Below are 113,745 nucleotides of genomic sequence, written 5' to 3' on the forward strand. Positions count from 1 at the left end.
AAGCTTGTAGCTAATTATAGAGCAGTTCCAGATTCAAACGGCTATAATCAACATTTCTGAGTCAGTGCATAAATTGTTCAATAGGAGACTCTTTCTGGGTGAAGCAGTCATTACTCAGCGGTTCCTCTCAGCTCAACAAAGCTTCTTCATAATTATCAGCTGATTCTTTTGTTGGCAGATTGTTTTTAGTTCACTCTTGTGACTTAAGAGTGTCATTTTCTTTGATACAGCAGGCAGCTGTTAAAAGCTAAAAAAAAACAATTTCGAAAAAATCCTGGTAAATGGTAAGCAACTAACAGGTTGTGCTGGAGAATATAAGGAGAGCAAAACAAGGTTAAAGAGCGTTAACAATGGCAAAAAACATACAACCCAGAATCCATTTTTTGGCTGCAGTGCACCTGCTGATACACAGGACATGTTAGTCACTTCCCCGTGTAAATAAGTCTATTATTTCAGTGTTTGCTAATTCTGACTTCTGCCCCCAAGTGGCCGAGAAGTCAGCTGCTTAAGAATGAAGGGAAAAAGTCAGTGGATGATGTATAAATGAACATGTTTCAGGTTGACAAGGTAAAAACACAAATGAGACAATTGGTTTGTGATTCAAATTAACTTTATTGACTTTGCGTCCAGATGTCAAAGGGCATGCAAATACAGGCTTCTGAATCCGAAACAGTTTTCCCCCCCACCCTCAGTTTGGTTCTATTTTCTTACAAAACTACGTGCACCTTAAGTAATCAATTCTGCAGCGTACAAACCACAAAAATACCAGTTTTACATTATCAAATACTGCACATAGAAAACATTTACAAAGCACAGGTAGAAAATTACAGCTCCCCCTTTTTGTCCTCTTTGCCATAAATCTCGTCCTCTCATTAAGACTGCTACACTTTGCCCTTTAAATACATACTCGAAGAATAGTGCTCGGTGGAAAGTTAAGGCTGGTTTTAGAGAAGACAACCGCTCATCTACCAAAACCAGCAAACCAAATTAAACTGGGCTGAATGTTTCCAATGTTCCTGTGCATCTTTGCATTTGATTCCAAGGTGCAGGTCTACTACATGTGCTATAGTGTAGAAAAAAAACCTCCTTCAGATGAATTGATTAACAGGATCCAGATCCAGGCATTAGTTCAGGGTTGTGTTAGTGAGGTTTGTGCTTTGCTGGGCTTGATATAATGAAGGTTGTCTTTATATAGGGGCGCTACAGTGGCCTTAATATAGTCTGACAGACAGCTAAAAGGACAGGATGGCTACTCAAGAGTCTTGTGCTGTGATTACAGACATTTATAAACGTGGATGAAGACAAACTGGCATATTCAGCAGCATAAATAAAAGAACTTCAATTTCGACCCTCGGCTCAGAAACACGTCTGTTTTGTTCTTGTTTACAGCTGCTACATCGGCAAATAGAAATATGGACGACATGCTTCATTAGAAGATGAGCGCTCATAAGGGTCTATCGTAAAATATCAGATGTTCATAATGCTCTGCATGTTCTGTTGCTGCTAAAATGCTAGTCCAGCTTTAGCATCTGATTTGACTTCAAATCATATTTCTCGTTAAAGTCAGCAGACCCAGCTTTAAATGAGTGAAACAGAGGCCAGGTCCACAAGTGGCAGCCCCATCGCTACAGTTCATGATTATTGCCAGAAAAAAACGTGTTTCAGAAAACGGAAGGCTACGTTCATGCTACTTTAAGATACAGCATTTTCTTTTTTGACAAATTTGCTTCCTGTTTGTACTGGGTCTAATTGCCTCTTCACCACTTTTCAATATACGTTTTTATCATCATAATAATTCAATTTTAAAGATTAAATACAAGAAAGTCATCAGAGATACCATGCTGCAAACATCCTCTAGTTCAATATAAAAAATAAACAAAAAAACATTTCCATCAGCTGGAGAAAAGTTAAGTCAGTGCAGGGGAGGGAGAGCAATCCTTTCTCTTATGAAACCCATTGTGGCGATTTATATATCAATAAAATGCATTTCGCCTGACAAGGGTTCATGCTTATATCGACCACGGAGCTGTTCTTTTAAACAGACACACAAAGAATAAGACATACAGTATACAGTACAGTTAGAGTAGGGGGCTGCCTGAGCTTAACACAGGCAAGGGTCCCTGGAAAGTCTTCAAAGAGACGGTATAGCAAACAAGATGACAAAGAAATGTACACTCAGTTCTGGTGTCAGGGTTAAGAAATACATTCATAAAACTATACATATACACATATATAGAACTTCAGTACAATATTTCAAGCAAAATACATTTGTCAAAACTTTCAGTTGTGTGCTACAATAGTGAAGCGACGTCTCCTACACAAAATAAGGCCATTGTAAACTGAACAAGCCCTCGGTTTTTTTCTTCTCTCCCCCTGCCAAAATCTCAAGGCAGGTTTTGAACACACCGCCTCACTCGCCTCCTCGTCTGAATAATACCTCTCTCTCGCGCTCTCTATCTTACAAAAATAAAATACATTTTCAACATAGAAAGCTCAAGAAACGACTCCGCTTGATTGAAGATACATTAGAAAAGTTTTACACACAATAAGTTGGGAGAATGCTCGGGGTGGATTTTACAGTGAAGCAAGCAAGCAAAACGGGGTTTTACATTCCCAAGCATTCACTCTCAAACCTTTACTGAGCCACATCCAACTGAACTTTATACTCTCTGAAACACTGTGTGCTACATGCTGTTTTCCAATAAACGGCTGTACAGCGTCTTGACACTCTACAGCACAAAACCCGCCCTGCCATTACTAAACCCGCTTTTCCCTTCTTGTTTTTATTGACTCTGACAAAATGTAGAGTCTGCGGAATCAAATGTGATGAGACAATGCATTAGAATCATGTGATACATCAATAAATTATTCTTAATCTATGGTAAATGCTATAACTGGAGGAAAGGAGTCAAAATGTTCTGAAATCCCTGATCCTGAAATTCTCTTCACGGGGATAATGCAATGCTTGAATTTGACTTTTTGCGTTTTCATAAATATCTACACATTTAAATCTCTCTCACTCACATTGTAGTGTCTTGACATGTCATGTGCACCCTGCAGCTAAGTGAGTGCACCTCACAAAATGACACAATCACCCACCTACATCGAAAGAAAGATGATATCTAATAACTCTCCTTTTGGTTGCAGGAATTAAAAAATTTGGCAAATGCTCTCTGCTCTCAATATAAACTTTTATAGAATAATTCCTCTATGTCTTTGCTTTCAACCCCCTGAAACCAGTAATGTTGCTCAAAATTCAATAAAAGGACACATAAAGGTTTCATATAAGCTCAATAATATTGTAAATAACATGTATTCGTATTATCAGTACTTTAAAGCGTTACCAAGAACATTCAGCAGGGAAAGTCTAGAAATATTTATACATCACTTTTCCTTTTTTTCTAGTTTGAGTTTTCTGCTCCTTCAGTATCTCTCTCCAAGTCTTTTAACCACGCTGTTCCTGTCTTCACAAAAGGTGCCCACTGAAGAGAATATGTGCAAATATCAAGAGTACAAGTCCTTACTTTTTTTACATCATGCCAGCCGTCCACAAAAATAGATACAAATGAATAGATACAGATTCATATACTTGACCGTACAGTTACAGCAAGGAATATCTCCGAGATATCAAAAAGAAATACCAACTAACACCATGATGGTTTGTTTACCTGATGGGAGGTCTAAACATCCTCCGACCAAAAAAAATTCAAGAATGCCAGGGATCCCTTTATCCAAAGTTCAAAGAGCACTGAAGTGTGAACTCTGTTTTCTCTGAGGTACCGCGACCAAAACACAAATGTTTCCCTTTGTGAAGAAAGACCAGAAGAGGAATAAGCTACAAAGTTCTTAGCAGACGACGGAACATATGGTGATGGTGATAAAACCAAATGTGAGCCTCGTAAAAACGCACAAGCTTCTAATAGCTTCTAGTCTGAGACACTCATGTCTAAAACTACTAAAAACAACGAGACAGTCTTTAGTGTCTTTATCCAGAAACAAGGTTTGGTGTTCGACGGATTATGAACAGAAAAAATAAATTGTTCATCTTGAAGAAAAACATTGAAGACAAGTAGCTTCGATTGCCCTTTCAGTAAAGATTCAGCCATTGCACATTCGACTTGAACACCTGATAGGTCAGTTTTATCTTTGTGTGTTTTAAAATGCCAATAAATGATTCGATGAATAAGAAATGGTTATTTTTGGTTGACTTATTTCTTATAAATAACTCATATGTAAAGGTCATTTTTAAAATGTTTTGGAACAGGTGAAATTATTCTTAAATACGTTCATTTTTAGGAAGAAATTAACGTGATGATGAAAAGGATTAAAAAGGAATTGAAATTTCCCCCCATGCTCATATTAAAGTTTATAATCGTTTGCAAAACTGACCCTTTTTCAGCTGTCCGAGTGGAACTCCACACTGAAATAAAAAAATAATAATACACTCAAGTTACATTTCCATGCTGGCATTCAATAAAAGGAACCAGAGGTGCACTGCAGTGCGACCGATACAAGTAAAAATCAATCAATCGACAGGTGGTCAACCACTGCTTGTATGGAATAATTACACATGATACATTATTTTACATTAAAGTGCAATCTTAAAAAACTGCCTGACAGGTAACATGAAGCATGACATATTGCACTTAAAATACAACACGGCAGGTTAACAATGTAACCTGCTAGCAAAGTAACAAATGGTGTTAATAGTCAGAACATCTGGAAACAAATACGTGTTTCCCCTTCTACAACGGGAGACTGACTGTAAGTCAGTGTGAGGAGAAAAAGAAGTAGGAGCACTAAGGTTGTAGTTCTGTTTGTCTGTGATCTGAACCGATGAGATGAATCAGTTAGGAAGAAAAAAAAAATCAAACTTGGAAAACAACTGGGACAGTCAAACAAGTCTAGATGCTGGTATACAAAGAGAGAGACAGAAAGTGAGAATGTTGCACCCCCTGGATGTGGGGGGGGAAAAAATATCCCCAGACTGACTAACTGGATACATTTTCCAGACTCCCTGTGTGTAATGAAACACTCCTTTATGATCTAATGATGAAAACAGGATCAGAGATGTGTTGACTGTCGGCCAACTGAATAATTTGCTTCCCTTTATTTTGCACAAGGCGATGATAGCGTCACTAAATCCGCATCCTTCTCCCTAACTGCAGTCAGTGCTCTTCTCTCTCTCAAATAAAGTGGCACTGCTCTCCTGTTTACTTCAGTCAAGGCAAGCTAAATCAAAAAGTAAGATTCAAGCACTTGAAAATGTCTCAACAAGGGTTGCAAGTAAACATGCAGAATGCAGCCGATACATACATAAACACAAATAAGTTTGGAACTATCTATTTATATATATTCATGTATATCTATATATATAAACTCTGCCCTGTGGAAATTAAAGAATAGCAGTGTTGCTACCTCACATAATAGCCATTATGTGAATATCCAAGCCTGTTGCCCAGGTATGTGTGTGTGTGTTCGTCCCGCCGCTCTCAGCTCATGTGTGTAGAATGTATCTTCTTTTTTTTTTGCATTACATCTAAGTCATTGACTCTGCTACATATCCATACTTTATAATGTATACTACTTCAACTACTACATATGCTTAGAATAACAACATGAACAATTGCTTTGGTTTTTAAAAATAAAGTAGTTTTTTTTCTTAGTTTGGCATAGAGAGTTAAGAAACTGGCATCAGAATGGCCCTGCGATGAGTCATGTGATGGCAATCTGGTGCCTTTTGAATGCAGAGTATGGCACCCTGTGGATCGCTGTATCGTGGCAGGAAATGTTGACATGAGAGGGTGAAAAATGCTACATGTTCTGGTAAGTTATGTCTACGTCAAGTTTGATTAACTCTAAACTGAAAACACTGATTTGTGAGTGAGAATGTGTGTGTGTGTGTGTAATGTCCAAGGAAAACATTTTAAAAATGTGTCATCTTGTACAGATGGGTATGTGTGTGTATGTCTACCTGTCCTGCACTTCAAATACAGTCGTTGTGTATATACAGTACGTGTGTCCATGTCTGCATGACTCTACCTGTGCCCCCTATTTTGCGGGTGTCTACTGGGTGTCTAGGTGCACGAGGGGCTGGTGGCGCTCTCCAGGGAGGACTGGGAGAGGCGTCTGGTGAGGGGTCCGATGCTGGGGTCTGCCAGGGAGGAGGTAGGGAACAGCTTGTACCAGCCGCTGATCGTGGCAGACAGGTCCAAGTCCTCCAGAAGGATCTGGGCCATTCCCATGAAGCACTTGTGGTCCATACGCCCGTAATCCCCCCACACTATAACCTTTAGGAGTGGAAAGAATCATTTTCACATGTGGTCATTTTATCTGTATTTATTCAGGATTCATTTGTATACTGTAGGAATAAATGTCTTAAAAGAGGAAGTAGGGAAGGATACCTGAAGGACTTTGCCCTGAGGACTCTCATCAAACAACAGAGCCTGCTGGTAGGTGGGGTCCAGGTTCTTCTTTACTACTTTGGTTTTCTTCTTGGCCAAGCACACACCGTTCTCCAGCACATACACCTTCACGTAGGTCGCTGCACGCAGAGCAACGAGATTACAACTCCGAGATAAATCCTACATGGGTCAACAGATTGACGAATAAGCTCTTCATATATACATTCAGCTATACCTGGTATGTTCTTAGAGCCCGGTTTGGGGGTCAATCCTCTCGCCTGGTTGACCTCCACCTCCAGCTGGCCTCCTCTGTCCACCATGCCCACATGGACATCCCCTTTAAAGGAAAAAAAAACACACTCTCTGTAAACCTCCAACATCAATCCTAATGATAAGAACTGACTTTAACCACGGTGGCTGTTCAGAACACCCTGTTGTGCTATTAGCTGTTGTTGCAATGGCAAATATCCTACTGCAGAGGGCGACAGAGAACCGTGACCCCGTCTTTACCATCAGGTTTCATAGAGCACAACACTCTGCTCTGCTGTGTTTCACAAGCAGTGACCTTTACATGAAAGATTTATACCACATGCAAGAATAACATCTTCCCTGCTGAGTGAATAGGCTTTTTTTTTCTCTCTCTGTATTTTTAGATTGTGCTGTGCGTCTCACAGTTTGTATGTTGGTATACGGGTGTAGAAGTGTTTGGTGATTTGATTCTCTGTCATTCTACAATCCAACAATATTTAGATACTTTTGTTTTACAGAAATAAAAGCAAGACTGTGCGACTTTGTACACATAAATATAGCAGAACTCAAGCATATCCTTTGTAAATGTCTCTCTGAGTTATGTCTGTCTACAATGAGTGAAAAGAGTGAGTCCTGCTGGCTGTGTGATTGTTTACATCAGCCATGTTTACATCAGGTTTACAGGGACAAGACAGCCAGACCCCTTGCGTATTAAAGCTGTTTTAGTCAAGGACTAGTGAGGGGATCATCAACAGGCGGCCGTTGATGATCCGGCCCCCCAAAGCTCCCCATCCAGGCCTTAGACTATAAATTATCTTTGGTGATTAAACAATAATACAAATAGAAAAAATACCCACGGCTAAAATACTCGCATAGGTGTCACCAACTTCTGCATGTTTTAAAGTCTAGCACCCACATTGTCTGTCAAGAAAAAAGCTGGCCCTTGTAAAGATGTAGTTGATGACCCCTGGACTAGAGGAGAGAAGAATAACATACTCACTGCTTATTTCAAAAGGTGTTTTTGCACCAAAAAGTTCTGAGGACTTTTTGAAGAGGAACTATCCACTGGGGAGTTCCCTGAGAACTACACATCATGGGATCTTTTTTTTTTTTATGTCTGCATTCGCACCGCCAACCTTCCTCTGAAGCTAAAGGTTCCTCTTAACAGAGTTCTAGTAACTCAAATAGTTCATAGTTCTAATGGTTCCTAGAACTATGAAGAAGTTCCTGCCGTCCAAAAATGCCTAAATTCACATAAGCATTTTTCTGATCACGCTCAGTTCCGTGTCAATTTCCATGCAATGTGAAGCTATTTAAGTGTGCTATCATTAGCCTGCTAACACAGCAATTCAGGCCACAGGCAATTGCAGTGCTGCTTGTACTTGACTCCTTCGTTTGAACACGAGGGGAGGGGGGGATGTAGATGTGTTGCTAGGGGGGGATTGGAGGCTTAAATATGGCAGAGGTGTCACCAAACAGCAGGTTGCTTTGGTTTCATGCTGGAGCTCAAGGGTGACATCTACTGGACGGGATTTAACTACCCATGAGTGCTTGGTTGCTTTTGTATTAAAATGTACTGTAACATGTGTGATATATTTAGCTATGATTTAACAAGCCTACAGTTTGAGCTTAAAAAGGTGAAAGTATTTCTTGAAATCTCAGAAAGAATCAACAATAGTGATGAATTGAAACAGTAAAAAAAAATGGCATTGTTGGTCATCTTCATTCTGTCTTACCCATGGAGGGTGTAGCTAGTGTTTGCCGGCCTACGATCTGAGCAGGGCCTAGTCCGTCCAGGAAGTCGCTGAACTGGCTTTCAGGCCCGAGGCGTGTGGTAGGGAAGACAAACCTGACAGAGTGGACATAGAATTAATATAATGATCGCTCAATTGATATAGATGAATAGCGCTGGTTTGATACTCACGTTCCATCAGAGCTGTTCGAGTTGGTGCTGCCGTCGGTCGAGTCCTTGCTGCCTTGCCGTGTCACCCGGTTCCTCATCTCCACGGCGATGCCCGTCTCCGTGCTCCTCCGGATGGTGCTGCGGAGCTTCTTCGTCCCACCGTCTGGAAAACAAAAAAAAACAAAAAGAGAGGTCACGGCTCCTTCTCTTAGTGCCCTTATTTCAGCAGGATAATCCAATAAGCAGAACAATCAGATGGAGTCAAAAAGCTGTCTGATAAGGAAGTCAGGTATTACACAGGATCTGTACCTGCGTGATAAGCCTTTTATTGGGATGTGCGCGGAAAATAGTCGGTGTGAAAATCTCTGAACCCTGACTTTATTGTTCTGCGAAAGTAGATGTTTCCTAGAGTGAGGATTAGAAGGTCGTATTCAGATCTCTAAAGACTTTCCAAGACTACATTTAGAAACGCCTAAAACAGACAGAGGATGGATGTTTCTGTCTTCTGGGTGTTTTTAAACCCTCAATGCCTTTTAGAAAACACCCTCACTAGAGTAGGACTCAGTTCAGATCCGCCTTGAGAAAACACACATTTCTCTGCTTTTCATTCTGAAGCATATACACTAAGGCAAGAAGGCAATCTCACCTAATTTCCACTGGGATGTCCCTGCACTACTGGAGTGATTCGCAGGTATTACTACGGCCCATTGTAAACACATGAAGCTCATTTTAAAAAGGTAGTTATGGGCAGGGGGCACTAAGCTTAGATAGGGGACTCCTGAGCCTGACTCGCAAATATGTAGCTTGAGAATTGTTGAGTGTGGCTAAGAAGAAAGAGGGTAAGGACGCAGAGCTGTTGTGTGTGTGTCTGTTTGTGTGTGGCTTTACTGCTCTGCTGACGCTAGGAGAACGAGAGCGAGCCTGAGCGCCACTAACGCCAGAAGAGGCTTTCAGGGCATCACCCCTGTTATGACACACTGAATCTCCGTGCGGCTTGACTCGCCAAGTTCCAAGTAGTGTGACGTGTGTGAGGTTGTGCAGGTTCTCGCGCGGTTCTGCCAGACAACCGTTTCCTTATCCACTTTGTTTACTCCTGTCCTTGTCTCCCTAACCTTCTAGCAACAAAACACCCGAGTTCTTAGGGTGAAAAGAGGTCACGTCTATACCATGATGAAGTCTATTTTTTTTTTTTTTTTTTTTTTTTAATTTTACATTAATTGTAGGAGTAACAGTTTAGTTATCAGGTTAACAAATGGAATTAATGAAACACTTGTTTACAGCCATTGTGATTACAGTGTTTCCCTTAGGGGATGGATTTGTAGTCCCGTGCGAAGGAGATGTCAAAAAGAGCTGCTAATAAGAAATAAACATCCCTGAGGCCAACAAGTGCAAATAATAAAGCGACATGGAAGGAAAGAAAGCGGCTCGCCACAATTAATCCACAGAGACACGTGCGCACATTCATACACACATGTCATGCTGACACTAGACAGCACTAGTGTCTGTACACTCACACCTTCGTGCGACAGTTACACTCTGCATTTGAGCAGTCTGGGCTTCAGGATGACACTTACAGTGTGCCGTGCAGAAACAAGGATGCAGAGCTGCTACTGAGAGTGTTTGTTTCAGCAAAGCTTTCTTTTTAAAGACCTCTACAGAGTCTAGGAGTAATGTGTGGGACTTTATCTTGGCAGGGGCTGGAATATTTTTCTAAACACTTAAAGGTTTTTCACACTTAAATGTAATAGAAATCAAGTATATCTTCTGAAAATAACTCTGTGAGTCATGACTGTCTACAATGGGTGTAACACCCGAGTCCCACTGTCTGTGATGTTTTCCAAGCTTTCCGAGCCGTAGCTTCAGTTTGTTTACATCGCCAGGCCGGCCAGCCGGCTCATCCCCTCACATAACAAAGTTGTTTAATTGAGGGACTAGAGAAGAGAAGAATAACATACTGGACTAACTGCTTAATTGAATGTCACTTAAGCGTTTCTAGATCACGGTCATTTCTGCTAAATTTACATGCAGTGTGAATATACGAGTATAATAAAGATCGCTAGCATTAGCATGCTAACACAACAATGCAGCGTGAGTTGTTTTGGTTTCCTGCTGGTGCTCAAAAGGCGACATCTGCAGGATCAAAAAAATAGCAAATTAAGCCTTTAAGGATTAAAAAGAAAAAAGAGGAGGGATTTAGAGTCTTGAAAATATCTTCACCATGTATGTCTCTTACTGTACATTTTCTTGATAATTTCAGGAAAATTCAGGCAGAACTTGTCTTTTACACCTGTACCTCTCAACAGGGTTATCTGTGTCCAAACGGCTGTCACAACTGAAAATAGTCCGGGGGGTGGGGAGTCTTCCATAATGTTGGTGACCGCATGTCAGGGTGGAGCAGATTAGGCAATTAGCATTCACACATACATATCTAAACAATGTCAGGAAATGTTCAGGTGTGCACAGCACGTGTGAAAAGGGGCTCCGGCTAATTAGTGGGATTTTATTTTGACAGTTGCTTTTAATCATGCATTAGGGATTTAGAGTCCTGACAATATCTATTTAGAGATGTCTCTAAGTTTGAATCAAGTCAATTCGTATGTAAATCACTGCAACAACAAGAGGAAGAAATGGATTATGCTTCCTCTGCTTTAGTGCTGCACCTGTGCAGCTCATTAAGAGTGCAGCTGTGGTTGCAGTGCAAACTTGAACATCTTCCCTCTACAGGAGCTCGGATTGTTGAGCGATGCAGTGAAGTCACCGAAGGAGACGTTTAACAAGCCATTCTTCATTGTTGCCAGTTAAGCGCAAACCCAGGTACAGCCGTCCCACCTCATTAGCCTGAGCAACTCCATGCTCATTAAGCATCCTTCCTGGTGATGATCGCATCGCCATGACAACAAAAGACACCCCACATGATCACCATTGCTATGGAAATAAACAAAGAGCAAACAAAGCCACCTGATGAGAATTTGAGTTGGGAGAGTTTTTGCAAGAGAAGAGGGGTGACGAGAGAAAAAGAGGAAAAGAGGGGAGGAGAAACGGGTGAGCTAGAAGATGAGAATGATGGGGTCCCATGGGTGCAGGAGATGAGGTGCTGCCTTCTGCTTCTTTCTATTTTTAATCCTGCAGTCAAGACTATTGCTAACAGACATTGTGTGTGTGTGTGTGTGTGTGTGTGCGTGTGTGTGTGCGTGCGTGCGTGTGTGTGTGTGTTTGCGTATATGTGTGTGTGTGTGTGTGTGTGTGTGTGTGTGTGTGTGTGTGCAGCATATCACATCCAGACAAACTCCATGTACTCCTGCTGCCATGACAACCCCGCCCTCAGATCTGGACCCAGACAATGCCACCTGAGACAACTGGCGCCATGGCGACAGGCTCATCCCCCATCACTTTTTTTTTTTTTAATTGCTCTATGGAGGCAACATTTCACAGAAACTCCTGCACTTTAGGCTGACACACAGTGACTGCCAAAGTAATCCCTAGTCACAGATTCTACATACAAATCCAGAATCTGTACACACGGGACTAGACTGTGTATGGATGTGGGGGGGGGTTTCAGCTTGTAGCATGTTTGGAATGCGAGTAGTATTGATCCAGCTCAGGATTTGATGCACGCAGAAAAAACAGTCTGTATGGGGAGCAAAAAAAAAGGCAGAACACAATCCGTCCAAGAGACATCTGAGCTCCAATCCACGGTCATCTCAGAAGGTTTACTAGTTTTTATATAAACAGATATCAGCATGCAAGTGTAATTTTTACCTCAGCAAAAAAGCTGCTTAATGTGTGCAACAAAGCAAATCAGCGTTTAGATTTCCCAGTTTTCTTGAATGCATTATGATAATCAATCTGACCTTCATTAAAATAAGAAGCATTTTTCATCCTGACAAAGCTTGCATTTTTACATTTTTAAAATCTGAATCAAGACATTGTTATTTTGGCAAACCTAAAGACCTGCTAGTTGCATGTAAACACAAAACAAAATCAATTTCTGTCTTGGATTCTGCGGGAATGAGCCAGCGTGAAGCCTCTGTGTGATTCACTAGTTGCAGTTAAACTGAGACTCACCAGCAGTGGATAAACAGGCATGACTCAGTGGACTGAACCATGAAATGAAGTTGTTAATTTTGCAGACATATCTGGAGAGGGCGAATGTTGCTTCACTTATGGACTGAACACACGGCCGCTTCTCAAGTTGCTAACTGGACTGTAAACAACGCAGCACAAAGAAGTCTTGAACTCTTCCTCACGTCTGCTTGAACCACACAGGTCTGCTGGTCATTAACAGACTGTTTCAAATTTTAAATTTCAACCTAACTAGATACGAGGCGTCAGTATTGAGGCGGTTAAATGAGTTTATAATGAATCAGTCAAACACCCAGTTCACACACACACAAGTGGCACATCTCCACTCTTCCCATCTTTGAACCATCAGTCCATTTAACTCCATATCCACACTTGTTACTCATTGTTCAGCCAGCCCCTCTCATCCAAAAAGCCGCTCACCCCCCCATCATCCTCCTGCAGCCCTCCATGGTGCGAAGCTCTTCCTTCCTATTTAATCCCCTCCTCCTCGTCTGCGCTTTCCCTCCATTCGTTTCCATGGCAATGCCGTCTGCATTGCACCAAGAGCCCCGGCCGGCGTGTTTTGCCTCTCTGTGTCTTTTATTCCCCCCGTATTGTCCTCTCTATGAGTCTGATCAGCCACTTCTTCTTCATCTATTTCAAACCATACCTCTTCTTTTGGTTTGTTACTGATCTTTATCTCTAGCGCTTTGTTTCTTTGCTGTCTTTGTCCTCGTCCTATCTTCCTCCTTTCCCAGGGCACACACACACACACTCACAACGCACAAGTTCCTATATTAAATTTGGTGTCACATTTTCAAATCACTTTCAGTTGTCTTTCTCCGGTTCCTCAGACCTCTGTCCATCTTTACCACACAACTCTTACCTCCAAATCCTGCCTCATCCTGTCTAAATTATTTAGCATGTTTCCCCCTCTGCTGAAGTAACTCCGTTATTCAGTGTTAACATCAAATACACACACATCCTGGAGGAAGTAATTAGAGGTAGTTTGACATGCAGTATATGCCGTTTGAGCGGCTAAAAAAAAACAACATTACATAAGCTGTTGTGCTTTACTGTGCAAGAGTGAAGGGTTCCTTGGTATTTGTGCTCTACAGGACTGTTAGAAGTGTCTCCTGTTGGCTTCACTAGGATGAGTAATGCCTCATCCCTGAAGACTGAAACACAGGAATCTGCAGCCCGGGGAGCAATCGCACGCTCAAAACTTTCTATGTGTGAGTTCATACCAAGGTATTCTTCAAAGCTCCTTCCGCAAGCCAGGGCTGATAATCAGGATAAGGCAAGTTTAAGTAACAGGGAAGAAGATTAGGCTAGAAGAAAGACAGAAGTGATAGGGATAAAGAGAATTAAAAGCTCCAGTGGGGATAATTAATACAAGAGAAGGAAATAAAGAAAGGTGGGATTACTAAAAACGCCAGCAATGCAGAAAAGAGCCACACAGAGTGACTGCATGATACACACATGATATAGATCCTCTGTGTGTGTCTGTGTGTGTGTGTGTGTGTGTGTGTGTGTGTGTGTGTGTGTGTGTGTGTGTGTGTGTGTGTGTGCTCAGCAGATCATTAAAGCTGCTCTGACATTTGGAGAGAGCCCTGATGAAGCCTTTCTCATTATATGCTGTAATATAGGATGCTGTTTTTAGACTCCCCGGCTGCCCCGACATGCCAATTGGATGCACCGGTGACGGCAACGATCCACCATGCATAGCAACAGTAACCAAGCACTAGTGTTGGAGATGAAGGATCTGTTCTGGTATCTTTACCTCGGTACCGTTGCTAAATTTGGAAGAAAAGGGACATTCAAGGTAAATGATTAAGAGGAGAGATTATCTGTGATTCATATTTATGAATCTCATAGTTTCATAACACTATGCTGGTTTGCTGGTTTGGTGGTTTACACAACAGATACATTCATATTTTGTTTGTTTACCGAACTATATAACATACAAAGCTTTATGTAACTTAGAACAGACTAACTTGATAAAAAAATTGAAAAATTAGGGGCACATCTTTCTACAATTGACAGTAAACTATTCTGAAAATTAAAAACGAAAATCAGATTTTATGATTTCACCCTCCAGGATATCCATAGATGTAACAAAACTGTGAGTACAATTAGTATACTGACTCTGCAACCATATTTTTCAACGCTTGGCTGTTCAGGCCCTACAACTCTGAGGAAAAGACTAATGTAAAGTACCAACAAAAAAAATTGTATTTGCCAAGCTTAATTTGTAGATACCCTGAAAGCCCTGAAAACTAAAACTATACCCAAGCCTCTTACTTTTGTTTTTTTGGATCCAGCATGGAACACTAATAATACATTTCTTTATTTCTGTGCTCTCCTTGCTGGTTTGATGTTGGTGGGAGAAAAAAAACAACAATTGCACCAGTCAGGTTAACGTCCCATTTCGGTAATTTCAGTGTGTGTGTGTGTGTGTGTGTGTGTGTGTGTGTGTGTGTGTGTGTGTGTGTGTGTGTGTGTGTGTGTGTGTGTGTGTGTGTGAGTGAATCACAATTATCAGCTCAGGTCAATCAGCGGTCAATATAAAGCGATAAGCCTTGCTCAGCACCACATTACATCGGAAATCATTTCTTCAAATCTACAACCTTTATGTGCGGCAGGACGTCTGTGGGCAAGCTAATATGCTACACGGGATCCGCTCTAACTAACAATTAGTTGCAAAGTAATCTAATTCAGATGTAATTTCCTCTTGATGTCTTTTCTCTGCTCTTCCTGATGAGCGAAGGATGCAAGATGGCCGAAACATGTGTGAAGAAGCAGATGAAATAAGGTTGTTGGAGACCTCCTTTTTTTTTTTTTTTTTTTTTTTTTTTTACACATTTCGCAATCATGAAGTCATTCACTGCATGTGAAGCGCACGGACAAAAAAGGAACAACACCATTGGAAGAAGAACATAAATGAGTTGAGGAAGATGAGATATATCTGTTCTGTTTTTCTTATTGTAGTAGAACAATTCGCCTTTCTGGGGGGAAAAAATTAGACATAAGTCAAGAAATTTTCCAGACAAATTGACCTACATTGAGCAGAGGGGAAAATATCTCACGTCCTTGGCAGCTTTGTGCTCTCTGATCAGATTTTAAGTCTCAAAATGTAACAATACCTCTCATTCAGTTTACCCCGCTGTGCAGCTGCAGCCTCTCTGTGCCATGAAACAGATTTAGAAATAAACCTGTAAATGTTCACACTGACTGAGGCCTAAGTGTGAGTTGATCGTATGTACCGAGTTCTGCTTCCTATGACTTACAGCACATTTTATTTAACAGCACTATACACTACACCAGTAGTTCTCAAACTTGTCTCGCCTCAGGACCCACCACCAAATCCTCCATGAGAAACTGCGACTCAGATTTCTGATCATTTTCAACCAATCCGATTGATTTAATGAAAAATTGTGCAGTTTGGACTTCAGATGCTTACATGTGGCAATGCGCTTCTCAAACTTTTTGACAAACTTTTCACACACACACATTTGCGACCTACAAAAATGACTCCGCGACCTACTTTTGGGTCCCGACCCACTAGTTGAAAACCACTGCACCAGACGTCTGAGAGTGTGTTTACAACACTCTATGACGAGAGACGTTGTAATGCCAGCCTGATTATAGGTCTTTAACACACAGGATTTCATATAAATCACACACATAATCACCGCACACACATTTTGAGCCTGGTGACACTTTACAGCCTGTTAAAGCCTTGCTGGGGTTCTACTAAGTGCTCTTTCTCACTTTCTTCCCAGGTTGCTCAGTTTGAGGTCTCTTACTCTAATAGAGCAGTTTTCCAGTTTAATTTTAAACCCCCAACATATACGAGAAACAACACCTCCGCTGGCTCTGCTGTATGAAAACACTGATGTGATTTATAACACATATCAAGAGAAATGGCAATTCAAATATTTTCATGAACAGAGCACAAGCTTTAAGATAAGGACTGTAATGTTGCTGTTTAGTTTGGCATACTTGAATTACAGTTTAAAGATGAAGATGTTAATGTGATGCTTCAGCTTGTATGATAGGCTATGACATTACAAGCCTGATCGGTTCAAATGTAGAAAACTGGACAACCAGCAAAACTTAAGCTTCATATTTAACATGTTATATCTGTTTGGCTTAATTGGTACAACAATTAAAGTGTAAAAAACAACAAGTTTTGTATTTTTGTCATCCGTCATCTGTAGCAGTTGTAGACCTGTAAAAGCTTTGACCAATGTCTGCCACGAGGTACCAATTTGATGAACCAATCATGCCTCCCTTTCTCCCTGCTCGTTCTCTACCCCATGCGTGCACGAGCCCAAACTCAAAACATGAGCTGAGGTCTGCTTCTGGACCAATGGCGCATGTAAGTGAGGGAGCACAGAGGGGAGGGGTTGGGTGCAGACGGAGCACTGAGGGAATGCTACATTCAAAATCATGCTAGTTTTTATTTTTAAATTACCAACCCTGCCTTTAAGGCCTTGTCACTTAAGAAATTGGAAAAGCAAAAGTAATCTGTTGTAACGATAGCTAGCTAGCTTGCCAGCTATATAGATAGAGAGAGATTTATCCTTAAACTCTGATGTAGACTTTTGTGACCTTTTGGCAGGGCAAGAGTTGTTGTTGTCCGCCTCATTCCAGGCTCAGGGCTAAGCTAAGTTATGTTAAACTTAACTAAGATAAGTTAAGCTAAGCTAAGTGCTCCTAGTAGTGGATTCATATAGCCTACTATTTACACACTTACATGATTTTTGGAAATCATCTGCAATAAAGCAAAGATGCAAATTTATATCATTTCACAATACAGATTTCCAGAGAACGTTGCATGAGACTGCAGGTAACGTGCCTTACAACTGAAACAAATGTCACTCCTGGTTGAGAGGCAGGTGTATTACATTCAGAAGCTAGCTATACACACACACACGTTTGTGCACACAATAGCAGATTTATACTGTAGGTACAAAGGAAAGAGATTCACAGCTGAGTGCTTCAGCAATCTGTCTCGCTAAGAATAGAGCATTAAGCAGAAAGGAGTCGGTGGGTGAGATTAAGAAAACATGATATAAGCCTTGCCTGAAAGTGAGAGTAACAAAAGAGTGCGATGAAGGGAGGAGAGATAAAGGAGAGGGAAAATGAAGATGTCAGTGAGATGGAGGAAACACAAAGAGGGAGAAGGGGGTATTTGGCAGGAGGAGAGATGAGAAACAGAAGAGAGGGAGAAGGGAGAGAAAGTGATCGCCGGGCAGCTTTAGCTGTTGTTTGGTAGCCTCTAAAAGCACCAGAGGGGAAGAGAAAGCTTTTAGAGACATGAGTAAGGTTTCGGTTTGTATTTGTCAGGAGAGTCAGTGACTCAATACACTTCAAAGGAAAAATGTGCTGGTGGAGTAGGAGGTGGTTTGAGGGAGACAACAGAGCAGCAGTCTCACCTGAAATAGCAGTTTAAAAGACAGAAGGATGATTTTTTTCTGTTAGTCATAGCAGATATAAATATCTAGGTCATCCTGTAAAATAGCTATTATTACATGAAAGGGTATTTGAAGTGATACAGCACTTCAGACGTATCGTCCATTGTTACTACTCAGACAAGTGACAGCTCTTGTCTTTATACCACGTCGCTCATTTTCTTTATAGGTCTTTTATACTTATTTTATTTGACTTTTTGTTCTTGCTGTGAAGAACTATTTCTCTATTTGGGGGGTGGGTGTGGGTTGGTTTGTTGGGGCGTTGAAGTTTCCCTCAAAGGATGAGAGCACCATAAGCTTTCCAAAATGTCTGCCAAAATTCCTCAAGTGTGTTTCCTAGCTGTGACTCAGACACTGAGCTAGAAGTAGGGCATGAATGAGTCACCCTGAAAAACTCCCATGCCAGGTTTAGTTTCTGGTCTGCTGCAATCCAGACTGCAAGCTTTATAAATGGAGGGTCACTGTCGTTATCTAGTGGACATAGTAGACTGTGGCCTTTCACCAAGTTATTGTTGTACTTTGCTGTGTTTGCGTTTAAAAAAAAAAAAAAAACACTCAGTCTCTTGGAATTTGGATTGTAATGACATAGCAGCATCTTGATCCAACGAATAAACGTCATACAGCTTCATCTGACTACAGTGGAAGTCTTTCAGCTGAGTGTTTTGCTTCTCTTAGGTGAGTGATCATGAAACACGGGTGCAGGGTTGAACATGTTATGTATAGCTATCACCTGTCTGCATCACATCAGCCTGTCCTATCCTTCCGATGTTGGAGAACACAATGTTTATATTTCAAATATTTACAGAATAAAGAATTTCGATGTTCATTGCAAACTGATCAAAGCAGAGCTTCAACCAAACACAGAGTTACATAATGTCAGCGCTGTTTTTGTTTTTACCTCAAGTAATAACCAGCGCTGCAGGCTTATGTAAGCTGAAGATAGAAAAGCCTTAAACATTACAGCCTTTGCCTGATAGTGTAAGTTCCTATAACATGTATGCAAGCAACTCTAAACAATACAATTATATCAGTCTATAACTAAAAATGTACAAAGCATTTGTTAGTATACCAAACAAGCATGAAACGTGCTAGTGCCAGCATACTGCAAAAAATGAACATTTTTTATGTTCTTAAGGGGACATTTTATGAAAAATCATTTTATTTTGAACATATATTTGGGTAACCTGAGTTTTAAACCTGAGAAATAAACCCATCCAGTCCTTTGTTTGTGGTCTGCATAGGTCTTACAACACAGAGAAAAATGCTCTGTTTCAAATTTGCTCAAGTTGTGACATCACAGTGGGATACTGATATCTCCCCATGGACTCCACCCCCAGTCTAGAGCAAAACTTTTGCACAGGTCTGTCATTTTTATTCTCGCTGCAAAGGAGTGATGTCTACTGGGAAAACTCCGGGTGGGCTCATTGCATTTAAAGAGACACACACACCAAAACGGAGCGTTCTGAGAGAGCTGGTTTATACAGGGTCACAAACCTCCTCTGGTGCTTGGGTAATGTTATATTTTGACCAAAGCACAGCACAGATGTTTCATTTAGACCACAGGGGACTGTTTGAAAAGGTGGAAAAGGGGTACATGTCCTCTCTAAAGTTAACATGGCACGTATCTTTTTAAATTAAATTATTCTTGTTTAAGCGCTTTTAAAGACCTCTAAAAGACTAAAATTGTCACCACTCTGATTTTCAATGACACAATCAGTGGATGCAAATCATATACAAAGCAGAAATGCTACTTTGAAGACAGACATTTTCCATAGCTCTGTTGATATAATGGACCTGTGCTGCTCTTGTAAAACTGAATTCGGATGTTTTTTTATCGCATGGCAAATAAAACAGAAACACCTGTGTTTATTTCACTGAGATTAAATTGTTTTTTGTAAGATTGTAGTCGACGAGGATAGCCTCTTCACATATCTTTACTCCCAGGATGGAGCTGGATTTTCAGCCAGGCCGCCTTAAATTGTTGTTTAGCAACAATACACACAAAATATGCGCTTGCTGTGGTCTAAGAACAAGGTTGGAATAATGTGCAAAACCAACAAGCAAGCTCTTGCATTGTCTGACATATTTCCTTCTGTCTCTGTTTCTTTTCTGTGTCTCTGGTGTTCTTCCAACAGCATCTATTGCAGCACCAAAATAAACACGCAGAGGAAAGAAAAGTATTTAAAGACACTGAGAAACTGAAGTTGACAAAAGATGAGGAGGGGTGTTGAGAGGGATGCGTGAAAGCTAAATGGTGTGTGAATGTGCACCAGTAAATACACACACACAGACACACACACGCACACACACACACACACACACACACACACACACACACACACACACACACACACACACACACACACACATACACACGCACGTACAGTGTACATAAACCTGAGGGCGGATCAGGTTGAAACCTTGCACTGGGAAACAAGCAAACAGCATAAACCATCATATACACATGTTCGCCTGGTTTCTTTTAATCTAACTCTCCCGGTGGACTGCATCTCATCAGGGGGCGCTTGTTTCTCTGTGAGCCGCGTCCCTCCGTACAGACTGACGTGTACTGGGAGCCGCTCTGTTGGCTCTGTTTTCACAGTCATGGATAAACCTGCTCAGGAGATACGAACATGTTCAGCGGAGGAGTGACTCATCCATAAACCTGGGGAACCATTGGTGTGTGTGTGTGTGTGTGTGTGTGTGTGTGTGTGTGTGTGCTCGCTCCTCACTGATGCTAATAATAGGCGATAATATATAGAACAGACAGAACCAAAATGCCATCCAGAAACACTCGCCTGTTACAAAACCAGTAATAATGAGTGAACGACAAAGTGGGTGGTGGAGCTATGAATAAGAAAACATTATGGAATAAAAACATCCACCACATCTGCCGCAAAGCATGAAAATAGTATCAAGGGAACTAAATATGGAAGCGAACCTTATCGAACTATAACTACAACAAAGATATAACATCCTGATCTATTCCCTCAATCCTTTAAGGTTTATTTTATGAACCCATATCTGTCTTTTTTAACTATAATCAACCAAACTGTATTAACCATATTCAAATAGATAACCTTGAGCACATAAGACCCACTGAGCAGATATGATTTATGATGGTAAAATACAGTGTAGCTGTTGAAGTGTTAAGAAAACATTTCATGAAAAATGGATTCTTAATAAATAAATCTGATGGCCCCCTTCAATTTACACATTGTTGTTTGGAAACACCAGAGGGCACAATTAAAAGACAACCATTAACACTAAAACTGTCTGAGGTCTCAGCTGCTGCGTGAACATGTTGACAAGGCAGCAAAGTTGTCGGTGGTGTAGTTTTATTTTTGTTTATTCTTGTGTTGTGACCTTCTTGTGGCGGAGTTGGTTTGGGGGTTTGTCAAAATAAATTATTCTTTGTTACTTTTCATAAAAAGCATAATTTTAAATGTTTCCCAGCTCATTGTGCCTTTTATGATTATAGGCGTTTTTAGAAAAGACTAAAGACATGGTTGTGGTCTGAAAGACATCACCCATTGGTTTCTGAAGAGACGTTATAGAGGCGCCATAATGGCGGTGGCCATATTAGAAATGCAGACTCTGTCTGATTGTCAATCAATCTAGAAATAGGCAAAGAGGTGGTGCTAAAGCGTACCTTAGGACTCCTGGCAAACAACAATGCAGCCATCTGTCAGTCAACTCATCTGCACCCCTAATTATGTTAATTTATGCTCAGCTTTTGGACTCAATGTAATCAGAACGGACGAGTTATATAAAAGCATATTGTTTCAGCTTGTATTGTTTTTGGGGAATAAAAAAATTAGCTAAAGAAATTAATACTGTTTTCTTGCACCAGACAAACAATGGGCATTTTAACATGCTAAACGGGATTCCTTGTTTTCTGGAGCCAGCCTCAAGTGGACAATAAAGGAACTGCATTTTTTTTTTTTTTACACTTCTGCACTGGTTTTCTGTTTCAACACCAGAGGTTGCCACTTGGATATTACAAAAAGGAAATTCTCCTATTAAAAGGAATATTCTACTTTTTAGAATTGTGCAAAAAGAGGGGTTTTCGTTACTCGCTGAGTGTGTCAGCGTTTCATTCTGGTTTTGAATAAACCCATGCAAGTCATTTGAATTCAAATGCAGACTTTCACAAACATAGGTGGAAGGTCCGAATGCGGTGCTACAAAAAGTATTTAACGTAACAAAACATCAAAACGGAAAAACAAACTCTTACTGATGAAGAGTCCGACAAATAGTCCATCAATCCACAAACTGGAAAAACAAGTCACAGGAACAATCACAAGGAGGAGTAACAGGGCAGGTAAGACGTATGAACTGACACAGAAGGTAAAGCACACAGAGAGTAAATAAACACACAAAGAAGAAACAGAGAGGCCAATCAAAATAGTCGGGAAACCAGACAAAAAAAAAAGAAACACTGGGGACAAGAACTACAAAATAAAACAGGAAACACTGAAGACACACAGAGAACTCAGTTATAATACACAGAAGAGTGAGAAACACAAGGAAAAGAAAAGACTAAATTAAACAGAACACACAAACAAGCAGCAGGAAAAACAAACTAAAGAGGACTATATCATGACAGGTTTGGCCAAGGCAGGTGTTTCTCTGACCTGTCTCAGAGCTGTGACGGATAAAAGAGCCAATAAGTGCTTCATATGGGGGAGCGCTAACTATACTAAAAGGCTAGAGGATGATAAAGGGGACTGTTGTATTGACTGCGGCATCATTGGACGATAATCAAGCCAAAGCTGCATTAAGAACCCCTACATACATTTATATCAACAAATCTGTTTTTCAGAACATGCAACCATTAATTGCATTAGTTTGAGATTTATTTTGGGGAGATACTTCTTTTAGAAACACTTCAGATTCGTCCACAACAACACCGCTTGCTTAAGAGCTCACCAGGACAGATTCTGCTAAATTTGTCCAGATCCAATTCACAAATGGAGGCACGGCGAGAACATGCCCTGAAGAAACTGTGACACAATAAACAACATAATAACCACATTAGCTCTTAATAGCGCTTTAATGGTGAGACACTGACTTATCTCTCCGTCGACTCCAGTCACTCTGTCTTTTCTATATCTGTGTCATCAGCAGCATGCCTTGTGTTTAAACACATTAGACATTCAACATAAATCTGATTAATAGATATGAAAATAAATCAAATGAACCGCTATTATTATCCAATTTCTGCAACTAGAGTCTCAAATATGACTCTCACACTTTATTCCTTCCTGGGGAGCAGTCCAACCTGTATTTTTTTTCTTCAGCTGTTAGATGAGCAACCAAGCAAGGCAGGGGGCCGACCCGCTCCTGTGGCCTATCGATGAATGTGTCTGGGAGCATGGAGCAGTGACAGCTGACCAGATTAAAACGTTAATGATCATCAGAAGGGTGAAGATAGGACCCTAATCGAACTTGACCGATGGAGCCTGAATGTTTGCCTGGCGCTCTGTTCATCCTTCTCTCCGGGACCCGTCTGTCTCATCAGAACTAACTCTTAATAATACGCAACAAATATTTGCCTCTATAGCTGCAGTAATTTGCAGAGGTGAAGAAGACAACATAGTCAATGGTTCTGTTGATTTCAAGGAAGCAAGATGTTGTGTAGAAATTGCAAATTCCTGGTTGAACAGTCGATATATTTACACACAGTCAGAAAAAAAAGTTGATTTATTGTGTTAGTCCGACAAAAACTGGACTTTTAAAATTCATGTGAACATGTCAGTCATGCTGAAATGTTACCAAATATTTCTCGAAGTTGAACTAACACACCTAGATAATGAAGTAGGAGATTGATTAACTCTTGTGTATAACAATACACTGGACAAGGCTTTCTGGGGGTGCTCCACAGTCTCCATGCTGGGCTTTAAACCAGAAGTCAAACTGCTTCGGTGCGTAGAAGTCAATTTTTTGTCTGCCTTATATCACAATAAGCTTAAGGGATAACGTTCATCGCAGTCATACTGTAAGTAACAAGTAAAGTTGTCCTTGTTTTTCTTCGTTCGACTTACAACCACCACTTTGCCTTTTGCTAACTTGCTAACTTGTTTGCAAGGTCAAATAGGAGCTGAAAGGAGGCAATATCCCCACAGTATGGGCGGTAGGTATGGTATACGCTGTGGATGGAAGAGGTGGAGGGAGTGGTTCATACGTTATATGTTTCAGGCTTAATGTGCTCTTACGGCAGCGGAGAACATCTAAATTTAGACACACACCCCACTTCTCCCCTTCCTCTTCTCCTTATCTTCAGCCCCTCCTCGTCCACCCTTTCCCCTCCATTGTGCTCTCCTCATCAGCACCAACACAGAGACATGAAAGCCCCCTGTGGTGAAAATATCGACAGCAAAAAGTGTCAGCTGTGCATGAATGCACCAAGCTTTGTTGTGTGTGTGTGTGTGTGTGTGTGTGTGTGTGTGTGTGTGTGTGTGTGTGTGTGTGCGTGTGTGTGTATTGACTAGCAGACTTCTCAAACTGATACATGCCAAAAACAGGTAACACCCCAATGTGATACAGGGTTTAGATGAGAGTGTGTTTGTCAAATGTTGACCATGTCGCCATGCCATACAGCCTCTATACATGGTGCCTGCCAACTAACCGCTAGGCCACTGGTGCCCCTGTATGTACATATTTTGATAGACCCATGACATAAAACAGCAAGCAGAGAGCGGTATAACTTCAAAAGGGAACAAGAGAGGGACTTTTCTTTGGATATTAATTGACGTCTACAGAAGAAGACAAAGGAGGACAAGCCTGCACTCTTACCCAATACTACATATTAAATAATCATACATTTCTACAAGAGCTAGCAATCTCCTTTGCACTTTATGCAGAAGGGGTCATCAACGTTATTTCATGATTCTGAGAAAAAGTGTGGTTTTTTTGTGTGTGGTTCGTTTGGTTCGTGCATGTGTGAATATTTTCTCTCTGAATTATTGGAACGCTCAAAGGAGCACTAAGCCCAATGCTAAGAATGACTGAAAATGTTCTCCGCCCTAACCCAGGAACCTGTGAATTTCTATCATGTTTGTTTTAGACTGTACGGTGAATAGCTTGTTTGTTCCAACGAAAGCAAATCAAACTAACACACTTAAAAAAGTTTGTGATATTTGGATGGGTGCACTTATCCTTGGGGAGCCAGCCTGCTGTGACACAAACTCAAGAACCCACATACCTTGTAAGAAGACTGAATGTTCTCTCAGACAAAGACGCGCAGACTGTACAAAAATAAAAGCGAGCATCCGAGCAGAAAGAAGCATGCAGACGCTGCTCTGAAAAGGTTACAGTTCAATGTGCTGTAAGGAGAAACAGAGTGTGCTAAGATTAAGAGGATGTAGAAAAATGAACGATAACTGCGTTGAAATAAGCTGCACCTCTGCCCCCCCCCCCCCCCCCCCCCCCCCCCCCCACCGCCCCAGGAACTGACTTGGTGTGTGACATGTTTTCCCTTTCTCCCTCCAGGAGTGACTGTGTTTGTGTTCCACCCTGCATCACAAAACACTTTAGTTGCCGTTGCACAGTTTCCCTAATTGTACCCCACAGGACAAACCTACAAACATAGCACTGTTATCATGACATACAGGCACCTTGTATACAAGCCGATCCTGCCGCACTTCCCACTTCTGAGTGGATGATGCTCACAATGCTGATACAGGCTTTTTAAAAGAGCTCATTACAATGATAATAGGACAAAAAGTAAAAGGCTTGTTGACTAAGATATTACAGGTATTATGGCAATGGAAGTGCACTACAAAATCAGCTTTGAAGGGGTTTATGCTAATTTAATTGGTGGTGAAAACACTCAAAAATCACTGTCTGCTAACATCCGTTTAGCTATTTACAGCCGCAGAATATTTAGCTTGAAATAGTTCAAACGCATGCATGACATCATAGTTGAGAGTCTCATTAAGCGTCCTCGTAATCGGATGAGAATAAATGTTTAAAATATTACAAAACCAGCTAATTTAGCTGTTTTGTTTAATAAACACTAAGTGCATGTGACAATCAGTGAAGTCCTGTTTGTTTGGCTGCGGGATTCAGAATCAGACCAGGAATTTAAAATGACTCTTTGAAGGAGATCTATTATACTCACTTTCACTGTAATGTTTGAATTATCTATTGAGTAGCATTGCGAGATGTGTAGCTCAAAAACCTCCTTATTTATCTTTTACTGGTGTCAGTAAAAAGCAAAACATTTTGGCCTCTGTCTGAAAGGGTTCATTTCCGCTGCTGTCTCTTTCAATTTCATTGTTAAAAGGTTAAAGTGGATTTGGAGTTTCCTGTTACTTAAACTAAAGCAGCTCAGCTAAGCTAGGAAAGTTCAGATTAATTCATTTTAAAAGAGCTTCCAAAAAAAAAAAAACACATTTCATTTGCATCATTAGTGAACCTTTACTGAAAGAGGCAACACCCAAGAGAATCTTTTCAGACTGGGAACTGACCTTGCTGGTTGAGCTGCTGTGTGCTCTTGCTCCACTGCGACAACCCAACAATGGCCACCATCTTGGCACCAAGACTTGAGCGCCGCTTCTTGTTGCCGCTCAGTGATGAGGAGTCCGGGCCCCCGCTGCCGGGACTCTTCTCCAGGTTGTACATGGCTCCTGAGATGCTGGAGGAGCGCACCACATTCCGGGCCGCCGCACTCAGCCCGCTAAGACCGCTTAACCCACCCGGGCTGGGCACCTCCACAGAGCTGCTGAGCATCATGGTCCTGCTGGACTGGAGGGGGCCGATCGGCTGGGGAGGGGGAGGAGGGCAAGAGAGTTGGAGCAGGGCTGAGGGAAGAAGATGAGAGAGGACATAAAGTAAGGACGGGAGGTAGAGAAGAGAGGGGGGGGGGGAGCTCAAATAAAAAGGACAGCGTGTCTCGTGAAATACAGAATTAAAACTCGTCTTACAGCCGACATAGCTCCCCGAGGCTGAAGGAGGCCGAGTTAAAATTTCAACCACAGTTTGGTTTTCAATTAAATCCTGAAAAGTTATTGCAGAGGCAGCAGAACTGACTCTCACGCATGAAAAGGTGGATGAGAAATGAAACACTCTGAAAAAGTATTTTTATTTGAAAATCTCAAATAGCTCTGCAACAGAGAAACAAAGAAGAGAAAGGTCAGCAGATGAGGACAGTGCAGATGGCAGCAGACTGTTCAAGTGAGTTAAGAAATAGCTCCAGTCACACATACAAACACACACAAACACACACACAAATGTCAGGGCTGGCCTGCTGTTGAGGGGTGACCCTGTCAGCTGGTATTTGTCTTGTGTGTTTTTTTATGGAATCTTAGTCTGTGTTTGACCTTAAACAGTGACAGATAATCAACTCACACAGCTCCAAGTTATGACAGGTTGGCTGAATCCTGCGAGGGTACAAGTGTGTGTTTGTGCACACATTCGCTCAAAAGTTTGAAAAGTTTGTAATATTTAACTGATGCCAACCACAGACATTTTTTAAGGCTGGAAAAGATGATGAAATAACCTAAATGGGCCGCACGGTCACCTCACAGCAAGAAGGTGCCTGGTTCAAATCCCCGTCTGACAGGGCCTTTCTGTGTGGAGTTAGTATATGTCATATGTGAACAGTCCAGGGTGGCCTCTTACCCAATCACAGCTGGGATCTGCTCCTGCCCCCAGCGGCCCTGTGTCCCGGTGATCCACCACAGTGAACTAGCATGCAAACTGCAGCAGCTAAATGGAAATTGAGCCATCTTTTATTTTATCATTTACTCCTGAGCTTTGCCCAATGCGACATGTCAAAACATACTCAGTAAAATGAACTTGTGTCACTCTTCATTTCTGTACTCTTCCTACTCCACTTCCCTCTCTCTCGCCCCGCTTCATTATACTGAAGCTAAACCAACGGCCCACGGGTGCATAAAATATATATCTGCACTGTGGCCAACATCCTGCTTTCACACGCCCTCTTTAATATTTCTCTTTCTTCTTTTTAACACTTCCATAAAACTTTTCCTGCCACCTGCTTTCTCACTGTGTTAATTATTACAGTCCCCGCTGTATGCTCTTTTTTTTTTTTCCTGTCTTCTCACCTTTTTTGGTTATGAAGAAAGTACAGCAATGCAGTGTTTCTCTGTCTTTGAACCCGCTTTAAAAAGAACAGTGCTAAATGAAGTCGATGCCACTAGTCAACCTCACATGCTTAGAGAACACAACAGACGATGTTATGATTGTAAACCAAACTAAAGCTGCACAAATAATCAGGGGAATCTGACCAAATTATTTTTATAATTCATCCCATCACAATTATTTGTAGTTTTACTCTTTAAAGATGATCTGTCCTAATGGTCCTGTAGTTTCAGTAGTTTCCAGTCATCTACAACCCTTATTCCTAATCATTAATTAATTAATTGGAGTGTTTTGTAAAATGTAAATAAAACTGTATGCAATGATTTGCAAAACATTCATACCCTACATTTTATCAAAATTGAACAAAGAGAACATGCCAAATCTTGAAATTAGGAAATGTCGTTGTTGTTGTTTTTTTAAATGTTATGCCCAATTTGAATTTGATGCATACAACACATTTTGGGTCATGTCTGCTACTCTGCTGTATACACTTTTCTTTTAACAACACTTTGTTCAGGTTTTTGGAACTGAGGAGACCAGATTGTACCATTTTTAAAGTGGACTGTCCCTCTCTCTTTGCATATTTCTATCTCTATCCTCTGTTCTATCAAAAAGAAGAGAAAGGCCAAAAACATAATCCAAACATTAAAAAAAAGTAAAGGGATCAAACAAAGTGTTTACAATTCATCGTGTTGAGATGAAATGATGTGGGGCGTGATTGCGCTAGAAAAAGGAAGAGGATTCAAACGCACTCAACAACTGAGGACTATGAACTCCTGTCAAAAAAAATCTATTAGATAGTTGCTGAGATATTTCACTCTGAACAAAACTGGAATAGCAACCGTGCAATAGAATCTCAAGCGCCATGCTTCTTGTATGACTTAAAGGGAACGACGACATACCACCAACACAAGGGAATGCTGCACATGTTCTCCATGCAACTGAAACACTCAGTCCCATTGGCTGTTATCGTAAATTATACATGCAGAGTACAGTGAACACTTTCCAGTGGCCTCAATATGTCTTTGGATATCAAATGTAAAGGCTCTCTGTGCTCATCATGGTTGCCCTGCTTTGTCACACCAGCACGTTTATGATCCTTCTAAGCCAAAAGAACGGCTGAACGGCACTTTTTTAGAGGGATGCATTCAGTAATACCAAAACAACTGAAGAGGGTGCTATTCATGTACAATGAATGGATGTTAGAAAAGGGCAGATTTCTGCATTGTGGGTTAAAACGCATTATAATAGCCAAGTAGGGAGGCGGAAGAAGACTGAATGCTTTATACAGAGCTACCGTGACATTTGTTATTAAGGCAAAGTGGTTAAAAAAAAAAGGGAGAGAGAGGGGTATAAAAATCTGAAATTCAGGTGACTCCACATGACCTTAATTTCATCCCATTTTCCTTTTCCCTCCTTTAACACTAATTTTTCATTCCGGCCCATACGCACTCCTCTCTGCAGCTCTCTGGGTCCTCTGTACTTTGAACACACAGCGAGCAGAGCAGCAGGAAAATGAGGATAAGGGAGGGATGAAGAAGTTCCGTTGAGAGAAGGGAGATAAACAGAATAATTCTGCTTCCAGAGAGCCACAAGGACTGACAAGAACAAGTGAGGGAAGACGGAGGACAGGGAGAGAGAACCGTGGGAGGATGGGACGCTTCATAATGAATGGACACAGAGAAGAACACAGCAGGAAGCATGGGGTCTGGTTCTGTGTGGACTAATGGAGTGAAGGGCAGACAAGGAGAGGGAAGATATGACACTGATGGGGACAAGCATAAGACATGCATCCATGCCTCTTAATGATGAGATCTTCAGGTCATATGTATGTATATATACAGTATATATATGGTCATATGTCAGGTGTGTGTGTGTGCGTGTGTGTGTGTGTGTGTGTGTGTGTGTGTGTGTGTGTGTGTGTGTGTGCGTGTGTGTGTGTGTGTGTGTGTGTGCGCGTGTGTGTGCGTGTGTGAGGCTTTGTTACCTTGTTGATTATATAACATAAAACTACTTCAGGTTATGTCAATGAATGTATTGATGTGTTATGTAAATGGCTGAAGTTACTTCTAGTTAAATTACATAACAAGTCAACCTTGACCCACCCCCCCCTCTGAGACTCCAAGCATACTATTTTTCTCTTCATACATCGTGATCAGACTTTTTTGAAGGATTTATCTCCACCATGAAAAAAAAGATCATTGATTTCAGATTGGCATTTACTTCATGTTTCCAGCAAAAAAAAAATTCAATCACTTCTAAAATTGTTTTGAAAAAGAGCTTTGGGCCTTTTAGGTACTGTATTTTTTTTTGACACCTCACTGGTTTCCTTGCTGCTAATTCAATCCCATCTTGAATTTATTCTTGAGTTTGGAGAAAACTATACGAAAAGTATCTTTTTCTGTGTCGTCCTTTAGGTGTGCTCTTATAAGATCATTTCTAAATATTGAATGACTTACTTGTTCGCTTATTTACTTATCTGCTGTTTGAACATCACGTCTAACAAATCAAACCACAAAAAGAACAAATCAAAACCTGTGTATTTAAAGTAGCCCTTCTTTTTCAGTATAAAGAAGATAAGCCGAAAAAATCCACCCTGGGTTTAAACTCTAAATAAATCTGGAGATACATTATAGTTTAATTACAGTTATACTAAAAGTCATCCCTGCAGGTCCTTTACTCACTAATGTCCACAGATGAAGATGTCACCATGTACCTCGTCCTCACACTGTGTACCTGGAGGTTCACCCGGAGCCAATCTATCTTCATCTCAGTGCCAGACAGCTCCTCTGCCATATGTCACTGTGCACTCTAACTCCTCATCTCAGAGCTCATTTATTTCTCCTCCTGTCAGCAAATTGTCCCACTCCACCCAGCCTGGTGGTTGCCATCAGCTCCTCCTCTGCACCTTGATGCCACCTATCTCCGTCCCACACAGACCACTGCCATGTATGACCTGGATTGTCTTTATTTGTAAGGGTATAACACCTTGTCCACACGTAAGGGAGGCAGAGGGTTAGCAGCCCAATTCATTTATTCATACACATTCAATGAAACAATAGTCCTTTTTTTGAACATACAAACAGTATCTTTTCAACAAACACAAAAAGTTGTGAATTACTGAGTTCTAGACGTGCTGGTAGGCTTTTCTCATCTTAGAAAAGGCCATGCCAGCTGTTTTTCTGTGTTAAGAGTAAAGCCTGACCGATTAATCGTCCAACCGATAATATCGGCCGATATAAGCTTATCCAGTGACTATCGGTATCGGCTAATTTTATCGCAGACATATGCCGTTAATATTACTCCATTTATTCAACAGTCAAATATAATTTCATTTGAGTTTCATTGTATTACACTAGCCTTTCTTTTTCACCAGCAGAGTGTGCTGCTGGTTCCACAAGTGTTTGATAACTGATGGATTTGAGGGATCACTTTCAATAAATGTGTATATCTATATCTATCTATTTCTACTTGAACATAGATCTAAGAAAGATATCGGCCGCTATATCGGTATCAGATTTTCTTCTCTTCCCAATATCAATATCAGTATCAGCCCCAAAAAAATTGGTCGTGCCCTAGTTAAGAGTTTGTGATAACTAACTTACTCTATAATATTTCCTATTTATGGCTATTTCTCCAACAATTTTACAGTGACTCACTAATGGATTAAGCTGTCACAGATTTAACTGTAAAACAAAATCCAAGTAAATAGAAGTAAATGTTGCATAAATGTCAATTTTTTTTCTTGATGTTTGGAGTCTTTTTTTTCTGGTTTAAAAAAGTTGCCATGCTTTAGCATAGGACCATAAAACTACAACTTCAGCTGTGAGTCAACCAAGCGGAGCTGCAGTCAGTGTGAGCGGGTGTAGCGAAGCAAGAAGTTCAAATGTGATCTCTCCCTTCAGTTTCTCCCATAAACACAAGTGCCACAACCTTGTAATTAGACATGGATGAGCGATCCATTAATGGTCTGTTTAAAGTCGCTCTACAACGTTGAAGCCACTCTCACACTGCTGGTCAGTTAATTAAGAGTTAGCTGCAAAGTAGATGGTAGAGATAGACTGCAGGCCTGACAGTCTGACAGGACACAAACAATGAATAGGCAGGGTGGTTAATGTTAATAAACACCGAGCTGAAACATACATTTATGTTCTTAACAATAGATTGGACCAATTGTCAATATGTCTTCATTATTTACTACGACATGTAACCATTTCTAAATGATGCTTTTGTGTGCTTCCTGTTGAATAAGTACGTTTTGATGGTTTTTTGCAAAGTTTTATTGAGACTTCTGGAAGCCAAGTTTTCCATGTGGGAGTGTTAAAAAGTGAAGTGACCTGGCTAATGTTCCCGAAAACAGAACGCCAAGACTTATCAGCCAATTGTCATGATCAATGTCAATTATCTGTCCTGACTGTTCAATTGTTGTGTGGGGTAACCTGCCAACTACCGGTGTTTCCCTTAATGAAGCTGTGCGTCAGCCTTAATTTAATAAAGGCCATGACTGAAATAAAACACAGCATTTCTATTTCAACTAAGGAGCTGATCTTTTCCTTACATGGCCAGGGGTGCATCCTGCAATCTGCTCATTTGAACTATAGGAAAACATATATAAATTAAAATGGGAAGAAAAAGCTGGAGTGGAAAAGCTGTGATGAAATAGACGAGGAACGGGTATTAAAAAAACTGAATTCATGAAAATGTCTTGTGTAAATCCTGAACATGTTCATAGCACATGTTGTATGTTGTGTACATGCACTTTGTAATGAGTGTAAGAGAGAAAATAGCTGGAATAAAAAAATATTTTCATGATAATGGGTAATCACCCCGGCAGTGCACAAGGCCAGACAGGAGCTGTAATGTACTTCCTGCTGAGGCTACCATGGATACTTCCCAGGTCATGATAGCGTATGGGTCACTGTGATTGTCCTGGTGTCGTGTTTGTGTGTGTGTGTGTGTGCGCGTGTGTGTGCGCGTGTGTGTGTGTGCGCATGTGTGTGTGTTTCTTTGTAGTTTAACCTATAAGCTTTAGACACTAACATAACAATAGACCTCGTAGACTTCCAGCACTATATCATAAGATTGAATTCTTTGCAATTCAGCTAACAATAAAACTGCATGAGAGATGTTTTCAATATCTCTCTATCATTCCTACTAAAGCTTCAAACATAGAAAAAGCCATAACAGATACATTTTTCTCTGGTCTCGTTTAAAATTAAAAATAGATTTTTGAAAAATCAGTCATGTATTAATAAGAATCATGTTTTACTTTATTACATTAGGAATAATTTCCATCTGCACTGACAGATCAATACAGTCAATCTGAGTGCTTGTTTATCTTTGTTTATTGTTTAGACTTGTATTATTTGATGGCTGTATAATTTCAGTTTTGAATGGCCGCAATTAATAACCTATTTAAATCTTGAAATTCAATTACGCATAATAATAGTGATAATAATGAAACAGTGGTTATTTCTAAGACTACAAAGGTTCCACCAGATTCTCTTATCTTGGCATCCCTAGAAAAAAAAGCAGAAGGCTGGTTTTGCAGCTACGCACAGAGACGGAGTGAGAGTGCCAGGTTGTTGGACGACTCGGAGCCAAATGGATCACACACAAAATCACGCACAGTGAAACCCAGTGTAGCGCAAACAAACATATGCTCTACTGAATGGACTTGCCAGAAGGGTGGCCGAAAGAAAGACACAAAATATGAAATGATGGGGGCAGTGACACTGGTGTCTTCGCTAAATGACTTGAAATGACTTCCAAATGAAACACAAAATTAGATTTGATAGTATCACTTTGACAGAGAGTGCTCTGTGTACCCAATGAAAAGAAGAAAATCAGGTACAGTCACAGGACCATTAGATATTAACAAATTACCCATTTCACACTTTGCAGAGGGATATTATGTCGGGTACGCACACACACACAAATCTGAATCAAATCCTAACATCCATGAAATGAACAGAAAAAGGAGTACATGAGAAGCTTTCGCTTTGCCTCCCCCAGTGGACCAATCAACATTTTTTTTTTCAGTCTTTAATGAGGTGAGTCATTGAGTCAGACCCTCTACATCACCTTGTGACAGCAGACATAAATTCGATCCGTCACACCATGTTTTCACACAAATTGCCTGGATCATGTTGAATCAGCAGTGGCATTGAAGCCACAGTTCACATTTTCTCCCTCAGCGCTGCAATTAAAGGGTCAAATGAGCTCGTCTGAGAAGGTTTAAAATGCAATAAGGCATCGCAAAGGGTCATTTAAAATATTAGCCACACAGATGTTAGCAGTGCTAGCAGTAGACAAGGACATCGATACGCCTCTTGTTATAAGACAAATACCAGTATGTGAAAAAAACATCAACTCAATCTGTGTTATAAATGTTATAAAATCAATCTGTGCATGCAAATGCATTTTTTCACTAAAGCAGATTACATTAAAGTGCTTCTTAAACGCCTTCATACATATGGCAGTATAAAACTATAGCCCATGCCTGATGAGTTTGCCTCGATTCAGCGAAGATGGGAGCACCAAAAACACAGCAACTTTGGCAACAAATCTTATTTTTTGAAAGGCTCAATATGTAAGAAATCTACTAAATTCAATCATAACATGACCTTATTATATCACCAGACATTAAGGAAACATGCTATGTTGAAGTGCTGTCTTCTCTGTCAACAATGCAGCAGCCAGTATTTTCTCCTTCTAAGTTTTGATTGCGGTCTTGAATGGTTTGTTTTTGTTTTGACCAGAGAAGTAGGCAAACAGTAGTAGTAGTGGAGAAGGCAAACCCATAAGGCTGTTCTGGACGCCCCTTGGTTTGCCAGACAAACGTCAAACCAACAGGTGTTTCAGCGATGAAAGCAGGCAAGCAAACTGGTTCAGATATAAGTGATTCTACTGCATTTTTCATATAAGCTTCAAGACCAGAAACATGGCAAAACTTGGATAAATATTGGAGATGCTTTTGAAAAATGAAGAGAGCAAAGAAAGGTTTCAAGAACGATGATGCACAGCCGGTTAAACACTGAAGCTTCAGTGTCCACAACATGGAAACATCGATTCTAGGGAGGAGTGGGGTAGAAAGCACTCGTTAATGTTTTGAATTTGGACTGCAGTAACCATTTTAAACGCTAGGTGTCAGAGTTACACATTGCTCCTTTAAAATACTAGTTTGAGTTGGAGGGCTACTTTTAAAAGTAAAAAAAAAATAATAATTGTTTAGCAAGATTTCAAAACACTTATGTCAGGTCTAGTTTATGTGCTAAACAACATGCTCATATTTCACGAATGTTGATTTGAAGGTGCTGAAAAAGTTATCAGGTTAAAATGTGATCAAATATGGTTTTTCAAAAGCGTCATTTGTCCGTCATTTTTAGCAATTTTTACAACATAGACCGGCAGAAAATGACATGTGGGCCAACAGCAACATGAGAACTACAAAGGAAAATCTGAATGTGGAACATGCAGCAGTCAGAGAACAAGCTTACACTTCAGCAGGATTCATTTAAACACGTCATGAAGAGGAAAAGCCAGTCACTCCAACTAAGAGGTTGAGATTAAATTGTACACACTTTAAGGTAGGTAGCTGGCCGTTCATAGTTTTAACAGTAACATAAATTTAAAAAATGCTGGCACTAAGCCACATTGATAGCCATTAAATCACTGCCCTGCTGAGTATCATTTCAAATGTTCATTCACTCATCCCCTGCTCCCACCATATTCCAGGATAATCCCTTCACTGCTGAGCTAGCAATATAATGTTTTGTCTCTGCAGTGAATCAAATACCTCATCCAGGATTTGAGCCAGGAGTCTTTTCGAGAAGTGAGACCGCTCTAATATCCACACTTATCACTCTTCAGTAGTCTCACCAGCTTACAGGGTTTCTCTCCACACACCACCACAGGGAATCTGGTGTGAGGATGAGACACACTATGTCACTGTGTTATCCTCTTTCTTTCCACAATCGCGTGGATTCAACAAACCGGCTCTAACCGTTGTGTTCGTTTTTTCTTCAAATTTAGGAAAACAACGCCCTGGCTTTTTAAACTGTGTACATAAAAGGTTGACCCTAAATCTCCTCTCAATCTGCAATCTGTCCAGCACCGAACCTCTCTCGTCGCTCCCTCTTCTCCTTTTCATCACAATAAAAAGAGGGATGGCAAAGTGACTCTGTCAGCAGCTGGGGGATGGAGCGCTAGCTTGAAAATAGAAAAATAAAAAAGTCGGAGTGGCTGGACTGGAAGGAAAGTGGGTTAAGAGGGGCGTGATGGATGAGACTTGGAGCTTTCCTGACTCATGGCCTGCTTTCTCTGATGACTAATGTGGTCAGTGACAGCTCTCTCACTACCCCTTAAGCCACGCCTCCTCCCCGCCTTCACTCGTCTCTCAATCCCACCTGGGATGTGGGAACCAGCCTGGGCTGAAGAAGTGCGTGCAATGCCTGGATCACTAGTTCCTGTTAAAAAAGCACAAGTTGTGTGGTCCTGAGGTGGAGGGCTACAACAGTCCTCTGGGATGAGGCCGGGGTCAAAGAAGCTCGCCTCCCTTTCTTATTTACAGCAGGACTCTGGACTTTGGAATGTAGTCTGATCCCGCAGGAGGACAAGATACAAGCTGTAAATCTTTCTCTCTGCACTAAAAGACTTCTTTCTAAAGCTTTATTTCATTAATTATGAATTTAAATATGTACCGTCTTGCTTTTATATGTATCTCCATCGATGGTTGCTTGTGTGTTTATGGCTGACCAGTCAAACTGGTAGTGGGCTTTAATAGTAGAGTCTAGCCCCTCTCTATGTGAGAACTTTTGTTGTGATTTGGCACCATGAAAAAAAAAACACTTTTCTGGTTTACGATTATGACCTACATAATATAGATATAAGAAAAAGAAATAAGTCAGCTTGCATGTTATGCAATCTGCAATTAAATTGTTCAATATTGCGTAAACGATATGTAGTGCAGTAATTTATCCAAATACATCAGTATTTGGATAAATCAAGCTCACACTTTCTGTCTTTCTGCTGTGTTCCATGTTTTACACGATCCCTGTGCTTGCTACATGAACCTCCTGAAGCCAAAATCAATCCAACACTATTTCTTTCTTTCCACTAAATTTCCACCTATTTGTCTGAGGGTTGCAGTTAGCTATAGTTTTAGCTCCATCTGACTACATTATGATAGTGTGGATCCAGGCAACCAACCAATGTGAACAATTTACACATGCTGAGTGAGAAAGTGAGAAAGCATTGCATGTTAATATGAAATATAGTTTTTTAATTCATTGCAAAAAAGAATCAGACTTTGCAAATGCATTAATCACTTATTATGAGTTATTATGAAGCCCTACTTTATTTCCTACTAAGCTGTTCGACCAGCAAGTGAGTGACTCACATGCATATCATGGAGGTCACCTTTGCTCCTGCAGCAGCCTCAAACACCGATCATGTGTTGAGTGGAATTGATTTTCTGAGGATTGCTGTATAGCTTGGAAAAATACAGCCGTATTCAACTGTGTGATCACCTGACTCTGTGTAATGTATACTTCAAAAATATAGGTCAATACCAGCACCCACATCTATACGGGTTGAGCTCATCTGAATGCGAGTTCAATGTGTGTTCGTGTGTGTGTGTGTGTGTGTGTGTGTATGCGAGTGTGTATGCGAGTGTGTAACATAATCTCTTTTACACTATCTAGTCTCATTAGCAAGCCCAGCATGAAGAGGGAAGTGAGCGGAGATACGGGGCAACCAATCATTGTCAGCCAGTCACAGCACTTCTATTTGATGATGCGTACCACTTGGCCAGAAAATGCAGAGGGTTGTCTTCAAGTGTACACTTCTGCAACAACACACACACACACACACACACACACACACACACACACACACACACACACACACACACACACACACACACACACACACGAGGACACAAAGGCTGCTCATTACTATGATAAGTGTCTGCTCTGCCCCCTTGGTTGTTTTCATTTTATTTTCATTTCAAAGAAGACCAGGACCAGCAGCTGCCAGCTACAGATCTGAAGTGTGGTCAGATGTGTCACTGCATATCTGAGCGTGTGTGTTTGTGTGTGTGTGTGTGTGTCTGTGTGCGTGTGTGTGGGAGCTGTACTGGACTTTGCCTTTGCCCTTTCCTGCTATAAATGTTGAAGAGTGCGTGCGGTCGCTGCATGTGAGCTTTGATGGAAGATGATACACTGAACAACAGTAAGTCTGGCCTTTTGAGTTGCCGGTTTCTCTTTAACAATCTGACACATCTCTTTCTGTAAATAGACATATACAAAGAAAGGCATAGTTTTTTCTGCCCTTTGAAGTTGTTTAAAACACATTGCACCTCTCCAAATATGAAACTATTGTGCTACAGCCATCCATTATCAATACCGCTTTTACCATTTGCAGATGTGGGGGGGAGGGGGCTGGATCTGGACTGTTCGCCCGACAATCACAGGGCTAACATATGGAGACACACAACCAGCCACACATTCACACTTACGGGCAATTCTCGAGTCACCAATTAACCTTACGAGCATGTCTTTGGACTGTGTGAGGAAGCCGGAGTACCCGGAGAGACAGGGAGAACATGCAACCTCCACAGAGACCCTGTCCGAAGGGGATTAGAACCAGGACCTTCCTCGCTGTGAGGCAACAACTCTAACCACTGCACCACCATACAGCCCCTATAGTGTTACATGAATACATGTATTTTTATAAACATTCATTTCACTGCATTGTACGTCAGTTTAAAAAAAATTTACACTGGTACAAAATGCAGATTTATGGAAAAAACTTCAGATTTTATACGTTTTAGAAATATTTACATGCAGGTATAGAAACTTAAACTTTCCACATAGAGGGGTGAGTCTCTTCACAGCTTTTACTGTCTCAATTCTGTCTCAATGGATTATTCAGCGGATCAAGTATGAGTCAGGAAAGGATTTTAGGAGTTAAGCGCATGGATAATTATTCTCTTTCTCCTCAACGCGATCCAAGGAGAGCCCTCTCCTAAGAGCTGCTTAATGTACCCAATGTATGCGTCACACTCTATTCAACACTAGACCAGTATATCAGTCAGCCAATACAATTAAGGTCATTGGGTTTATATCACAGATGTGTTTTCTGACATATAATATAATATATAATATAATACAGATAAATATTTGGCCATGATATTCGTTGGGGTTGTCTTGTTGTTTTTTTTCCAGCAGAGCTCAGTTCGACGCAATAATGTCAACACTGTGTGCTGCGCATGCGAGTTGAGCCACACCAAAACTAATAACCAATGTACAACAATGTTAAGTATCCATTGTTAAAGTTATGAATTAAGAAAGCAGGCTTCTTCTCAAGGCTTTTTTTTTGTTCCACCACAAAAAAATATTGGGTGCCACATCTGCAATCTGCACATTTTTAAACCCTGAAATAGGTATTGTAAAATGAGTCTGACTCCATTTAACCCAAACAAAAAACGTGAGCAACAGCTTCTGTCAGACTCTCTTCAACATTGAGAGAATGTGCAGCCCCATCACGTGTTTCTACCCCCATTCCCCAGGTGGAGGCGCACAGTTTGAGTTGAGATCTGGACTTTGCTGTGTTTGTGTTTGTCGCTGCGTATGCATTCATGTGCATGCGTGCAGCCATCTGATATAATCTAACACCTCAGCATGCTCTTGGCCTACGCTGAGTGCTGGCTCAGGCGTCTCCAAATGTGCTTCTACTCTCCCCCACCCCCTCATACTGACACCCTCACTTGCATGCGCTCGCACATACAAACACAATCAAAACTGGAGTAGCAGTTAAAAATCTCACCTATCCTAAACCCACCTCTGTGCCTTTGACCCCTTGCAGTGTTTCCATAGATGAACCTATAACCCTAACCCTAAAAGGGCAGAGCTGAACTCTGGCATGGCTGTCCCTACATTCCTAAACCAATACTGACAATTAGATTCTTATTTCTCCAACACCAACGCAGGGACATGTAAATGCCAAAGCACAATATGCTATCAATTATAGTTATTGGCTAAATAAGGAAAGTGGTATTACATTCTCTTAACGGCCTTAATCTGCATTGTCTAGTCCACACAATCGCGTATGAGCCCATTTAAACAGTTAATGAGATTGACTGAAGTAACAGAAGGCATGAAACTGAAGCTGTAAGCTGCCTTGGCATTTGCTAGGCTTAAAATGTTTCCAAGGTGAGAGAATAAAAGACAATGAAGTATATCCAGCTGATCGCATCTAATCTGGTGCACATTGCTTACAATGGGCCTGAATATTGTAATAATTAAAGACATTTCTGTATGACTGCGCCCAGTTTAATAAGCCGACATGCTTCCCTTATCATCGATCATCTGCTCTGCTATTAATGACATTATTCACATCATCAGTGCATTGGCGCTGTCGATGCTCCGTGCGGGAAATTGAGCGTTGCGAGCTCTGCAACTAAAAAAGATTTTTTTTTTTTTTTTTTTTAGAGCACTTACCGCTTACAGCAAGGAGCAGCGAAGGCAAGGTGCGGACTCGGAAGTTGTCAAATGCTTGTTTGCTTCTGTCTTTTCTGTAAGAATGTCATCGTTTAGGTTGTATTTTTATTTTTTTATTTTTGGCTGTGCTGGTGTTCTGACGGCGATCTGCTGGACGGCTTCTCCGCTCACTGCTGCTGATCACACGGCATCCAAGGCGCGGTGAGAGACGCGCTGCTGTGGAGAGGAGGAGAGAGGAGGAGAGAGGAGGAGAGAGGAGGAGAGGAGGAGGGAAGAGCGTGTGGAGCTGTCAGCGACATGGGAAACAGCGACAACGTGTGGCCTAGTGCGGGAAAAGCATTTGTTAGCGCTGTAGTTTTATAATTTAACTAAATTAGATGCACTACAGCAGGGATGGGCAACTTTGGTCACAGCAAAGGGCCACATTCATTTAGTTCTCACTGCCAGAAGGGGCCACATTGTAGGATAGAAAAGGATTGCAGTCATTTATGTCTCAGACGTAACTCAACATATACCAGTGATCAAATATTATTATTGACACATTTCTGGTTTTCATGATTTCACGGCAGATTTTGTCATATTTTCTTCATGATTCCAATTAATTGATGTGTAAAAATTGACCTGAGGGCCACATTGAGGGTTGATGGGGGCCGCATGTGGCCACCCGGCTGCCAGTTGCCCACCCCTGCACTACAGCACATTTTCAATCATTTGGCCCCAGAAGTACATGGTCGAATTAAAAAGCATGAGGGCTAGGGCAAACCCAAAACTTAAATGGCCTCTTTCACCAACACGGTTTTGGAATTTGGCCAAACGGAGACAAGACTGATAGCGAAATATAGGCCTACTAGTGGAGAAATTGTTGTGCACATTTTGTGGAGCAAGTTTATCAACTTTGGTGCTGAGAGGTAGATTAGGTTCATGATCCAAATGTGAAGCTACAGGCATTAGCATGTTAGCTTTGCACAACATTAAGACAGGAAGTAGCCAGAAATAGCTAGCAATGTAGAACCACTGTGTAAAAATCAGAGACTGTAACAGTTATTTACAGCCTATATGTAAAATACAGACCTGCATGGACTCCAAAGCGAATCTAATAATAAACAGGGCCATATTTTACAATAACAACAACGAAAAACAAAATGATAAAACATTAAATAATATGAACTAGCAGGCACCTATGTAGCAATTTCAAGGCTCAAGAAAGGGAAACCTTTGGCCAATAACTAGCCTGGCACATGACACATTTTGTGTTATCAAATGAGCTGTAGATGTGCTGGTACGCAGTTTTTGTTCTTACCCATTGAAAGAGCTAAACATTGCCAATATTTATGCTTAGCTAAGCTAGCAACCTACAGCATATTTAGGCTATAGGACACTTCACAAAATAAAATAACAAGTGCATATCCAACAACCTTAAAGTTAATGATAACACCACATGTGCTATGAAAGCACACTGAGACCATGGGAGCTGCCTATACAATGTCTACAGGTTTATGTAACATTAATCGGAAGTGTAACACACTGGACATTTTTACAGCAAAAGCAAAACTGTTTTTCTTCTACAACAGAAATACCGGTAGCTAACTCTAAACACAACTGGAGTAAGTGGAGATTGTGAAAGTGGTAAAGCCCATTGAAGGAGGGAAATAATGTTGTTTTAACCCAGATAGCTGCTCAACTATTATGAAGTACAGTGGATAAAGCGTTTAAGTTTTGATCTCTTTTGCAAATTACATTTCAAACGTGTTTTTCCACTTACTAATTTAATCAACTTAACTTGGCCTTGTTGGACAAGAAAACCTGTCACATAATGCTGGCGGAGTTTCATCTGTGTCGCTCTGTCTGCATTGCACAATGATCATAACGCTGAAGAAGAAAACAAAGCGAGCAGACATGATGTTCCCGGAAAAGTATTCGTAATTTGTTTTAGAAATGGAAAAGCATGCCAAACCTTTAAATGCATAAAACAGATGCATAAAGAGAGAGCTTTAGATGTTTCTTCCCCTCTCTGCTTAGGGAGCATGCATACACAGATGAAATTAATATAATGAATGTATGTAACATCATTTTCTGCCAAGCCTTTTAGTGCCTCTCCGGGTCAGAGGATCCAGGCTGTTCCCGCTCTGCCATCATATACAGCACATATATATTCTCTTTGCTGACAGTATTTACTCACTATGGTGTGTTATTACTGTCAGAGGAACGCGGTGCACTGATCCTTATATGAACCCATAAACATCTGCAGCACAAGAAATTCAGTTCCAGGACCTTGTAGGTGAAATATGTGGCACTCAGTCAGCCATGTGGCAAGTCACTATAATAGGCATATATCACCAGCCTTGGATCAATGCCCTGTTTCCCATAGGCGAAACCGATGTGGCACAGCATAATCAATTCTTGTTCCCCGATGCAGCAGAAAGGAGGGTCGAGCGGAATAAGCCCCCAACCAACATTAATACCAGCGCTGAATCCGAATCAGCTCATTAACATTCTGTAGAGAGCGGGGATTCAAGCCATGGTGAGAGCATCTGTTGCTGCAATCAGCTGATGCAGAGACCACAATGGCTTTGTAATTACAATGAACAAAATGTGCATTTAGATAGTGTCAAATAAAAAACAGGGATCTGGAGGAGGAATTTTAATAGCTGCAGCAGCAGTCATAATTCAAAGGATTGAGCCGTTCAGAACTTGGAAAAGACATACACAGCTGCACAAACCAAAACCAGGAATTAACTAGACCGGCTGACTTTACTGCCCCTATGGAAAAAGTTAAAGCACAGTATGGCTACAGTGTATGTCTGCTCCGTGTAGCTGGAGTTAGGTCACAGTCAATTGAATTACAGTACACATGATGGTCATGTGATCAGGTTTGTGTAAGCTATGCTTTCACAGGAGGGTGGGGTAGGTTAGAGGAGACGAGGAGAGCGTTCAGTACATGAAAGGTGTGAGTGTGTGCGCGTGTTCATTTCAACTCAAATGTCATCCCTGCAAATCCAAGCTCCCTGTTGGGAATACTGAAGAATCCCCAGGAGGGAATGACTCACAAATCAGTTTTTTTTGCTATTAAACAAGTCAGTTTGGTGGACTGTGATATCCTTAGAATAAAATGACTGAAACGTGCGCCCTAGTGTTACCTAGTACAGGTATTCATGAGGTGTGTGTATGTGTGTGTGTGTGTGCAGGCATCCACACGCTCATCACTCACCTTTAATTTAGCTTTCATCCACCCTGTTCAGCTCATGCATACGTTACATAAACACAGTTAGTCTTGCAGTTTGTGATTATTTCCTTTGCAGAAGCAACAGATTCTCAAATGCCTATAGTTCTCCATTAAGACGTACTAAAGCGTCACCGGGCGGCAATTTTTTGTAATAAGTTGCATTCAAACGAGCAGGCGAGTGCCTTTTCATGAGCTAGTCTGTTTCAATTGCTCATTAATCTGCTGCATTATTTATGTGTTATCTGCAGGCAGGGGGTGGGTGGGAGGTTACTGCTGACAGACTGAGTTGTAGGATGGAGAATTATGTTGCATGCCGTCACTGGCAGTGTGAAAGAAGTGATGCGGCAACATAAAATACTCTGTTACAAGTAAACAGAGTAACTCTGCATTTTAAAAAATCATGCTTGAATGAAGAATTTCAGTGGAATAGAAGTATGAAGTCGCATGAAATGGAAATATTCAAGAACAGAACTTTAAATGTGTATTTGAGTGCAGTGCTTGGGTAAATCTACTTAGTGTTGTGTTGGCATTTGAAGGTGCCTACAAACACAATTTCCTTGACCATCAATTAGATACTGACTTGGGATACTTTCACACACACACACACACTCAATCCACACCAAGACACACACAGCCCAATTTCACCCCCTCTTGATATCACAAGCCCCCTGTCAGCTGAAAATATGCCCCAGTCAGCAGAGCAGGAGCCCCTACAGCAGCAGAATAGGTTATTGCTGTCTCTTTCCTCTTCTTGTGGTCCCACTGGGTGCTCAACACCTAATGAATACATATTGAATGGCTCACTCACTCACTGTCATATACACAAACTGCCAAATTCTAGCCCCCCCCCCCCCCATTTTGGATGCCTACATTCAACAATTCATTTAGCAGGTGCTTTTATCCAAAGCTACGTTCATTAGAGAGTAAGAACAACACAAGCAAGGATCTGGAAAGAAGGAATCAACGTCAATGAGTGCAAACGAACAGCTTTAAGTCCCATCAGACAACCCGGGACTGTAAGGTAATGGACAGAGGCAAAGCACTTTAAAAAAAAAAAAAAAAAGTTAATATATCTGCATTAACAACATCGACAGCTTTTCTTGAGTTCTAATCAGCATCAAAACCATCATTAATATTGTCATGCTGGTGTGGATGGATGGTTTTGGAATGATGGGCCTCGACAAGTTTTTTCCAATATTGTGTCATGGTACAATCTGAGCGAGCACTCTTCTTGCTGTTTCTGTGGATTCTATTCCTGTTCTTTTTTTAGCTGTTGTGGCAACTAACTTTCCCCCAATGGGGAATCAATAACGCTTTATCTTATCTCTTATCTTAAACAGATTAATACATGGCCTTCAAATTAGTGTTATGGTTATGCAGGTATTTACACTTACCATATCTGTTTATTCTTGTAGCATCTTTAAAAGCAGATGTTTTTTGGGTTTTTTTTTTTAGCATGACACCCTCTTCTGTTTCTGTGTTGCTATTACAACTTTATAAAATGAATGAACGTGGACATAAGAGAACAGATTCTGAAGAAATGGCATCAACTCCCAATAAGTAAATTTGTTTCTAAGGATATTATGAATGATTTACTCCACTTTTATTATGCAGATAAAAGGTATGTTTTTTTATTGTTGTCAAGATTGTACTTGATTTCATAAACAGGCAAATTGATGAGCAGAAATGTCACACATCAAATTAATTGTTGAGCGTCAGCATCTTCACAGATAGAGAAAAGTTAAATTGGTAATCCGATTCAAAAGACATTCAGTCACCTGGAAAAAACTAAGCCAATATGACAAAAAAATACAAAAATAAATGCTGTGTTTAAGCAGCTTTATATGAAGCACACTTTGCATTCACAGAAAAATCTAAGATGTAAACCCCCTTATATAAGCCACATGTTTATAAAGAGTATAACCACGTTGGTTTAAATGTAGCACTACTCAGAAGGAACTGAAATCTTAGCTTTGTATAAATTATTGTTTTATTTCATAAACTTCTTGGAGGTTTTTCCCAAAGCATCATACCATCAACATGTCTGCTGGAGGAGGTTTTAAAGGGATCTGGCCTAGAGTGAACTTCTTAGCCTTAAACTGGTTCAGTTCCTCTGGAGTCAGTTCGCTCGCTGGTGAAAAAAGACAGTCTGACGCCCCGCCAGCGGACCCACCTCCTGCTGCAGGTGGAGCAGATTGACCGAAACCGCTGCTGCTTCCTGCTGATGCTGCTGGTGCTCCGGCCCCGAAACCGCCTCCGAATCCTCCTCCTGTGCCGGCTGCCGAGGAGAAGCTGAACCCGGAGGCCGAGCCGAATCCTGAAGTGGCTGCCGGCGTGCTTGTAGTTGTAGAGTTGAAGGAGAAAGAAGAAGCTGAGGGAGCAGAGGGGGCCGAGGAGGACGAACCAAACCCAGAGGGAGGCTGTGTAGGCGAAGCTAAGGCACTGCCAAAACCTGTGGACGATGATGGTGGTGGTGCTGAGGAACCAAATCCCCCACTGGGAGCAGCAAAGCTGAAAGTGCTGGCCTGGGCTGGTGCTGCAGCTCCAAAACCTACATGATAAGAAATTAAAGTTCAAAGGCGAGGAAAAGCCAAAAAAAAGGCTTATTGTGATCTATAAACCTACACACTCAAATTCAGATGCATTCATGTTCTTCACAATCACTTGACATGGCAGTCAGTAAGTCACATCTCACATGTAGTTCAGTTATTTGCTCCAGTACTATAGTCATAGGTTATTATGGAGTAAGTTGAATTAACGCTACAGACAGAAGCACCAAGGTTAGAACAATGAAAACAGCTAGTTTGGGTCTGTAGGGTCATCTAAAAATAAATAATTGTGGTTCAAATAAAAAGTTTTGACAATAAGTGTGTCTCCTTAAAAAAAGAAGGACACTATGTTCATTTACCTATAAAAAAGGTACAGCTGCGTAACTTCATGGACAGATACAAATCTCCAGACACAGGGCGGCTTAAAAGGAATCTTGCTGTCTGTCTGGGAACAGGTTAGGCTCTGTCTGCCGTCTTGGGTCTGCGCAGGATTCTAACAGCTACTAAAGCGTCCTGGTGTGAGGACCTTTTCTGCTTATATCACCACAACAATTTCACAAAACCAAAATGCTTTAATGGCGCATGGAGATGTTTGTAACACAAGCTTCCTGTGCTCCTGTGTGTAATCAGCAAATCAATTTGACAGCGAATGAGCAACTAATCAGGTATTTAAAGATGGAGTGGGAGCACTGCAGTGTATCCCTGTTCGTGTGGCAAGCAGAGTGGAAGCGCTTTTTTTCTTCTCTTAATCAATGGAAGACATTGCTTTCTGCTACCTCAAGACAGAAATAGTCCAACAGTGCACCTGACAAATTTAAGTTTTAAGACCCACCAGGCCATGGCAGCATAGGATTGGTGTCATGACATTTGCTACAAAAAAAAACAAAACATGGAGCTTGGTGTCAAAGTGACAAATGCAGAGAACTCAGTCTAACCTTTGCTTTCGAAGCCAGATGAAGAGGATCCGAATCCAGTCACTGTCCCTGAATCAAAGCCGCCTGACGATGCCTGAGGTGCTGGGTTGTTTAACTCCGCAAGCTGTAAAACAGTAAACGCAGGAAAATATCATGACATGTTTACCGTTTTCTTAAAGTGCCTTCATCAAAATAAACAGGAGTACTACACGGTGTGTGTGTTTGTGTCTCACCACAGCTGTGCGGGTGGCTGGACTCATGACTTTCAGCTCCTGGACTCTGCTTCTCCACTGGTTCAACAACTGGTTGACCCCATCAACCTAAAAACATTCAACAGGAATTTGTTAGACTGTGGCATATTTTTAAAAATGACTGTCTGATCAGACTCTAAGGTTAACAATAATCTTGGAATAGTAGACTTTATTCAGGAAGTCAAGAGTCTACAGAAGCTCACCGCAGAAGGTAACCTCTTTATTTTCTTAATGGCCTGGAGACAAACATCAGGAGTAACATTCTAGACACTTACATAACTCTGCAGATTTCCTGAGACTCTTGTGGCGTTAAACTCCAGCCTGAGCTCTTCAGGAGAGAGATCAGTGAAACCTGTGGACATGAAATATCACACATCACTCAGTTGTTGTGTCTTGGTTATTGGTTTTATCATTCAAAACTAAGATTGTTTGTGACTTCAAACAACACCAGAAATCAAGTATTCAAATGTACACATTATACGGACCAGATAAAGGGTCCTTTGAGCCCGAGTAACACGAGAACCTCCACTGTCCTGAGCTTTCCCAAATGTCCATGTCCATCTGAATGATCTCCCTGTGGGACAGTAAGACAGACATCACACGAGTGAATTCCTTTTTCAAAACAGTCACTTTTTTTTTGCCACCCCTAAAAAAATAATAATAATCAAGCAGACTCACAGTTTTTTGTCATCATCTTCATCTCCAGTCGGCACCTGCTGCCCTCCACCTCCTCTTCCTCCTCTGTCAAAGGTACTGGACGGAGCCAGCGATGAAAATCTGTTTTGATTAGAGAAGCTGAATTCAGAGGACTTCAAGTTGTCTCTTCTCCCTGCACCTCCTGCTTGACCCCAGTCATTTCCTCCTCCACCTCCTCCTCCTCCTCCACCTCCCCAGTCATTGCTCCCTTGAGAGGAGAAGGACGAAGGCTGGATATAGCCTCCTTTTTGCTGTGAAGGATTCACCCACACTCGGTTTCCATACCCTGAAATCAAAATGCAAACAACAGTCATCAAAGAGGGAAAAGATGTCGATCCTAAACCAGTGAGCTTACATTTTTTGACTAAATGTCATTTGTACTTGCATCAGTTTTTACAACAACAACAACAACAACAACAACAACAACAACAACACACTACAACAGCATGGCTGTCTGTCAAGAGAGAGGGATCCCTCTTCCATTCATCCATCTTTCAGCCCTGTGATAAGTGGGTTGTGTGTCCTTATGTTTCCTTATCGGAAACTAGGGTTCAAAAGTAATTAGTTAGTTTGTTATTTTACAAAGTAAACAGACTTTTAGATTGTTATGCTCCGAGACATATTTGGGAGCAGAATGACAGAAAATAGTGTCTTCTACTTTCTAAAATTGTAATCCCTGCATGTTTAGCTGTCCATTTCTTTTTTGTCCACTGGCCTTGCTGACTTCACTTCAATGTATTCATACGCATTAAGCAGCAGGTAGTCTTTTTTTTTTGTAAGAGGCTGTAATGATTAAATCAAGTTGATTAAAAGTCTTAAATTACTGTCCTAGTGAAAACTGGACAACAGAAAGTGTAGCTGAAGACCTATTTACTGGTCGTTACCTCCACCTCCTCCTCTGGGCTGTTGTTGAGCAGAGGAGCGGTTGTAGTTGGTGTTGTTGTTGTTGTATCCTCCTCCTCCTCCTCCTCCTCCTCCTCCTCCTCCTCCTCCTCCACCTCCTCCTCCTCCTCCTCGGCTTCCCCCCCTCGGGTGTTCATTCCAACATTTGTCGCCATAACGACAACGTCCCTGAAGAAAGAAATTGCACACTGGCATTTCCACACGATGTTGTTTGTAAAAACAAAAGAAAATAAACCTCTCTTCAATAGTTCCCCCTTATCAACAGCGCCGCATGTTTTCATGCGACCAAGGAAGAAAATTGAGCTGCCGTCGCAGAGAATTTACGTCATCGGCCAATCACAACGAGAACACAAACAGCGACCTCTCGTGATGATGATATGAATATTTACTTTACAGTCGAGGTCAGTGGTGTCCAAACTTTCTTTCTTCAGGGCCAAAATTGTCGTGTTAGGGGGGGCCACAGGTTTTGTTTTTTAAAATATAGTTGAAAAAAGTAGTAAGGCTTTGTAGATCAGAATCAAAAGGCTCGCTAAAGAAACCCTTTAATAAAAAGAAATCAAATATTTAGATTTTGTTCGTTCTACTTTATTTGTTTTTTGTCTCAGAATCAAGCCTGTAACGTGGTTCATTTTTTTTTGGGAAAAGCTTTCTGCATTTAGCTCAGGTCATTAAAAGGTTAAACACCAGTCTGCTTGTTTGCAAAAACTTTGCATAAGTTTTTTTTCATAGTTTACAAAAAAATGTGGAAAATAGTAAAAGCTGTAGATTTAAAAAAAACAAACAAAAAAAACCATACATGTTACTGAACATTTTCTTTTTTAGGAATATTGTTCAGCTCTTGTTAACATGAAAAAGAAAAATAAGATAATGTGCCAATCTTAATCGAGGCCTCGGGCCAAAATCTTTTGATTCTTTATTTGAAATCACGGACCGCAAAAAAAAAAAATCCCCTCAAGGGCCACAAATGGCCCTCGGGCCGCACTTTGGACACCCCTGGTCTATGGTGATGATACAACGGTAATTTTCAGGAACCTAAATTTTGACTTACATTTTTTTTCTCATATTAATGTTACATCAGTTGTCCCCGCTGAAGCATGGGTAGTATTTAATCAGTGCAGTTTTTATTGTTGCTGTGTAACATTGCTGCAAATTTGCAATCCAGAAAAAAATGCTTGACGTAACTGACGTGATTTTCATGTAAACTGGTGGCCCTTTTACACTCACACAGCTGTGTGCAATGTTTTTGTCTGACTATAATTCCTAAAAAGGGAGGAGCTATGTTTTTGAAACTATACTTTCAAAGTTGACATTTTACAAGACAAGAAGATAGCCAACATTCCTAACAACTAAAGAAATTACTCATTTCCCAAACCCTGAAACAGGTTGAACTGGGGCTCGTAAGGCCATGTACAGGATATTTGTCCTCTAAAACCTGATTAGTAATTCAGCCCTGAAGCTAAACTAACTGGATTGTGACTACACAATTACAATAGATGATGTAACCTGTCCCATACTAACAGGAGCTGCAAACAAAATGATCATAGTCTGTGAGCCCTGTTCAGACAAAAGGTCTCATCAGCCATAAAAGAAACACACCCAACACAACCTTGAACATGGGTGACTGTGGTTTATTTGGTATGTGAAAATAAACATGGTTCCTGAAAAACATCATACAAAGGCGGATTGAGACCTCAGACATTAAAACTCTGTAATGAACAGTTTCAATAAAATATGTAAAAAATATGCTAAAAGTGTATCTGATGTGACCTTTTTTTAAATAGAGTACACAGATTAATCCCAATGATAAACGTTTACCAAAAATACATTGATTCAGGATCAATGATAAACTGTTGTAACGTTATTAAAACACTGACCCAAAGACTTACATGAAAACTTTTCTTGTTTTTCAAAGAATATGAAATAAATATGTAAAGTCTTTTTCTTAACACATAATATGAAATATGAATGTTAACAGAGAGTGGTAATAGTTGCATTTCAAAGGTAGCTTCATAAACTTTATAGCTCAGGTACACATGATTTGAACACTGAAACATCAATACAAGTCATAAATCATAACATTATGTTTTGTATGATTTTGCATTAAATTCCAATATATCAGGGAATGCTTAAAATGTTGTTTTCTTCGTAAATAAAACTAGAAAATGAATGCATGGTTTAATCAAGCAGTAGCAGCAATAAAATACACTCTGTGTAGGTTTTCAGACCTCCAGGACAGAAAATGTAAATTTGAAGCTTGATCCAAAGGCAACAGGACCTGATTTAAGATCTTGAAGACGTTTCACCTCTCCGCTGAAAGTTTTCTTTGGTTCTAAACTGTCTGATGGACGGAGCTGATGATCCTCAGAGGCTTAAATTTCCAGCTCCATCCACCAGTTAGTTTAGAACTGAAGGAGAGGTGAAACGTCTTCAATATCTTATATCTATCTCATAAGTCCAGTTGCCTTTGGATCAAGCTTCCAAAAAGCTTGACAGAGTCGATACAACAAGGTAACGGTAAGTATTGGTGTAAAAACAAGTTTTAGCAAATGTTTTTTTTTTAAAACTGGATTTATAAAATACACAAATCATCTGTTGGACAGATTAATATAAGGTGCATTCTAAAGTTCTCAATGGCTTACAAGCAATACTAGTGAGACACTCGTATGAACCATTTATGAGCTGCCCCAACTTACACAAATTCATTGCATAAAATATATTTATTTCTTTATACAAAAATACGAAGTCTTTGCCTGGTAACAAAAACATTTGGGAGAACAATACAATTATATAATATCTCTACGTTACATAGTTATTAATAAAATGTTGTTTTTAAATGTTTTAAAACAGACTCCAATAAGCTTAATCCAAATTCATTTTACAACAAAGAAATAAACGTCTTGAATACAGTCTATAGAAATTGGAAGAAAGTGCAGATGAAGACACCTCTACTCCTCCAGCCCTCTGCTCAGCATAGACAAACCCTGTATGCTGAGACAGAGGACCACGCAGGGAACTCCCGCTTGGTTTCCTGTCTCCATCTGTAGCCAGTCTGCATCTCTCCTCAAGGTCACGTTGGTGGAACTGAGCAGCTGCTCAGCAAGTTGGAAGGCCTGGTTGTCCTGCAGCAGGACTGGAAGACACTGGATGGAGAGAGGCTCGCTGCTGTCCTTTAACCTGGTCATCTGGTTTGATGGATAAATGGATGGAGAGATTGGAAAAAAATCTATGTCGAATTTTTCACGTTTTGCTTTTGGTTTGGTTTGGTTACCTTCACATAGGCTGTTTTCTCCTTATGCTAAGCTAGGCTAACTAGCTGCAGTGCACACTCAAGAGTGGTATCAATCAAATAAGCATATTTCTTATAAAGGCCAAACTATAAACTCACATATGTATTCTGCCAATACACATTCAAATATTGGACTTGTTTAGCTTCATATCAAATTCATAACTGATCATTATATTTTCAACAGTTTTGAAGTCAGTGGTGTAAAAGTGTGTATGAACTGACCAGTGTGTCGAAGGCCTCCAGGAATTCAGGACAGCTTCCCGCCAGGAGGCTCAGAGTTTTATCAGGCAACTCTAATAAAACAACAAATATGACACACATGATTAGGTTTTGGAAATGTTTTCTTTCTGGACTAATGTTTCAGTCTGAAGCTGACCCCCTTACCTTCCATGGCGCTGACCAGCAGGTGAGCAGCCATTAGGTGAGCAGGTACACCACCCTGGCTGTCCTCAGTGTAACTGTCCAGTATGGCTGAAAACGTTATTTCCTGACTGCCCGATAGCTGTCCATGTTCGGCCATGTCGAGTGTTTCACCGCTACACAAGTCCTCCAGCTGACAGAGGGGGCGGGGCAACAAAGACAACTGAATATTTGCCGTGTCACAGATTCTGTCTTTGACTTTATTAAACTGCTGTTCTGGGATACAGTGTCTGTTTGGGGAAGCCAATTGTAACACAATCGTCTACACGTGTAACTTGTAGAATGATTGTAGAACCCAAAACAACAAGTGGCCAACATAAAAACCTCCGGTGTATTGCTGTCATTGTATCACTTACCAAACACTGCAGGTATGACAGAGCACCTCTGTCCCTCAGAGTGTCTTGGAGGCACTTGAACAAGGCAAATCGAGCAGACTGGGGCAGCTCTGCCAGAGGAGAAAGGTCCATCTCATGTGAGCCTGTAAGAGAGAGGAACATTCTATATCAGGATTTAAACAGAAGCTACAGCAGCATGAAAATGTGGCTGGTCTTAGCCTAAGTCTTCCACCTTTATTATTATGATTGATTTGGCCAAGATGAGAATCCTTGTTAGTTTGTTTGAAATGTATGATCTTTTTTAAGGATTTGAAGATTATTTTTACAATAACTATCATCCTAAAATAAACAAATGCAATGTTTCAACACATATCTGTCCAAATCTGCCCTTTAAATACTCACATGACCATCAGTTTTGATATTGATAATAGTGGTTCATAGGCTTATTATTGTAATTCCTCACAGCATTATGCGATCAACATTTTTTGGATGCTGCTTAAATTTCTAGTGAGGCAACATTACTAATTTAAATTAAGCTACCGTATAGTCATAAGTGTGACACAGTTTACTCCACTATAAAATCTTACTTCTCCCAGGAATGAGGGCGCGTAACAAAACCAGCATCATTTTATATCACCACCTTGATTTTGAATCAGTTCCACAAATAAGACAAAGATGACATAACTTCAAAATATTTAAAAAATGACACAATGAGAGAATTGTGTTTTCTTTTTGGGAGCAAAGTGTGGATTTGTTTTTGGATGTGTAGGTTGGTTTGACAAGCCGGTATTTTAAGGTCATTTGGAAATCTGGGAATGGAAACGGAGATCTCTAGCAAAATAAGAACATGAAGTAACTATATGTATAATTGTTAAAGGGGAATAAATAAACCCAACTGAGCACCATGAGAAGTCCGTTTTTTCTTTGCATTGTGCTCATAGTATTTTTTTGTAACCATCGTAACTCCAGCTTCCTTACAAGTAGTAGTATAGTTAACAAATGAGAGGCACTTTTTAATTGAAGCCATAAAGTCATTTGTTTCTGGAAAAAGGAACTCATTGGGGTTCCACAAAATCCTCACTTCCTCACAGAAAAAGAAAAATATGAACAGAATTTTATCGTCCGTGTTACTGGCCAAATGTATGAATGAATTAACTGTTACAAACCATTTTGTGATGCACTCGATGGCACTGTTTCTGGAGCTTTCTGCCCATTGCATTGTCCGTCAATTGTGTCCAAGAAATCATGGGATGGCGTTGTTACGGGTGAGTCTGCCTCAATGCCTCCTATTGCGCCAGGTCTTACACAAATTCCTGAAAATATGGAAAAACACGTGTTAAAAAGATACAGAGGAGGACATTTACAGTGAAAAAGATAAAGTCAAAACTATCAAGTGATCCACTTCCCTTTTCCAACCGCTTTATTACAGTGGACACAGTGTTATCTGCTATTTCAACAACGACAATGTACATTTTTCATTGCATAATCACTCACCATATTGTCCATTTTTCTTAATCTCCAGCTCAATGACGCTATATGCGACAACTGTACCGGAGGGGATCTTCAAGGAAACATCGCTGTCTGCTTCGATCTTGTTTCTCTCCTTGACACACAACTTAAAAGACACATAATACACACGTGTTTTAATAAAATCCAGGGGAAATGCTTTGCATCAATGTTCTGACCAGTAACTTAACGACTGTTTGCAGAGCACCCATATTAAATCAATGCCATCCGCACCCACCTTAAAAGGGCTTCCCAGCATGCCAATGAGCCCAAGCACCCCCTGAAAGATGCACTGCTCCTTTTTTGTCTGGCTGACGGAGCAGGAGTCCGTGGTGAAGATGCGCTCCTTCACCACCGCCAGCACCTCAGCTGGCTTCTCCAGCTGCTGCACCAGCACATGCTCCATGTTAACCATCCTACAGGAAAAAAAAAAGACGTCGAAGTGCTTAGCAGTGTGTGTGTGTGTGTGTGTGTGTGTGTGTGTGTGTGTGTGTGTGTGTGTGTGTGTGTGTGTGTGTGTGTGTGTGTGTGTGTCTGTGTGTGTGTGTGTCCACCTGCCGCTGGAGTCTTGCAGCAGCTTCGTCACATCCAGAGTCTCTTTCTTCAGCTTGCCAAAACACGACTTCAGTTTGGAGGTGCCATACCCCTCCAGTGTGCCGCTGACGGAGCCAGCCTCAGTGTCCAGCTTCGCCGAGAGTTTGTCCCCATACTTCCCCTCGAAGGAAAGAAACTCTTCCTCAGAAACACCTGAAAACAAATGTTGAAAGACAGGATGGGTTTAAGTGGCTTCGTGCAATGTGAAAATATCTACAGAGAAGTTTAGATTTTGTGCATGTGCACACCTACATACCAGGACTGAGTCCCTTGTCTCCCTGCAACAAGTCGCTGAGGCTGAAATCTGTGGTGTGGTATTTCGGTTTCTGCCAGAACCAGATGCGATTGCGTTTGACGACAAGCGCCATGGGAACCAGTTTGTGTGAGTCATTCACTCGGGACACGTGGATGAGGCTTCCTTCGGGGTCAATGTCGCGAACAAAGTTGGCGGTGGCTTTGGAAAACATGGCTTCAGCAGACGAGGGCTGCAGACAGTTGCAAAACAGAGACATTAAAGGCTTTAACTTTGTCCACAAAGAGCCAGAACCAAACTTAGGGGGGTTTCCATTCAAGACTACAGTAGTTATTCTCCCTATTTTAACCCTCCTGATGTAGTTTATTCAATTTCAGAAACCTGCAACCCTTTTGTTTGTGCGGGGTCTCCCGTAACCCGGCACCACTCTTGAAGTTTCAGTGACTCAGTTGGCCTTAAGGAAGTTCCCCTACACTCAGCTCAGCTTTCATTGCTTAAATATTTAAAGTAATCAGGCGTTAAAGGGGATTTGTGCTGTGAGGAGAAAGAGAGCAGACGGTTTGGAAGAAAGTTTAAAGGTATGTTTAAACAAACTGGAAGTGTTGGCAGGAGGACCGAGGGAGAAGTCAGTTTGGGTGAATACACAAGAGAGGGAGAGGCTTAGATTTCTGACGCTTTTTCCCTTCATGACTCAAGAACAGAACAGCCCCTGGTTTATGCAAACCAGTGTTTCCCCTAGGTTTATGGGGGGGGGGGGGGGGTTACGCTGACACACCGTCACAAACACTTGAAGGAATCTTGCTGTTCATGCTACTTGTAATGACAGCTGTCCTTTTCTATCGGAAAGGTATCCTTACATGACTTCTTTCCCTGATTTCCGACTCTATCCACTATCCCATCACTACAATAAAGGCACAAAAAGCCCAAAAATAAATCTTAATTTTTTTTACTTGACCTTCAAGGGGGGGGGGGGGGAGGGGGGGGGGGGTGTTTCCCCTATGGTAGGGGAAACACTGTAAACACAAACCCTATTTGACTCGACATTATTTCAGTGTGTTGAGTCATTAGATTTAAATTATTAAAGAGTTAGGAGATTCCAAATATTTTGTTTCTGTCTTTCAGTATGAACAAAACTGAAACAAGACTATACGTGAAAGCGCAAAATACATGATAGAAATAACCTCCATTTAGTCTAGTTTACGTGGTTAAAGTTATGTGTAAGCGTATTTATATTAGTGTTGTAAAGTTTATCATAATGGTTCCTAAAATATTATCAGAAGCATATTACCATAAAGCAAACAGCAAAGCACATTAAAATGTTTCTATAAAAAGTATTGTCCTATTATTTTAGCTTTAATCTCATGTAAAACACTTATTAAGAGCTGAAATGTGATTCACAAAAGCGAAAGTTCAAAGGAAGCTCCAATTAAGAAAAATAATCCTATTAAAATCCTCGCCAATACAAACAGTTAACCTAACTGGCAAAAAAATGTCTCCCACAACATTCCTGCCGCGTGCATACAAGTAAAAGACACGCGCGCGCGTGTCTGATTCCCGGCAGCCCACTCTCTCTAATGTATCCCGGCTGCAGAGCTGCGCGTGCTTGTATTAGTGAGGTCAGTCGTGCTCGAGTCTTGGGAACGCATGACTCGGATTAATAAAAACACATTTTTCTGACAAACAAAGTTTATCCAAAACATTAACATGCGTTTCTCATCCGACTAGAGTGAAAACAGAGTCGTTAGTTGTGCTTCTCAAAGTCATTGGTGAATGTTCTTAATTAGAAAATGAAGTTGTACCCTACCTCAATTAACTTAAAACTTCCCGAACGATTCAGGGCTTTTAGTCGTTACGCGACGAGGTCCTGCTGTCACCCGAGAAGTGTCATCGAAGTCGTCATGCGTAAAAGTGTCCAAATGTGCCCACAAGATAGTCCCCTGGTTGGAACAATCGCTGAATCGATAGTGTCCGTAACAGAAAAAGTAAAAAAAAAAATAATAATAATCTGTGATTGCAGCTGTCTTGGGTCAGAGCTGTGGCTGAATGGAGGGAGAAGGTTGTACTGTACCGTTATTCACTTCACAGCGCAAGACAGAGACCGCCTCCCCTCCCACTCTCACTGCAGAGTTAATTATGAGCATATGAACTCTTTGTATGCGCGTGCGTGTTTGATACTACTGGACATGAGTAGACTTGCCTCTTTCATTCTGTTTTTTTTTAGACAAAAAAAAAATAATTGTGCCTTATTGATTCATTTAATTCCCTCTTGCTCGGAATCTGCACAAAGGTGATGCTTTGAACCTTGCACAGGTGGTGTTTTCCCCTGCAACACCACATCCTGTCTAATGCTATTTTCAAGAAGTCATCAAATAAACTACTTTAGAGTTCATAAACTTTGTCAAAAAGGTTAAAAAACAAAATCACACAAAGCCCCAAACTCAATGAAATCAGTAGGCCTATACCTTCTCTGCTCATGGAGCAGAGCAAGATGATTATCCTCCTGAGAGAGTGGCACATGTTCACCTTTCTTTCAGTAACCCCAATTAAAACATGTTATGTAATAATTCTTAAAATGGGTTACAATAACAGTGAAGGAAACCACATTGTGGGTAGTTGTTGGCATAGTATGTGATGATGCAAGGACTTGGGCCAGAAGTGTAAAGAGGAGGGTGTAGTTTGTTCCATCACATGCTTTGTAGCAGTGATAAGTAGAGAGTTTGTAAAGACTAACAGGGAGTTGTCAAACAGATGTAGTGATAACAGGCCTCTGTCCCCCTGAGCAATGGATACACAAATAGCCACACATGTCGTCACAGCGGTTATTTGGGGCTGTGGTGAAAGAAACATTGAAATGTTTTACAGACATAAAGGTACTTTACTTTTTTTTTTTCATCATTAAGTGGTACGCTAAATTTTAGCTGAAGCAGCATAATGTACAAAAATCAAGTAACAAGACTGATATTGAGACAGTTGCCAGTTTCAAAAACTCACTAATAATATTCCAAGGGGCAACCTCCGGTCTCGAAAAATGAAGCCTATGCGGAAGTACAAAAAACTGCAGTTCCTCGAGGTTCCGCTTGAGGCTGGCTGCAGAAGCGCCGGAAGTGCCATAAGCCCACAGCCAAAAAAGCCCGTTTTTACCACAGGAATCAACATGTTTACAGCCTGGTTCAAAAAACGAGATATATCTGAGAAGTTGACGGCCCCTTCTCCTCACACTGTGGGGGGGGTGAATTTTTTTATAACTCATCGGATTTTATTCTATTAAGGAAAACGACTATGCCCATATTTGGTTGTGTCAGATTTGATTGACAGCTGTGCGCGCTGCATCTGTCTGTCAGGTCAGCAGGTCAGGAGGCTAACAGCTTGATCCGTCTGATTTCTCCTCTTTCTTACTTCGTTTGGAGAGTTTTTTAACACATATCTGACAACATACATGGCTTGCTGTGCGGTTAACAGACCATCCAACAAGTTGATGCTTCAGTTTTCTTCGGTAAGTGATATAGTAGTGTTATATTTACTGCTTACTCATGTGTTTATATTTACGGACCTAGCTTGTTTAGCGTTAGCTTGTAAACCAGTCGGCTAACTGTACTCAGTGTAGTCCATTATTTACATTATTTACATTATTTACGGTCAATGGTTTAGAAATGTTTGTTGTTAAGATGTTGTTGTTGAAAATAATGAGTTTGTGTGATGTTAGAAGCTAAAGGTTCACCTCGGTGGTTATCTGATGTTATGATGAATGTTATACTCCACGTAAATGTCAACATTAAAAAACAAACTGTGTGTAGTAATTATCCGTCAGTAACATAAACTGAACTGAACCTAATGTGCTGTCTTAAGATTTGAGCAAACTGTTAACAACTTTAAAAAACTTCACTTTGTAAGAGCATCTGTAACCATTAAGAACTATATTAATAACCATATTAATTTTCACTGAACTCATACACAGAATATAGCTGTAGAAATATAAAATATAAATAACATGGAATGAAAATAAGATTTAAAGCACATAGATATAAAGTATAAGAAATAGTTTGAAGAATACAGCCATGTACTGAGCTCATGTTAATAATAAATGAGTTACTGTATGTTCTGTACTAAAGCACAGAGAGTTGGGACCTGTTAATGATTTAAATAATTCAGGTTATATTTGTTTCATGTTAAGATGAAGTACTATCCACAATAAATTGCTTAATTTTTCCTCACACAAAATCTGAGACCATTTAATGTGGAATATCATTGTGTGAGTGAGAGATGATGATTACAATAATGTTTATCTTCTTAACTTTGAATAGATGTTGATTACCTGAATACTGTACCTTTGTTGTCTGGGTAGTACACTGTTGAATTTATAAATGTGTTCTTACACACAGATGAATACAGAAAAATAGATGAGAACAAACAAAATGATTTAATGAATAACTGATATTTTCTCTCTTTCTTTGCCATCCTGAAGACCCCTCACTAAAAGTCCATGTTCTCCTGGATCCATGTCACATGCTCGAGCTTCTTCAGAATGACTTTTCAACAGTCAAAGTTCTGGTGAGAGAAGATGGCCAGCAGATAAGACAGCAGTACATGAAGGAGCTCCACAGGCTTCAGGAGGAAGAGGAGGGTTTGCACCTTGGAAGACTGTATTCATGCTGTTCAAATAAAACTAGATCTCCTCCAAACAACTTGCAATCAAACTATTTTCTTCCCATTTTAAAACCCTTTGTCCAGTTTAGATGGGAGAAGTTGATATTATGTGATATTGATCTGGGAAGACTACATTTCTAAATCATTTTTAACTGTGTTTTTATTCACAAGTTATTGATCTTATTTACTCTCCATGTATCTTGATTTAAGAATGGGGCTGTGTTTAAGGGCAAATTTTTGGAATGACTCTGTTCCATCCCACTTTCAGAAATGAACTACATTAGTATTTATCAAAAGAGTAAGAAGTTGTGTAAAAGTAGACTTCCTTCCCTAAGCTATTGAGTTGAGCATTAATCTGAAATGTATACTCATAAGTAGACATAAAAGAGTGCATTTATATAGAAATATTTATTTAATCTGAAAAACAACATTAAAAAAAGTCTGTTTTTACAGCAGAGATGAACATGTTTACAGCTTGGTACAAAACAAACAAATAGGTGTGATTAGCTCATGTCTCGATGGACACACACTGTACAGGGGGGGGGGGGGTGAATGTTTTGATGAAGGATAAGAGTTATTCACAATAAGGCGTGTAGCTGACCAGCTTGACAGGTGGGCGCGGTGTAATGGTTTGTTAAAAGGTTTAAAACCCGTCTCAGCTCTCAGCCTGTGGGTGACATCACTCAGACCTCCCTCACAGCGAGCTGTTGAAGAGAAGCAACTGAAGTCCACCCCAGAAGAACCAACAAATGCAGATGTTGTTGAGGCTCAGGTTTCTTCCTCTGTCTCTGCAGCTCTCTGGGCACCTCGACGGACAAGTCCCCAATAATCCAAACTGTGTCTATAGGAGAAATACAAAGGTGTTCAATTAATGCCTCAGACAAGACAAAATGTACAGTTAACTACATGTGACAGCTCAGGCTGTTTTTTTGTTATGAGCCACATCTGCAGGAATAATATTGAACAAGGTAGCTGCAACTCATAATAATAGATGCCAGTCTTAAACATTATTTTTTCTAATACTTAAAGTTTTTGGTGTGAAGCTGACACTGTCCACGGACTCCATGACTTAACGGGGTTCAATAGAAAACAAATATCTTATAATAAATACTAAATAATTATTTTTCAATTGTCATGTTCACCTCATCGCTGTTGACATCAGTAAATATAAGACTCAGACATTCCTCTTTTTGTCACAACAGTAACATGAACTGTATGCTTTGTAATATTGATTTCTTCTGGATGTCTCATATTTATTTACAGTTTATGGATAAAACTTTGTTAATGTATTTCTCTGCTAACACTGACAAAGTCTAACTTCTCTAACAAATAACTCATAAACATAATTGTATATTTAAAAAAGTGTAGTTTTAAGACTTTAATTACATATTTGGGTTGAATATAATTCGTTTTAACAGTGTTGTAGAAAAGTTAAATGTTAACTTACTGTTTGTAGAGTTTTCTCAGGACGAGCAGGAATAGTTGATGATAGCAGCCTAGCTGTTAGCTATGCTGTCAAGTGGACTGCTAACGTCGAGCTGAATGGGCGGAGTTAAGTCCCGCCGGTCCCGCCTTACTGCTGTCGCTAGGTTGATCCGAAGTTAGGTTGAGACTGCAAATCCAATATGGATGCGGCCGTCGATTGGACTCATTTTCTGCCTATGTAACAGACGGGTCAGGGTTCGTCCAGTAATATTTACAGTCTATGTAATATTCCTGTATTACTTTGAATTTGCATTTATTTACTGTTGTAGTAGGATAGGGTGAAGATATAATTCAGTCTCTACAAATTGAAATGAAAACCATACATTTGAGGTCAAACCCTTTGGTTAGGCTGTTACGGTTATCTGAGTGCATGCTTAAAGCTTGATGACCTCACCTCTCTGTGTGAGTCAAGTTTTTATTCTGCGGTCCAAACATGCCTCATAATCCTATCTGACAGTGTTAAAAATGACTAATATCGATGGTTACAAATAGTAAAAAATTATTTTATTCCCACCGCAATACTAATTTTAAACAAGGCTAGATAAACACTAACTTTTAACATGCTTTGCGTCATGTGCTTTTATTTATAGAACCTTTGGTATTATTTTATGTGGGTCTAATGGGTGTGAAAGTTTTTCTGTTATGTTAGTATGTGATAAACAATAAAGTTCTTGGAATCTTGAATCTTATATTTGTAACTGTAAACACACAGATACAATAAGAAGACTATACACCAGAAAATTTAAACTACAAATAAAGCGATCAAATTGTGTCATAGTCATTCACTAACTACTGAAATTGTGTCATTTTGTGTTTTTTTAATTTTTTTTATGGAAAACAGCACACTGTAATTATTTCTGGGCAAATCAGTATCCTTTGTCTAACTTATTTTTATTTCTCAGAAGTGCTCATTTTGTCCAGTCTGTGTCAGCATAGTAACCCAAACTATCTGTGATTCTTTCTGCGCAGAGCAGCAGCTTACAGATCAACAACAAACGCTTTTCAGCGTTGCACAGTGGGCAGAAATGCCCTAAATATACAGGCAGTACTTCCTGTAGGGTCTTTTACACATAGGGGACTGCTCTGTAAAATAAAAAAAACAAAAACAAAAACAACTCACTTTGATTCAATAACTAAAACATAATAGTGAATATAAGCTAAAACTCAGTTCATGTAATTAAAGACGTTTTTTCACCACCTAATTGGCACCCATCACACCGAGGTTGGCTGATAGCTAGCTTTAGCTTCATCTTATTGCATCATAATAGTGTTATGGCATGGCCATTATGTTCATGCCTCTATCCAGTGGGTAAATGGTAAAAGTGGACACATCATGAGTGCACAATCATTGCTTGTTTATGTAAAAGTAAATATTTATTGATATAAATTCGGAATATTTAAGGTGTTTATTGCAAATGCTCAAATCTCGACAATGAAGACGTTGCGATTAATTGCACGGCCCTTATTGACATCATTTTCATTCTCATTAAATCAGTCGGGGAACACTTGTACCCCATGGATTGAGGCACTGCTTCAACATAGAATAAAGATCATCAAGCCAAATCCATTTGTATCGATCAACAGAGTGGACTCAGACAAGGACAGCAACAACAGGGCCACCTGATCTCCAGCATGTTAAATGACTTGGAGGCGGACACATCTGGCTGTAGATGTTCTCCCAGATGTTTTATCGAGGCTGATATTTCACAAATATTCGTTGTTCAGATTTGTTTTTTGTGTCTTTTAATGCCTAATGATGTATTTTTGTTTTTGGATGTTTGGCTGCTCGTTTGTGTGAAACTCTGTTAATTGTGCTGCTACCTGTCTTGGCCAGGACACTCTTGAACGAGAGATTTTTAATCTCAATGAGTTTCTTTCCTGGTTAAATAAAAAAAAATAATAATAATTCGGTCGGGGTATTGTCTTTCATTCTATAATTCTACATGCCACCTACATGACATTATCCTTGGAGAGACTTCCTAACAGCATTTGTGGAGGCGAGCAAAACAAGATAAAACAAAGAGTGACACAGAATAACTTGTCCATCCATTGTACAGTTTATTATTATTTTCTTTAAACATGGAATATTATTGCTGTTTTGACAAACATGGTATACAGTCCTATGACAGCCATGATGGATTATTACAAGGCAGCATAAAAAGGCTGAAGTCCCTCTTTTAGAACGATATCCTCCAGTCAGACACTGGTTGAAGTCATGGAAACATCCACGGATCATGATGCTGCATTGATGGAGTAATACTTGAACAGGTTTGGACCTAAAGAACAAGTCCACTTCTAAATCTGATCCTTTACTCTCCAGCGAGGTCCACATGTGATACTGACATCATCCTAAAAGGTTAAAAAGTTTTTTTTTTGTTTTTTTTTTGCATTAATGCAAGAGCAGCAGATTTAGTGAGGCACTGCAATAAAAGGCACTTTGGTAAATGCTGAGATGCAACAGAACATGATGATATGCCTCTACAGTCTACACTGATACTGTGTAAATAAAAGTCAGTATAATGTGAGGAGAAAATGTGCACCTGTGGAAAAATTTTATAAACAACAGAAAGAAAAAAAGAAAAAGAATTGTACAGGCTTCGCTCAGTCCTGAAAGAGGAAGCAGGAACTCCATGTAAATTCAGGTTAACGTGACATCTCCTGATTTATGTTCACCAGGTCAGGACCATGGCAGACTGGTCTCAGTTCAGTTTTATACTTCCCTCTTTATGATAGATTGTGGTGGAGAGATTGGGTTAAATCCAACGGTCACCACAACACAGGGAAGTCAGTCTTACTGAAGCCGGGGTCTCTGCGGGTCTCCCAGTACGTGTTGTTGCTCACCCACGTGTCGTCTTTAGACTTCCTGAAGACAAAAACAGAAAAGAAATCAGTTTTTACTGCCATTTCCAAATGGATTTATACATGTCAAATGATCAATGGTTAAATCATCTCATAAAAAATAAAAAAAGATTAAATCTGTTTTTTGTCTTCAAAATGGGCTTTGTGGAAATTATTTTGGGGTGTAACACAAAGTTCATTATGGTTAGAGCATCTGATGAGTTATATCTCACGCAATGTGACTTAAGGAACTGATGTGATGTCATTGACAATAAATACTTTTTTTGGTAAGGATGAGCACAACTGCTTTCTCCTCACATGTTCACGAGTCTGCAGACTATTAGAGTCACAGACATTTTGACCAAATGACACTCTGGGTCAGGAGGTGATCTCTGAACGTGTGTGGACACATGTAACTGCACACAAACTGCTCTGTCTGATTGCACACAAAGACATTCAGACAAACAAATAAGCAAACAGCCTCATACTTGAAGAAGTGTGGCTGGTGGGTCATGTTGTTGTCCTGCAGCACTTTCCTCCTCTGCCTCTGGAGCTGCTCGATTCGTTGTTTCTGCTCCTCAGCTCCTTCTGTGTTCCCCTCCTCCAGAAACCTGGACGGAAGAGACAAGAAGAGTGAGTGAGGAAATGAAAGAAGAGATATTCAGTTCCAACACCACCATTCATCCTACATTTTGCTGACAAAAAGTACAACTACTTTACAATACAAACTTAATACAGTCATACAACAATGAAGTCCTAGTTGAGTGACCCTCTGGGATCTGTCGATCTTGGCCAGAGTTAATTGATTGAAATGTGGCATCAGATATAACACTGACATTAGAACATGTCTGTAGATAAAACAATATTAGATGTCCTCTCCTGGTTTAGGTTTTAACGTTTGGGATTATTATGTCTTTATTTATTTGATAGACAGGATAGTCGATAGAGTTGGAAAAGTGTCATGACTTTGAAACTTTCTGCATTTCAGTTGAATAAATCCACAATATTAATGTACTTCTCTACCTAACCGTCTTTGTTCTTTTTACCAGAACTCCCTCCCTCATACTTGGCTTCTCTTTTTATGATTTATTATGTTTCCAACATGTCCCGCCCCTTAAAACCCTTTTTGTACAGAAAGTTTGCTCTACTTCAGCAACTTTAAATCCATTCAACAACAGAGTCATCTTTACAGGCCTTCATCATATTTCACAAAACAGTCACAAAGAATGAAGTCTGTAAAATGTGTTGAAATTATAAATGTGGACTGACTCGTAGAAATCACAATTTCAGACAAGAATAAAAAGTGCCAACCTCTGGTCCGGTCTAAAGCGTGTGTCTGTGGGGGGCAGAAGAAGTCTCAGGGTGGGGTCCAGCTCATTCAGCTCCACTGCGTACTGGGTGAATCCGTAGTACTGCTCCTGGTCCACTGGCATGGGATCTTAACAAAAAGAAACACAATTTAAAAACCGTCAGGTAAAGCCAGTTTTCTTGTTGTGTGTTTGCAGTCTCCCGTCGTGAAAACGTCCTACGTGACATTTCCAAGGACCAATCACTCACTTGTCCTCCAGATACAGGTGGCCGCAGGTGGGTCTCCTTGAAAAATGGAATCGTGCCACTTTCCAAAAATGGAGTGCACGACTTTTCCATTTGAATCTGTGACCACGCCCTCTATCTCGTTCACCGTAGAGCTCCAGGATTTAGCCTGAAAACAAGGTAAACAAGATAGTATATGTGAGATGGAAGGTAAATGTTACATTCAATGAGGGCAAACACATTTTACACTTCTATAATAACTACTGTATGATTTATGTTGTACATGTATAAGGGTTTTCTCATGCTTGTGGCTCCTTTCCCGCATGTCATTCCCCACTCTCTCTCTCCCTGATTTCTGACTCTATCCACTGTCCTATCTCTACAATAAAAGGCACAAAACGCCCAAAAATAAATCTTTAAAAAAAAAAAAAATCGAGTTCCTATATTTGTCCAGCAGATGGCAGCGATCACAAGAAAAGTAAGATCATATATCTGAGAAGACAGCATGCATTAAAGACATATTGCAGCATCTTTTTACTAAAGGGCTTATTCAGCATGTCTGCTCAGCGAATGCAGACAGAGTTTCATGTTCTAACAGGAGGGAAACAAAAACAATAGCATGTTTAGAGAAAACTAAGAACAGTTTGTCTTTACAATTGACCGCACAAACAAATCTGCTAAAAGAGCTCGACACATCTCATCAGAACTTAACCATTTGTTTCTGCTTTGTGATGCTGTTAAGATATATATATATATAAATAAATAATGTATATCTGTGTTTTCTGACCTTAACAAATGTGACTTTGCACTGGCAAACATCACTGTTGATATTCTTGATAGACATCTCTCCGTAGTGTTCTATCCAGCGCTGACCGCTCAGGATGTTATGGATGCAGGACGTCACTTTGTTCCATTCGTAGTGTTCCCCGAAGCTGCAGAAATCACACACGTCTTTTTTTTTTCTCATGTTGTCTTTTCTCCCAAATACTTACAAGCCTATACAGCGTAGCCTCGCCTTCAACATTTGTGCAGATCAGAACACACACCTACGCACAATAAGGAAAGGACTTACGCAGGTAGCGTGACATGGGTGGTTCCCATGGGAACAATTTCCATGGATTTGCCCCAGAATTTATTTTTCCATCGGACGTCTAAAAAAAAAAAAAAAAACAGATCACAAAGGAAAAAGTGAGCGCTTGTGATGATGAAGATTGCCACATTCTCTTAATTTGAAATCTCTGAGGTATTATCTGGTCTCTTCAGGAAACAGCAGTGTCTCTTGATAAATCAGATCTTTATTTGTGTGCACAGAGGAAAATCAAACAAGGCAACAACCCTACATCCACTACAGATAGCTGATAAGTTGTTTGGAAGAAAATACCAGAGATGTATGTGCCAAAGTTTACAGATAGGGTCACTTTAGAGTAATCTTCCATTAAATGATTATTTAGCGCTCTACAAACGATTACAGAGGTGTCATTAGGTTAAAGAAAAGTCACATAATCTACCAATACACCAATTTCTACCTTAAAAATAATCAGCAGCAAGTAAGAAAATTTCAGAACAAAAGTATGTGGCAGCAGTGGATTCATCTCAAATTTTAACTGGAGGAGAAACGGAGATCTTGATTTCCAAACAGGCTGTCTGCTGCTCACCTTGCCAAAAGCTGAAGTTCTTTGAATCAGAGTGACAAGCTGACACAGGAGGGTGATGACTCACCTAGGAAACAAGTTAGGAGACGCAAGATAAGATACACAACACTTCATCAAAAGTTGCACAACAGTACACACTGCGGCTCTGGCAGTTAAAAACTAAATGTAACATGGTGACACCATTAACTTCATATAATACCAATTACTTTATTACCTCTGAGATATCAGTAAACATGCTACAAAACAAAGGACCACAGAGAAGAATGACAGGTCAGTGCATTACTTAAATGCCTTACATTGAATTTAAGTTTTGAAATAGCTTTAAGGTAAAAAGAAGGATAAGTATAACTCTACATTTTATAGTGATGCTTAAAATTACCTAAATGTAGAATCTTAATTAAACCAAGATTCCAGATAAAAGGGAATACGTTTAAAAATCTGACTTCACCTACTCCACATATTAAATTACTGTATATTTCATTTGTTTTAAGTTCTCAAACAGTCATCTTTAAGGTAGACTATCCTGTGAGGAGAGTGTAATCTCATGCAGTAAATCACATGCGTTTGGAATTTTGTGATCTCTACCTGTTCAGCTATAAACCTGAAGCCTTTGTCCGGCCGGTCACACTCGTACGTCTCTCCCAGGACCGGGTTAAAGGGTTTACTTCCTGCTCGGTGGTAGGAGGACGCATATGCAGATACTGCAAAAGTAGCAACATACACCTGCACAGAAAATAAGACATTGATTCCATTTGTTGAGTTCATTTGTTACATTGTGTTTCTACATGTGATTGTGTTTATCACTGTGTACAAACATGCATGTGTTTCAGATGTGACTTGTGTTTACATGGGAAAACTGTATGGCTGTAGAAATCATAAATAATTTATATTCATACTATAGTACAGTATGACTTGAAAAGAAAAATCCTGCACACTACTCTTGCTCAGTATCACCAAATGTAATAGAAAAGAGCTAGGGGTTAGGGTTTTTTTTCGATTAAATTTGGTGATACTGAGCAAGAGTAGTGTGCAGGATTTTTCTTTTCAAGTCATAGTTTGTCGCAGCTACCTGAAGAGACAATTGGATGTGCGAACACCTCCTTAAAAAACTATAGTATAGTAACAATAAGTGTACTTCAAATCCTTTGGAAATAAGGTCAAGGTATAACAAGTTTATTCTTACAGGTGTTTAATAGAAGTCTAGCCACAGAGCAAATGAGGAACATCAGAGTATTATTCAACAAGCTTCCTGGTCAACACATTCCCTATCTATGCAACATGCTCTTGCTGGTTTTGTCATGCATCTGTCTGTGTTTTCGTCCTCTCACCATGCGCTGGTAGGGATCATGGGTCTGGTTGGCGGTGTCCAGCAGCTCGCTGTACTCCATCTCCTCGCACAGCCTCTGCAGGGTGTTGAGCGGCTCATTGAGCTGCACCGGCATGGCCACCTTGGACAGGTCCTTACCGATGTTGTTTTTCAGGATGTTCCACAGGCTCACGCTGCTGGTCGGGCTGGTAGAGGGCAGTGTGGAGCGCCGACGAGCCAGGGTCACCACGCTGCTAACTGGAGGGGCGTAAAGCGGAGGGAAGGGTGGTAAGAGGGGAAGGCAGGAAGAGTGCGTGTGAGAGGGGAGATGGAGGAGAGGTTGTTGCTTGAATGGGAATTTAACACCTGGTCTGAGAAATGTGGATTAAAGAGCAATTCTCAAAGTGACCTGCACAGGTTCTACATTTATAATCAAGAACAGGAAAATCCATGAAAATCTTGCTTTTTGGCGCTAAATGAATTCATTATGTCTGTGTCTTCATATAAAACTAACACCATCTGTCATAGTGAATGAATGATGCATGCATACCGATGCATTGTCAAATAATGAATGATGAAATGTCAAGTTTGTAAACAAGTCTGGAGACTGACTGTGGTCGTGTTAAACACATTGTTAAACACATCGTTAAACACTTAACAAGTGAGTCATTACAAGGATTCCAGACATCAAACAAACATTTAATAAAGGATATTTTAGGATAGAGGTAAGGTCCAGCACACACAAAGATGGAGAAGCCCCGCCTCTTTTTGACTGTATAAAGCTCTGTGCAAGTCTCTGTTTTATCAGGAGATTAATGTTTTTGTCACACAGACACACAACTTGTAACAGTTTCAAGTACCAGAGTTGTGTCTCTCACTTCCTCCCTCATTGCTGTAGGTATCCATGGAAACACTGTCACTGACATCACTGATGTACGAGTCGTCGTCAGATACCTGGAGACAGAGAATCGACGATGAAAGGTCAGTGGGCGACCACACACACACACGCACACGCACACAAACAAAAACAACATGAACAACATACATCCCCAATTGTCTTACATCATCAGAATAGAAAAACTCCCACAGTGTGTACAGATGTTTGTCAAAACTATCCAGGCCCCTTCTAGATTATCTTCCCTGCACAAACATCCAATTACTAGACTTGAATTTAAGCTTTTCCACTTAATTTAGTGCTAAAACAAATAGCCTAAAATATGCATTCATTTAAAAAAATGTTAAAATGACTTTAAATATATAAGTCCTTCAGAACACAAAAACCCCTAAACTCTCAAATCTTATAATAAGCAGCTTTTTTAACACCATTCTAAACCCAACATCTTCTGACTTTTGGACTTTTATTAAAATGAAAACAGTCAAATGAAAAAGTGACCCCTATGCTGGAAAACATTCCCATCAGTTTGTCACATTTATTTATACGTACAACACAATCATCCCAGCAATGCATTTGGATTAAAGCACAGAGTTGAGGAAGAGAATAAAGCAGTAGAATTCTCACTTCATTCTCCGAGGAGGAAGAGGAGAGGAGGTACTCCTGAGCATCAAAAAACTCGGAGATGGACTCTGGGATTGATGCTCTGCTCTCATTGGACGCCTGGTGAACCAAAGAGTGGGATCCACTTGGACTTTCCTGATAATGAGAACAAGCCAAGTGGGTGAAACAGATCCCTGGTGAAAATGTAAAGGACATGTGTGATGTGTGATGCAGACCCATGATTATCTGAATCACAGAGACACTCACTGAGGAATAGGCGCTCTTCAGACCCATGACCTGCGACGGCTGTGGGGCCTGCAGGGTTTGTCTCAGTCTGTCTTTTTCTGCTGCGAGGGAACTAAAGGCTGATTTCAGTGTGGCGTGGACTGGAGAGAGGCAAACAGAGACAGTACAGAGTTGTCATGGAAACTATATCTCACCATAGAAGCAGATCAACAGAAAGCAAAGGGACTCACTGTTGTTGGCCAGCTGGCAGAAGTCCTCCTGTAAACGGGACACATCTGTAGGTGAGTCTGGGGACTCGGGACAGACTTCTTGAGTGTTCGATTCCGTGGTGGAGAGGTTCGGGTTGGAGGCGTGGAGGCGAGGAGATTGGGAGGAGATGCAGCTTGGGACCTATTAGAAAAAACAGAGGAAGGTGTCAAATTTACCGTTACCTTTTTTTTGGAAATAAATCTCTGTGCACAACATAAAACCTGTATATGTACCTGTAGTGTGGCTTTGGTTTCTTTTCCGTTGTTTTTGGATCTCCATCTCCTTGGCCTCTTCTCCTTTTTGGGGATGTCAAAATTAGACCCCTGGGTATTGCAAAAAAAACACAAAATATATATAAATATATTGATGGAGTAGTGAATAAAACTGCTTCAAGTATAACCCGATCACCAAAAATGGGTCATGCCGTTTATTACTCCAACATCAATTAAATCAGTTGATTATTTCAAGTTACTCTACTGCCTCCACTTATTATTTGAACAGGATGTCAGCCATAGACCATATAATAAGTGAAATGTAGCCTCAAAATGGAATCTAAACAGAATCTGATGTGGGAACTGCCATATACCTGCATTACCTGTTGTGGCCAGCTGAGGGAGACTCCACTAATTGCATGCAAGAAGTATAATAGTACAAAACCAGATGAGAAATCAGCCTTCTCTGGTGATTTATTATGTCAGGAAACACTTTCCTCTGAGTAGTTTATTTAGTAGTTACAGTAATATTTAATACAGCATAATGCTCATTTTGTAAATGATGATCCCATTAGGTTTTAACTGAAGATAAGGCAGGCTGTGCTTTAAGATGTAACTACCTGGGAACAAAGCATACCCTCCACCCTCTCATCCATATAAAGTGATTTCTGGTATCAAAAATAAAAGATGGCAGAGGTGAATATGCTGAACAAACCAAATATACCTCCAGCCTTTACAACCAACACAGTCTTGAGATTTCAACACAAAAACAGCTTCAATAAAGCCAAAGCTTCTCTCTTCACTTTGCACAATGAACAAGTGAATCATTATCCTGTGCTTACTGGTAGTGCACTAATGGCTGGGGCTGAGTAAGTGCGATGGAGGACCTCCATACTCTTCAGCAGTAGGTTGAGTTCCAGCAGGTACGACTCACATTCTTCCAAGTCTGAGTGGAAAAAAAAAAAAAAAAGATTATCAGAACATGAAAGATTGGGTGCATGCAGGCACAGTGATAAGGGGGAGGGAAAAAAGAACATAAAAGATTCACTGCAGTGAAAAATGTTGACAGGCAGGGAAACAGAAAAGACAAGAGACAACAAAAAAAAAACAACCTTTGCTGCACTTATCCATGTCCTCTGAGGAATGGAGCCAAGAATTGACCTTCGCCTGCTGGATTGACGCCTGCTTTGTCAGAGTAGCCCTCTGTTCCATAAAACAAGAACAGAATGAATGACGCACGCACCAGCTAACATCACTAAGTCCCTACTGCGTCGACTTTAAAAAGACACAACAACAAAAAACTCCTCTTTATTTTAATATTTCATACAAAAGAGTGCAGGAACAGCTTACTTTTCTAAGGGAGTCGCTGAGGGAGGGGGAGGATGAGGCGTGTGGGTGGAAGAGGTGCCTCTCATGGGGATACACGGCAATCTCGTTCTGCCGAAACACGCGGTGATTACGCAGCTTTGACACCCACTCCTCAAACAGCTCTGGAGACTTCACCTGGGTGGCACGGAGTCAAATTAGGAGCAGAAACTTTGACGCTGCAGAGTGTCTTTGTACAAGTGTTGATGCGCAACTCTCCCGAGTAGACTCAGTATTGATTTCAACAAATCTTCAGATTGTTAAAGTCAGGGTCAGGAGTTACCTTTAAGTGATAGATGTTATCCTCAGTGTCCAGGTCGATGCACATAGCTTTCTTCTTGATTGACATGACCGAGAGGCCGACGTCGATGCGGCCATGCAGCTTCCCCTTCTTCAGCTGTAAATGAAACACTGTTTTTAAGCATGTGTCTGCATGGGCCTTAATGCCAGAATGACAGACAGATGGTGCTGCTGAGGGAAATACCTACATCAGCGTCTCGCTTTGCATACTTCAGGATGCCTTTCTCCAACACAAAGTACCTCTGAGAAGAAGGAAATCAAACTGGGTCAACCTTTGTTCTCACACTTTTTCAGTCCTTAACCTCTTCAAATCAAACGTTGATTGGTTACATAATAGAAAAAAAAACCCTGTTAAAAAATGTTATGTAGGCATTCTGTAGTTTTACACCTATAAAACCACTTTCCCTTGACCTTCACATTTTATAACAGCAGCAGTGAAATAAGTGATCAGCAGAATGGACAATGGCCTTGAGTAGATGTAGAAAAACCTTTAAAGGTTTACTATAAAAAGAATACACTGATAAAGTACTTTGACAGTACTTGAGAAGCTTTTTTTTTTCTTTTTTTCCCCCATTTAAAAAACGTTGCCAGTTTAAGAGGCAATTCACTCGTGTTGTAATGCAGAACTTTCCAGGTCTGAGCACAGTCACAGAGAAGAAGAGGGGGAGGACGATGAGTCAGGGTTACAGTATAATCAGCTGGGAATAAAAAGAATAGAAAGAAGGAAATACAGAGGACCATTGTGGTGAGGAGGAGGGGATGTAGAAATAGCTCAAGGTATTAAAAGATAGCAGGTCAGATCTGTAGCTAGACATTTGGGATGGACTTAAAGCTGGGATAGCTCAGGAGCATGTACAGCATCTCTCAGATTTAAACTGCATGACTACAGTATTTCTTCAGATTTGGATATGAGTCATTTTAGAGCATTATACATCCTTTAAAAACACCTGATGAAAAAAAAAAAAAAAAGAAGCCCTAGAGTTTAAGCACCAAAGATCCAAACGTACCCCTCACAACCTTCAAAATATAGCACACAGTTGAACGTGTCTTGCTTCAGAAGCAATCAAGCTCAGGGAGAAAATAGCTCTCTGGTTCAATAAAAGGAGCAGCACTGTTCTATAATAAGACGTGTTTCTGTCTGGGGGCTTTAAAAGGATTGCTGAGGCGCTCACCTTGTGCCACCCCTTCATGGGCCACTTCCTTCTCTTGAGCAGGAGGCCCTCCTGTCTGTCGGGCTCCTGCACGCTGGCTGGAGCCCCCCTGAGCCCCTCTACAATCTCCCAGCTGTCCTGCAGGGACACACAGACACAGTACTGTTTGAGTTAGACAGACAGGTGAACATATTTCCCTTGAGGCATAACACAATGCAAACATAAACAGGATATTAGCATCAGCACACATCCCATTCACGTGCAATGCTGATGTGACTGCAGCGCTGGTAATTGAGAAAACTGTTTTATTGCTCTTTAAGCATTTTTTCAGTGTCTAGAGAGTTCAGTTTGCATGCTATGAACATTTTTGAAATCTGGTTTATTCTTCAAAAAGACAAGTACAAATAATACAAAAACAGAGAAGCATACTTAAAAACAAATGCAGAAATGCTAACAGTAGCTGTTAGCACAACAGAAGCTCTCATACTGTACATTTAAGTACCACCCTCCCACACATACCTGGTTACTGTCATGCTTCGAGGAGCCGCTGCTGTCACTGTGAGTGGGCGACAGCGACGTCATCTTTTGGCGACTTGACTGCGTTCTGTCCACCGTCCTTCTCGTTCCCGTGGAAACCGCAGCAACAGAGATCACAAGAGAGCCGCTGGGAGCATCACTCTGACCTTTTGAAGGCCACGCCGCGACAGTCAGCACTGCAGAGGAGAGGTCGAAAAACAAATGGATGACGGAGCAGAACAAAAGCTTATTTTTATAGGACAGAAGCGGTGTGGCGGAGCGGCGGATAAAAACGGAGAGGAATCACTTACTCACTGTGCCTCTGACTAACTGGGACGCCTAATTGAGGATGTGAAATTCCCAAAATTCAAGGAAGCAACAGACATGTCGAGAATAGAAACACGAGACGCTAATAGAGCTTCATCATGTGCTCTTAATCCGCTCTTTTGTGAAACATTGGAGTATTCTAGATCACATGTTTAACCAAAACGAATGTAAAAGTCAGACAATGATAGTGCCATATAAGCTTTATGATAAATAACCCTCTGTTGCTAAGAAGAATGTGGGAATTAGGAAAACAAAAACAAAAAGCAAGCACAGGAATGCACAGAGATGTGGCTCAGTGGTAGAGTTAGACATCATTGGGGTTCGATCCCCAGCTCCTGCAGTCAAGTGTCCTAAAAAGTTCAGTAAAAACTGAACCGCTAATTGCTTGTGTGAATGAGCATGATTGGATTAATTAATACTGATGGACACATTACATAGCAGCCTCGGCTGTTAGCGTGTGAATGTGGTGTGACCTAGAAAGACTAGAAAAGTGTCTCAATTGTATTTGTCATCATAGGAACAAGACTTTCATTAAAATAAAATCAAAGGTTATGATTTCAGAGGCGTATCAATCTCCATATCTACCACATATGAAAAGTAAAAACCCCCAAACAATGAGCCCATCATTTAAAAGCTGTTCATGAAAGGAGCCTCTCTGTAGTGTAATATGTGATTAATAAACAAAAAACAAAGAGTGCATATAACCCATAACTCAGAATGATTGACTATCTAGTGTTCTCTTAATCTTTTTTTCTTTTTACACAATAACTGTGTTTGCATCATTTCCCTCCTGAATCCAGAATAAATCCAAAATGCAATTTGGTGCTGAGTGAGAAAGCATTAGTGTTGTAGTCACGACCACACTCACCGAGATCAAGAGATCCCAGAGACCAGAGTGCTCCGAGACGAGACAAAAACCCCCAAAAAATAATCAACTTGTGCACATTGGGCATGTCACTCTCTTAGACCGTAACACTGGGGAGGTTGCAGCCGTAACCAGGGGATACAAATCAAACTACACATTCTTTGTTAAAAAGAAAGTAGCTTTTTCCTTCAAATCTCAGTAATGAGAAAAAAACATCCTGTCAGTGGTGGTCTTTTGGGATTTGTTTAATACAAATGCTCCTATTATTAAAAATGAAATCGTGATCTATTGTGCAGCCCTATTTTATATTCTCATGTTGCTTGTATCTCCAAACTGAAACCTATTTTAAACGACACAGCGTCAACTAATGCAACAACAACAGCAACTACTGCATACTGCAAAAGTAGGAACTGGTCCTATGAGCTTAACCACTGACTACTTTCTATTAATTGTACTTCCCCCAGTTTGAAAATGCTGTATTTCACTTGTGGATTGTATGTGAATCTTGACTACAAGGCCTGTATGCTAGGCAAATCATTTTGTCATTATGGTGATATGAGCATTTGCAATAATCAAACCACAGTGATCTCAATGTATCGCACACAAAGAAAGAAAGAAAGACAAATGAGTTCATGTAGCAAAGGTTTTTAACCCACGCTTATCCTGCTTAAGACCCTTTCCTTCTGGATAGAGGCCTGGACAATAACGGCCATTCTTTCACATCGGTTTGATGCAGTCAGATTAAGCTCAAGTTATCAGCTACTACGACATTAATTGTTACCCATTTAGAACGTAACAAAAACAGATTTGGGGATTCTGTTCGGATTCAGGATGGAAATGTTGCAAACAGCAGATAGACAGAATCTGTGAGTAAGAGTATGCACCCTGGTATTATCTAATTACCACGCTACACATTGTAATACTGACTAATATGAGGCAATCCTCCTGTAAGCTCATGTGCTGTCTTTTAAAAGGAGGTCGCTTTGCGTTCACACTATCAGATTAGAAGTGTGTGTTATTTCTTCGAAACCATCATCGCGATATGCGGGTGTCACATGAACTCACTCATCCTCCTTTGATGTTTGTGTTACTTCTCTACAGAGATGTACTGTACATGTTTATGGCTGTACAGGGTAGAGTGTAAGAACACCACATTCTCACTGGGATGTAACATTCAGTCCTTATTCATGCCACAACCTGGCTGTGTTTACCTAACCCATGTGTGGTAACGCCACTCCCTTTGTGCGCTGATACTGCCAGAAGACCTAACCAAAGTGCCTGCGTGGATTCTGTATATAGGCTACTGCACAACCTTGCCTAGTTGCATTAAAAACAAGGCCTTGTTTGCTTTGTGTTAGCTGGCATGCAAATGTGTATAAACTCTTGGAATTGTGAAGCCAACTTCATACATCCTCTGCAAACAGTTTGGTGGTTTTGTGTGTGTTGGTTGTGTATTCTGTAGTTCCCCAAGGCCTGGCTTACAGTCAGTGCCATGCCCAGGACGTGAGTCATCAACAGGAAAGAATGTGCTCCCTGCTTCGATACCCCCTCGACACACCATAACACACAGCTTGCTACAGTCAACACTGGGCTAAAAGCAGACTGGACGGCCCACTATACTTCACAGCTCGGGAGCCACAGACTAAAAAGGACAGACAACACGTTTGAGTATAAGCTGCAGATGAGAAACTTTGGGAGCTTGAAATTAGCTCATCAAGCTGTTGTGTTTTCACACTTTTCAGGCTGTGACATGTCTGCCGTCTTCAGCTGAAGCGTCACATGGATGTAAGTCAAGTTCAGGAATTCAGAACACGTAACCCCCTGCACATTTACATCTGGGTAAATACAACTGTGTGTAGTCTGGACTCTCAATATGTGAAACATGATGATCTGGCAGGTAGTGTTGGTGCTCAGGGCCTCAGTGGTAAATCTCCAGCTCTAACTGCACTCTGGGATGAATACGACCATGATTATAAACACAATAGTTGGTGAGTAAGTGCAGCAGCATGAAGCGCCATGCACCTTACATAACACACTCAGCCCTGCCTTCCAATCCTCAGTCTCTTTTTTTTTTCTTCTTCCTTTCATACAACTTCGCAGCAACGTCTGCAACAAACTTCCTTTGAGCAAAACCTCAAAAAAAATGCCTCGGTACCAGTGCAAAGATTCTGTTTGAAGTGTCACTACCTCGAGCTTTGAAAGCTCTCACAGAAGTTGCTCGTCTAGGATGCTTTCCTCCACAGATGAACTGTAAAAACTTTGTAAATGAACCTGGGAGACGTCAGTCCCCAAACTGAGTGCCCTACTTACCCCGCCTGAGTGATTACTGTAGTATTGTACACCATGCAGCGAGCCCCCTGCGCTGTAAGACTAGAAGTGCTGACGTTTTGCATTCAGACTTACGTAATGGATGTCAATGATTAATGGCACAACACCTTGTAAATGATCTGTTAAGATGGAAAAGGAGTCATTGTTGCAGCGTGGCCCGGGCCAGTGCCACAGAGTCACAAGGACTAAACAAGGTAAGAGAAGGTCTAAAGGTGAAGGACGAGGCCGCTTTGCGTGTTTTTCTTCGTTTTTTTTTTTTTTTTTTATATCACTTGTCAGCATTCATGACACCAGCTGATGAGAGAGAGGAGGAGATGGAGGTGGAAAAGGATGTGTTTTGTCATATGACATTGTGATAATATTGTGGTAACACTTACCATAACAAAATAAGAGCTGTGTGCTCTGACAGCCGACCTATGCATGGTGAATAAAATTCCAACTTTGGTCATTCTTTCGTTTTATTTTTCCCCCTAACATATTTCATCTGTGTTTTTCCTGTTGGTACAGATATGTCCAGTCACTCTTTGCGAAAGACTTGTTTTGATACTGATATCATGTGGGGTTATATCAAGGGGTTATATCAAGTTTTCTAGGCAGTGATCCAAAGACATCATTTTTTATGATGCTTGAAAAATCCCCATGTTTTACCAGAAATAATCTTTCTTCACTGATCGAGTGTATACAGTTTAAAGACATTTTGAATGTTCTGCAACTATAGACTTTCTTTGTCTGCCAATGTTATGTGTTTTTTTTTTAAAGCAGCTAGAAAGTCTTTTCAGGCTTACAACAGTGACGTCCATCAAATAATGAAAAATTACTTAAAAAAACCCAAGGAGATATTAATTTACCCTGGAAAAGTCCACCAGTGAACAGAAGTGAGCATGCAAGGCTTCAGTTTTAAAGGTAGCAGTACAGGCTTAAAGCTATTTACACATAATATTTGACTTCTCTGTAGAAGTCTAATCTGTAGCCTGAGGGTTGACCTTGATGTAAATACTTTTTACATTTTCTTCCACTTTTCCTTTTCATAGCAACCAAGTTTGTTTGGTATACAAAAATGACTAACAACCTTTCACATTCCCTCAAAGCTTCTTTAAGCAGTACATGTGTAGATCAAAAATAATATGTCAGTGGATAATATCCACCAATATGACTATCATCACAGGTACATCAGTATCAGTTTACATGTTTTAAAAATATGTGGCAACATTTAAGTTTTTTGCAAATATAATGCAAATTAACTGCTTGAGGTTGTGCAATAAAAGTTGTTTTAGTTATCCAGCTGCGTATGCTCTTATTTCCAAGAGTAGGTTACGATACTCACAGCACTGTCTGCAGTGGATGTAGCAGAGCATGACGGCAGATCAGAGAGTAGGCTGCACTATAGATCAGATGACCATTGTAATAATGCTTAATGTTCTTAAATAATACCTATCTGAAAGCGCCCTTCTGAGTATGCATTCACATTTTGTTTTGGTACATAATCTGTGCACAATTCACAGAAATGCTATATTTTCTTGCAGCTCGGGAAAAAAAATAAAAAAAATAAAAACATCTGTTGCCTTTAATCAATATCAGTGTGTTCAGTCTTGGTTGAGCATAAGCACATAACTGTTGCTGTTTATTGATAGGAATTTCCTTTGAATTGCTCAGGAATGCTGCTATCAATCAATCCATCAACTTAAACAACAAGTCATCAGATGCATCATTACATCCTTCTTGTGTTGGTCACCAGTACAGCAGAAATTGTGTATTCACAGAAAGCCCTGTGGCTTTTAAAAGGGAAAAGCAAAGCCTCATCTGCTGTTCACCAATTTCCATGACAGGATCTCAAGACGAAGAGGCCGCGGCCTCGGGAACTCTCAGACTGACGTTTCCAGTCCGGCACGACAAACACACAGACATTGACTTACCAGTCCGACCATCTGCTTTCAGCCCATACACATTCTTACAACAGCTGGACTGCCATCATCAACACAGCAATCCACATAGCAGTATATCCTCCCCATTACAGGCTGACTGGGACTGCAAAGAGGTCCTCACACAGATGGCACATCTGTGCCTCTACCTCCAATAAATCGTCTTCCAGTATGGGCTTCACAGAATTATCCTTAAAGCTGTGCATGATCCACTGATAATCAAGCTGAGAGCCAGCATAGGATGCTTTAAATAGACCCGCATCTGTCCACATTTTCAGGCTACTTGATACATCAACATTCAACACCTAAATGAAATTTATGAAAAAAATAGAGGAATAGATTTGCTGAAGCACATGGTTTTAGCAGCATTAGCACTTAACTAATCCGACCTCTGACTTCACGTCTGGCTGAGTGTGCTGTTTTTATTAATATTTTTTTTTTATCTCAAAGTAATTCAGTGCTGGTATTTCCTGTATGCCTGAAGAGAAAATTATGTGAGCAACAGCAAGTGATCAAAGAGCAAAAAGCAGCCCCAATCTGCCATTCAGCAGTCACTTATTTTCCTATCACTCATGACAGAAAGAGAACAATATGAGGAGCCAGCATGCCCATGCAGTCTTGTCCAATGTTTTATTCTGAAAAGGCATGCAAAAAAAAGAATGCCTTTTTCCTGTGGAGACAAGGGACACTTCTGTTACTGCCCAATCCCTGGTTGCTATGGATACAAAAAGGCAAAGGCAGGAATATATATTCAGTCCGTTTGTTCTTTATGTGAAATCTGGGGGCATAATACATGGGGCTATTTATAGAGCTGTGCTGTTAACAGCATGAACATGATTTTTACATGAGTGTCAGTGTTGACCTGACGGCTTGGCTTGCAGAAGGGCAAAAGAAACCCTAAAACCTTGGGAAGCAAAAAAAAAGAGATCCAGGGCAGGGTAGTCTCAGGGCCGTCACTGCAGAATTAGTCAAGGCATGCAGGGAGCGCTGTGTTTACCAGCTTTAAAGTGGGTGTTGTGTAAAGGAGAGAGTGACACAGACATAACTCAGTGTGAGTCACATCAGCCACGCTGGATGTTTACACCCAGAATATTAAAGAAGGAATAAAAAATAAAAAACAGCTGACTGACAGACTCCATTGATTGCTTCAGTGGAATTCTCTGCTGGTTTGAGAGATCACACAAATGCAGGGAGACAGGCCTGGAACAGCGCCCCCTGAAGTCAGGAGGGATTCAGTTTTCAGTGCGTTGCCCTTCAACAGACACATGGACTCTTTGAATCACAAGGCACACCCAGTCTATGGCTGCTAATGATTGTTTTTATAAGATCTTAGTTAAATTGACTTATCGTTTGGTCTATAGTGTCCTTTTCTTTTTCAAAGAAACAGCCCAAAGATATTAAAGCCAAAGCTGAGTTCAAAATAAACCAGTTCGAAGCTGCAAATCTGCACAATCATGAAACAGGCATTTAAGCATTACGGGCATTTTTGGTTTGAAAAGCACTTAAGTGAAAACAACAAAATAAGTGCAAATTCATTTTTTTGACTTTCTGCATTCCAGATCCTTACTTGTATCCGTTTCCTCCATGATTTCCCATCATGCAAACTTTTTTTTTAGATGTTCATGAACCAACCTCACTGAAAAACTTCAAGGCTTCAGATTTGTTCACGCACGCTTTAGCTGGCAATGTGTGTAGACTTATATACGTTCATGGTGTTTGCAAAAGCAATCAGTGAATGGCATAGTGATAGTGATGCCACCAACCAACACTCATGCATAACATGATCCTGTCTAGCTAAGAGGTGCTCAGGCCAAGGGCTGAATTACAATAGTATAAAAAAAACACTCGAGCCCCACAAAGGCCTGAGGTTAAAGACATCAGTGGGTGATGAACGGCTCACAGTCATCTCACACCTGTTAATGATTAATATGGGGATGCAAACAGCAAAAATGCAACAACCAATGTTGTTTTCAATTTCAGACAAAAGAAAAGAAGCCATTAGAAGATCCCAGATGCTCAAAGGTTTTGTTTTTAAACTAATAGCCTATTACACAAAAGTATTTATAATTAATACACTAATGAGGCTGAAGCTAAAACAAAGTGTAGGCCCATATTGTAGAAGTTATAGGGCAACATTTTGTCAATTCTGCTTTAGAAATGACTGAAAGTATTATCAGAATTGTTTCCTGTTTTGTATATTGTCAATCAATAAAGGAAATACATAATGTCATCCTCAATGGGGTGTAGCATCTCACCTGAGCTGAATAACATGAACAACTTGACTGTCAGCAACTTTGAATGTGTCACATCACAACCCAAGCATAGCCTCATGTCCTAAGCTATATTTTATCTTCAAGTTAGACTATATACAATGAAACACTTAGAATGACACTTTGCCTTGCTGGGGATAAGTGTGCGCGTCGAAACAAATGCGGGTTGGTGAAATGAAATAGTCATTGTAGGGAAAACTCCGCAAGCCGAAACCACAGGTGTCCCGTTTGAATTCACAGCCCTCCAGTTTAGTTCCTGTTACCAACACAGCAATTCAAACTTCGCACAGCGAAGACGAAAAATGTCTCATAGCCTATTTCCCCCCCCCCATGTGGTCCCAAAGGCTGAACAGCCTCGATTAACCCCAAACACATAATCAAACTGGTTCACACACCAAATTCAGCACCAAATGTCACAAGGAAGTCCATTAATAATTCTATCGAAAGCGTTGTTTCACTTGAGCACTGACACGGTGAGCTACAGGGACGACAGGAGCGCTGTCAACTCTGACGCCTTTATCCAAACAGAAGCGACACAAAGCCGGCAGAACACACAAGTCTAAACATCGCTGGAGTAAAAGTATAAATGAAAGAACATTCTTACGATTGTGTGGCGAAAGCTACAGCATCCTAACAGTGTTGAGACACACTGTACCTGGCTTCAGGGCTTCGGCTCCTCGTTTCAGTGCGCGAGCTTCGTGGAAGGGGCGGGACTAACTCTGTGGGCAGGAGTGACTGACGTTCGTCTAAGCCAATCGAAATAGAGGACGCTAGGAAGGGGACGGCAGACAAGGGCTGGGCAGAAACGTTTTTGAACGGACCATTGAGTGACGTAGAGACCAATGTTGTCAAAGAATGAAAGATGCAACCAGGTGAGAGTTGAGCGGCAGACAATGGCTGGACAGTCATGCGAGCTTCAACTGTTAAAGTTATGTAAAGTCATGGTAATAGGCCTATACTGTGTGTTAATATAAGCTGGGATCACGTGCTGGTGTCAGAGGTCAGAAAGCCACTCGTCATGTAGCAAGATCCCCAATCCAGTTGTTTTGAATACTGATTAATGTGAATCAATTTAAAACAATCAATGTGAATGAGGTCTATATAGCTATAGACCTGGTTACTGTGACTCAGCTACCACTCCACTACCAAAATATGATCTACAGACATGGACATTTTCAAAAATCATCACCAAGTTTTGCCACCTTGAGTGGTACCGGATTCTGGTCTGGCCCATGGACTAATAGTGAAGAAGGACTAATGGAGGCCTACAGTTTCCCATAGTCAGGGAGGTGTCATTGAGTTGCTGATTTTGTGTGAACATCTCTCTAAAACCTTGTTGAGTATTAATAAAGGCACAGGAAATCAGCTTTTTTGTTATCTCTGTGGAGGGATATTTGTCACATTTGCTGAAAAACGAGTCAAATGCCTTGACTGACTTATTATGGATTGATGTTAACAGCTTGTTCATAAATAAAACCCAGTTGGTTTTTTAGAGATACAGTATGTCTCGCTTGTCTGATGACAGATTGTTTGGTGCTTTTTCCTCAGACTTTCTGATTGCAAAAGCCGACTTTACCAACAAGTGCAGACTGTTTGCCGAGACGATGAGTAAGTGAGAGAAGTTGTGTGAATGCCCCCAGACAGACTGAGTGTGTGGGTGAACAAAATGAGCATGGTTATTATTTTTTTTTTTCTCCCTACTTTCGCTACTGAAGATATCTGTACAGAAAGCCTTGCTCGGTCTGTTCACCTCCATTGTCCTTGCGAACCACCTTCATGTCTTGAATTTGTTTACCCAACAAAACAAATTTCCTCCTTTGCATGGGCATGAGGCTGTCACTTCCTGCCAAGGCATATTTCTATGGCAACACAGGGAAGGGAAAACATATAATAGAGGGGAAAAAAGGTCTTTGAAAGGGAAGGTTGGGTGTGTCCTGAGATTTAGAGCCAGCAACACTAATGGCAGTGTTTGGAGGTGAAAGGAATGTCTGATATGCAGAAATGTGATGTTTAAAACAGGATACACAAATGAAGGGAAATTGTTACATGTTTTTGTGCCAGACACCAGCTGGATTCCCTTAAAGCAGTGCACAATTGTACAAGGAAACACACCTTGACATACCTGACAAACCCCGCCTGGTTACACACACAGATACGCAGTGAAGAAGTAAACTGGTACATACACAGGTGATGACTTTAAAACAATTTCTTCAAGCATGATTATTAAGGACAAAGGAAAAATGAAGAAGAGACCGTCATAAGTGAGATCATTATCTGATAAATAACACTCCTTAAGTCTTTGCTTTGAGTTTCTATTTAGATTCCTATCACCATTTGTCACTTACACAGAAATACACACTAGCACTGAGCAGATTGTGTATTATAGTGTCATCTATAGGTTGAATACAGTTACTGCACATTGAACACATACTGTTGGCAGATTTTTGCTGTACTCTCAAAATGCTGCTTGCCTTAAGCGCTGCCGTTTGTCATTGAGCCCATGTGGATTCCTGTTAAAAAAAAAAAAAAAGAGCACAAGTTGCAGGAAAAAGTCTGAATGAGGTTTTCCCAGCATAAAATAAAAATGGGTCATTTACTCAGCTCTTCATGCACTATGCAATTTCCCCTCAAATTGTAGAGCAGAGAGTAAAAGTTCCCTTCAACTTGAGGACATCTATTTTAAAAGTGTAGGAGCATTCGAGCTGATGCTGACTGCATCCCTGTTCCACAGCTGAACATGACCTTTGCTCCTGAGGCCAATTAACCAACAAGGGGGGCTTTATGTGTGGGGCCTTACTGACCCCTAGTTTCCTTCAAAAAACCCCTGACCCTCTGTGTGTGTTGGGTTTGTACTAGTTTGAGATCTGCAACTCGTTTGATTTAGCAGAATTGTATTCAATAAAATTGTATGAAAGGCATTACTTAAGCACAACATTAATAAGCGCCATAGCCGGCAGAGGTTATCTTAGTTGGGCTGTTTAATCCATGCGTTGTGTTGCAACATGCAAACTTCCAATAACTTTAAACCCATGACCAAACCCTATAAAGAGTTAAAACGACCTGCTGGATTTTATAACAGGACATAATGTCCTGTGTTGAATGTACTGTATTGATTGACCAAACTAAATATGTGTTACTTAATGAGCTTTTAGAAGTGCAAGTGGGCAGATTTTGTTTCCTTTTTCCCCCCCCTATAACTTGTTTAACATATCAGTCTTGCCATTTGATACTTTTTGCTAAGCTAGGTTGCTTTAGCACACAGACATAAGAGTGGTATCAGTTATCCTTATCTCACTCTTCACAATAAAGCAGGTTTTCTTTTTTTTTTTTTTTTTTTTACAAAATGTTGAACTATTCCTTTAAATTTAGGGGCCACAAGATTGGGTAAGAATAAAGATGTCTCAAGAACCTAACCATATACAATTACATTACATTGTTGTGGTGCATTCATATATAAAAACGAGCTTTCATTTCATTATTAGCCTGAAAACACTTGCCCCATCTTCAGCCTCTCAGTAGTATCCTACTCTGACCTCTCTATGATGAAGGAGGATACCAGAAAAAAAAGGTTTTCAGAAAGGATCAACACTTTTAAACATTAGAACTTAACTGGTGCCTTCTCTTGCTTTTCATTTCCTCAGCTGCAGAGGGCGATGTTGCACAAAAGCAGTGTGTGGGAACTCAGACTCGACAGCTGCAGATCAGATGTCTTAGCTCTCCAAATTACTGACTGGCGACTTTGTTTTGTGAGTCATAAAGGCCGACGTTGTCTCTGCTCTTGTTTTACTCGCGTTGCATTGTGTTAGCCTGAGTGTAACATGAGGGTGATTGTGTGTGTGTGTGTGTGTGTGCATGCATGCAGATGTTTTTTTATGCAGCTCTGTACAGACTTCCAAGTCCTTGAGCGTGAGTGTTATCTTCTGTGCCACTCTGGATTCTTTAGATCTGGAGGCATTATGTTCTCTTTGTGTCATTATGTGATTGAGGTTAATTATGTGCATGCAGACAGTTTCTATCAAACTCTCTGCATCAAAGCATTGTCCTCGCAATACACACACACACACACACACTCTATCCTTTACACTGCACTCTCCTTATTCCTTCCCCTTATCGCCCCCTCCACTCACTCCACCCTTTCAACAGGGCAATCGCATGCTCTCTAATTTTTTCCAGATGTACATCCCTTCCTCTTTTCCCTGCTCTTTTCCTTCCATTCTGAACTCTCATAGGGTCGACTGAAACCCTGACAGTTCCACCTTCCCCCTCCCTCTCTCTCTCTCTTTTTTTTTCCTTCCCTCTTTCTCCCCCCCCCAGACTTTTTCAGCAGATTGGTCGCAACGACAAAACATGACCCCGGGAGGTCATGCAAGAGAGGAGAGGTTGGAGCTCTCCCAAAGCAGAAAGGAATGCAAAGGCAAACGCATTTCCCACATTGCATGATGTGCTTGTTTTATTTGCAATCAGCCATTCGGTCCACGGCGCTGTTTGTGTGACACGCTCCTGCTGCTCTGATTTGAATGTGGATATTCAGAGTGATGGTTCGTGGAGAAGTTTCTCTTTGTCTCCCCTTGTTCTTTCCCTCCATCTTTCCCTCCTTTTCTCCTATTCCTGGATTGGAACCACCTGGGGGAGTTGAGCAATTGAGCAGTTAGTACGTGGAGGGTCACAAGCACAGGGACCCAGGAGTTCCTTCCACTCTTGTTCTATAGTTTATATCATTTTCGTGCCTAAAATTGTGGCTGCATTTTCTGTTTGGAAAAACAGTACACTGAACATATTCCATCTCTGCTATCAGCCACATTTCAGTGGAGCTGCAGACACGTTTCACTGAGTGGACAGTCTTTCACCATCTCTGTCTAAGAGCATAAACACACTCACTCATGCACTCACAAATATACTAGTGCACACACACACACACACACACACACACACACACTGTTAATGCACATGAACACGGACTAGATCTGTTATTCCCAGACTTAGCTAAAGTACTTAATGATCCCAGCAGCTGTTGCTCATGTAAACTCTCCTTACACACACATAAAAACACACACACACACACACACACACACACACACACTATCCAACCTCCTCATTGCCTCTTTTCCTTCCTTTTACTTTACTTTACTTTCTTTTCTTTGTCTCTGCACATTTGTTCCTTAAGAAATTAAGAAAAAGTTCAAACGCACCCAAATGCATAATATAGACCCTCACAGGCTTTACAAGATTACCACACACCAACGCAATCTGTTATTAGTTTGACTCATTTCCTATTGATTACAGCTCTGTTGGAGGATCAAACATGTTGTTCATCTTCATTGTGGCGCATCCTTCATGGATTACTGTGATAATCCGCTAGTTTCATGCAGTGTTATGTTACCAGGATGTGTCCCTTGCACATTTTCTCTCTGATGTATGTTAGGCCCACAGGGGGAAAAGAGAGACTTTATGATCCCTGCATACAATACAACACACATGTTTCCACCAGCACAACTCCCTGTAAGGTTGGGCCTTTGTATGAGGCTCATTAGTCCCTTACTCCGCCAGTCCTGCAGGGTATATATTATATACATTCTTATATGTCTACATGTGTAGTATACAAGACAGTGACATCACTTCTATGTACAGTGTCATTTCATAGGTGCATGTTTGCTATTTTCATCAGTGCTGAATCCCTTTTTGTGTACATCTGGCAAGCTCTTAATGCTAAGCTAGACATGCGTCACAATATTTGTTCATTACACTGATACAAGCAGCATCTTAACATCATATGGCTCTACTTGTTTTAATTGAATCATGCTACCATGAACTGCAATGCAACACCATGCTGTAATGTCGAGCAACCAATCTTCTTTCAGTGTCATGTTATGTCAATGTTTTTTAGTTTTTCTGCCACCTCAACGGCTGTCTTTTAGAGGTCATGGATCAGTGCTTAACTTTTCTGAGAACTTAAAGGTCTTCTCTAAAAGAAAAGCTTAACAGATTGGTCTTAACATCAGAAGTTGAAGTTGACAAACAGACTCCACTCTAGGTCCACTTACTTGGAAAGTAAAGAGTGAATACATTGCAACAAAACCATGTCTGCTAATGAAAGTGAAATGATACAGTTACAAGCTTCTCAAATGGGTTCAATGTCCTTGAATGGAGGTCTGTTTAGCATTAAGGCCATTCAATAAACAGGCCCTTTCCACTGATGATCACAGAAAAGCCCATGTGTAAATACATACCATTAGTCGTCAGGTTCAGGGTCGTGGGTTCTGTCCAAAATACCTCCCTTGTTAGCTCATCACTGAAGTCATGGGCCCCCCTGTATAGTGAGCAGCTAGTTGAGATTATTTTGTTGAATTTTAAATCATCTTTTTGTGTCATCACTGCCAGGTGTAGAGCTATGCAACTGCAAATGTCTCTTCTGAAATGTGGTGCAATGCATTATGGGATGGTAGCCTTCACGGACACTGCCTTTCTGTTTCCATAGGGAACTTTTAAGAGCACTTTGGAGTGGATAAAATTAGCATACTCAAAATCCAACCCCTTAATAAAATGGCAGACAATTAAAGTACTGTTTAGTAAATAGGGAGTCATTTTAGACATGAAAACAATCTTTTCTGTTGTTTAATGATATTATTTACATCTGCACTTTTCTTATTATGACAAGAGAAGGTGCCTTTTGTGAAAGGGGCTATTTGGGAGAAAATACATGTACAGCATTTTCTTTTTTAATATAGTATGTATTTGTTTAAATATATTCAGTAGATTCATAAGATTCAATACAGTGAGCCAGATAATGTAAAACCTCAGTTACAGAATACATGCATTTAGCTACATTCCACCTCATTGTATAATGATGCTTACCATCAATTGTGCAAGACTGCCTCCCCAGACAACCACTCTTCCTTGCCGTCACACACCCTAAATCATCTTAACACCTGAAGACTGTGCAGGAGAAATGTAACACCCTCGGACGACCTACTTACGCCACAGCAGCAGCGTCTCATTTACATGCATACACACACAAATTCGCCCTGCACTGACCTGGATCGTCTTTATTTTATGCAGCAACACATACACAAAATTTGGCAGTCCCATGAAAGAGGCAGCTCAGGTGCAGACCTACTATAAAAGCCCTTCTTTCACTCTCCTCCTGATGGATTTAGGTTACTCTCTCGCATACATACTCTGTGTCTCTGTGCAGACTGAAATGTCATATGGCCGGTTGATTGGACAGTGAGAGGCCCGCTGGGAGGGAAAAAGGTGATGAAAGGATGTGCTGGTAAAACAAGTTTGCAGCCCTCATTGTGTGCAGGCACAGAGGCAGACAGCTCTGTTCAAGGTCCTCGATTTTGCTTTTTGTGCCAGTTTCTTTGTAAAACTGGGTCAACTCCAGAACACTTTTCCCCCACAACAATCTGTCTGCTTCAGTTTAACATTGCTCACTTCTATCCACCCCTGATCTCATGCTCTCATTTCTCTCGGATGGCTTTATATATTTAGATAACAAATCGTTCACTCTTATACAGCCAGAAATATAAATCAATTAAAGTTAAACTGGCTATTCCGGCTGCTTCGTTAAAAAGGCCATCTTCGCTGATGACATGTTTTTGTGATTTACCTTCAACTTAGACAGCGACCAGCTGATGGTTATAAAAACACTGGATTGGTCCCAGTGTGTGTGAGGCCATATTGATTGTTTGGTCAATGTGTGTGTTCCTGGGGTTCAGATGAGCAAGCAGAGGTGCAGCGATACTATGGAGAGATTTCTTCCTAGACAGGAAATGACCTCCCAGAGAGAGGGGGCTTCCCCAAGGGTTGTGTTTCTCTCTGCCGCTCATGTACAGACCCTTAGTCATACACAGCTATAATGTCTGCCTATAAAGTCTTCCAACAGATATATGAATGAGACTGAGTCCAATCAGGGAGTGTTTGGAGTCTCTGCTTTGTGCTGAAAGGCACTACAGCTCTGCACAGAAAACCTCTGCTTCCCTTGCTTCTCAAGGGGAAATGCATCTGTATGTGCATGAGTGTGTCTGTGTGACTGTGATTTATGACTGCTTATTCTTCCCTTAGTTGAAAAATACAACTTTTTTTGAAATTCCCATCAAATGTTGCAATTGAGAGTACCAGTCAAATAGGCTACCTCAAAAAGCTAAAAGTAACAACTGGATAAACAAGCTAAAAACCAAGAAGTAATAACTGTTCAAGATAACTCAAAGTAGTTTAGGATAGCATAATGGATAAGAAGCTAAAGTACTTGTTACTTTACTTGTTAATAAGATGAATAAGTTGAAATTGTGAAACTGTTAGACTGTAAGCTGAAAGCAAAGGGTTGAAAGTTGAAACAGTTAGCTAATGCTAGCTAAAATCAAAAAACTTGATAAAAACAGCTCAAAGGAACAGTTAATACACGGGGGCTTATCCACGGTGCGCCCAAAGGGACAATATAGCGTTAAATATGTGATTGATTGGGACTTAAAAAAGCATTAATTTAAGTCCTTAACTTACACAGTTAACTAGTTAATGCTGACAGACCTAGTTTAAAATAAGCCATACACCTTTTTGGTATAAACAAAAGAAGAAGTTAAATATAGCCTAATACATTTTCAGTTTAATTAGCCTAGCTACAAGCAATATTATCCATTTACTTTTTGTATGGTAAAGTTAAAGCCAAAGTTAATGAATAAGCAGTGGAGCGGTTAACAAAAATTTAATTGAATGGTGAATTCAAAAGTAAACTAAATGTAAATTAAATGTTTTGGGTGTTGCCACTCGAAGAAGTCTAGTGCACATGAAGAAAGGGAACATATTTGATGACTCAACTGAGGAAAAAAGAGAAAAGAGAAGTAAATAGGTTACCATTCAGAGCAATGGCTTATTTAGGCATTTTTTTAACATGACATTTGTAGTCATTAAAAGCTTGAGCTCAGTAGGAACCACTGATCTAACATGAAGTTGTGTGCATGTCAATAAGCGTTCTACCACATGCAGGCTACCATACATGCTCAGATGTCTTGGCAGTAACACTTCCTGCTGTACAAACTGGACTGGAACATTAACCTTCATGTACACTGTAGACATTCATTCCTCACTCTGCAAATTTCTGCACACAAACTTCTCATGCTTTCCTCATCCCGCATTTATTTCCCCACTTTCAAGTCAGAGATCTTTCCCTCAGATTTGGCACCTCTCCTCGTCAGACCCAGTCACACACTTCACGAACCAAACTCCTAATCTGCAAATGTGTACCATCTGTGCTCCTTATGGCCCCGGCCAGGCGCGTTAATGAGAGAATGGTAAATTATAGTTGAGCTGCATGAAAATAGTGTACTTCACAGACTGCTGATGTGATGAGTGTCGTTTATGGTCACTGTGTAAGCAATGTTCATGTTTGGTGTCCTCTGGCTTGCAGAATGCATCACGTGGATGTCCGCTGTGCTACAGCTATTTTATGAATAATCATTTTTATAGCTAACAAATGACGATTTGAATCACAGCATTTCGTTCAACTTTATTTCTCTGGGTTGCTCTGCCTGCTCCCCGCTGCGAGGAAATCCGAGACTTTGGAGTAATTCTCTCAGGATTCCGTGGGAAGGAAATCTTCCTGACTGTTTTGTCCATACCAGGGATCTAATCCAGATCTCAGACCCCCGGTGGCTGCGGGGGCGCGCAGGAAACTCGGTCAAAGGCTTTCTCAACCTCCCTCTCTCTCTCACTGTAAAGTCTGGTTGTGTGCGTGTGTGTGTGTGCGCGTGTATGTGTGTGTGCGCGCGCGTGTGATTAGCTGCGTGCATCTCGTGCGTCAAGACTGGTGCACATCTGTTTTTGGCAGGGTCGCAGAGTTGCGGGGGAGGGACTACTTGAGTGTGTGTTAACGTGAGTGAGTGAGTGTGTGTGTGTGTGTGTGTGTGTGTGTGTGTGCACACTCTATGCCTGAACTCTGTTTTCTCTTTTTGCGGAACTCTGTAATTCGCTGCAGATGACCACTTGGGGGGATAGAGGCTTAACTGGGCCAGTACCAGAGCGCACTGCACAAATTAATTTGCGCTTTAGATGATGCTAAGTGATGGAACCGTGTGCTTGATGTGTCTCTCCACTACTCAGAACAACAAGTGGAACATGGACGTGTGGACCTGCAGCGTAAGAGAGGAGAGGGGCGACTTCACCTGAAATACACAAAACGAATGCTGCGTCAGTCCCTGGCTGTGCCAGGCGCACTACGGGGATGGATACCGGCAATTTCCTGGCGGGGATTTTCTTTTTTCTGCTGTCGCTCAATGGCTTTATCTCGTCTTCACCGGCCCCAAGCTTTTGTCCCGACCGCTGTGACTGTCAGCACCCCCACCACCTCATGTGCACCAACCGCGGCTTGCACGCTGTTCCAAAACCTGGCGCGCGGACGTCCGAGGAGGTGCTAATCTTCAGCCTGGGGGGCAACTTCATTAGTAACATCTCTGCCTTCGACTTCACACGGTACAGTAACCTAGTGAGACTGAATTTACAGTTCAATCAACTACAAACCATTCACCTAAAGGCATTTGAGAAGCTCTCCAAGTTGGAAGAGCTCTACTTGGGACATAATCTTTTGTCAAATATGCCCACGGGGACGTTACAGCCCCTCAAGAAGTTAACTATTCTCTATGGGAATAACAATGACATCAACAAAATCACGGCGGAGCTCTTTGCCAACTTGGGCAATCTTGTTAAATTGCGCCTTGATGGCAACTCGATAGAAGTTCTGCAGGACTCCGTTTTTAAAAGTTTGCCCAGTCTACATTATCTCCATCTGGAATTCAACAAACTGCAGCACATTCACAGGAACGCTTTCTGTCAACTCACTAACCTGCGCTTTCTAAACCTGGCGCACAACAAGCAGTCAGCCGTGCGCAATGCTCTCACTTTTTCCCAACTCAAAGCTTTGAAAACTTTGCTGCTGTCTGACAACGAAATTCAATACGTAGGAAATCACGTCTTTCAAAATCTGAAGAAGCTTTCCAAGTTGTCCCTCAGTAACAACAGAATCTCTCGTCTGGACAGCGAAGCTCTGAAGGGGCTGTCTTGCCTCAGAGAGTTTCTGATTGACGGCAACGAGCTAGAGGAAATCCCAGCCGGTCTGCTTGACTCTCTAGAGAGCGTCGAGGAGCTGGACTTTAGCCGCAACCGTATTTCCAATGTGGACTCTTTAGCCTTTTCTCAGCTTACACATCTGAGGGTGCTGAAGCTGAAAAACAACATGCTTACTAGCCTGTCAGGGGACATTTTTTCCCTCAACAACGTGCTTTACGACCTGGATCTCCATGGCAACAACTGGACGTGCGACTGTCGCCTTGAGGAGCTGAAAAGATGGATGACTGCTGCGCACTCCCAGGGCAAATTGTTGACTGTTTTTGTGCAGTGTCATTACCCAACAACTCTGAGGGGGAAATATCTGGACTATGTGAACAGCTCCCAGCTGCAGCCCCTCGGGAACTGGACCCACTTGTGTAAGAGCCAAGCTGGTCCAGAGGAGGGCAGAGAAGGGGGGGTGATGTTGAAGACTGAGGTGAAAGGAAAAGGAATGATAATCAAGCAGAAGGAGAGGGATGAAGGAGGCCAGGGAGTAGAGACAGAAGGTATACATTTGAGACGTGGGAATCGGGATGGGTCTATAATGAGGAAAGAGGAAGCCAAAATGCTACAACAAGGTCGGGAGGAGGCGGGAATCCAGGGAGACCAAGGGGGTCCAGAGGTGGCAGCATCCTCATCTTTACAGGAGAGAAGGAAACCAAAGAAAGAGGCTGCTGGGAAACGTGCAAAGGGAAGACAAAGGTCAAATATAGTGACGACAACTGATCCACCTGTAACTTCTACACCAAGTCCTGCTGGAACCCAAGACGGGAACACCACTGATCCGAACACAGGATTCACCACAGTCCAGTCCAGAGGAAAGTTTGATCTTCTGAGGTCAGACCATGAGGAGGCTCTCCCTGTAATCACAGATCCATGTATCTTCAACCGCCATTTCATCACAAATGTTTCGGTGGATGAGGTGACGTCCAGTACGGTCACCGTCTACTGGACCACAAGGGATCATCATCGCTACACGCCAGGACTCGGGCCCGGCCTGGAAGAAGTCCACTATCGGATTCTATTCGACAGGTTTGGCACTCCAGACCGTTTCCCCCGCTACGTTTACACCCGTGGCACGGCTCGCTCCGTAACCCTGCGAGAGCTGAGCTCAGACGTGACTTACATGGTGTGTGTGGAAGGCGTGGTGGGTGGGTCCGTTTGTCAGGTTGCACCACGTGACCACTGCACAGGCCTGGTCACTCTCCCCGACGAGGGTGTTCTGACCTCAGATCTCCAGCTGGTGACGGTGGCCACACTGGCTGGGAACGCCGTGCTGCTGCTCGTCGTTGGCGGCGTCTGGCTCGGGCGGGGCCTGAAGAGGAGGCTGCAGAGGAGGAAGTCGGCCGTCCACGTGCGCCACATGTACTCCACCAGGCGACCGTTTCGTCCCACCATGGCCACCGCCTCACTGTCCGCTGACTTCACCAGCTATCAAAGCAGTCGACCTGCACGACTAGCACCACTAGAGGAAGGGGACCTCATCGAGTTTCCTTGTGACCGTTTCCTTGACAACAGCAGCATTCGCAGAGACAGTGACATGCAGAGATTCTCTGACTAAAGCCAATACGTTCATAAAATCTATACACTTCAAAACAGGAAGATATTGATATTTTATAGTTAGAATCATGTCCACCTTCCAGATGTATAGTTATATTAAAAATGCCTACTTGTGGCTGTGGACAAACCCAATGCACAATCCCACCATGATTGTGGTGTGTTGTGATTGTGTTGTGGTTATTTTTTGACCACAAAAGACCTTTTTCAGTGACAAGAAAAAACAGCTGAGCTCATCAGTGCCTTTTCAGACACCAGAGGAAGCCCAATCCCTCTGACTTCCTCTTGCTTTCTTTGTCCCTTTCCGCTTTCATTTCCTTGCACCTGCAAATGTCTCTGAACATCTTATTTGTTTTTGAATGCAAGTATGTGTGTATGAAAGATTCATCACTGATTTCAACTATGGTGCTATATTTGAGTTCACAGACATCATATTGTCTGATTTTTTGTTGTTGTACAGTTTGTAATGATGGCTGCTGGTTGGCAGGGGGAAAAAAAACACTTGTTTTGTATCACATCTGTAAGTCTTTTATACTTTTCATAAAATGTTGCATTACATGAAGAAGTAAAATCCCCAACAATGTGACTAATTTGTCATTTGAGTGTTTATGGATCGTATACGCTGTCATACGCACATGCTAAATGGTAAATGGACTTGAGCTTGTATATTGCTTTTCTAGTCTTCTGACTACTCAAATAGTTTTTACACCACAGGTAGATCGCAAAGGCTGCTATGTTTAGTGTCCATCAGTACACATTCACACAACTAGGGGTTAAGCGTCTTGCCCAAGGACACATTGACATGTGGCTAAAGGAGCTAGGGGATTGAACCCCCATGGTTGAGAGACGACCAACTCTACCACTGAGCCACAGCTGCCCCAAAGCAGTAAGCTCTCTCTGGCTCCATTGGCTCTTTTATGTGAGCCAATGTTAATTTATAGCGGGAGACTATTTCTGGAGATAATGGGAACTAATAAATGTTTTCTTGTTGATAATTTATCTAAAAAAAAAAAGAAGGAATTAATTTGCAATGATTGCTTGCATTAACCTCTAGAGGTTCAGGTTGGGTTTTTCTTTTATGATATAGTTATTTTATGACTTGTCAGAGTAGGCCAGCAAAGGCCTGCTGCCCTGAAATATCATGTATTTTTTCTTGGTTAAAATATGGAGAAATCAACGTTTTTTTTTCTTCTTCCTCCTCAGCCGATCCTCAGTGCATTAAAGTGAGGCCTATGCAGTGTGAGAGGCTGGTGAAGATAAAAGGGTGTTAGAGAAGTAAGAGAGTATGAATGTGCATCAATTCTTTTGCCTGCGTGTCATGATGAGGTCTGGCAATAGTTAAGCAGTCCCCTTGTTTGAGTAGACAGGGTGGAGTGTCTCCCACACCAAATCACAAACACATGCATACACGCACGCACACAAAATATTTTCATATCAACAGATAGTCAAAAAATCAGATGGGAACACTCTTCACATAAATAAAAAAAACATGTCAACGTTTTGAGTTGTTTACATTAAGTATTCTTAGTGCACACTTCCCTTTACTAATTGTATATCAAACTAGCCAAATTAAAAGTGTAATTAAAAAACAAGAGGCCATACAAACTGTGTTTTTGTGTACAAAAAATAAAGAAATATATATTTGTTTGTGTTGGAGCAATCTAAAACAAGTTCTAATCCTGTGTGCTAACCACTCCATTATAGTCAACGTCCAATAACAGGAGCAGTCACTAGATGGCAGACTAGACCATACTGTATGAACATTCATAGCTAGCGTGTCAAAATAAATGTAACAATTTCAAAATAAAACTACTTAATTTCATCAAAACTACTTGAAACAGACATTAAGAAAACAATACCAGAAAACAAGGTTTATTTTATCAACTGACAGGGACTGAGACGTGAGGTAAAATGTTAAGCTATTTACCTTCTCAGGGTAGTTTTTAAAAGAAGTGCTTGTGGGGAAATTCTATACAATCATTTTCTGAAATGGCTTTCTGAGACGAACCTGGGTTTGAAATCTAAATAAAACATTTTTTTGTCCTTTGAATACTTGTAGAAAAATACAAAGTTTTGATAAGCTACCTCTGCGTCACAGAGAAGGCATAGGGTGTGCAATTGCATAAGCTTAGTTGCAAATATAAAACCAATACATGAGCTTTGATTTTTAAATTAGTGCAAAGTATAGAAGCAAAATATACTGAAAGGATTGTGTTTGTGCAATGTCAGTGTGTAGAAGGCGAGGGTGAAATTGATTTAAACAGAGTGATATTTTCTGAATAAACACAGGATTACCCAGTCGTTACCATCACAGGCTTGCAGAAAAGGCTGCTTTTGACCAGTTATGGATTTTGTATTAGTTAGTGGTATTTCTGTATTTAATGGACAGAGACATGGATCCACATCCAAGTGAGACTAAGGTGTAGTTATGACAGATAGATCATCAAGTCTAATGCGATTCACACTTCCAGACCCTCCCCCTCCTCTGTATGTTGCAGGTTGGTGTCCCAGCTGGAGGTCGTGCCCCGTGTCGAGGAGGTGGAGATGCTGTTGTGTTGGATGGCCTGCAGATGAGACCCAGGACCTACAGGGGTGGGACTTCCTCCTGGGCTCACCCCTGCAGCTGGACACAGAGACAGCTGTCAATCACAGTCAATCCAGTGTGGTTTCTCCGTTCTGTGATTTGTGCATTGTGAGCACAACAAGTATGCAAATGAATGAAAAGCCACTAGATTTAAGGAAAATATCTCTTTTATTTTAACAAATACAGGTAGAAAGACAACATTAGACATATAGGAATATAACACACGGCCAGTATTGCATCCGTCCTTTGCTCTCTGAAGCGTTCTTAACACTTAAAACATAATGGCTACCCTCACTGAAGACAAAAGGTGCAGTATTTTCTCAATTTCTTTCATCATAGGTCACATGCAGGTCCAGTTAGTGTTGAACATTAACCTTAACCTGACTGGTGTGCAAGATGTGCATGATCGGAATTTTGTTGCAAGCTAGCGTCATGCAAGGCAAAACAGCCATTCCCAGAATACTGCATTGCACTCCAGATTATTTCAAATACCATCAAGGTCCGGTTCATCAAATGAGCATGAAAGTGATAATGAAAAAGCTGATCCTTTAAAACGAGAGTCAAGAGTGCAGTGCTTTCCCCCTGTTTGGCTCTCCACAGGAATAAAAGTGCATGTACCAATCATTGGTGAGTGTTGGGTCAGAAGCTGAGTTTTTACTCTAAGTGCTGCTTAGTTTCACTTTTTAAGAAGGAGCTCAGGGTTCTTGTGTTGCTGAGGAGGTTTTTTTTTTTCATAACAAGACAAAATTCAACCATGGCAGACTCCCTTGTGAGCATGTACAAGGTGTAAGGCGGTGTCAGGCATCTGGTAAAAGCTGGTGAGGTTTCTAGGGGGAGGGGGGGGGGGGGGGTGCAGGGTAGAGAGTTTTACTCACTGGGAAACCCCTGCGCCTCCCTCTGCCGGGCGGTGACGGGACAGTCCTTGTGTGTGAGCAGAATCTGCTTCAGTTGACCCACCTCCGACCGCAGCGACGTGACCTCATTCTGGAAACAAACAGAGAATCACTTAAGTATCCTCCCGGTGTAGATAGTGGTTGCGTGTGTATACCTGTTAGAGCGTGTCTCACCTGTAGCTGCAGGTTTGTGTGCGTCAACTCCTCGGCTTTCTTTTCCAGAGAGGACACCCACACTTTCCTTTTCTGTCGGCAGCGTGTGGCTGCAGCCCGGTTACGTTCCAGAAACTTCTGTCGGCGCTCATCAGGGTCTTGCTCTGTTGTCCTCCTGCGACGGTTACCGCCTCCTACTCCTCCGCTGCAGCTACCACCAACCTGCACTGCATGCTGGGATTGGGGTGACTGTGAGTGTTGCATCTGCTGGGCAACTGGTGATAACTGCAAAACAGATCAAAAAATTTTTAAAGCCAACTGAAGGTATTGTGTCATTAATATTACTCAAGAGGAAATGCTGTTACACCTCATTAGCATGGATAATTACAGCCATGCTATTATTTGGTACAATAGTAAGACCATAGGCACGATATTGTTTATTTATTTTTTTACAATTTGTATTAAAGAGGACATATTATAGCCCTTTTCCACTTTTTCAAACCGTCCCCTGTGGTCTAAATGAAACATCTGTGCTGTACAAGGATGGTCAAAGTATAACATGAATCAAGCACCAGAGAAGGTTTGCGACCCTGTATAAACCAGCTCTCTCAGAACGCTTCGTTTTGGTGTGTGTGTCTCTTTAAATGCAATGAGACCCCTCTGAGTTTTCCCGGTAGATATCACTCCTCATGCCTCAATAGAAATGGCAGACCTGTGCAAAAGTTTTGCTCTAGGCTAGGGATGGAGTCCATGGGTGGAGATATCAGGGGAGGGGGGTTGTGTATTTTTTGACCAGAATCCAACTTGTGACATCACAAGTTGAGCAAATTTGAAACAGAGCATTTTTCTCCGCGTTGTAAGACCTATCCAGACTACAAACAAAGGACCGGATGGATTTATTTCACATTTTGTGGGTCAGTAGACACTCAGGTTACCCAAATATATGTTCAAAAACACTGTCAAAGTGGATTTTTCATAATATGTCCCCTTTAATCATTAATTCAACACCAGTCAACTAGTTCCAAAACGTGATTGGAAATGAACTGTTGCCAGAGGCTAATGCAGACCTCCTAATCTGTATCATGAACATGTGTCTGTTATGTTACCATTTCTTTGCAACAACTAATAAACTAATCTATTGACAATTAGTTTGATGGCATCTTTCAGAGATACCAGGTACCCAGAACATCTGATATGGAGCAATACATTTAGCCAACAGATACAGCTGATGTACTCTATAACTACACTCATGGAATGCTCTCTTGTCCGATCAGAATACATGGTGATTAATGATCATTTTAGTGCATCGTACCTGTGGGGGAACAGTCAGAGGAGGTGCAGGAGGCGAACCCTGATGCATATGGGGAGGAGGTGATTGGTGAGCCTGAGCGTGTGGTACATTCACTGACTGGTGAAGCTGGTGCCTGTGGGGGCTTCCTAGATGCTGCGGAGATGGAGCATGGCATCGCGGTTGGTACGGGATGTGTTGGGTTGGAAGCTGTGCCTGATGATGATGGTGATGATGGGAAGGCGAAGGATGGTGGTGGTGTTGTAGCGGAGGGGCCTGATGACGTTGTGTCATCATATCCATCATGTGGCCCATGGATGTCGCAGGGTTGTTGACGCTGACCATTCCTGGGTGGTGCTGTTGGAAATGATGCCCCAGTGTCTGTTTGGATCTCTGAGAGGAAATGAAGAAAAGAAAAAAAACGGAGGTGAACGTGATGCACTGTGCAGAGCATTTTAAGTTGAACAAAAATCCAATAAATGAAGAGAACCTTTTACACTTTAAAGTATCTATCAACTTAAAAAAAAAGTTCTATTGGAGAATTGTAATTGCTGTGAGCCAGTTCTATTTTCACAGAGACAAAGAGTTGTTCACATCAAGTCTTAAAGAAGGATAAAACATTTTCTTTTGACATCCTCTCATCTAAATCGCATTTCCTTTGGAGCGTTATCACAAGTTACTTCACGACTTATGTGCATTGCAAGTTAATTTAAGCTGTTAAAAAAAATACAGAAATAATTTAAACATTTGAATTATAAGATGGATTTGGAGTTGAGTTCTTTGAAACTACTGACTTTTACTCTGATTTAAGATTGTGGAATCACATTTTCATCATTGTCACAATTTAAGTATTTGGCAATACATGAGAACAAAAAATCTTTGTATACAAGAAATACTTTCTCACTCAGCATGTGTACTTTTTACCCCATTGGATGGAGGCCTGGGTATAATGGCAATACTTTTATACATCTTTGAGGTAGTCAGCTGAAGCACAATTTATCAGACACTTAAGATTAACTGGTGCCAATTAAATGAGAAAATAGACGTGTGGCAATCACAGATATTGTATGAAACATGAAGAAAAGTACAAAGAAAAGAACTGTAAGTCATTTTGTTATAGCAGTATTGAATTTTGATTTTGCACATTGTAAACATTTGTATCATACCACGCAGGCCTACTCAGACTGCGATACTTAACCACTGTATGGACCAACACATTCTTTCTTTCTCTGCCCTGATTATACTTTTCTAATGTTTTTTATGCTATATGAGCACCTTATTATATCTGACTTACTTTAAATTATTTAACCCCTTGTTAATAAAATGTAAAAAGCAACAAGCCCTTAATGTTGACATGAAACATCAATTAAAAGTGTCATTTTTTTCCCAAACGATTTAAGTTACATGTTGCCTATTACTGTCACTGTATTCACCACAGGATATTCAAACTAGTTTTTTACTTTTATGTTTAAATAAAAAAAAATATTTATAAATGGGCAGGTGATTGTACATACACATTTTTCCATCTCCCTCATACAGGGTGGGGTGTGTTTGACCCCTTTACACAAGCTAAATTTGTAAGAGTAGCAGATAAGCTCCTAACCTACAGGCCACCTCAGGTCATACAAGCCCGAGTTCCCACAGTAGCGCACCTCTGCGTCAAAATCAAAATGATAACCGCTCTCAGTTACACTCCCACACTTAGTGCATCATCGCCATTTCTCCTAATTATCAACAACTGTGACTCTGACTGTGGATATGTAGGTTAATGTGTTCCAGTGAATGCTGCCGTCTGCAGCTTGATACCTTCACACTTTATCATTCCCATGTATCATCTGACTAAACACACTGTAAGAGCTAAATTAAAACTCATCTCACCTTTCTCCTACACTCAGCAGAGAAAGCAGGAGAGGAGGAGGTCATGTTTAGAGCATGACATCACCCCCCCCCCCCCCCCACTCCTCCTCCCTAGCTTTAATGCTATCTGCTCCCTGTTACACAATATTTCTTTAAGAGAAGAGGCAGTCTTTTTCCCCCTTCAACCATTCAGCAATGAGAAAAGGGAGCACATTTAGCGGGTGCCAAGGATGAGGTCACAGAGTTGAGCTGTGCCAGCTTAACCAGCCAGCCAGACTGCCAGTCAAACACGCACGCACAGCCTCACACACACACCGAACAGGACGGGACACGAGTGTTTCAGCTCTGTTTACTACATAGAAACACCCTGACACCATTACATCATGGATCTCCTTAGACTGTATGACACACTACGTTGATATTTCTGTCTGGAGGGATCAGTGAATGAAGACGCACAACTGTACGTGAAACAGTGATCCACTTGTCAAACGTTTACTTTTCCACTCGGCCTGAGTGTGGAGTTACTATACAACAGAGGCATGTTAATACTTTTCCTGTGGTTTTACAGAAGCAGAGTACTGTTTCACACCTCAGACATGCAAAATCACAACACTTGCTGACATGAAATGACAATGGATTTGAATGAAATGGGTCTGAAGAGTAAGTTATTGTGGCTGTGCATTCAAACGAGAAGAAGAGAGAGAGATTTGAACCTGCGACCTGAGCGGCTCTGAAACCTGAAACCACTTTTCATTCGCTGCTCTATATACAAGCTCTGCACATGAAGTCATAACCTGTGCGTGTTTGAGTGTGTGTTGGTGTGTATGCAGGGCTATTTCACAGTTTTCCCTTTCTAGCTGCTTTTGATAGCCCACATTTTTAACAATTTATACTACACGCACCTAGGTAGAGGACATGTAAAATTTAGAACGCAAGAAATCAAAAGCATGTTGACACAAGGGAAAATAAAAACATCCAGGATAGCCAGAAATAGTGTGTAGCTTGTCGCCCTGTGGTGCGGACCTGGGTGTGTTTGCGTGTGAGTGTGTGTTTGTTCTAAAGTGTAGAGTTACACACTGTTTCCTGGCCATCCTGAGCAGGACCAAAGAGTTTGTTTTGTGGCTTTAATCTTTAAGTAAAGATGAGTGTAATGAAATTGTAAAAAATAAAAATAAAAAAAAAGTAGAAAGAGGTAGTTTGATTTTTATTAGCTTAGCTTAGCATCAACATTGGAAGTCTGGAAACTGCACTGTCAAAACATAATATCAAGCATATCAAAAGCTCACAAATGAACTTATATGTTTTATTGTGTGATTAATTTGCCCTAAAACTGCAGCAAAAATTATATTCTAAACAACTATTTGCGCTTAACAATTTTTGCCTGTTAGCTGTTGTCAGACTTTTATCAGATCCAAAGAAGTCACTGCTCCCAGCCAAAAAGTAGGGAGGGGATAACTCCCCACATTACAGTTTTTGTTTTTAAGGCTAATTTCACAGACAGGCTAGCAAGTTAAAGCTGTTTGCCAGGAGGTCGGGCTTCACTTTAGCTAATTGTGTTACTGACTTTAAACTGTCAGCTTCGTTCTTGTTGTTTTTATTGTTTGAAATATGTTAGCTAGATGACGAGCTAGACAAGCTAGACAAGCTAAACGTGTGTGCTTGTATATTGTCTCACTGATGCTACATTCATGTTTTATACAGTCTATGGTTTCATGTTCATATTTGTGGTACAAATATGATATTGATATAAATCTTCACAATCAACCTTTCTGCCAGAATGAAAAAAAGTGTATTTCTCAAAGTGCAAAGTAATACTTTAATGCCGGGAACATCATTATCAACTTTAGTCTGAAGTGAAGGGATTGTATCAGTTTTTTTTTTTTAATCCACCAGTGTTTTATTCCCATAGAGAGAAGGAAAAGAGCACGGAGACAGGAAGTAAATATGAGTGCTTAAAGCTGACCGGTCAGTACCTGAGGCGAGGAGCAGGTGGGGTTATGTACAGGACCTGGTATACCCATTAAACACGACATCTGCTTCTCTATCTGAAGATGGGAAAAATATGTGACACAAAAATAACCTTTCAACTTGAACAAGAAAAAGCTTCAGCACAAACATAACCTCAAGGATAAAGAGTTTTCCTTCAGGTCACATCCATTAGGATTATTTTGGATCTTTTGATTAATTCATCCGGAAGAGTGAAGTGAATTTTTCTGTCTCCAATGAATATTTCTAACTCGGGGGATCTTGACCACTTTGGCCCCTACAGCCTGTAATCTATAAATCATGATGCAAACATGAATGCAAATGTGTATGTGTGAGAAACCAAGTCTCCTCTACTTACAGGCATGTGCTGAGCAGATGCCCCTTGCATGGCAGGGTCTGGCAGGGTGCCAGGTAAGGAGGCCGGCAGCGGTTGTCTGTGTCTGTTCCTCATGTGGAGGAGGGAGGACAGCGGCCCGGGAACTGGTCTGTGGTCAACCAAAGGGAGAGAGAGGAACGGGTCATACCAGACAGCTAAAGTTTCACTAGTCTGGGTTCAGAGTGAGTTGCAAGTTGAAACATTTATAGCCGGGACTTAAAAGCAGATGGAGGTGAGATCAAGACAGATTTAACATGTTTGGAAAAAAAAAAAGGTCAATGTGGAGATAAAAATGTTCAAAACATTGAGAAATTATATTTGAAGGCCTGTGTGTTTTCAGAAACAACGTTCCAGTAACCCTGGGTAATCCACCAACGTCACTGCCAGCAGTTTTCAAAAGAAAAACTTTCTACTGAAAAATATGTCCTATGATAACTATTGTTCTTCAGATTACCCAGAATAACCAGGATTTGTTTCTGAAATGACTTGTTTCCATAACAACATACTATTTCTCTCCACTGTGTTGAAATGTATGCAGTTTTGCTTGTTTTCACTTAAGATTAGCAACTTTTTTGGTTTATTAACTGAGCAACACTTTGGGTGTTTTGACATTATCTGGGGTTTTGATTTATATTCAGCTCCTCCAAAATAGGTTCATATTTAAGGCAGGATGTATTAGTCCTTATAAATAGCTTATAATGAACTAAATGCACCTAGAAGAAGTAAAACATATCATGTTATTCAAGTTGATTTTAAACAAATCAAACAAATGTGACTAAATAGGTGTTAAAAATAGAATCATAAAGCCGTTTTATGCTTTGCCTTTATTAAATTGCTGAAGCCTGGTGCCTGAGGCTTGGACTAAATGCTTCACCTTTGTTTTTCTGCGTGAACTCTAACACGTTTAATAAAACAAAATATTTCAATTGAAGTAAATTAAAAGGCCAACCCTGAATTTAAGTGTTAACTGTTGGCCACATGCAGGTATCCAGCTGTGTGCATTTCTAAATTTAAATGAATTAAAAGTGGAATTGAAAAAGTGGACTAGAAATGTTGGGTTCTTTTTGGGCCATTTGGTGTTGGCTAGATCTGGGACTGCCTTATAAGAAATCTCTCAGGTAAAACTGTACAGAAACAAAATGGGTGGTGGTGGTGGGAGGGGGGGGGGGGGAGGGGGGGGGGGGGGGCATAATAAACCATCATTTTCTACAAAGCTACCAACCAAAATTGAAAAATGAGAAATATGTAGTTTAGAAAAATGGATTGAACCACCACTCAGCATCTGGGCAGAGAAGAGTTGTTTGTGTGCAGACAGGTGTACACAGAGGTGTGAGGCGTTTGAAAATGGAAACTTTGAATGTGTGACGAAAGTGAGAGAAAAGAGAAATATGGAAAATGGTGACAGCTTGAGAAGGAGGAGAGAAGCTGAGGCATCACAGCAGGGGATATAGGGGAGCCAGGGTGCCATGTGCTGACATAACCGCTGTGGCTCTCAGCCAGCGGGACAGCGTGGGCCTCCGTGGCCGCGCTGAGGTCATTGACAATGATGTCATCACTGGATCTTGGGTATGCGGCCCAGTTAACATACAACAAAGTTCAGACTCACCAAAGCAGCATTTCCTAAGATAACCACAACAGTTCGACTGGGCCACAAGCCAGACAATCTCAAACTAGGTCACTATGGAAACCAGTGGTAAACATGAGGGGAAACAGTCAGACACAAGATCTGTGGTTCACCTCGCTGGTTTAAGTGACTAACATGCAAGCTGGCACTGATTTGCTTCACAGTAATAGACAGCTAGCTCTTTCTGCACTGTCCTGTAGGGTCCTGTCTGCTAATGGACAGATGTTTGAAATGAGTCTTTCACTGATTTACTTTTGGTACCCGGATTGATATAAGCTTATATATATTAAATATGAGTCTTTGTTTATCAACAGTATGTAATTTGAGCAGAGATCGGTTATAGTTCTGTTGATGGTTGGCAGGAAGGCATATAGAATAAAAAGGTTTGGAATTCCTCTTTATTAAACAAAGTATAAAGAACAGTGCTACAATCTGTGAGGAATCCTGTTGGTGTTACGGTTTTAAGGCATCGACCATGTATTAGTAAAGTTCTGTCTAGAAACCATGTTGTACGTCTCTCATATTTCCTGTCTGTGTCTGCTGTCTGCCCTCCGAAAAAGGCTTAAAAAGCAAGAATGCAGCTGCTCATGTTCATTTATGAGGTGATAACTATGACTAGAGGAAAAAAAACAATAAAAGAAAGCTCCAGGAAAAAAAATAATTAAGTAGGCCAACAGTGTAGAATTAGCAGGGAAAACATTTAAAATGCATTTAAAAAAAAGTCCCACTGGAATTAAATTAGACAAGAGAAGGGAAGCGAAAGTTAAAGTCCTGACAGTAGCTAAAGTTTATGAGTAAATTCTATTATATGCATGTGGAACCTTTAGTTTCTAGGATGTAATTAATGAAAAATGAACATATTTTATAAATGCTTAACTAGAAATACTGATCCAAATGCAGCTGTCCTTTGCAGTTCTACATTTTAGATCAGTTCCAGATAAGAAAGCCAAATTCTAATTATTATATTTTTTATCAGCAACTAACTAAAACCAATAAAATCAGAAACAAAAAACAAAAATATTGTTCTCATCAAACAGTGTTGTTGAAGTGAAGCTGGTGCTCAATATTTACATTAAACCCTCAGTATGTGTCATAAGATGTTCAGATGACATAAATCATTAGTGTGTTGTTAGAGAAAGAACAGCTGCTCACATGAAAGACAGGAACTGGTCTAATCTGTGTGTTGAACTGGGTGATAACCAGGGAGCCTGGAAGCTTCACAGGCACTGAAAGACTCCAGTCTGGTTCCTAACAGACATAACAGAGGCTGCATTACAGGGACAGAGTGGGCGGTGTCGGTGCATTTGAGTGGGTGTTGTGTAGCAGTTCTCCAATTTTTTTTTTTGCTCTGACTTTGTTCTCTCAGTAAATTAAAAACTTTGATTTTTTTTCCCCCCCCTCCTTTCACAGTTCATTAGTGCAGTGATAAATTATGCAGGGTGAAGTTCCAGACTGTGCCAGAGAATATGAGTTTGAATACGTCCAAAACAATATGGGGGAGATATAGACCAGGAGAGGAAGAAAGAGGGAGAAAGGGCAGCATTAACAGGAGATATAACTGTGTGTGTGTGTGTGTGTGTGTGTGTGTGTGTGTACCATGACCATACTCACCCTGAGTGTGTTAGGGTGGAAGGGGCCTGGGTGATAACAGATCCAGACTGGGAGCAGGACAGAGCTGAGGAGCAGGACAGAGCCTGGGAGCAAGATAGAGCTTGCTGGGCAGCTAGGCTGCAGCTGGGGCTCATAAGGGGACCATGAGGCTGGGGATGCCGCAGGTGATGGGTCTGAGGATGGTGCAGTGGTGGGTGCTGAGGCTGGGGATGTGGTTGCTGGATTTGTAGCTGGGGTTTGAGCTGCTGCTGCTGGGTCATACAAGATGGCCCATTGTGAGAGAGTGTCTGTGGGGAGAAGGAGCAGGATTGAAAATCAGTGTGTGTGTGTGTGTGTATGGTCTCTGTTTTATTTACAGGGAAGAATGTGATCGTCCGGTGTGTCTTTCCTTGCAGCAGGTCAGATATCTGCAGTTGTCTAATTGGGCCCCCGGCTGCTTTTAAAGTGTCACTCAAAGTGCTAAAGTGACAGGCCTGCCAAGCAAACACCATCACAACAAAAGAAAGTATTGTGATGATACATGCTGTCTGTTTTTTTCAGTTCGATCTCAGCTGTGAATCAGAATTATTCTGCTTATTTCGGTTTGGTTTGATACCTGTTTGCTCTTCTCCTCTTCTTCTGCCTGAAGAAATTCCTCCTCGATTTCCTTGAACAGACCAACCTCTTCACAATTTTGCAGAAATCTTGTTGGTGTTGGGGTTTGATCTGGAAGCATTGCACAAATACACACTCAGAAAAAGGAGAGACAAGTATTTAAAAAAAAAAAAAAAAACTTTTTTTCACAATAGCCTCTTCTGTTTTCAGCTCTCTAAATCAGCTGTCCCCAGAACTGAATCTCCTCTCAGCCATGCTCTCCGTCTATCTCTGAGATAACATCAGTCTGTCTCTACGAGCCGTCTAAACACGCAGAGGGGGGGGGGGGGGGGGGTCAAAGGTCAGCCATGCTCTTTGTTTTGACATGAGATTTCCTGCAGGAGACGTGACACGCTGTGGGACACAAACACTGAAAGAGGGAGAGAGAGGAGGCGCAGGAGTGTCTGCAGAGGTTAGATGTCAGGCTTATGTTTATGTTTACAGATACAGCTGTTTCTATGCTTACAGACCATGTCACATGATTCTGTATCATGATATCACGATGGTGCTCGAGACATTATGTACATATCCTACCTCCTTTATAAGCATTGCTGCAACAATGCTGTTTGACATTTACAAACAAAAAGCGGTAACATACAACATGATTAGTAAATTAAGAAACATTTATTTAAAGAAACTGACCAAAAAATCTTTTTTTACTTTAAAATAACAGTTCATCTGTTTTATTGAATATCCTATTGAAGTTTAGAACAACAGCATCAGTAATTCCTTGATGCGTGCACTGCTCCCGAGGTTTAGATTGTGGTTTTTGCAGAACATTTTTCCCTCGTTGACATTTTTTAAAATTGCAAAGAGCATCTTAAGTGACATTTAGACTATCATGGGACACAATATTGCATAAAAATTAGATTCTCTTTGGGTTGGCGGCTCTTTGGACAGAAGGACCTTCTTTTTTGATTTACTGGGAAAAATTAAACCTTGAAAGGAGAGGGAGACTTTTTAACTTGGTCAGGAGTTTTTCCAGTTTACTATATGTAACTTTATCACAGAGTTACATGAAAATTCAATCAGTGTCTGTTAGATCAGTGTACAAAAAGATGATTGAAGCTACAACACCTAATGCTCCTTCTGCAGCCCGTAAGCCCCCACAACCTAAACACCACCCAAACCCTCCTCTAATCCCCTTTCAGACAGCAACACCAACACAACCATCAGCACATTCATAAAGGAAATTCAAACACATAAACCTCCTTTTCAGTTCTCTCTTATCCATCTTAAGTGTCTTTATCAATATTTTTTTCAAGTATATTTGTTTTGTTTTGCTTTTTCTTTGTTCATTTTTTTTTTTGTTGTTTAATTCCTTCCATGAACTTATTTCTCAGTATTCTGCAGCTGTCTTGACTGTCCTAATATATGTCCTATTTTGGATGCTTTGTTTTGTATTGCCATAAGCACATGTATTGTTTTGAAACTATTGTATTATGTATTTAAGAAAAACTTTTGGGTTTAAACAAAATAAAAATCCGAACTGAAGATATCCCCTTAATTAATCATTAATTTGACAATGAAATTGTAGTAAACATTTGTTCCAGCTTTTAAGACACACTTGTAGTCGTAGATGCACGTTACATTGTGAATGTTTTTTAATCAATTTGTTAGTTACTTGGGAAATAAAACTAATATATGATAATCTGTGTTTTGGTATCCTGATCCTTCCTGCACTCCTCACTTACTTTGCCAAATATCTAAATAAAGCATTCATATATTAAGGGTGGTTTGTGCTGAAATCTACACCCACTTCCTGTTTGTAAATCAAAATGGGGTCCTCAATGATGCTGTTTTCATTATATTTGGTCTAATCTGATGCAGTTTACTGTACAGGTTGCAACAGGAGGCGCTCTGTTTCACAGTACAGACTATCTGAGGGAAGGAGGCCTGCATCGAGCTTATCTGATTTCATACTGTATAACGTGGAGTCATCACTTTTTCATGCTGAAAGCCCTGAAAGAAGTCATCACGCTCACAACTGAGTGACTGATAAGAAAAGAAACATTATTATTATTATTATCTCCATGCAAACTTAGAGAGTGCAACAGGTGTGACAGGTTGGTTTGTCCACTCACCTGTAAACGCTGTATCTGCCTTGATGGAGGAGAACTTGAGGGTCATCTCATGCTTGTGTCTGTGGATGATCAGGTGCTCCTCTAACTGGAAGCGCTACAGCACAGCGACAGAGTGAGAGAGACATGAAGAGACGAGTGCAGCTGTTCGACGTGACACATGAGATGAGATGTTCAGTGAAATGAACCTGACGTCCCTTATCAGTCATAAGGGTGTTAGTCAGGTGAAAATGTTGGAATACTTATTGATCCAGCTGTTAAATGCAGTAACTGACAAATATAATTGCAGAGTATTTTTCTGATAAAAACTTTTTCTCATATATTTAAAAAATCTATTTGATAATTTCAGATTTAGGGATTTGTATTTCCTTTTCTAATTCGTATTTCCACTGTTTTTCTATATATAATTCTTTATTGCCCACTAGCCTTTTGAGCAAGGCCCTGAAAGCATTCCAAGTCGACGAATAAAATCTTAAATCTGTAAAATCCTGTTACTATCAGCCCAAAAAATACACTGTGTTCTCTATCATTTGTGAACTACATAGTGTTCGGTGGCACTTTTCCCTTAAATAACACTCATGAATAATAACTTTTCCCCCCCTAATGTAAGCATTTTATTAAACATCTTGCAATAAATTATCTTATTCCTTATTGAAGTTTAATTATACTCAATATTTATTCCATGCAAAATGAATTTTCCTTAAAGCTGTAACATTGCAACACACACAGATTCTGCACCCAACTGACCTGAGAGCAGCCGTGAGCGCTGCACACATAAGGCCTGTCCTGTTTGTCATTCATGTCATACACAAGCCTGCGAAACAGAGGGAAGCAAGAACAACATATTACACAGCCGCCTCGTTTGAACACATGCAGGGAACTTCTCCCTCAGTTCTCAGTTACTGTACGATGATCTCACTTAGTGGAAGCCTTCAGTTCTCCATTCTATATTTTTTGTTTTCACAGACACAATGCCTTCAGATACATCACACTGTAAGCTTGCCTGATACAGTTATCTTCCTATTATCAAGGCTGTATTGTCAAATCGTTGTGTAATGAGATAGAGGCCTGTGAAGAAGGATGTTTCACTATGAGACGCAACATTATCTGGAGGAAAGTGAACCCTTTGGTGCCAGTGGGAGCAGTCGTTTTTATTAGTGCAAGAACCGTAATACACCCAATCCATCTGGGTTTTTTCCTAACTAGTCATTACACAATCCTAATAACATGTAAGCATCCGAAGGGTATCAAGGTCTTACATTATCATGATCACACTTTTCCTGGTTTGTATAAAGCTTAATGATAAATATAGTGTAATTGTTTCCTCCCTCCTACAATTAGGCTTCACAGCATCAGCCGATAACATCAGTGTGATGAAAGAATATCTAAGATGAGGTAACCACCAGGTAAAAATATCAACACAAACACAGCATAGAGCACAGTGATAACTTAACCCTTGCCTGACCCTTTTAGCTCTTCAGTGAGCATATTAAGTGAGTGATGGGGGGGGGGTAATTATAACTTTTCAAAGGGTCCTTGCTTCAGGCCCTTTATTTTCCGCTGAGCCCAAAGGAAGAGGATTTCAACTCTCTGACCTGAGGCATTCCTCTCAGCTGACTGTCACCAAACAAGACTCAAACACTCGAGAGGACCCGAAGGTCAATGAGATCCTTCCTCGACTTTCTCATCCTCCTTCATAATGATGACTCCAGAGCACAGGAAGAAGTTATCGAGAAGTGGTGAAAGGCAGATATGAGGGAGATGAGGAGTGGGTTTGACAGTTTTTCACAGGTACACAACACATACGCTCTCAAAGTTAGGGTGAGCGGAAATCGCTGAGAATACAGTAAAGTGGGTCCTGATGTTATGGGAAAGAGTGAGGGCCAAAGACAGGAGCGAGGAGAGAGAAAGGGCAAAAGTACATGCTTCCATAAGAAATGGAAAGTATGTGTGTGTGTGATTGGGGGGGGGGGGGGGGGGGGGGGTGATATTACAGGGGGATGGCGAGGGGAATGGAAAGGGCAAGTGGCAGTGAGAAAGAGAGAGTAGGATGACACAATGAATTGAGGAGAGAAGGAATGAGGGAGGGAGGCGGCACAGGGAGGGCCTGCTCCTCCCGACAGGTTTGAACCTGCCTCTGCCCCCATTTTCCAACCCCCGCCATGTAGAGGTGACTTCATAGGTTTGTGTCAGCATGTGTGTGTGTGTGTTTGTTACAAAACGGAATAAGGAAACAGTGTCCACAACAACACCAACACTGAACGAAAGAGTGGAAAAAGACTAACGGCGTTCTTGTTTTACAACTGCAGGTCATGTTGTATACCCTGCAGCAATGATATTACATAATGCAATACTTCATGATTTGATCAAAAAGATCCAGATCAATAAGACCAATCAGCTTAATCTTCAGCAGCATTTGGCACTAAATCTCTTTTTTTCCCATTTTTAGCAGCACTTGTACAAGAGGAGCACACTCAGCACATTTTCAGAAAAACCTTCTGTCAGAGTGGTTACATCAATGCACAATGACGTCACCCTTAATACATAAATCCGACAAGGGAGCAGACAACATGTTGCCAATTCAAGAAGGATTAATGTATTTGCGTTACAGGAAAAATTATTTAATCGGGGCAACGACTTTTTTGTTGTTGTTGTTGCCTTTATACCCCTCCTTCCCCCCTTGTCATTAATGTAGGGTAAAGACAAATAGAAATACAGCCTATTACACGCAAGTTTAAAAGTCACAGGAACTTGTTAAACATCTACAATCGAGACCTTTTGAATTGAGCAGACTTTATGCTACTTTTCCAAAGTTGCATGTTTGATAGCTTAAATGAATACCAACTACTCACATCGAGCAGCGGTTCTGACCGGCAAAGTCCTCCGGCAAGCGGGCAGTCGGTACCGGCATGTGTCAAATGGAAATGCCGGTGTGCGTGTGTCTTCTCTTACCGCTCCGTAAAGCAACCTGTTCAACTCATAAACAAGCCCGGCACAGCTGTAACGGAGAGTGCTGTCACACCCCCAAATAGACGCAGTGATGAGACTTCACCCGGGACAGTGAGCCAAAAACTTCTCTCCGTTAACTTTAAAGTAGCGTTGAAAAATGATTTGAAAATCGTCAAAAAAGGGGGGGTAGATTCAACAAACAGTCGTAAGAGTAAGGAGTACGCCTGCTGCGTGGTTTTAAGTTTTTTTGTGAATGAAAGCAAATCGTGGAGGCTTACCTTCAAGTAGAGAGGGACAAGCGGCGCTCCAGAGAGGAACCACGTTGGACTGGAGCGGGATTACAATACGTTCTATTTACAGAAGCATTACATCACCCGCCCGATGACGTCACGTGGGATTCCTGAAGTTCTAAATCATTGCGGTCCCGTACGGAGAGAGGGATCTAGGGGGGCGGGGTTACGACACCGGCCGGTAGGGAGGGAGGGGGGCGGACCGAACGGGACAGTAACATGGTGGAGGATCCAAACCGACGGACAGACAGTCACGTCAAGTCAAACACACCGGTAGCAACGTGACGGGACGAGGGGCACAGCAGGGTGGGCGGATGAAATAGCCCCCCCCCTCTCTCTCTCTGTCTCTCTCTCTTTCTCTCCCTACTGTGTCTGTCTGAAATGGGACGTCCCAGCGTCTGCATCGAGTTAGGCTACATGCGTC

At 40.9% G+C, this 113,745-nt stretch overlaps 6 protein-coding genes across 18 annotated transcripts; 1 reads left to right on the plus strand and 5 right to left on the minus strand.

The window, feature by feature from the left end:
• Nucleotides 1-592: 592 nt before the first annotated feature.
• Nucleotides 593-40,942, minus strand: rims3 (regulating synaptic membrane exocytosis 3). Its single transcript, XM_020641819.2, has 7 exons — nt 40,712-40,942; nt 26,573-26,905; nt 8,578-8,719; nt 8,390-8,502; nt 6,640-6,741; nt 6,405-6,544; nt 593-6,290 (listed from the first exon to the last, which is right to left on the minus strand). The coding sequence occupies exons 2-7, from the start codon at nt 26,835-26,837 to the stop codon at nt 6,078-6,080; spliced, it is 975 nt and encodes a 324-aa protein (XP_020497475.1). The 5' UTR covers nt 26,838-26,905; nt 40,712-40,942; the 3' UTR covers nt 593-6,077.
• A 4,607-nt stretch (nt 40,943-45,549) lies between these two features.
• Nucleotides 45,550-49,569, minus strand: nup42 (nucleoporin 42). The gene is made up of 7 exons (XM_020641833.3): nt 49,229-49,569; nt 48,327-48,630; nt 48,134-48,222; nt 47,924-48,000; nt 47,631-47,717; nt 47,419-47,521; nt 45,550-46,485 (listed from the first exon to the last, which is right to left on the minus strand). The coding sequence occupies exons 1-7, from the start codon at nt 49,440-49,442 to the stop codon at nt 45,962-45,964; spliced, it is 1,398 nt and encodes a 465-aa protein (XP_020497489.2). The 5' UTR covers nt 49,443-49,569; the 3' UTR covers nt 45,550-45,961.
• Nucleotides 49,570-50,854: 1,285 nt separating this feature from the next.
• Nucleotides 50,855-57,729, minus strand: LOC109989921 (gasdermin-E). Its single transcript, XM_020641831.3, has 10 exons — nt 57,446-57,729; nt 55,645-55,873; nt 55,349-55,541; nt 55,033-55,210; nt 54,783-54,903; nt 54,455-54,601; nt 53,310-53,431; nt 52,918-53,086; nt 52,756-52,826; nt 50,855-52,429 (listed from the first exon to the last, which is right to left on the minus strand). Exons 2-10 carry the CDS (start codon nt 55,853-55,855, stop codon nt 52,193-52,195), a joined length of 1,449 nt encoding a protein of 482 aa, XP_020497487.2. The 5' UTR covers nt 55,856-55,873; nt 57,446-57,729; the 3' UTR covers nt 50,855-52,192.
• Nucleotides 57,730-63,804: 6,075 nt separating this feature from the next.
• Nucleotides 63,805-83,082, minus strand: LOC109989928 (oxysterol-binding protein-related protein 3). 9 transcript variants are annotated; one of them, XM_020641842.3, is made up of 22 exons: nt 82,947-83,082; nt 74,637-74,830; nt 74,139-74,255; nt 73,155-73,208; nt 72,950-73,063; nt 72,652-72,804; nt 72,414-72,504; nt 72,144-72,247; nt 71,323-71,412; nt 71,071-71,230; nt 70,862-70,980; nt 70,619-70,750; nt 69,960-70,053; nt 69,122-69,357; nt 68,379-68,516; nt 67,797-67,860; nt 67,214-67,292; nt 66,929-67,073; nt 66,166-66,310; nt 65,920-66,046; nt 65,097-65,219; nt 63,805-64,633 (listed from the first exon to the last, which is right to left on the minus strand). In XM_020641842.3, exons 2-22 carry the CDS (start codon nt 74,697-74,699, stop codon nt 64,537-64,539), a joined length of 2,445 nt encoding a protein of 814 aa, XP_020497498.1. In that variant the 5' UTR covers nt 74,700-74,830; nt 82,947-83,082; the 3' UTR covers nt 63,805-64,536. The 9 variants fall into 9 exon arrangements, with proteins under 9 accessions (XP_020497498.1, XP_020497497.1, XP_065804378.1 ...); XM_020641841.3 differs by having other exon boundaries at nt 74,139-74,279; XM_065948306.1 differs by having other exon boundaries at nt 82,998-83,015.
• A 9,142-nt stretch (nt 83,083-92,224) lies between these two features.
• tril (TLR4 interactor with leucine-rich repeats) lies at nt 92,225-96,640 on the plus strand. Its single transcript, XM_020641817.3, has one exon. It carries the CDS (start codon nt 92,559-92,561, stop codon nt 94,998-95,000), a length of 2,442 nt encoding a protein of 813 aa, XP_020497473.2. The 5' UTR covers nt 92,225-92,558; the 3' UTR covers nt 95,001-96,640.
• A 53-nt stretch (nt 96,641-96,693) lies between these two features.
• creb5a (cAMP responsive element binding protein 5a) lies at nt 96,694-113,521 on the minus strand. 5 transcript variants are annotated; one of them, XM_065948204.1, is made up of 11 exons: nt 112,935-113,299; nt 110,830-110,896; nt 110,086-110,179; nt 107,964-108,073; nt 107,369-107,655; nt 104,116-104,242; nt 103,745-103,816; nt 99,939-100,307; nt 98,648-98,911; nt 98,456-98,564; nt 96,694-97,613 (listed from the first exon to the last, which is right to left on the minus strand). In XM_065948204.1, the coding sequence occupies exons 1-11, from the start codon at nt 112,991-112,993 to the stop codon at nt 97,456-97,458; spliced, it is 1,716 nt and encodes a 571-aa protein (XP_065804276.1). In that variant the 5' UTR covers nt 112,994-113,299; the 3' UTR covers nt 96,694-97,455. The 5 variants fall into 5 exon arrangements, with proteins under 5 accessions (XP_065804276.1, XP_029134716.2, XP_065804277.1 ...); XM_029278883.2 differs by having other exon boundaries at nt 96,694-97,619; XM_020641843.3 differs by lacking the exon at nt 112,935-113,299 and adding an exon at nt 113,310-113,521 and having other exon boundaries at nt 96,695-97,619.
• Nucleotides 113,522-113,745: the final 224 nt, after the last annotated feature.

The sequence above is a fragment of the Labrus bergylta genome, chromosome 19 (genome assembly GCF_963930695.1).
Source record: "Labrus bergylta chromosome 19, fLabBer1.1, whole genome shotgun sequence".
Taxonomy (NCBI): Eukaryota; Metazoa; Chordata; class Actinopteri; order Labriformes; family Labridae; genus Labrus; species Labrus bergylta.

Bases quoted from the DNA above. Each gene is read 5' to 3' on its own strand.
- rims3 (XM_020641819.2), bottom strand. From the start codon at position 26,837: ATGATGCTCAGCAGCTCTGTGGAGGTGCCCAGCCCGGGTGGGTTAAGC. The intron at 8,503-8,577 runs GTGAGTATCAAA...CCACTCTGTCAG, and splicing joins TCGAACAGCTCTGATGGAAC to GTTTGTCTTCCCTACCACAC. The intron at 6,545-6,639 runs GTATAGCTGAAT...CTCTGCGTGCAG, and splicing joins GGGCTCTAAGAACATACCAG to CGACCTACGTGAAGGTGTAT.
- nup42 (XM_020641833.3), bottom strand. From the start codon at position 49,442: ATGCCAGTGTGCAATTTCTTTCTTCAGGGACGTTGTCGTTATGGCGAC. The intron at 48,631-49,228 runs GTAACGACCAGT...TTTTGATTTCAG, and splicing joins GCCCAGAGGAGGAGGTGGAG to GGTATGGAAACCGAGTGTGG. The intron at 47,522-47,630 runs GTGAGACACAAA...ACTGTTTTACAG, and splicing joins CAGCCACCCGCACAGCTGTG to CTTGCGGAGTTAAACAACCC.
- LOC109989921 (XM_020641831.3), bottom strand. From the start codon at position 55,855: ATGTTTTCCAAAGCCACCGCCAACTTTGTTCGCGACATTGACCCCGAA. The intron at 55,542-55,644 runs GTATGTAGGTGT...ATTTGTTTTCAG, and splicing joins AGACAAGGGACTCAGTCCTG to GTGTTTCTGAGGAAGAGTTT. The intron at 53,432-54,454 runs GTTTGTAACAGT...TCTCTCTTACAG, and splicing joins ATCGAGTGCATCACAAAATG to GCTCACATGAGATGGACCTT.
- LOC109989928 (XM_020641837.3), bottom strand. From the start codon at position 74,699: ATGACGTCGCTGTCGCCCACTCACAGTGACAGCAGCGGCTCCTCGAAG. The intron at 68,517-69,121 runs GTGAGAGGACGA...TTTTCTGTGCAG, and splicing joins ATGATCCCTACCAGCGCATG to GTGTATGTTGCTACTTTTGC. The intron at 67,861-68,378 runs GTAGAGATCACA...CTTGTTTCCTAG, and splicing joins TCAGGTTTATAGCTGAACAG to GTGAGTCATCACCCTCCTGT.
- tril (XM_020641817.3), top strand. From the start codon at position 92,559: ATGGATACCGGCAATTTCCTGGCGGGGATTTTCTTTTTTCTGCTGTCG.
- creb5a (XM_029278883.2), bottom strand. From the start codon at position 112,993: ATGCCGGTACCGACTGCCCGCTTGCCGGAGGACTTTGCCGGTCAGAAC. The intron at 110,180-110,829 runs GTCAGTTGGGTG...GCTGTGCTGTAG, and splicing joins GCGCTCACGGCTGCTCTCAG to CGCTTCCAGTTAGAGGAGCA. The intron at 98,565-98,647 runs GTGAGACACGCT...GTTTGTTTCCAG, and splicing joins ACACAAACCTGCAGCTACAG to AATGAGGTCACGTCGCTGCG.